This window comes from Dendropsophus ebraccatus, chromosome 6 (assembly GCF_027789765.1).
Source record: "Dendropsophus ebraccatus isolate aDenEbr1 chromosome 6, aDenEbr1.pat, whole genome shotgun sequence".
Taxonomy (NCBI): domain Eukaryota; kingdom Metazoa; phylum Chordata; class Amphibia; order Anura; family Hylidae; genus Dendropsophus; species Dendropsophus ebraccatus.
Window position 1 is genome coordinate 109,095,814 of NC_091459.1, and position 125,848 is coordinate 109,221,661.

The 125,848-nt window shown below is 44.0% G+C and overlaps 2 protein-coding genes across 2 annotated transcripts; both read left to right on the forward strand.

Annotated features, from left to right (window-relative positions):
• The first annotated feature begins 3,882 nt into the window (after positions 1 to 3,882).
• RNF7 (ring finger protein 7) lies at positions 3,883 to 9,846 on the forward strand. Its single transcript, XM_069975620.1, has 3 exons — positions 3,883 to 4,082; positions 6,799 to 6,846; positions 9,536 to 9,846. The coding sequence occupies exons 1-3, from the start codon at positions 3,950 to 3,952 to the stop codon at positions 9,652 to 9,654; spliced, it is 300 nt and encodes a 99-aa protein (XP_069831721.1). The 5' UTR covers positions 3,883 to 3,949; the 3' UTR covers positions 9,655 to 9,846.
• Positions 9,847 to 14,100: 4,254 nt separating this feature from the next.
• Positions 14,101 to 52,430, forward strand: GRK7 (G protein-coupled receptor kinase 7). Its single transcript, XM_069973938.1, has 4 exons — positions 14,101 to 14,706; positions 21,139 to 21,576; positions 47,042 to 47,310; positions 51,861 to 52,430. Exons 1-4 carry the CDS (start codon positions 14,101 to 14,103, stop codon positions 52,201 to 52,203), a joined length of 1,656 nt encoding a protein of 551 aa, XP_069830039.1. The 3' UTR covers positions 52,204 to 52,430.
• The last annotated feature ends 73,418 nt before the right edge of the window (positions 52,431 to 125,848 follow it).

The following is a 125,848-nucleotide window of genomic DNA, read 5'->3' on the forward strand; positions in this document are numbered from 1 at the left end:
CTCTTAAAGGGACCCATTTCGCTCTTAAAGGGACCCAGGACGCTCTTTAAGGGATCCAGGTCGCCCTTAAAGGGACCCATTTCGCTCTTAAAGGGACCAATTTCACGCTTATAGGGATATATTTTGCTTTTAAAGGGACCCAGGTCGCTCTTAAAGGGGCCCATTTCGCTCTTAAAGGGACCCAGGTCGCTCTTAAAGGGACCCAGGTCACTCTTAAAGGAACCCAGGTCGCTCTTAAAGGGACCAATTTCACTCTTAAAGGGACCAATTTCATGCTTAAAGGGACCCATTTAGCTCTTAAAGGGACCCAGGTCGCTCTTAAAGGGACCCAGGTCGCTCTTAAAGGGACCCATTTTGCTCTTAAAGGGACATATTTCACTCTTAAAGGGACATATTTTGCTCTTAAAGGGACCCAGGTTGCTCTTAAAGGGACCCAGGTCGCTCTTAAAGGGACCCAGGTCGCTCTTAAAGGGACCCAGATCGCACTTAAAGGGACCCAGATCGCTCTTAAAGGGACCCAGGTCGCTCTTAAAGGGACCCATTTTGCTCTTAAAGGGACATATTTCACTCTTAAAGGGACATATTTTGCTCTTAAAGGGACCCAGGTTGCTCTTAAAGGGACCCAGGTCGCTCTTAAAGGGACCCAGGTCGCTCTTAAAGGGACCCAGATCGCACTTAAAGGGACCCAGATCGCTCTTAAAGGGACCCAGATCGCACTTAAAGGGACCCAGATCGCTCTTAAAGGGACCCAGGTTGCTCTTAAAGGGACCCATTTCGCTCTTAAAGGGACCCAGATCGCACCTAAAGGGACCCATTTTGCTCTTAAAGGGACCCAGGTCGCTCTTAAAGGGACCCATTTTGCTCTTAAAGGGACATATTTCTCTCTTAAAGGGACCCAGGTCGCTCTTAAAGGGACCCAGGTCGCTCTTAAAGGGAACAGTTTCACGCTTAAAGGGATATATTTTGCTCTTAAAAGGACCCATTTCGCTCTTAAAGGGACCCATTTCGCTCTTAAAGGGACCCAGGACGCTCTTTAAGGGATCCAGGTCGCCCTTAAAGGGACCCATTTCGCTCTTAAAGGGACCAAGGTCGCTCTTAAAGGGACCAAGGTCGCTCTTAAAGGGACCAATTTCACGCTTAAGGGGACCCAGATCGCTCTTAAGGGGACCCAGGTCGCTCTTAAAGGGACCCAGGTCGCTCTTAAAAGGACCCATTTTGCTCTTAAAGGGACCCAGGTCGCTCTTAAAGGGACCAATTTAACTTTTAAAGGGACCCATGTCGCTCTTAAAGGGACCCAGGTCGCTCTTAAAGGGACCCAGGTCGCTCTTAAAAGGACCCATTTCGCTCTTAAAGGGACCCAGGTCGCTCTTAAAGGGACCAATTTCACTCTTAAAGGAACCAATTTCATGCTTAAAGGGACCCATTTAGCTCTTAAAGGGACCCAGGTCGCTCTTAAAGGGACCCAGGTCGCTCTTAAAGGGACCCATTTTGCTCTTAAAGGGACATATTTCACTCTTAAAGGGACATATTTTGCTCTTAAAGGGACCCAGGTTGCTCTTAAAGGGACCCAGGTCGCTCTTAAAGGGACCCAGGTCGCTCTTAAAGGGACCCAGATCGCACTTAAAGGGACCCAGATCGCTCTTAAAGGGACCCAGGTCGCTCTTAAAGGGACCCATTTTGCTCTTAAAGGGACATATTTCGTTCTTAAAGGGACCCAGGTCACTCTTAAAGGGACCCAGGTTGCTCTTAAAGGGACCCATTTCGCTCTTAAAGGGACCCAGATCGCACCTAAAGGGACCCATTTTGCTCTTAAAGGGACCCAGGTCGCTCTTAAAGGGACCCATTTTGCTCTTAAAGGGACATATTTCTCTCTTAAAGGGACCCAGGTCGCTCTTAAAGGGACCAATTTCACGCTTAAAGGGATATATTTTGCTCTTAAAGGGACCCATTTCGCTCTTAAAGGGACCCATTTCGCTCTTAAAGGGACCCAGGACGCTCTTTAAGGGATCCAGGTCGCCCTTAAAGGGACCCATTTTGCTCTTAAAGGGACATATTTCACTCTTAAAGGGACATATTTTGCTCTTAAAGGGACCCAGGTTGCTCTTAAAGGGACCCAGGTCGCTCTTAAAGGGACCCAGGTCGCTCTTAAAGGGACCCAGATCGCACTTAAAGGGACCCAGATCGCTCTTAAAGGGACCCAGGTCGCTCTTAAAGGGACCCATTTTGCTCTTAAAGGGACATATTTCGTTCTGAAAGGGACCCAGGTCACTCTTAAAGGGACCCAGGTTGCTCTTAAAGGGACCCATTTCGCTCTTAAAGGGACCCAGATCGCACCTAAAGGGACCCATTTTGCTCTTAAAGGGACCCAGGTCGCTCTTAAAGGGACCCATTTTGCTCTTAAAGGGACATATTTCTCTCTTAAAGGGACCCAGGTCGCTCTTAAAGGGACCAATTTCACGCTTAAAGGGATATATTTTGCTCTTAAAGGGACCCATTTCGCTCTTAAAGGGACCCATTTCGCTCTTAAAGGGACCCAGGACGCTCTTTAAGGGATCCAGGTCGCCCTTAAAGGGACCCATTTCGCTCTTAAAGGGACCAATTTCACGCTTATAGGGATATATTTTGCTTTTAAAGGGACCCATTTCGCTCTTAAAGGGACCCAGGTCGCTCTTAAATTGACATATTTCGCTCTTAAAGGGACATATTTTGCTCTTAAAGGGACCCAGGTCGCTCTTCAAGGGACCCAGGTCGCTCTTAAAGGGACCAATTTCACTCTTAAAGGGACCAATTTCACACTTAAAGGGATATATTTTGCTCTTAAAGGGACCCAGGATGCTCTTAAAGGGACCCAGGACGCTCTTAAAGGGACCCATGTGGCTCTTTAAGGGACCCGGGTCGCTATTAAAAGGACCCAGGTCGCTCTAGCGACATGTGTCTCTTTAAGAGCGACATGGGTCCCATACCTTTTGGAGTGACTTGGGTCCCTTTAAGAGCAACATGCGTCCCGTCCGTTTAAGACCAACTTGGGTCCCGTCAGTTTAAGAGCAACTTGGGTCCCTTTAAGAACGACTTGGGTCCCTTTAAGAGCGACATGGCTCCCGTCCCTTTAAGAGCGACTTCCTTTAAGCCCGACCTGGGTCCCTTTAACAGCGATCTGGGTACTTATAATGGTAAAGATCATTGCTCGGTTACCATGACAACCTTACTCATGTCAGTGAGACAAAATCATTAAGGACCTTCCATATATTACATCTTCTATTGGCCAATAGTGGACATGTGACTGTGGATGGTGTGATACATTGCCTGACAAGACCTTAGAGTTCCTATTGGCTGCGATATCTCAGCTATTTGTATATGTGCTGTGATTGGCTGTTAGCGGTTAGAGTGTGGCCATTATTTGCAATGAGCCATTATTTTCTATGGGAAATTTGGGGTCGTTTAACGTAAATTTCTTAAAAATGACAAATCCGATCGAAACGAAAAATAGATAGCACACCACACACCGCCGAGGGCTTCGAAACGCAGTTTGAATGGAGTGTGTGCGCAAAGCGGTTCGGGCTGTATTATGCGCAGAAAAATGGCTGGAAGAAGAAACGGAAGAAGAAGAAGAATACGGATTACAATATAGTGCTTTGCAAGCACGATAATAATTAATAAGAGAAACGTGAATGAAGTAAACTTCATCTTTTTACATTATATTCAGTCTCTTTGAACGCGCTCCCCCTGCTGGTCATTATCGGCCATTGCTCCCCTTCGATGTCACGTGGCCAGTGACGTGTGCAGCTCTCGTCGTCATTGGACCTTTAAAAGGCAATCTAGCACGCTTCTGTTATCTGATTGGCCGCTGCGCCATCCAGGGTTCCGGTTCTGTCTGTTACTCGTCGCTGATTTGTTTACTCCTGTGACCACGAGATACCATTGGGCAGGTCACGTTCCGCCTCTTACCGGTATGGCTGATCGGCGGGCGGAGCGATCCCGGCCGTGTGTCAAGATGTTTTCTCTAAAGAAATGGAACGCGGTGGCGATGTGGAGCTGGGACGTGGAGTGTGACACGTGCGCCATCTGCAGGGTGCAGGTTATGGGTGAGAACGGCGACGGGAGAGGGGGATACGGGGAGAGGGAGGCTGCCCGGCCCTGCACCGGAGCGCAGCGGTGGGCGTACTCAGGATGAGCAGTGTGATGCGACAAATGTGCGACAGTGCTTCTTGCTGATTTGCATGAGAGCATAAAGCGCTGCGTGCATTGCTGTGACAGTGCCAGGTCTATGAATACTCCCCTCTGCTGGGCATGGACTGGCACAGGTCACCTTGTCCCATACCAGCACACTACCACCAGCACCAGCACCATCATACTGTCACTATGTCCCTGCTGCATCCTACCAGGGACCTGACAGGAGTGCCCTATAGCAGTATGTGGGGGTATATAGACTACTATACCTATACAGCACACTACCACCAGCACCATCATACTGTCACCATGTCCCTGCTGCATCCTACCAGTCACCTGACAGAAGTGCCCTATAGCAGTATGTGGGGGTATATAGACTACTATATCTATACAGCACACTACTACTACCACCACCATCATACTGTCACTATGTCCCTGCTGCATCCTACCAGTCACCTGACAGAGGAGTGCCCTATAGCAGTATGTGGGGGTATATAGACTACTATATCTATACAGCACATACCAGCACACTACCACCAGCACCATCATACTGTCACTATGTCCCTGCTGCATCCTACCAGTCACCTGACAGGAGTGCTTTATAGCAGTATGTGGGGGAATATAGACTACTATACCTATACAGCACATACCAGCACACTACCACCAGCACCATCATACTGTTACCATGTCCCTGCTGCATCCTACCAGTCACCTGACAGGAGTGCCCTATAGCAGTATGTGGGGTATATAGAGTACTATATCTATACAGCACATACCAGCACACTACCACCAGCACCATCATACTGTCACTATGTCCCTGCTGCATCCTACCAGTCACCTGACAGAGGCATATAGACTACTATATCTATACAGCACACTACTACCACCAGCACCATCATACTGTCACTATGTCCCTGCTGCATCCTACCAGTCACCTGACAGAGGAGTGCCCTATAGCAGTATGTGGGGTATATAGACTACTGCTCCTATACAGCACACTACTACCACCAGCACCATCATACTGTTACCATGTCCCTGCTGCATCCTACCAGTCACCTGACAGGAGTGCCCTATAGCAGTATGTGGGGGTATATAGACTACTGCTCCTATACAGCACACTACTACCACCAGCACCATCATACTGTCACTATGTCCCTGCTGCATCCTACCAGTCACCTGACAGAGGAGTGCCCTATAGCAGTATGTGGAGGTATATAGCAGAGCCGCCTCTTTGACACAATACACAGCCCAAATCAAATAAAAATTATAAGCAACAAAGGTATCTTGTGAATGCTTTCATTCAGATCTGTCCAGTGGTGTCACCATCTCAGTAAGCGGCCGGGGGGGGGGGGGTGAAGGGGTGTCACAGATTCACTTTAAACAGACAGCAGAAATGCTACTATTTGATGCCATCCAGCGCAGTCTGCCTTCCTATACTTTGAATTGATTTTTTTTTTTTTTTTTTTTTTTTTTACTGGATTCTGGTCCATCTAGTCTGCCCGTTTAGTATTTCCCTTCTTGTTATCCTAGGATAGATATATGTTTATCCCAGGCAGGTTTACATTCACTTACTATAGATTTACCTACCACATCTGCTGGCAGCCTACATAGCTGGGGTCACACTGGGGTTTTCTGTCCTATTGACTCACATTATAAAAAGATCCTTTTTATAATGCGAACCCAGCCTTAGTCATACACAGCAATGATGTTAGTCCGCTATTACATGGATCGATAATCTGGCCGATTATCGATCTAGGTAATAGAGACAACAATCAGTTGATGAAATAATTATCAGCTGATCGTTTCTTTAGGCCCAGACCTAAAATCATTGGCCGCCAGCTGCGCTATGTGTTATCAATGATTGCCTAAACAGTTAATTATTCACCAGTCCACGTTCCCGGTCTTCTCTGTATATGCCCCAGCATTGCACGCGGCAGCTTTAGAGTGGCCGGTCTGAGCTGATAGACTGCTCGGCTAATCACTGTTTGGGACCTCCGCGGCCACTGTACAGCTGAGTGGCCTGTCAGCTCAACCCGACCACTCTGAAGCTGCAGCAGCCTGCAGTGCCAGGGTAGTCCTTGCCAAATGATTATCGGGCCTTGTAATAGGCCCTGTAAACAAGTGCCGATCTAGCAGTATCAGCGCTCGTTTACAGTATTTATCAGGCTGTCATTGGCCCGTCTAATAGGACTTTTAGTGTGAACAAGGTTTACAGCATAACTAATGTGGTGGGCTATTAGTCATCAGTGGAGATGAGTGAACCTCCAGCACGTTCTGGTTAGTCCAACGCCAAGCAAGTGGGATTTGATTAGTGGTGACTGAAGAAGTTGGATTCAGCCCTAGAATATTGCTTTATTCATATTTTCCAGGCAGCCTTAAGGCTGCATCCAACTTCTGCAGCCACCGCCAATCAAATCCTGCATGCTCGGGTTTGGCCGAACCGAAGTGTGCTAAAGGTTCACTCATCATTAGACAGTATTGGTGGTGGTCTGTTAGACATCTGTATTGGGGCGGCCTGTCAGACATCTGTATTGGGGCGGCCTGTCAGACATCTGTATTGGGGCGGCCTGTCAGACATCTGTATTGGGGTGTTCTGGCTCTTTTATTCACTATTATTTGTGTTGTCTCTAGATGCCTGTTTGCGCTGCCAAGCTGAGAACAAGCAGGAGGACTGTGTAGGTAAGTTACTCTCTCCATCTGTAATAGTCATTCCCTTACTGTAATAGGTTTATTGGACGAAGGTGAAATTAAGGTTAAAGGGTCTAAAGGTGAAGCAGTACATGGGCGGGATATACAGTGCCGTATACATGGGCTGTATATACACTTTCCGTATGAAAAAGAGGGATCTGACAGTAGCTGTGACTGTGGCGAGTCAAGACAGAATTGTAGAGAATTCAAGGTGAACTATCAGCAGCTTAGACTAATCTAACCTGGTGATATCTCCCTTTTGTGCACAGGGCGCTGAGGACGATGCGCTGTCTGGTAAGGCTGTTTGGAGCACTGTGCGACCGGCCACCCCTTCTCATAATTATCAGAGGAGCGGTGCTCTGGGGGTGGGCAGGGCTCCAAACGGCCTTACCGGACTGAGCATTAAACTATTAAGTGCACAGGAATGGCACTGAGGCTGGAGGTAAGAGATGAAGGTAATCCCCATTCCCAGTAGACAAATCTAACCACCTTTTAGTTCCTCATTAACATACATAAAGGAATCCAGTCTGGTCCTGCCCACATAGATGTGACTTCTCAGCATCTCCATCCTACACCTCAGGGGGTGGTTCACCCCTCCTAACGATTCAAGCAGAGCGGGTGGATTGGTGCCCTGGGTGCGGTAGCCCCGCCCTGAGTGCACCAAAATGGCCAAATAGCATAGAAGATAAACCGCTCGTATCACAGAAATGGCCCTGAGGATGAAGGTAAGAAACTGAGCTTCATCCTCAGAGCTGTGTTCACTATAGGGACATCAGCAGGGGATATGCTTCCCTTTAAATTAAGAGATCAGTAAGCCTGACCTATCAACTTTTTTGTACCAGTCAGTACAATTATAATTCCTTTAATTTTACTTTAGACAGACTGTTTCCCAGCTCATTGCACTTACTGTCTTGCTGCTGGAGATGGTCCCCATTATAGATCTATTAAGTCTCCTGTAGCGAGATGGAAAAGCCTGGGAAGAGAAGCGCTCGGCCACACACTTCTTTTTGCTCTATCGATCGGTGGGGCTCTGAACACCCAGGCCCAGCTGTGTGCTGTTGTGTTATCGGTAGCATTTTGGGGTAGAGGTTGTTTTATGATAATTTTGGAAGTTTCCGTCAGGACCTAAATGTCACAGTTGACATCATAGTTACCTAGAGTAGTTAGTAAAGTTGTTGGATGAAGGGAAGGGGATTGAATTCTCTCTATTATCAGCCGCAGTTCCTTTATACGCATTTATCTTTACCATTAAACGTTTATCCAACCTACAGGTGTCAAACCTGGGCCTTCCAGCTGTTGCAAAACTACAATTCTCATCATGCCAAAGCTTTAGCTTTGGATGTCCAGCCATGATGGGAATTGTAGTTTTGTAACAGATGGAGGGCCTGACTTTGACACCTATGATCTAACCACTAGAGATTGGTTTTAGTTTTTCTCTGTGCCACTTTCTTTCATATTCCGGCGGACACCAAAGAAACACGTGCGTCCACCCTTGTATTTGAATGGGTTCCATGTAATAATGCATTCATCCTGTAGTGGGCGTCACAAGCTAAGTAAGCAGCTGCACAGAGCCCTGTCCCTCCCCCCCCCCCCCCCCCCCGGATGATGGCAGCTGTCTGCCGTGGGTTACAAATACGGGACTGTTTGCAGTTGTCAAAGGGTTTTCTACAAGACAGACATTGTACCTTGATAGTATATATTATGTATGTATATATGTTCTATATTATGTGTATATGTATGTTTGCATTATGGTACAAAAGTGCCACTTAATCCTAGTGACAACTACTATGACTACAGTGTCACTTTTCTCTGGCTATAGTGGGAGACACAGCAACAGGTTAGTCAGGTCAGGGACTGCCAGGATTAGCAGGGTCTTTACGTTTAATCTCTTTGGTCTCTTAAGAAGGTATTATCATTGGTGGGGTAAGTCTCTTAAAAGAGCATGCCATGTACATGTATAGATCCCACACGTTTAGTAATAGTTTACCTGGGCAGTGCATGGGTGCCAGGGCAGAAATCACACATCAATCCAAAAGAAGCCATCTCCTCCTTTGGATTGTTTCATCTAGGAACTTGCAACCAACGAGTACCTTTTGAAATATCATAGAGCAGGGATGGGAACCTCTGGCTCTCCAGCTGTGGCGAGACTACAATTCCCATCATGCTTAGACAGCCAAAGTTTTGTAGTTTTGCCACAGCTGAAGGGCCAAAAGTTTGATGGGAATTGTAGTTATGTAACAGCTGGAGGGACGAAGGTTCCCTTCCCTGCCTTAGAGGAGATTATAGATAGATAGAGATATATATAACACACACACGGTGGTCCAAAAGTAGGTGGATAGTATGTGTAATAGGGTTATGAAGGGGAAGATTTATCAAACATGGTGTAAAGTGAAACTGGCTCAGTTGCCCCTAGCAACCAATCAGATTCCACCTTTTATTCCTCACAGACGCTTTGGAAAATGAAAGGTGGAATCTGATTGGTTGCTAGGGCCAGTTTGATAAATCTCCCCCTTATAACCCTACCAAATATACTGTCCACCTACTTTTGGACCACCCTGTATATAGTTGCCATGGCTGTGGCTCCTGATAAAAGCTTTCACACAGTAAGCGTTAAACCAGGCCTACATGCCCACACCTTGTATGATCTATGATTCCAACACTGTGCTCTGTTCTCTTACAGTGGTATGGGGAGAATGTAATCACTCGTTCCACAACTGCTGCATGTCCCTGTGGGTGAAGCAGAACAACCGGTGCCCACTGTGCCAACAGGATTGGGTGGTGCAAAGAATAGGAAAATAATTCCTCCTGCGTCCCGTCTGTCATCTGGACATATATGCTTGTATACAGTTCAGATGCGCAGACCTTAGTGCTCCACGTGAGTGACTGGTAATATTTAAGAGTACACTAGCTGAGGATGGAAGCCAATGGAACACCGCTGTATCTGCAGCAGATCTCACTAGACTCCTTGTTCAATAAAGTTAATTTACCTTTTGTGTTACTTTTTCTTTGGAATAATGAAGTGAATACAGTGTATTACTTATTTGTAAGGGTTTTCAAATTTTTTGTCCAGATACCAGGGTTAGTGGAATATTTCACTGTCTGAGCCAATAAAGAAGAATAGAGATTGATAGCTATGAGAGAGCTGTATTCTTGAGGGGAACTGCAGGATAGTCAAATACAATGGGGCTAGACACTGCAGCTGCTGCAGAACCTCTATTTAAAGTGTCCCAGTCATTTGAAAACTTTTGACATGTCATGGAGACACGACTAAGGTTTTGTTTGGTTGGTGTTTAAGCATGTGGGAGAGACAGATCTTATGGGAGGCCTATGGACCCCATCTCCTGCAGCAATCCAGCTATCTAATGATTGGTGTGTAGGAGGCAGGAGAGTGGAGGCTCCCAATACCCACACCCTGAAGATCCAGACCATGGGTCTCTAAACTGCGGCCCTCCAGCTGTTGCAAAACTACATTTACCATCATGCCTGGACAGCCAAATCCAAAGTTTTAGCTGCCCAGGCATGATGGGAGTTGTAGTTTCGCAACCGCTGGAGGGATGCAGTTTGGAGACCCATGATCCAGACTATTGACTTGTCTGTCTTTTTTTTATTATTTTTTTTTATAACAATAAGGACACTGATTTGGTTGCAATGGCCAGGATTCCAAAGATAACCATAAGGGTGGTTGCATGTTTTTGGTACCTGTTGTAGAAGTAAATGGGAAGGAGGGAAATAAGTGTAGGACTGTGAGCGGTGGTGCTTTTGGTACGTTAAACTTTTTGTAATTTGGGCTGCAGTGACCAGGCCATTTATAATATATTGTGTGGATATACTGTAAATGTCTGTGTTGGGATTACCCCTTTAACTGCAGCCAGCAGTACTCTCATTTATTGCCTGACAAGTTTCCAGAACCAGATTTATGTTATCAGTAGAGATGAGCGAACCGGGTTCGAGTCGATCCGAACCCAATCGTTCAGCATTTGATTAGCGGGGGCTGCTGAACATGGATAAAGCTCTAAGGTTGTCTGGAAAACATGGATACAGCCAATGACTGTATCCATGTTTTCCACATAGCCTTAGGGCTTTATCCAACTTCAGCAGCCACCACTAATCACATGCCGAAAGTTCGGGTTCGGATGGACTCGAGCATGCCCGAGGTTCGCTCATCTCTAGTTATCAGTATCATCTCTAGTTATCAGTAGAGATGAGCAAACTCAAGTGTGCTTGGGTCCATCTAGGGCCCTGCATGCATCATGTTGTTTACTGATGGCTGCAGAAGTTGGATGATGCTTGGAAAAAAGGGGATATGGCCATAGGTTATACACTTTATCCTTGGTTTCCAGGTCACTCTATGGCTGCATCCAACTTCTTCAGCCACTGCTAATCAATTGCCACATGCTTGGGTTCACTCATCTCTAGTGATCAGAAACCCACTGAGTTTGGTAGGTGCTATATGAAAAAAGATATCCAGGATTAGAAAAACATGGCTACTTCCATCCAAAAACAGCGCAACTCTTGTCTTCAGTTTGGGTGTGGCTTTGTAATACCACGCACAAGGACGGGTGGCGCTGTTTTTGGAAGAAGGTAGCAGTGTTTGTTTCCCCCCAAAAAAGGTTCAACCGAGGCACTCAGTCCCATAAAATGTCATACCTTTATTAAATATACACAAGTATATAAAAGTCCACTAGAGAGATGTGTAAAGCCATATTGGCAACCTACAGGTGTGCAGGATCTATAGGCCCAGCTGCAACATCTGTGGGCAAATATGCAGCAGGATTGCATATACAACCTGTGTTCTCCATATCCATCCGTATCTCATCTTGTATACAGGCTATAGGGTATAGAGCCTCTTCACTTTACAGTTTTCCCCAATAAACTTGTCCTTTTGCCCTAAAATTTGTAATCACTTATATACTATCATTAAATGACACATAGAATGTTATTTGATTTGGTACCTTTTTTTTTTTTTTTTTTTTAAATGTAAATGCAATGAGTGTAAGAAACTATAGTACAGACTCTGTTCTCTGCTGCTTAAAGTTTTCATCTTCTGTACGTTTTACATTCATAAATTTATTGTGTAACATAGTCTGTAGCCAAGAATATCCGCTCCCCCCCAGTGTTAGTGCTTTAATATGTTTCATTATAAACAGATGCATAAAATCAAGCAACTAGCTATGTGATCCTTAGGCCATGTTCACACAACATTTTTGGTTGGTTTTTGTAGCTGAAAAAACAAAAACAAAAAAAAACTGGCTGTTTTATTGTTTTTGCTCAAAAGTTGCCATTTTTAATGGTTGCAAATACTCTGCACTAAAAAAAGAGTTGTTAGGACCATTGATTACAATAAAGGCATTTGTTAAAGGAGAAGCCCCGTGAAATAAACAAAAAAGAAAAAAGCAGAAAGGTAGGGGGGCACAGGAACATAATAAACAAAGTATACTTCCATATTTTTGTGGCCAGGTGACCGTTGCCGGCCTCCTGCAGATCTTCCGCCTGTGTGATTGCTCGCTCAGCCAATCAGTGACTGCGGGCGGGCCATCGACCCAGTCATTGACTAGCTGAATGGGCAGGTGATCACCCAGGCAAGTTATAGTACAGCAACTTATAAGTACTGGAAGACTTCAGATTTTTAAATAGAACCAATTTACCAACCTGTGTAACATTCTGATGTCCAGAGTAAAGCTAATTGAAATTATAGCCAATATTTTACCCTATGTGTGCCCTATTGGCAGGACACAATAGAAACAATTATTATATGGAAAGCAGATGATTTTCGCCATGGTCGTCTAAATTATATATGTATTAAATCTCGGACTCCAATGTGCAGCGATCCATAATTTTGGTTCTGAGAGAAAACTTGTATACACTTGGAAAATGACCCAAATGTAGTCACTAGCTGAATACATTTGGGCCATTTCAAGCTGTGGGGCCATATTTCTTCAGGCTTAGTTATGTCTGCATCCCAGATGTGAGCATACCCCATTTACACATGTGGTAGTTCTGTCCGCATCTGTGGACCCATTAATTTCTATGGCCATTAAACACACATCTATATTATTAGGAGTTGGGATCCGTGCTGCAGAAAGCACTGGCAAGCCATAATATGACCTGCACTTGCAGCATGGGTCTCCTATTCTGAATAAAGGGGGTCTGTGCAGTTGCGGATAGCTGCAGGGGCATCTGTAGTCCTGTCTGTAGGTTTGAGTCCATGGCTATAGACTAGACTACAGTTGTATGAATGTGGCTATTACTCACTTCATAATGTTGCTGAACAGAATTTTTTTTGATGTATTATATTGTTGCTGCCCAGTTTGTCATTCCTAAACAGAAACTGGGAAGCAATATCTTTACTGGATGCTAAATAAATAAAAAGCTTTCTAGTGTAGTCAGAAACCCTTGTTATTGGTCTGCTCCATAATGCACAAGGAATATCTCCTTTGTAACAAATTGCAACTTTGTGGAACATACCACTGTACACAAACACTGAAGGGGTTTTGACTACTCTAAGAATTAAGGTGATTTTTCTCAGGAGTGCCCCCCACTTTCTGCTTTTCGGTGCTACAATAAAATATATATTTTTTTAATTTTAGTATTCTTACCCAGCGTTGTAAGAAAAGTCAGCCACTTTTCTTATGTAGTGTAGAGAAAAGTTGTATATAAATTCTTGGGCTGTGTTTCTTTAGAATATTTTTTGCCAAATTATAAAAAAAAAAATGGAAAATTCTTTTCCAATATGGTCTAATGGAATCCATTCTTTTTTTGTTGGCTAGAAATATGGAAATACAATAGGGCCTGCAAAGCTGTGTCATTGCTCCTATTGTTCTTATAAAATTGATGGAAAGTAATACCAGACTTGTATAGTTAATATTTCATAGTCGTAGAAGATTAATTTATTATATTCTAAATCACAACTTTTGCTTTGCTCCTCTCTCTTGTGTCCATGTGCTAATGTCCCCCTGCCCATAGTAACACTCCTTGCTGTATGTAATCAGCAGCTATACATAGCATGCCAAAAGCTTCTTACGGCAGAGAAACCTCTTACCAGTCACTTTCCACAAATGGTACAAGCAAAGGGTCTTAATGAAAATCCCTCAGTAGTATTTAATGCTAACTCTGGCAGCTGGACCCTGTCACAGTTTGTGCAGAGAGAAGAGAGGGAGCCACAAGAAGGCAGAGAGAAGGGAGAAGTCATTGGTCCTGTGACCTCTGTGTCTGCAGTCAGGGTATAGCGAAGTCTCCGAGGCAGCCATGTGTGACATGGGAGGACTAGACAATCTGATAGCTAACACTGCTTACTTGCAGGCCAGAAAAAGTAGCGAAGGAGATTTGAGAGAGTTACAGAAGAGGCGTAAGAGTCTGTCGCTACCTCCCAAAGACGCTTGTCGCAACGAAATACAAGACTCTATTCCCCTGGACTATCAAAGTATCTGTGTAGAGCAACCGATTGGCCGGAGACTATTCAGAGACTACCTAGCCACAGTGCCTGAGTACCTGCAGGCTCAATCTTTTCTGGAAGAGATCACAGACTGGGAATTGGAGGAGGTCTCTATCAAGGATGACTTGTTGCAGAGCTTCATTAACAAAAGGTTCAAAGATAATGCTGAGAGTCCATTACCTTTCCTGAGTGCAGATCTCACTAAAAAAATCAAGGAGGCACAGCTCAATGAGCTCCCACCATTGCTGCAGCTTGCCAAGGAGGAGGTAAATAACTACCTGAAGGAGGCACCGTTCCAGGACTACCAGAACAGCATCTTCTATGATCGATTCCTCCAGTGGAAAGCCTTTGAGAGGCAACCCATCACGCACAAATACTTTTACGAATTTAGGGTGCTTGGAAAAGGTGGCTTTGGAGAGGTATGAGCACTTTACATGGTTGGATGCATTGAGTACTTTTTATAATGGCACCTATATAACCACCCTATTAGAAGTATCATAACTGGCCATGAACGCATTCGTATAGTGGATGATGTTCATACTGGTAACCAATATGGTGACAATTCGATACCTCATTCTTGTATAACTCTAATTTGCTCTTACACCTGCATTAAAATTCAGGTCTAAATGGGATCTCGGGGACAGAAGTTGTATGGAAAACCATTGTTGGTTTACCCACTTTTTCATCCTAAAGCTGACTCAACAAATAGGATGTGGGAAATGTCATGGGATGGCTGTGTTGTATCTGCATGTAGAAGAACATTGTTCCATCCTTTGGCAACAGCTCTTGAGATCTGAATTTCAATGCAATCTGATCAATCTAATACGTTTGATTCATTTACCTATAGCTATTTAATCTTATAGAACCCATAGGCTGTGTTCGCAGCCATTACCCCAATAGTTCTACAATCAGTGAACACAACCCTATAATGATAATTGTTCTGATTACAGTGTCAGGGGTAAATATAAGCTTGTTTCCTTGACCATCCATCTACTGTCTAACTATTAAGATGCTGTCTAGCGACTATAGACGCAAAATGTTACAGTATATTAATTGGAGCCTCCATATAATTTCCAATGTCCAGCCCTTTGATCTGCATTTGACGCCTTCAAACGAAAGAAGCCACCCTTTGTATTATGGTGTAGATGCATATGCATGAAGTGTAGAAAAATAGATCTATCGGGATAAAAAAGGAGCCAGGAAACATTCAAATTACAAAACGCCAGAAACACCATGAGCAACAACTTTTTGACACTGATGTGAATATAGGAAAACAACATTGCTAAAGGGAGGTTGACATTTTCTGACAAGTCACTCAGACGCCAAGGATACTGGTTCTTACTTTTTATCACCAGAATCTCCAGTTGGTTATCCAATTCCCTTTAAAAAAATGCAAATGAATGCATATAAATGTAATATTTCTTTGTAGCATTGGGATCCTGGGGTCAAAGTTAGTTTTTCATTAATTTCTTTGGGAAATTCAAGTTCCCGTTCTTGCTGTACCATGGGTTCCGGTCTTTGCTGTACCTTGGGTTCCCCTTCTTGCCGTACCTTGGGTTCCCTTCTTGCCGTACCTTGGGTAATTAGGCTGTATTGTAAACCTCACCGGTGATAGGAACTGACATGACTACAACCTATGAATAACTTTACTGTACACTGTAGCATATATTGCTGCTGTATACATAGAATAGAATAGCCATTTCACTCTAACGCCAATAAAAGTAATATTTGACAGAAATGTAATCGTTCCAACATAATCTAGAACAGTGCTTCTCAAACTGTGAGGCGGGCCTCACCAGTGATGCGGCCTCTAGTTGTTGGTGAGGCCCAGCTGGGGAGCCAGTTTTCACAAAAGTAACTATGATCTGCACAGTCCTTTTGCGGTTTGCAAAAATCTCCATTTTAGCAACATTATTAACCTATTTTGTACTTGCTTTATTAGTATATAGAGCTTGGGAGAAAGTGTAAGGCAGCCCTAGCATTATTTTCAGCTTTTAAGTGGACTTTCACCTCAGATGGTGAGGCCCAGGCCCTATTGGTCAGTCTGGTGAGGCCCAGGCATTGCCTTGGTCTGTTGGGTGAGGCTCCGATAGAAAAAGTTTGAGAAGCACTGATCTAGAATGTATTTATACACAATACACTTAATGCTTCCATTACAGATACAATTAAGTATAATAATGAAATCCAGTAGAAAGATTTGCTGCTCGTACTGTAACGCCAGGATTTATATATAATAATGGCCTTTTGTTTGTACCGTCTCCATGACATGGCCTTCCATGACTTGTTCACCAGTGGAGCAGAGATAACTCTATGTAATCTCATACGTTTCTGTCTCCACCGTTTTTAGCTGATAACACTTCACTATAATAGGAATCAATCCCGCTGAACCTCTGACCTTTGACTCAATCAATATCTGGTCAATAGGAGCTGTTGAGACTAGTGAGATTGTGGCTGGATGATAACAATGCTTCAGCTATGAAGTACAAAAGCCTAGAATACAGTGAACTCTAATATTCATAAAGCTCAACCAACAAATAAGCCCCATAATCTTCCATAAAGCTCGGGCACCAGCACTTGTTCCTAATTGAAGTAGAAGCAAGGAAAGCTCTGATAAATCCATTACATATTGCGTATTAGCTTTAATATCTCGACCAGACACATAATTTGGTTTGGTTCTTCTGGCAGATGATGGCGCTTGTGTATTTGCCACTTTAAACGCTTGATATGTGGCTACTCAATCCAAAGGATGTCAGGATCAATCTTCAGTAAGTAATCTATTGCAGTCTGTCTTAGCGGGAGATCAACGACTTGACTATTTTTGGTTATCTCTATTTGTCAGCCATAGCCTAATATACAAAGCTGCTTCCTACTTGGTAATTAAAAAAAAAAAAATAATTATTATTTCCCATTGCTCATATAGGGCCAACATATTCATGCATCCCACTTGACTGTTATGATTCAGCCTCTATACCCAGTGGGATTTACAGCCTAGTTTATTTCAGATACATGCATACTGCTGGAGAATTTAGTCTCGAGCATATTACTCTATTATTGTGTTTATGAAATGGAGGAGGAAACTGGAGTTCCTAGAGGAACCCTACATGAATATAGGAAGAACATACAGTGTAAAGATATTTCCTTAGCTTGGTTTCAAACCCAGAACCCCAGCACTGCAACAATGCAAACCAATGAGCGACTTGGTTGTCTACGAAGCCTTTCGTCTTTATTTTAGCGGCTTGTAGTCTTTCACATAATCTAAGAGGTGCTGGGGTTCACTAAACGAATTTATCATTAGTTGGATGACGGCTCCATTATTGAGGAACCGATTGTAATAACAACCTAATCTGGGTTTATAGTCCTGCTCCAAATCTATCTGTTTGCCACTAAGAATTAAAGGACAAGGCCCAAGGTGATTACTCTACATCAATGCAATTAGGAAAGACTGGAAACCTGACATCCCCTCTACCTTCACTAATTCCCTGTAATCCTCTGTACAAAGTGAAGACTCCCCGCTGAGAAAAGAAGCATTTCTTTGGAGAATTACCAGGGTGAAGAGGGAGCAATATACAGATTCAGGCAAAGTTTAGATGGGGCGTCTGACGTAATGGGGATCGGGGATTAAATAATATACTTGTGAGGCTACTTTTAGGCTGTGTCTGCATCAGAAGCTCCGTCTGGAAGCAGAATAATAATTAAAAAAATGGCACAACAGACACCAACTGAGCCCAGCGAACCCCGTTGACTTTAATGGGGTGTGTTTGGTTTCTGGCATGGTGTCTGTCATTTTACTGGACTATTAGACAAGACATGCTCGCTACATATTTTGTACGGTTATTTTAATACAATCTACAATAAAAGTGTGACGGTAGCCTCAAATAAGTATTCCAGGAAAAATCACACAGGATAGGGGAAAAGTAGGAGATATCGAGGGCTCCGACCTCTGTACCCGCTGCCGATCCCCGTATGGGGCCCCGTCTTCTGTGTAACGAATAGAGCCGTAGGTACGGCACATGACTCACGGTTCTATTCAATCCTGTGGAATCGACGGAAAGAGCTGAGTACAGCGCTCCGGCGTACTCTGCTCTTTCTATCACTCCATAGCAATGAATAGTCTCAGGTCACATTCCATACCCGCAGCTCTATTCATAATACATAAGCCGGGCTCCCATACGGAGATCAGCGGGGGGTACAGAGGCCGGACCCCCACGATCTCTTACTTTTCCCCTATCCTGTGGATAGAGAAAACGTTGATTTTTCCTGGAACCCCCCTTTAAGTCAGCTGTAGACCCAAAGGTTAGATAATATTAGAAGCTTCCTAAAACCCCATACATACAAAGATGATTTGCTGTAATGAACGGACCTGGTCCTTATTCTTTCATTCTCCATTTGGCACATCCAGTATAGGCATATCCATAGGCAGTAAGGAGTAATACTAATACTAAGTCATGGCTAACAATATGGAAACATGATTCCCTATGTTGGCTACACACATATGACAGGAGAGGAAAGGGTCACCATGCCCAAGACAATTGCTGCTTATCACCTCTTTATGCTATTAGGCACCGATAGGGAAAGAGATTATTCGGTGGAAGGATGCTCTGCAGCTGTCAACCACAAAGAATCAACTTCCTGCATGCTAAGACCATCTATCTATCTATCTATCTATCTATCTATATATATAGAGAGAGAGAGATATGAGGTGGTCAGCTGCTTTTCTGATAAACATACAAGTTTTGCATACCAAGCATACATGTTTATCTCAATGGATAGAGGTCATCTCAGGCTAGAGAGAACAAAGGATTGGAGATGCTGAAATCCATCATATCTAATCCAGCTTTTCGAGAACTGTCGAGCTAACCCCAACCACATTAGATCATTTGCCAATCTCATCGAGATTTAACCACATTACATTTATTATCCTTGGTGGTTTATCTAAAATTCAGGAGATTTTATAGAATGACCTATGAATAAATTTTAAAGTAAATTTTTGACAACACAACAGTGTTTCTGATCGTATGTTTTAGGAACATATTAGGAATACAATGGCCCTATTGGAAATAGTTTACATTTCAGGTCTAAAATACATTCCCAATGCTAAATCAACTCAAGCTTAAAGGGGTTATCTGCCTTCTACTCCCTGTCATTCAGCATTCCAAAAGTATCCCCTCTAAAATGTGGAGGGGCGGTTAAGTGCTGGGTAACATAGTGCAGCTATTGGACATGGTGTGTGGACGTGGTTTTACACACTACCCTCCTTGTCTTTCAGTGCCAGGGAGCAGATGGCTTTTGCTCTCTTCTTTCTCCTGGACAACCCCATAAGTAAAGTGAATGGGGCAATACTGTATTAATAACCTGTGCTCTAAATATTACAATTATTATCCTCCTGTTCCTAATCTGTGTAGCATTTTACTTATTAGATTATCTGCTTGGTTTCCGGGGCTTCAATAACGATTTTTTGGCCATAAGTTATCTCTCCCCTCTTGCCGCCATCCTTCGCATGCACAGAAACATTTGGCATGTCCCAGCATTTCTTGGTTTTCTATGGGAAGGGGAGGGTTAAGCCGCATCTAGAGAGCTCTTACTGTGGTTTATTTCTCCCAGAACAAACGGGTCAGGCAGTGATTTTCCATAATGCCTGACCCCTAAAGTATAAGGTACATTAGGTAAAGGATTAAGATACATATCTCAACATAAAATCTAGTGCAGTACACAAGAATGAAGTACATGTTAGACTAATACAATAGAACAGGGCCCTGCCCACAAGGGCTGTTAATCTAAAGGAGGTGGTGGTGGGGGCACGGTAGGTGGGAGAAGCCGCCTATAAGGGCTAGTTTACACAGAATAAAATTTGCGGAATTCTGCGTCGGAATTCTCCGCCGCGGAATCCCGCCACCATCTTTGTCATACTGGCAGTCTATGGGAGGCTTGCACGCCTCCTATAGACTGCCAGTATGGCACGGAGGCTGGTGGGATTTTCTGCTGCAGAATTCCGCCAGTTTTACTCAGTGTGAACTGCCCCTAACAGTGCAGTACAGTTGCAGCAAGGTTTTTAAAGGTTGTAGCCTATTCTGAAGAGATGGCTTTTTAGGTTGCTGAAGGCTGTGATGGTGGGTGAGAGCTGGATTTGTTAGGGTAGTGAGTTTCAGAGTATGGAGGAAACTCAGGAGAAATCTTGGAGGAGCTGACGGGGGGAGAGCACAGACAGAGGATTTGTGAGGGTGGGAGATTACATAATCAGGAGATGTAGATCATGGAGAAAGATGTATGGAGGAGACAGGTTGTAGACAACCACGTAAGTCGTTGGATTATGAGGGGGCAGAGAAGGTATTGATGACAGCGACAAGGCGGAGGAGGAGCGAGGGGAGAGATGGATGAGGAAAGAAGCAAGGGTATCAGATGGAAGGCCATAAGTAACGATGTTGCAGTAGTCTAAGCAGGAGATGGTGAGGACACAGTTTTGTTGACTCAAAACTGAGAAAAGAGACGATTTAAGAAATATTTTTGAGTTGGTACATTTTTATAGCACTCTTGTTACCCAATTACCCTTGGTACTTGGCCTCTCCTCCACTCCTTTTTTTCCTCACTACATGTCTTGAAAAGTTGTAAAAGTTACTCCTGTAGTGACTTAATTGTGTCTTTTTCCAATCTAATCCCTCTTGGATCAAGACTTAAAGGATCATTCATTCTTCTACAATGCCAGACCTCACAGAAGTCACATGAAACCTAATCACTCTAGCTATGTCATGTGAAGTCATGTAGGGTGTGATACACATAAGCCTTCGGCAAACACATCATCTTGGTAAAGCAAAAAATACACATATGTGATGTAACACGTGTGTTGTTGGTTCCAGGTGTGTGCCATCCAAGTCAAGAACACGGGACAGATGTATGCATGTAAAAAACTGGATAAGAAGCGTCTGAAGAAAAAAAATGGGGAGAAGATGGCTTTGTTGGAAAAGGAGATCCTTGAAAAAGTTCACAGCCCCTTCATTGTCTCTCTAGCCTATGCATATGAAAGTAAAAGCCACCTGTGCCTAGTGATGACCCTTATGAACGGAGGAGACCTTAAGTTTCATATCTATAACATTGGAGAAAAAGGGATTGACATGAAACGAGTGATATTTTACTCCGCTCAGATCTGCTGTGGGCTTTTGCACCTTCATTCTCTTAAGATCATCTACAGGGACATGAAACCAGAAAATGTCCTCCTGGATGACAATGGCAATTGTCGGCTGTCTGATTTAGGACTTGCGGTCAAAGTAAAGGAAGGAAAACCCATCACGAACAGGGTAAGTAGCACATTGCTCGATCACTACTGACATCCCATGGCAAAGTGGAAGAGGTGACTGAGCTATTTTACCTTGTATTATAAGAGCAAGTCTTAATTCCTTGGGATTTGGCCTTCGCTAAGGACCTTATGTGGCTATTTAATTTTAAAGGCAGATGGTAAGAAGATTTTACCAATTAACCATTTGAAAACTACTTAGCTCCCCGTTTACATAATGTTGGAGACAGTGAGGTCTATGTCTCCGGTACTATTACGTCCTGTTTCACATGCCTTCCTGCCATGTGACACGCTTGAGATATAGGATCATTAATATATTAGCCTTGGCTGAGAATGGTAGCCTTCTCAATCTCTATAAATGGCTTCCTTAATCTGCCTCTAGAAGAGTTTTGGCCTCCAATAGCCTCGCTGGTGATACTTGGGTAAATTGCATAACTTAATCTTGCCGCATATGGTGACCAAGCCCTGTAGTTATAATGTTTGTATAATCATGTTAAAGAAAATTTTTGCTTTTGGATAAAAAAATAAGGATTATAAGGATGGGAGACTAATTTATATACTGTGAGTATATAACTCAGTCTATACATCTTCCCGCTATAAAGGGTTGAGATTACGTTGAACCAAAAGATCCTGGGTTGTTCCCCAGTAATATGATTTCTTCTCATCCGGGAAAAAAAAATACAAGTAAACTAGTTGGCTTCCAGTGAAACTATTCCTAGTATGCCTGAGAGGAGACTATACTTTAAGTGAGGTGGTCGTATAAGTAATATATAGTAATAAGAATAATAATTTAATTATCCTTGTATGATGTAAAAAATATAGGTAGAAATTATAAACCTAATTTTCCTACGAATGCTCAATGACTTGTAGTCTTTATTAGCACAGATATGCGGTTCACCATACACCCATACAAAAGAATAGAATCTTCACACGTACAGGATGGTCACACATTGCATATTTAACAAAGAAATCAAGTTTGCTTACAGGCTGAACATGGAGGTTTAATAAAATATACTTAAAAAATTCAACATGTATTTTGCAGTGGGTATGGAAAGTACTTAGACCCCGTGAAATTTTTCACTCTGTTTTACTGCAGCCATTTGTTAACTTCAAAAAAGTTAATTTTGACAGAAAAAAAAACAGAAATGTAGATATTTTTACAAATGGTCATAAGTATTCAGACCCTTTGCTCAGTATTGAGTAGAAGCACCTATTTGAGCTAGTACAGCCATGATTCTTCTTGGGAATGATGCAATTCTCTGCCATTCTTCCATACAGATCCTCTCCAGGTCCCTCAGGTTCGATGGTGAATGTTGGTGGACAGCCATTTTTTAAGTTTCTCCTGACATGCGGAATTGAGCTTAGGTCAGGGCTCTGGCTGGGCCAGTTAAGAATGGTCGCAGAGTGGTTCTAAAGCCGCTGCTTTATTATTTTAGCTGTGTGCTTAGGTCATTGTCTTGTTGGAAGATGAACCTTCGTCCCAGTCTGAGGTCCAGAGCACTCTGGAAGGGGGTTTTATCCAGGATATCTCTGTACTTGGCCGCATTAATCTTTACCTTGGTGAGAAAGGTAAAGAAGAACCCCAAGAGTTCCAGAGATGCAGAAGGGAGATGGGAGAAAGTTCCACAAAGTCACTGCAGCCCTCCACCAGTCGGGGCTTTATGGCAGAGTGTGCTGACGGAAGCCTCTCCTTAGTGCAAAACATATGAAAGCCTGCATACAGTTTGCCAAAAAACATATGAAGGACTCCCAGACTATGAGAAATAAGATTCTCTGGTCTGATGAGATGAAGATTGAACTTTTTGGTGTTAATTCTAAGCGGTATGTGTGGAGAAAACCAGGCACTGCTCATCACCTGCCCAATACAATCCCAACAGTAAAACATGGTGGTAGCATCATGCTATGGGGTGTTTTTCAGTTGCAAGGACATGATGACTGGTTGCAATTGAAAGGAAAGATTAATGCGGCCAAGTATAGAGAGATCCTGGATGAAAACCCCTTCCAGAGTGCTCTGGACCTCAGTCTGGGCCAAAGGTTCACCTTCCAACAAGACATTCCCAAGAAGACCAGTGGTTGTACTAGCCCAAAGGGGTGCTTCTACTCAATACCAAGCAAAGGGTCTGAATACTTATCACCATAAGATTTCAGGTTTTTTTGTTTAATAAATTAGCAAAAATATCTACATTTCTTTTTTTTTTTCCTGCTAAGATTTCTGGTGAAAAAAAGTTATGGTGTAAATTAAAAAAAAAAAAAAAAAAAAAAAGTCCATTACTAAGCTGTATTTAAAGGGGTAGTGCGGCGGTAAAGAATTATTGACAGAATAACACACATTACAAAGTTATACAACTTTGTAATGTATGTTATGTCTGTGAATGGCCCCCTTCCCCGTGTCCCCCCACCCGTGTACCCGGAAGTGTGGTGCGCTATACATACCTGTCACGTGCCACTGTGCTCAGCCACTCGCGGCTGAGCATCTGATGACGCTGAAGAGGGCGGCCGGCACTCAGGACGCTCGGAGGGATTCGGCCCGACCGTTCGAAGTTGACATCTCAGACTGAAGATCGGCACGTGACAGGTATGTATAATGCACCACACTTCCGGGTACACGGGTGGGGGTGGTGGGACACGGGGAAGGAGGCCATTCACAGACATAACATACATTACAAAGTTCTATAACTTTGTAATGTGTGTTATTAGGTCAATAATTCTTTACCGCCGCACTACCCCTTTAAAGAAGCAGTTAATGAAAAAAAAAAAAAAATTGCCCCCCACCCGCACCCCAGTAGCCGCTGGCATGTATACTCTGTATAAGCTGATCGAAGTCCGTGGCGCAGCTCCTTTCCCATCCCGCTTTGCCGTTAAAATCCAGTGCTCGCTCACACCTGCCGGCGCTGTAAGTCCTCTTCTCTGACCTGTCATTATAGGCCAGAAGTCACTCGCTTCCATGCATTCTCTATGGAAGCGCGTGACTTCCGGCGTTCAATTTAGAAGGCAGAGAAGAGGAGTCACAGCCCCGGCGGATGTGAGCGCGCGCCGGATTTGAACGGCAAAGCGGGACGGGTACAGGGCTGCGCCGCGGGACATCAATCAGCTTACATGAGTAAACATGCCAGCGGCTACCGGGGGGGGGGGTGAACTGCTTCTTTAATTTTATATTTAACGGAAGTAAAAAAAATATCAGGATAGTCTAAAAGACTAAAAAAAAGTACACCAAAGTAATGTGTTATTGAGTGTTTGCATAATGTTTTTTCGCTACTTGATCTGGTAAAACATCTGCCATTGATGACAGTATTTTCCTTTTCTTTATTTGAGGTATGTTTCATGAATCCAGATTGTTCAGCGACACGGCCTCTCTGCTGCCACCAATGTTCATGTTGTGAACTGCAAGGCTCTAAGCCCTTGTCCTCGCTTCCTAGAGATGAGCGAACCTCTAGCACACTTGGGTTCGTCTGAACCCAAACACCCCGCATTTGCAGAAAACATGGATATAGTCTATGGCTGTATCCATTTTCTCCAGGCAGCCTTAGGGCTGCATCCAACTTTTTGAGCCATCGGTAATCAAATGCAGAGAGTCCGGGTTCAGACGAACCCAAGCGTGCTACAGGTTTACTCATCTCTACTGCCATTTACACAGCACTACTAATACAGAACCTTTCCCCGTATCCTGTATGTTCTCATGCATTAGACTATATAGTACAATAAGGGACTGACTGCCCATAGACCTGTGCTTGCAGCTGCCTCTGCAGAATGAGCAATTGTTACTTTCCTCTAGCAGAGCATAATAACATACAGTACCAAAAGCTCTGGGTAGGGGAGCAGGAACCAGGGCTTGGACAGCCCTGCTGTTCCTGACATGAACATTGGTGGCAGCAGAGAGGCCTGGGTCACCCCTTACGCACAATAGTGTATGAATAAACAATTATGCATTTAATTTAATGAGGTTAAAGCCATGTTCATAAAGATAGATTTTTTTTTTTAAACAAAAAGCCCTTTAATTCTTTGCCAAAGCTGTAACAGAAATAGCCATAGATTTATATTTTCCTGAAGGAGAATGTGCTATGTCACGATTCATTGGTTTTTAAATGGTCAGAAGTCTTTTCTACTATCACTACGTATTCATCATCAATCATCCTGTTTGTTTGGTTTGGAAATGTAGCTGTAATTAGGGATGAATGATGATAATGTTAGTCATTTCAAGGCAGGCATATATCACTATGGGGCTGGATATAACAGGGATGTGTTACAAAGTATGTAACAGAAAAGAGCCAGTAGTTTAAGGGGAATATAATCTCTCTAGATACACGTTCTTCTTCCTGTTTGTACGATTTGTTTCTAGATCTCCTGCTCTTGCCAATGTCTTCCTTTAGGGTAGCTTCACACGTACCAGATCAGCAGCGGATTTCTGTAGTGTGAAGCTGAATGGGTCCCAAATGCTGCCTGTATGGGACCCGGCCCCTTTAACCCCCCGCGCAGCCTGCAGCCCCGAGCATACATTATCTGCTCGGCGCCGCTGCTGTGTGTGAGGCTCCCGGCTCCCCTCACTCCTCATCTGTAAATCAGTGCACGGCAGCACGGGCGGGGCTGCAGGCGGCCGGTGGCGGGGGGGGGGGGGTATTTAAAGGGGCCGGGTCCCATACAGGCAGTGGATCCGCTACATGTATGGGACCCATTCAGCTTCACACTACTGGATTCGCAGTGGATTTCACTGCAAACTCGCAGCCTGAAATCCGTTGCGGATCCGGTACGTGTGAAGCTACCCTTAGGCTGGGTTCACACTGAGTATTTTGATCAGGATTTTTCGAAAGGAGGGAAACAAATGAAAGAAGAAAATGCTTTAAAGGGAAAGTGTCATCAGAAAATGACTTATTGTTTAAATAACATTTTTATGTTAAAAATATTTTTAAATAATTTTTGGTTACTTTCCATTTTTCTATCTATATTATGAAATAATCCTGATATCTTGCAGTTTTCATTCTTACCACTGGGGCTAAAGCTAGACTGAGACTTTCTGTTGTGTCTGTGGCTGAGACTTCCTGTTGTATCTGGGGTGATAAGAGGAGGCTGCTGTGAAGTGATTTGCATTGCAGCAACATGTGAAACCAGTAGATAGCATCACTACAAGACAATAGCAGCTCCCTGTGGAATTACCTTTTCAAAGGTCACAGAGCACGCTCAACGATGTTTCACATTCATCTCAAGGGCACAGACTGTGTATTGTCGTCTATGGCCACTGGCGTAGCTACCATAGAGGCAGAGTAGGCAGTTGCTATGGGGCCCATGCAGGAGGGGGGACCGGCGGAGAAGTTTAAGAGCGTGTGTCCTACTGCTTAACCCCTTATGTACTGCAGTGTGTAAGTGACCCAATGTTTACTTACATGCTGCAACACAAAAAAGGGTTAAGCAGAAGACAGATCTCTGTTTCACTGCACTGATAACCTCTGACCTCTGTTCTCCAGCTGGCAATCAAGTAGGAACGGAAAATGCAGAGCTCTGTGCAGAGGTCAGGGGCAGGGGCGTAGCTAGGGGTTCAGCCTAGGGGGGGCGAGTGAGGCTGAGTGGGCCCCCAACCAACGTTACCCATAGGGAACCCCAGCAGGTGACAAGGATTTTTTTGAATAATAAAGGGAATATTCTTCTACATTTCTTATAGTGAATAAGGATACAGAGCCGTGTAAGAGGCTTCTACATCTGGAATATAGAACCACAAAAAAAGTAAAAGGGCTTAACATTAGAAAAATATAGCTGCCTTCTTCCACAGACAGCACCACTCTTGTCCTCAGTTTGATTCTCCTGGTGGCTGCAACCTGTGGGTGACAACCATCAGCCCTGAAGTTCCAGCAATACATCTGTCTACAGCGGCAGGTATCGGAGGATTGTACTACTGTACTACAACTCCCAGCATACCCTGAGGGCTGCAGACTGTCAACCTGGAGCCCCCCTTCCTCGACCAAGTGCATGCTACTGGTATATATATGTGGTATTACCAATAATACCAGTATACAAGGGGGAAATATCGCCACAACCACTACCATCACCACCATATTGTTACTGACTAAATCCTCTATACTAAATCCAATAAAACACAGTACCAGATTACAAGTAACAAATAACACCACTACTTACTGACTAATACCAGCACATACCGACTAATACCAGCACATACCGACTAATACCAGCACATACCGACTAATACCAGCACATACCGACTAATACCAGCACATACCGACTAATACCAGCACATACCGACTAATACCAGCACATACTGACTAACACCACTGCTGCAACTGAATAATCCACTGTACACAGAGCAATATCACCTCTTCAAGTCATTTAGCAGTAGCCCCAGCTCTACACAGGCTCTACACACCATATACATTACAGTGCAGATATATTTAGTGACTCACAGGTGACGTCTTCTCTGATCAGAGTTCTTCCCTTTTCATCTTCTTCTCCATCTGCCCTGGGCCGTTATGAGAACTTCTCCGAGCCACGAATCCACAGAATCTGCCAGAAATACATATTAGGCTCCACACTCTGGCACCATCCTCATCTCTCTACACACTGCACATCTGTATTGGCCCCTTTACACCCTTGTTTAGTGGGTAGGCTGACTCTTATAGATGGCTCCCCCCTGTATTGCCCCCTTATAGATGCCCCCCCTGTATTACCCCCTTATAGATGGCTACCCCTGTATCACCCCCCCCCTTATAGATGGCTCCCCTCCCCTGTATCCCCCCCTTATAGATGGCTTCCCTCCCCTGTATCCCCCCCTTATAGATGGCTCCTTCTGTATTCCCCCCTTATAGATGGCTCCTCCTGTATTCCCCCCTTATAGATGGCTCCCCCCCCCCTGTATCCCCCCTTATAGATGGCTTCCCTCCCCTGTTTTCCCCCCTTATAGATGGCTTCCCTCCCCTGTATTCCCCCTTATAGATGGCTCCCCCCCTGTATCCCCCCCCCCTTATAGATGGCTCCTCCCCTGTATCCCCCCCCCTTATAGATGGCTCCCCTCCCCTGTATCCCTCCCTTATAGATGGCTCCCCCCCTGTATCCCCCCTTATAGATGGCTCCCCTCCCCTGTATCCCTCCCTTATAGATGGCTCCCCCCCTGTATCCCCCCTTATAGATGGCTCCCCTCCCCTGTATCCCCCCTTATAGATGGCTTCCCTCCCCTGTATTCCCCCTTGTAGATGGCTCCCCCCTTGTAGATGGCTCCCCCCCCTGTATCCCCCCTTATAGTTTGCCCCCTGCACAGCAGATTAAAAAAAACAAACAAACAACTCACCTAACAAGCGCTCCCCCGTCGCTGCTGTCCTCTCTTCTGCCCCCAGCTGATGCGTCCCTCCCTGGGGGATTCCCGGGCAGCGCACACATCCGGAAGCTGAGTGTGCGCCCAGGCCGGGACTTCCGGTACAGGAAGTCCCAGCGACGCGCACTAAGGTTCCTGATACGTGCGCTCCCTGGGAATCCCCCAGGGAGCGACGCATCAGACAGGGGCAAGATTGCCTCTTGCGGCCGCAAGCAAGACCGTGCTTGCGGTCGCAAGAGAGGCATAAAGGAGGGGGTGGGCTCGGCGGTTCGGGGGGCGTGTGCGGATGCGGAGCGCAGCCTCTTGTGGCTGGAGGCATAACGCTGCCTCCGGCCACAAGAATGATTGACACAGCCAGGAGCCAATGGCTCCTGATGCTGTGTCAATCACATCCTGGCCCAGCCGGAACTGTATGCGCTCATTAGGAGTGCGAGCGCATACAGTTCCGGCCACTACTGACGTGTTAATGCTGTCTGCAAAAGCAATAGCTTTTGCAGACAGCATTAACTGTCTAAGACCTCAGTGGGCCCCTGTCTGAGTGGGCCCGGGGGCGACCGCCCCCCTTGCCCCCCACCAAATTTCGCTACTGGTCAGGGGTTATCAGTGCACCAGCAGTAAAGTATTATATATATATATATAGTAGGGATCTTCCCGGGGGATGATGTGTTTGGACACAGTTCACAACAGACTTGGCTTTATAAAACAGGAGCTTGGCGTTTATTTGTATCATAAACAGTCCAGCAAACAGAAATACAGCAACACCGTGCTTTTAAAAACAAAACAACCAAAAGGTCTTGCCCGTCTGAGCACTTACTAAACATGCAGGTCACCTGTCTGACACTTGGATAAGCAACATCGCTGGGTGTGAATAGGCTTCAGCAGCGGCTGTATTCTAAGCTCCCACCAAACACAGCAGCCAGGCTGTTCACTCCTGGCTGAGAGCATTCCCCTGCACACTGAGCACACCTTTTGCCTTCTGAGGCTGATTAGGATCAGGGCTCACCTGATCCCAAAACCCACACTGGATCGAGGGGGAGGGAATGGCAGATCCCACTACCAACCTATCCGCCATTCCAGTAAATCCGGCCCGGAAAATTAAATAACAACTCAGCAGCATAACACTGCTGAGCAACCGACCTCTTCCGGACTTACCATCTCACGTTATGTATCAGCCTAGGTGAGATGTACACCCCCTCGAACACTTTACCAGTGACATGTCTACAATATATATATATATATATATATATATATATATACACAGCGGTACCTCTTGCTCGGTTCTCAAACACTTTTCGGGCCCCAAATCTTGAAGTGCTCGGTATCTGAACGTTTTTTTCAGCGTGGATGGTGGGTTGTACCTGGTGAGTTGTTCAATCCTGGAGAGGCTTCACATACAGTACAGTGCTGTATAAGACTGCTGGAGTGCATATACAGTACAGTAGTAGTACAGTCAGTGCACCACCATCTCCCATATTTTACAGTAATGGGATGGGGGGGGACTCTATACAGTAAAGGATGGGTGAGGAGTAAGTGACTACTATACTATAATTGCTGGTTTTGTTGAATGTTCTATACTGTAGTGATTATACTGAGCACTTATCAGTGTAATAAATGAGTATTGTAGGTAATTATTGGTGGGTGCTGGAACCAATGAAACACAATTACATTATTTCCTATGGGAAGACACTGCTTGGATCCCAAACTGCTCGGTTCTTAAACTGCCTTCCGGAACCAATTAAGTTCGAGAACCGAGGTACCACTGTGTATATATATGTATATATAAATATATATATGTGTGTGTGTGTGCAGTGCTTTGTATTGTGTGTAGGGGAGGGAGTGGGGGGGGGTTAAAAAGTTTTGCTATGGGGCCCCATGAATCCTAGCTACGCCCCTGTCTATGGCCATGAGTCTTGCTGTAAAGCATATCACTAAATACAGCTCAGGCAAGATGGCTGCCCCCATGTACAAAAAGTGAAGTAATCAGAAAATAGTAAAAGATTAGAATAAAATAACAATTTCTAGTACAGTAGTGCCTTGGATTACGAGCATAATTCGTTCCGGGCCGTGCTTGTAATCCAAATCCACTCTTAAACCAAAGCAAATTTTCTCATAAGAAATCATAGAAATGCAGACAATTGGTTCCATACCTCAAAAATAATGATTTACTATTCTGAATAACATGTTAAACAAATGAAACAAACATTTAGAAACAGCAGAATATGTAATATTATAAGTTACTGTACAGTAATGGAGAGGATGGAAAACATAAGGGCTGACAGAGACTGCAGGGAGCATGAAGGAATGAGCAGGGCAGATGTGGGCACATACATGCAGTGCTCTCTGTCCGGGGAGAGAGGGGTTACAGCTATGGAGAGATTACCTCCACAGTCCTGTCCCCTGATGCAAGCCCCAGCCTGAAGTGGATCTGCTATGATTTGGAAGGTGAGGGAGACTTCCTGGGTCAGAGTACAGAGCTGTAGACCCCGCTATGCAGACTATGCCCCTCCCCCACTCGCGCTCCCACCCAGTCCAGGGAGCTCTTAAACCAAAGCGATGCTCTTACACCAAGTCACATTTTTTAAAAACTGTGAGCTCTTAAACCAAAACGCTCTTAATCCAAGTTACTCTTAAACCAAGGTACCACTGTATCTGATTCTAATCAGTAAAAGAAAATTTAGGCGCAGATTCCCTTTAAAGACAGGGAAGGATTTTATGCAGTTTCCCAATAAGTACTATTCCTTAAATTGCAGGTCACCCGCTTCTGATTTTTTCCAACAATAATTTATTAATATGTATGAAACCCATCAATGAGCCATACTGATTGTCCTCATCCAAGGATCTACTTGATAGAAATAGAAATAACCATCAGATTCTTTAGAGGCCATTTGTCTATGTATTGTGGTCATAGACATGTGCTACTACACTACACATTTCTAGTAGTCTACCTTCTCATGATTGATGCTTTTGCGATGCCCTGGCCCCTGGGGGCCACTTCCGCAGTGCTGGTGTTATGAGCGGGCAATGACCGGGGCAGCTGCAGGGTGTATACTTGTCACGGTATAGGCCTGAGGGCAGCACAGCTGTAGGGCCGGTCTGAGGAATCTGCGGGTGATGATGGGCATGCGATTCTTCACTGCACTTAGTCAGGGCACCAGTTAGTGGACACCAATGCCAGGGTTCAGTAACAGCGGTTTTATTATAGATGAAGTAACTAGTAGCAACAGTTCTGTCCGGATGCAACCGGGTATATAGCAGGCTTTGACAAATAAGGCAGGAGTGGTGCTGCATAGGCTGTGAGAATACGTGCCGGATGATGGGAGTAGGAGTATGAGAGAAATAGCGGGGCTGGGTGGATTAGCTTGAGACTAATACTTGCTGTGAATCCTTGCAGCGATGAGGAGAAATAACGGAATGACACCCAGATGAGAGAAAAGAATCCGGTCACTTGAGCAGGCAGAAACAGCCGAAGACTGGAGTATAGCAGCAGACTTAGTCACTCTTCTGTGGGAGAGGATAGAACCACACAACCTCCTTGCTTGGAAGCCGGGGCTCAACTCTCTTGTCAGCAGGAAGTGGGAGGTCACATGGTTGCTCCTGGCCAGAGCTAGTCGGCCATTGGAGGAACCATGGTTACAGGTCACGTGATCAACAGCCTTGCATACCACTGTACACTGTAATACACAGGAACACATGAGAATACACATGAAAATGCACAATACCAGAGAATACTAGGGGAAAACCAGCAGCAGTTGCAGTGCAAACACTTACCAGAACAGGCATTGACACAGAAATAGAAATGGGCATAATAGGAGTAGTAGTCTGCATGTTCTGGGACACTGCATACCTCCCTAGCAAATTTGAGCCGACCTCGGCGAATCTAGAAGGCAGCAAACATGAATAGACTGGACAATCAAACAACAGGAATGAATGATGAGAGTGAGTGTGATGAGGTGTGTGTTTCCCACGCCCAAGGCACAGGTGAGAAGAGAGAGAATGAGAAACCCTAGTGGCAGGACTTCACCTAGGGGTGCCTAACGTACTCTGGCGACCAGGTAGCTAGTGCATGAACCATCTGACGTGTAAGCCAGGACAACTTAACTGCTGGCGGGTGACCCTCAATATTCCAGCCAGTTAGACAGTAGGTTTTCTGTTAAATGTGTTACCCTACTGGAGGAGAACGTGAAGACCTGTGTACTACCTTGGCGTGTCTGAGTAGTGTCTTGGATACCTGGAAGAAAAAAGAACAAAATAATAAAAGCAAACATACATGGGGAGCTCCCTTTCATACCACTCAATCACACACACAAGCACTCCACAGGCCAAACACACGAAAGGGTATCCAAGGTGCGATATGTATGGACAAGTGTGAAGGTTAGGTATGACTATGTGTGATAACTACTGTGTTGGGACAAGACAGAGGCGAACAAATACTGGAAACAAAAGGAAGGGAAACACAAAAGACAACAAATACTGCGAGGTCTTGAGGAGAACTGGCTCACATGAATCTGAATGAAACCGGAGAGAAATCTGAATGAAAATCTGAGAACAATCTGAATACAAACTGGCTCAACTAAATCTTTCCAGCTATAGATATGATAATAATACACAATAATGAGACTGGATGAGAAAATACACTCCTACATAAACTGGACTTTCTCTGAGGTATATGTAAACTGACTTCTCTTACTCAGAGGAGGAGCTATCTGACTTAGACACTGGAAAATATACTGTTTTACAAAAAAGGCACTCTACTCTGAGGCAATCTATGTAACCTTTTGCTTACTCAGAGGAGGAAATACAAAGACTTCGATAACACTGGAATGCAATAGTAGAATAAGTGCAATAATGAAATAAGTGCAATAATGCCCTGTGTGGAACACACAATCACAGGAAAGTGCATTAGGAAGGAATGGGTTAAGTGTCTCTGTGAGGTAGAGTCTCTTTTAGGCAATTAGACATCGTCCATGTAAAAGGCTCTGGGACAGGCACTAGAGAACTTTTTGTTATGGTAAGTGTCCATCAGCTCATGGCTGGTTAGTACAGGGAACTTGGTCAGGAGGACCAGGCACGAACCTTGAACGTTGCATACACTGGAATGGTGAAACAGCACACAAAAAAAAACACAGTCATAGAACTCAGCCCTTGGGAGGACATTTAACAGAAATGTCCTGGAGGACCCCAAGTGGCACCCCTCTTTTTCTCCCAGGGATAATACCGGGAGGAAGCCGGAGCAGGAGCATCATCTGCTGCGGTGGTGACCATGAGGCTAGGGGTCACGGTGGTCACAGGAGAGACAGTAGGGGCCACATGGTAGGTAGTGGTGGTGGTCGCAGCTTTAGCCACGGCAGTGGTAGGGGGAGTCACTGTAGTAGCCATGGTGAGGGGGGCTTTAGCCACCGGAGGTAGCCAGGTTAGGGCCTGCTTGATCTCATCCGCCAACTTCTTGATAACCGGGTCGTCCCCAAACACCCACTGAGGCAGGGATGGTGTTTCGGGCCCGGGGAGCCTCCAGGGACTGGCGTAGCAGGTGGCCTTAAAGTTATCCCCCTGGCTAGAGGCAGGAGGAGGGGCGCCCGGAACCCCGGTACTCACGGATCCATCGTTTTCTGGCGAGGTCGATCCTCCTGTGGAGAAGGCAACCTCGGGAGTGCTGGAGCAACGAGATCCCGGTGAGACGCTGGCGATGGAGACTGGCTCTTCCTCCGGACCGTTGGAGACTGGTGTAGAGCCCCAACTGATATCGCTGTCGGAGGGTAGCGGCATTAGCAGGCACGCAGGATTGAGCAGAGGCAGACTCTCAGGCAGTGTAGGCATCACAAGCGCTGGGGCTGCAGGCAGGTGCTCTTCATAGGCCGCCATCTTGCGTTCCACTGGCCGGAACTTGTAGCAGGAAGGGGAGGAGCGCCAGGCTGGAGGATCAGGCTCCAAAGTCTGCCCAGCAACAATGACGTCAGTGGAAGCGGCCGGCCAATCAGGAGAGACACAGTCATTATCAATGGCGCCAAGCAATTCCCGCTTCTCGGCCGCATGGCAGTTAACCCCCTCGTCACCGGGGGATGGCGCAGGTAGAAATAACAGCAAGAAGCGGCCATTTTGTGTACAGTCCAAGCCGTGCAGCGACTCAGTTATCAGAACTCCCATGGCAATTTTAGCACAGTCTCTGGAGACGATATTAAACTGTAGATCTGGTACACCGCGTGGCGGGTAGATCCTGTTCGTGACGCCAAAAATGCGATGCCCTGGCCCCTGGGGGCCACTTCCGCAGTGCTGGTGTTATGAGCGGGCAATGACCGGGGCAGCTGCAGGGTGTATACTTGTCACGGTATAGGCCTGAGGGCAGCACAGCTGCAGGGCCGGTCTGAGGAATCTGCGGGTGATGATGGGCATGCGATTCTTCGCTGCACTTAGTCGGGGCACCAGTTAGTGGACACCAATGCCAGGGTTCAGTAACAGCGGTTTTATTATAGATGAAGTAACTAGTAGCAACAGTTCTGTCCGGATGCAACCGGGTATATAGCAGGCTTTGACAAATAAGGCAGGAGTGGTGCTGCATAGGCTGTGAGAATACATGCCGGATGATGGGAGTAGGAGTATGAGAGAAATAGCGGGGCTGGGTGGATTAGCTTGAGACTAATACTTGCTGTGAATCCTTGCAGCGATGAGGAGAAATAACGGAATGACACCCAGATGAGAGAAAAGAATCCGGTCACTTGAGCAGGCAGAAACAGCCGAAGACTGGAGTATAGCAGCAGACTTAGTCACTCTTCTGTGGGAGAGGATAGAACCACACAACCTCCTTGCTTGGAAGCCGGGGCTCAACTCTCTTGTCAGCAGGAAGTGGGAGGTCACATGGTTGCTCCTGGCCAGAGCTAGTCGGCCATTGGAGGAACCATGGTTACAGGTCACGTGATCAACAGCCTTGCATACCACTGTACACTGTAATACACAGGAACACATGAGAATACACATGAAAATGCACAATACCAGAGAATACTAGGGGAAAACCAGCAGCAGTTGCAGTGCAAACACTTACCAGAACAGGCATTGACACAGAAATAGAAATGGGCATAATAGGAGTAGTAGTCTGCATGTTCTGGGACACTGCACTTTTAAAGCACTAACTCCATCCATCTTGCCTTGTTTCCTATAAGTCAACAAGGTGGGTGATTTTTCTTGACTCTTGAGTTGCACAGTTGTGCAGTATTAAAACATCTCCTTGTGCATGCAGCTTAATTTTAAGTGAATCTGTCAGCTGCAATTCACATCCAAACTGCTGACACTGTTAGATAGCTGTTAGGTAGGGATGAGCGAACCGGGCAAGGTTCGCGTTCGTATGAATCGGAACTATCGGCTTCTGATTCCCGCTGTCTGCCCGCTCCATGGAGAGGGTGGATACAGCGGGAGGACCGCCTAGAAAACTGGGATACAGCCTATGGCTTTGGTTGTATCCCAGTTTTCCAGGCGGTCCTCAAGGTTGTATCCACCCTCTCCAGGGAGCGGGCAGACAGCGGGAATCAGAAGCCGATAGTTCAGGTTCATACGAACCCGAACCTTGGCCGATTCGCTCATCCCTACTGTTAGGTCAAGGAGACACATTGTACTTTTCAAATATACGTTTGTGCTTCTATGCTATATTAAAAAGCTTTTATTCAAAGAGGCTTTCCCAAGCCCCTGAAAGCTACAATCTGGAATGCGTCCTCACTCCCCCTCCTATACCAGAGCCTGTTTGAACGACATTCAGCTGCAAGCTTATTTCCAAGGAGGGTCAGGCAAGGGAGGGGGAGCAAGGAGGCTTTTAAGCTTGCAGCTTTTAGGGGAGAATAAAATAATTTTCTACATTTGGAAGCTCAGACAGATATATAAAAGGTACCATGTGTCTCCTTACCTGAACAGTATCTGGTGTCAGCAGTTTGGAACATGAATTACAGCTGACAGATTCCCTTTAATGGGATATTTGTCCGGAGGCTTTTGGCAATACTGAAAAGGGGCTGGCCTGAAAACAATGCACCAAATATGTGCCAAAATGCCAGCTTAGGACTAGAGAGTCTAAAGATGCACCAACCAGCCTGAGGCACTATTATAAAACTGGTGAATTCTTAAAGGGGTATTCCCCCCAAAATTATTTTTGCACTATACATTGCCCACCCATAGCTTTCCATCTTTCCAATATCAGTGTATTACGAATTTTGCACAGTTTTGCTGTTAAGTAGATGCATTCACCCCCACCAAACGCAGAGATTCATCAGGTCTCAATCCACTCCGACACCGCTCCCTGCTCCTGGCCCCCACCCTCCGTGTCGGGATCACGTGTCCTCCATCTCTTCAATGGGCTGGGTTACCGATTCTAACCCTGCCCACTGCAGTGAAGGAGGACACTGAGACAATGACAGCTGCTGCTGATCACTGTCTCCCTCCTGACACTGGTCTTCCCCCCCCCCCCCCCGGCCCCTGAGCTCACCTGCGGCCCCCCCACACTGTGCCCTCTTATTGTCCCCCCACACTGTGCCCTCTCATTGTCCCCCCCTCACACACACACACACACAGTGCGGCCCCCTGTGTTCACCCTCGTCCCCCCCACACACACACACAGTGCAGCCCCCCGACCTGTCAGGTCAGCACTCGTTCGCTCCGCTCTCCCCTGCCGGCACTATTACAGGCAGCGACAGCAAGCAAGGAGGAGCATTGTGCACGTCGGCTGATCGTTGTCTTCTATTACATGAAACGATTATCGGCCGAATAGGCCCGATAATCGCTTCATGTAATAGGGCCTTTAGACAGTCTAGTCTAAGCTTACACTGTCTAAAGGTAATGATACACCTTCTACTAAGGTCGACTAAACCTGCTGGTGGGTTCAACTGCCTGTCTGAAACCCTTCGGTATTATTTAAGGAAAGATAAGCTGCCGCCATTCAGCCATGCTGACGATTAATGTGTAAGGGGATGTAGGGAGCGATAACTCGGTCACATGGGCTGTTATTGAAGTAGTGTCCTGAGGAGCCTTAACAATTAAAGAGTATTTATTTCCCCCATGTGGTCCTTGATGTACAGTACTTTATTTTTCCTTTCAAAAATCAGAGATTTCTTCTGCACACCTCTCCTCTCTAATGGAGATTGTTGTTACTGTCTTCCACGTTACAGATACAATGAGCATGGTGTCTGGTCACTATTTCACCAAGCCTTCTAGCTTAGGGCCCTGTTACACTGCCTGATGTTATATAAAAACACATACCCTCAGGGCCCAATTACACGGGACGATTATCGTGCGAAAAATTGTTATATCGTTCGTATTTAAACGATAGTTGTTCAGTGTAATTTCAGGCAACAATCGAAAAATCTTCATTTGTCGTTGATCGTTAATTAAGATCTGAACCTAAAATCATTGTTAATCGTTCGCTAATCATTTGCTGTAATTCGTTCGTTCACTCAAGTTCCACATTTTTTTACTAATCGTTCAGTGTAATTGCACATTGTCCATTGTTTTGCTGAGGTCAGAAGGAGTAAACCAGGGGTGGGGAACCTTTTCCATGTCGAGGGCCGGTCGGGCATTAATAAAATCATTCGAGGGCCGCATACCGTGCGCGGCAGTTAGTAGCGGGGGTTTGCAGCACCCAGGGCAAGGCAAGGTATTGTTCGCCTAGTGCCCCTGCTATTGTAGTTAACCCCCAGCCATGTCCCTGGTAGCCTAGTTAACCCCCCCAGCCATGTCCCTGGTAGCCTAGTTAACCCCCATCAGGCATGTCCCTGGTAGCCTAGTTAACCCCCATCAGGCATGTCCCTGGTAGCCTAGTTAACCCCCATCAGTCATGCCCCTGGTAGCCTAGTTAACCCCCATCAGTCATGTCCCTGGTGGACTAGTTAACCCCCATCAGTCATGTCCCTGGTAGCCTAGTTAAACCCCATCAGGCATGTCCCTGGTGGACTAGTTAACCCCCATCAGTCATGTCCCTGGTGGACTAGTTAACCCCCATCAGGCATGTCCCTGGTAGCCTAGTTAACCCCCATCAGGCATGTCCCTGGTAGCCTAGTTAACCCCCATCAGTCTTGTCCCTGGTAGCCTAGTTACCCCCCATCAGGCATGTCCCTGGTAGCCTAGTTAACCCCCAACAGTCATGTCCCTGGTGGCCTAGCTAACCCCCATCAGGCCTGTCCCTGGTGGACCAGTTAACCCCCATCAGGCATGTCCCTGGTAGCCTAGTTAACCCACATCAGTCATGTCCCTGGTAGCCTAGTTAACCCTCATCAGGCATGTCCCTGGTGGCCTATTTAACCCCCATCAGGCATATCCCTGATAGCCTAGTTAACCCACATCAGTCATGTCCCTGGTAGCCTAGTTAATCCCTCAGTCATGTCCCTGGTAGCCTAGTTAACCCCCCATCAGGCATGTCCCTGGTAGCCTAGTTAACCCCCCATCAGGCCTGTCCCTGGTGGCCTAGTTAACCCCCATTAGTCATGTCCCTGGTGGCCTAGTTAACCCCCAACAGTCATGTCCCTGGTGGCCTAGTTAACCCCCAACAGTCATGTCCCTGGTAGCCTAGTTAACCCCCAACAGTCATGTCCCTGGTAGCCTAGTTAACCCCCAACAGTCATGTCCCTGGTGGACCAGTTAACCCCCAACAGTCATATGCCTGGTGGACCAGTAAACACCCAACAGTCATGTCCCTGGTGGACCAGTTAACCCCCAACAGTCATGTCCCTGGTGGACCAGTTAACCCCCAACAGTCTTGTCCCTGGTGGCCTAGTTATCCCCCCCCCCCAACAGTCATGTCCCTGGTGGACCAGTTAACCCCCAACAGTCATATGCCTGGTGGACCAGTAAACACCCAACAGTCATGTCCCTGGTGGACCAGTTAACCCCCAACAGTCTTGTCCCTAGTAGCCTAGTTATCCCCCCCCCCATCACTCATGTCCCTGGTGGACTAGTTAACCCCCATCAGTCATGTCCCTGGTAGCCTAGTTATCCCCCCCCCATCAGTCATGTCCCTGGTAGCCTAGTTATCCCCCCCCATCAGTCATGTCCCTGGTAGCCTAGTTATCACCCCCATCAGTCATGTCCCTGGTAGCCTATTTAACCCCCAAATAAAAAAAAATAAACATCCCTCTCACCTTTCCTCCGTTCCCACGCTGTCCAGGTCCTCTTCTCTCCCAGGTCCTCTGTGCCGGTCTTCTCCTGCAGGCGGCGCGCGATGAAATGACGTCATCGCGCGCGGCCCGCAGGAGACTGAAGACACGCGCCGCTTTGGAGGAGGAAGGAGCCGACACAGACAGCACGGCAGCTGTCACAGAGGATGCTGTGTGCGCCGGCTCCTTCCTTCCTCCAGAGCAGCGCGTGTCACAGGGGAGCCGCGGGCCGCATCGGGAGGTCTCAGGGGCCGGATGCGGCCCGCGGGCCGGAGGTTCCCCACCCCTGGAGTAAACGATCGTAATAACGATCTCAGTAATGACTAACAACGATCGTTCTGTGTAATATGGTGAACGATTTCAGGTTAACAATAAACTTGTTTGCAATTGTTTATCAGAGGGATCTGTGTGTGTGTGTGTGTGTTTATATATATATATATATATATATATATACACGAACGCAATTATAATCATATTAAGGAATTTTTCGTAGTCATTTCTTTCGTCTAAAAATAATCGCTTGTCGTCCACTAAATGAGCGCCTAAACTATTTATCTGTACGTTTAAAAAGACACTCACACTGAAAAGATTTCTTGAGTGCAGAGGCTGCTGTAATCACAGGACTTCATTAACCAAGAAGTTACAGACAGTTTGTGTTTACATTTTTGTGTAATTCGATAGAGTTAAAACATTGAGATGTATACCCTAGGACATGGATGAAACACTGTAAATCAAAGTAAGAATATATAGAGATGAGCGAGCCTCAAACCTGAATGCTCTGCATTTGATTACTGATGGCCAAAAAAGTTGGATAAAGCCCTAATGCTGGGTTTACACGGAGCGATAATTCGCCCGATCGTACGATTAACGATTTTGAAGTAACAATTTTTTTTTATAACGATCAGCGTTTAGACTGTACGATATATCATACAGAAAATTCGTTTTGCGATCGTTTTGCGATCGCTTAAGCCTATCTCACACATAGGGAAAATCAGTGAACGACTGTTTACACGGAACGGTCTGCGAATTTTTTACGAACAACGATTTAAGAACCTGTTAAAAGATCAAAATGAACGATTTTTCGATCGTTCGCCACGTTTACACGTACGATTATTGTTCGAATTCGATCGTTAGCGCGAAAATTCGCCCGATAATCGCTCAGTGTAAACCCAGCATGATGGTCCATTTACACAGAAAGATTATCTGACAGATTATCTGCCAAAGATTTGAAGCCAAATCCAGGAATGGATTTGAAAAGAGGAGAATTCTCAGGCTTTCCTTTATACCTGATCTCTGTTTATAGTCTGTTTCTGGCTTTGGCTTCTAATCTTTGGCAGATAATCTGTCAGATAATCTTTCTGTGTAAATGAAACCTAATGCTGGGTTTACACGGAGCGATAATTCGCCCAATCGTACGATTAACGATTTCTAAGTAACGATTTTTCTTTTATAACGATCAGCGTTTAGATGGAACCATATATCGTACAGAAAATTCGTTTTCCGATCGTTTTGCGATCGCTTAAGCCTATCTCGCACATAGGAAAAATCAGTGAACGACTGTTTACACGGAACGATCGGCGAATTTTTTGCGAACAATGATTTAAGATCCTGTTAAAAGATCAAAATGAATGATTTCTCGCTCGTCGTTCGATCGTTCGCTGCGTTTACACGTACGATTATCGTTCAAATTCGATCGTTATCGTGCAAATTCGCACGATAATCGTTCCGTGTAAACCCAGCATAAGGCTGCCTGGACAACATAGTTGAAGTGATTTTTAACGATTATCGTTAGTCATTAAACAAAGTTGTTTGTCGTTTACCTGAAATTGTTCACCATATTACACAGAACGATAGCCATTAGTTGATAGTCGTTGCTGATCCCAGCAAAAGAAGGAACAATTTGCAATTATACTGAATGTTTAGTGAACGAATGCAGAATCACAGCAAACAATGTGGAATCACAGCGAACAATGATTTTAGAGCCAGATCTCGATCAACGACATACGAATGATTTTTCAATCGTTGCCTGCAATTACACACGATTATCGTTTAAGTTTAAACAATATAACAATTTTCCGCACTATAATTGTCCCATGTAGGGTCTATAGGATGTATCCATCTTTCTCTCTTTCTCTTTCTCTCTCTCATTTCATTGGTGGACAGTGTCATGTAGGTGGAGCTTCACGGCAGTTGGGCTCTCTCCCCAGCAGGAAGATGAGGCGCAACTGCCATCAAGCCCCTCCTAGTTGACACCGTGCACCAATGAAATCAAGCAAAAGTAAAGGGGAGGGGACACCTATGTCTTTAACTGTTGCACTACTGTTCAGACCATCGTGTAGTAGTAACTTTATTTTATTCTGTGGATAAGACTGACACACACCGCAGCATGTACCTAGAATTGCACTATAGCATGGACATTATATGAGAGTTCCATTAATATACAGAACCAGTGTGTTTCTACCTGCAGATATTATAACATGTTGGTTTCTGTAGAATAATATCTCCTATCACATAGTTTCTACTTCTTAAGATATTACAGTATAAAATAACTTCAACCTCATTTCAACCGGATAGCTTGCAGAGCTGTGACTCCCCGATGCTCTTTCTTCCAGTAATAGCCTTTCTCTCCGTCTCTCTGAAATGTCTGCTAATTGCTCTGACACTACTATTCTTGGCAGAAAATACAATTCTCTTTGTGCACGGCAGCTGCCAAGTGTTGCTATGCCAAGTATCAATAAGTCTCTTATAAGGCATTTATTTGACTGTATAGTTGCTTCCGAGCTGTGCTAGACTGCCTTACTGCAGCTGCCGCACCCTGCCCATGGATGCCGTGCAGCATTTCCTTTGTATTAAAACAGATGCAATGAAAGGTTGCTATCCTCACCCTAATGTGCTCTGCATACAGACTATGTACTGTAAGATTCCACGGTGGCCTAGCATACCATGGCTCTAATAAAGGAGTCGAGAATGCCTCCATCCCCTCCCCTCCATACTTTGTTACAGGTCATCTAGCTAGTTGGCCCTCTGCCATCACTTCCACCCCAGGATAAATGCCATGTGGCCCAATTGTCTAGTGGTTAATGCTATGCATTGTAATTACATTGCCTTATTTCAAAGCAGGTTCAAAACAATGGAGATGGATATTTGGGGGCCATGTCTGAATTGGGGTTCTCCTATTTTTTTTTTTACAGCATATCCCCAGTTTGGGATAACAGGTGTCCAGGTAGCCATTTAATTTACCTCCTATACACCTCAACTGAGAGAGCCACATCTTTAAGGCCCTATTACACCAAGCGATGATCGGCTACATTTGGACGATTATCAGTCGTTGCGGCCGATAATCACTTGGTGTAATAAGTACCGTTAAAAGGCAACGATTAGCTGACATGTACAATGTCAGCTGATCCTTGTTTTTCAATGTGTTGAAATATTTTTAAACGGTAATGACGGTCTGCTGGCCATTGCTCTGTGCAATAGGACCACTGCTATCTCCTATGGGCTCCCCCTCCCGCAGCTCCTAGCGGCCCCCCGCTCTTGCCCTCTCGCTCTTGCTGTATGTAATAAGAGCGGTGGCAGCAGACCACCGCTATCTCCTATGGGCTCCCTGGTGGACCCTCTGGGCCCCTCCCGCAGCACCTTGCGGCCCCCCTGCATGTAATACAACGACAGCTAGCAGAGAACGAGGAGCAAGTGAGAGCTGATCCGACAGGTTGTCGTTTGCTTGCTCCTCACCATCGGCCCGTGTAATAGGGCCTATACCCTGTGGATGCCCCAGGAGACCCCAGATCTCCTAACAAGGAGGCCACAAAAGTGGAACTCCCATCTATCAGACATTCACATCATATCCCGGGACACCATTCCAACATCTTCCTGAAGGCCTTATTTATATACTGTATATAAATGATAATTGTACGAATGGATTTATAACATGCGGCTGATCTGGCCTCTAACATGTAGGTTGCTTATGCTAAACTATACTAAATCTATGTAATAGGGTGATGCATAACTACTAGTTCCCTAATATATGTAGCATGTTATTATTATTGCCTTTGTAGCTCTGTAGTACATTAGTGTAGGTTCACAGCGCTGTCACATAGCACCTGCTCAGGCCCACACACTATAGAATTCATAGAAAAATCAAATCCAATTTGCTGTGCATACAGAACCCCACAGCTGCTATACCAGCCCGGTGATTCATGAGCTTCTGTCCTTCGGTAGCAACCAGCATAGACTTGATTAATTTGCAGTTGTCAGCACAATTACTTATCGGTGTCACATGAATCAATGTGATCAATACAATGGGTTTTATTTGCAGTCAAAGCAGGGACTGCCGTTTCTTCCATGTTAACATATGTATTTTATATACATGTAATAGAAGATTAGTCAGATTTAGAAATCAGCAGATTCCTGATAGATCAGAATGTTTTCATCGCTGGTTGTGGCTGCATGGCAGTGATTACTGTAAGTTCTTCTATCCTTTACTCGCACACAGCAAAAACAAAAACGTCTGTAATGGTGAGATTAAGATACGGCTGTATTACTGAGGTTAAAATACGGTCATATTTTCAGTGTTATAACGCGCTCCATAGAAGTCAATAGAAAATTGGCCGGCGGTGCTGCACAACACTATAGAATAACAGCCGTAATTGATTATAACCATCCAAGTTAATGAACATACTCATTATTTACCACCGTATTTTGCAAAATGTGGCTGTTTTTTTTTTTTTTTTTAAATCTGTTCACACATTTTGTTTTATTTTAACTCAAAAAGACTGTTGTATTTAGTTTTTTTTTTTGAACTGCATGTGACCCTAGCCTAATAATTACAGAATATGCTGCAAATAAAAAAGAACAGTAACAAAAAAAGGGAAAATGCAAAAAGACTTAGGCTACACAGTAAAAGAAAGGCAAAATACAGCCATATTTTCAATGTAATAATGTGCTCTATTGAAGTCTATAGAGAACTGGTCATCAGTGCACACCTGTTCATACATTTATATCTACTACAAATGTCCACGCCAGACTTGTCCCTGGTCAAAATATTTCCTGGTGCCCTCCTTTTTTAAAAAACACTCTTTTTAGAGTGTCAGCGTGGTGTCGATGGGGTGGGACCTAGAGCACCTGTGCCCTATGCCTGCACTGCTTCTCTCTCTTAGCAAATAGATAGAGGCGCTGCAGGCCTAAGGCATGGATGCTCTAGGCCCCGCCTCATTGACACTGTTTTTAAAAAAGGATGGCACCAGGATATTTAAACCCTAGAATAAGATATGGATTGACTTCGGCAAAGTAGTCAATGGGGTCCATCTGGTTTCCAGCATTATTTCTGTCATCTGACTGGATTTGAGCAGACACAAAAAATTACTAAACATTGTGATTTTTGTTTGGTCCTATGGAAGGATTCTGCAATGGGGCCCCAACAGAACTTCTAGTGCACACGTGAACTCCTTAGATACTAAGGTCTGTCTGTTGTCAGTAGTGGATGAACTAGTTTAGTCCACTGAATCTAGCGCCTGGAATGCCCCAGTAAATTCTTTCTACTCTTATAAATTAACGTATGAGGTTGTTAGATAAGTTAGCTGAAGTATAGAAAGTGTAGATTACTTAGGCTACGTTCACACATAGCAAAACTAGCGGAATTCCGTTAGCCTCCCTCTCATAATGGGAGTCTATGGGAGGTGCGCCTCTCCCCGCGCTGAAGAATGAACATGTTCATTCTTCAGCACGGAGAGACGCTGTGAGAAGAGCAGCGCGCGCCTCCCATAGACTCCCATTATGAGAGGGAGGCTAACGGCATTCCACGGCGGACAATTCCGCCGCGGAATTCCGCTAGTTTTGCTACATGTGAACGGGGCCTTACTTTCACACAAGTTAAAGTAAGATTATGCACAAGCTGTTATTTTCTCATTTCTTCTTGGCTCTCTGTGTTCTATTTTACAGGTATGGTTTTAACACAATGGGGGATATTTACTAACAAATCTAAAAACAAACACAATTTTGTCAAAGATGTTTTGACATTATTTCCAATCTAATGTGTTTAGTCAAATTTATGTAAATTGTCTAATAGCATAGTAAATGTGTCTTAAAAATAATGGTCTTTTAATTAGTCTAATAAATTCACCTGGTTCGGAGCAGACGTAGCGATGCGCCAGTATATGCGACTTTTTAAAAAATTGCGCAGTTAATAAATTTAGCTAAAAAAAAATTCTGGCGCACTTTCGATCTAATTAACAACAAAAAAATCTAATTTGGATAGTCTTGTCTAAAAAAGCTTCATAAATTCATATTAGATTTATTTTGAGCGCAAACTAGATATATTAGACTAAAAACCGTCGCAATTAGTTTGATAAATGTCCCCCAATGATGTTTGTTCGTTGTACAACTTGTACTTTACTAGAGTTGTCACTTCCTTCTTTATACACAAAGTAAGAAGTTGTCACTCCTCAAACACAACGTCAAGCACAATTGTTGGACGAGAAAAAATTGATGATTTGCTACATGTATGGAGTGATATATAGGCACTCTTATAGGAAGGGGCAGAGTCTCTTTAGTCAAATGTTTAGACTTCAGTCTGCAAATTTGGGTGTTGGGCGTCTTAGATGTTCAGGCGCCTATGATATCTAGTCGCACGTTTTTTCTGGCCTATATAAGAGATTTTGACCTGAACCACACTTTTAAAATGTCTCTGTGATGTCAAAAATATTTGAAAATGGGAGGGACACTTTAAACTATTAATCTTGGGACAACCCAAGTACTTGGGTAATACAGGCCAGAGTAAGAGAGAGTTTTTGTAGCTGATCCTAGGGACCAGAACTATGAAGCACATCTCTATTAGCTGGGGGTTCCCTAGTAGGTTTTTGAATCTTGTCAACCCCTTTAACTCATCACTTTGTATAACATACATTAATTTTTGACAACTACTAATGTAGTTCAAGAATTGAAGCCTGAACAGAAGCGTAGAGTTATAAAATGAACCATTTTCTTGATGGAATATTACCCGTGCTGTAGATTCCTTCTCACCTGTGCTTTCTCTATGTGTATTGTAGGCCGGCACCAATGGTTACATGGCACCCGAGATCCTCAAGGATGAGAATTACTCATACCCGGTTGACTGGTTTGCAATGGGCTGCACTATATATGAAATGGTCGCAGCCCATACGCCATTTAGAGATCCAAAGGAAAAAAATAAGGATGAGTTGAAGCGCAAGACATTGGAGGAAGAGGTTGTATTCAATAATCCAAACTTTACAGCTGAGGCAAAGGATATATGCAGAGCATTGCTCGCCAAGAAGCCTGAGGAGCGACTGGGCAGCAGGTGAGATTTATGAATTGTAATTCAGGGCACAAAACTCTACATTTAGGCTACGTTCACACAACGTAAATTTAAGGATTCGCAACAATGGCCGTGATTAATAGAAAAGTTAGGTTGCACTGCAGTCAGAGGGAATCTCGGCCGGAGTGTATACACATAGTATACACTATGGGCAGGATCCCTTGCGGCTGCAGGAAAAAACGGACATATCAGTTTTGTGTGACCGCTAATTATTGAATAGCAGCCGCACAACACTGACAGCTCACACAATGGAAAGTGCGGCTGCAAGTTCCCCAGCACTGGCTAAGATTCCGGAGCTGTACCAAAGAAACGAATGAAGGGGTGCCAGCTGTTGGCATCCCATATCAGCTATTGATAGCCCAAAAGAAGTTATCTAGGATTATTAAAAAAAAAAAGCACAGCTACTGTCTTGCAAAAACAGTACCACCCCTTTTGTTTAAGGTATTACAGTTCAACTCTGTTCCCTTTAATGGAACTTTAAATGGAGTTTTAAAACCCGCACCTAAACAAGTGTGGCACTGTTTCTGTTTATGAAAGCTTGGATGAGTACTTTAAGGAAATGTTCTAATTATAACCTACGTTTTCTATGACAGAAATAGATCTCAAAATGCAAAATTACTTTTAAATTATCAAGGCTATGAAACGTGAATTGGACAGGTAGAATTTTTTATCTATCCTGTCCCAGATAAGTGGTTCTAGATATGTATGCATTTACACCATGTTTCTCTTCTGTCTGTGGTCTACCATGAGTTTTACACTGAAAATGTACCAAACTGAGTCCCAGTTAGACTCCTTTCTGAGTACTTCATTGAAATTTTTCGCTGATCTCCCTGAACTCAGTGATTGCTGTGATTTGTTGGTCTATTTTTCATTGCCTCCGTTAGCCAAAATCCTGCTCCACACTGACGAGGGGCAAATAGCACAAAACAGCTGTCTGTGGATGGATGCCTGCCTTGGTAAACCCTTGTCATGTCGCAATACTCGCAACAGAGTTAGACTTTGGCACAAAAGGGGCCATCCTGGTGTTTTCCTATTTCACAACCGAGTGGGACTTAAGGGGCTACCTATCAGGGTGGTGTGGTGCTCTCCCCATCATGAAGGCACCCCTTGGCAACAGGCTAGGATATCTGGCTATTTCCGTGTTTTAAGACTCACAACCGAGGCTCATCATCAATGGAGACTCTTGATTGAGTACTTCATTGGAATTTTTTCACTGATCTCCCTGAGCTCAGTGATTGCTGGGATTTGTGAGACTCCTTTCTGCCCATTATAGTCAAACAGCACATCGGACTCTATGTCCACTTCCCATTTTGACAGCTTGCTCTTGCCTGATAGAAGAGCATACTCGTGGTGTGGATGGCTACCTTAGACCTTATTCACATGTTCCGTAAATGTGTCTGCAAGTGTGAATCTGCAATTACGTACTTCAGTTATTACCTATTGATTTCTATAGAGCTATTCATACCATCAATAGATTAGAGTCCCCCCCAAAAAAAACAAACATGTCCTAGTGTGGATCGTTGTTGTTATTTCACCAATAGAAGTCAATTGGATCCACTATTTTGTACGGATTGTAACCTTTTGACGTCCGTATTGTCCGCAAAAAATGCAGATCTGCAATAGGCAAACTGGTTACATTTTTTTTTTAACCTGAACAACTTAATTTAAACTGTACAGATTCAAAGGATCTGCAAAAAAAAAAAAAAAAAAAATATATATATATATATATATATATATATATATATATATATATACGGACCAGAGAAAAAACACTGAACTTGTGAATTAGGAATAGGTCTGCTAGACATTTATCTTCTTCCTTCTGAAAGAAAGAACAGTTATCATCCGTCATTGGCAAACCATAAACTACAACCCTTTTTCTCCTGTCTGTAAATATATATTATCCCCCAGTAGAGGGTGCTGTAGGTATCACACACTTAGCAGCTTCTTTCACGGTGAACTCAAATGCAATATACACATATATTTTTTTTTTTAGATCTTTTTTGTTTTACTAAATTTATTGGTGAGAAAATAAAGGAGAACAATTTATGAAATAGAATTTTAAATAACAAATTTTACTTCCGTCATTCTTTCAAAAGGACTACAGATTTCTTATGGCTAATACCTTTATAAGTGCATTCTTCTGGGGTCATTGACATAATACACTTTGTATGACCTGTCATATGGGGGTAGGAAGGGGGATATGGCGATAACTGATTTGATCACATTTGTAGCTTGCAATTGTGGCCACTTTTCATCTACTGTATATTGAAAAAAAAATTATAAAAATAATAAATAAATGTATGTGTGTGTGTGTGTGTGTGTGTGTGTATATATATATAACGTGTGTGTGTGTTTATATATATATATACATACAGTGTGTGTGTGTGTGTGTATATATATATATATATATATATTGCTTTCTCCCCCATTTGATGTCAATAGTTTTCATAATAGATTAATAGATTAACAAATTTCTACTAAAATACAGTATACAGTAAGCAGTGTGTGGTTACAGGAAATCTCATAATCATATGGCCAAACTAAGACATGGCACCAAGTTTTTGTGAAATGATAGCTAGAATGCTAGAAAAGATTAATAATTTTAAATTTATTTGCATCTAATTAATAATCTAACCTTCTTATGTTCCCATAGTGCCATTTTAATGAAATCCTCTATTTTAGTAATATGTTTATTAGGCAGTTTGGTGCACTGAGGGCAGGAGTACATCCCTTATTGCACCCCATCCGACCCTCTACATGAATATTCACCCAGTGCTCTGCAGTGATGGTTGGCGTGATGCCACCACTTTAATATTCATGAAGAGGGTCATTCAGGTGGATGGAACTATGACTGTAGTACCGCCCCTCAGGGCACCAAATCCCCTCATTAACATAGTAATAAAACAAAGGTTGTCATTAAAATGATGCTGAGGATGAAAGTAAGCAAAATACTTTCATCCTCGGCATCCCCAGCCCTATGGGAACATAACAGGTTGGAGTCTTCTAATCTGCTGTTAGTTTCTCTGTAATAGACAATTACTGATGACCTCTAGAAAGTCAGTCGTCGTGTCTCATATCTTAAATGATCTCAGTTTGTTTGTAGCTTTGGCCTAATAGTGTCATGGAATGATAACATGGCACGTTTCCTCAGGTGGAATTTGCTCTGTTGATCTTCAAGTATTCCAGAGTAATCATTACAAATCCCACAACATATAGTGAGCGCCCTTTGGAAGCAATAATCTCTAAAGATAACCTATCAGCTATCCTGTATCGCTTAATAAATAACAATTTTGGGGCATATTTTGTTAAAACTCACGATTGTGCATTTCCTCTGTTATTTCTGATGGAAATGTATGAATTATTGGACTATTGGGTTGTAATAGAGTATGTCCTTACACAGCCTCACAGTAAAGTGTAGGAACAGGTCTAAGGTGACCCATCTCATCCAGTGGCTGGACCAGGAAATAGTGATCAGCAGGGATTGGGCGCTGGGAAATGATGTCCATTGTCTTAGGTGCCATTGGTTTCCATTGTATTACAGATTAGGTCCATTTACAAATTAGCTCAGCAGGGATTAGTCCTAACCTGGAAAAGGGATTGAATCTAAAGGCCCTATTACACGTATTCGGCCGATAATCTTCCTGTGTAATAGAAGGCAGTGATTAGCTGACATGAACGATGTCGGCTAATCATTGCAGCTGTTTGTCTTTCAACATGTTGAAAGGCAAACGACTGCGATAGCAACAATCTGCTGCCACCGTTCCGTGGAACAGGAGCAGCGACAGCAGACCACTGCTGTCCTCTATGGGCTTCCCGGACGATCTAGCAATCATCCGGGCAGCCCTCCCGCACCTCCCCGCTGCCTCCCCTGCACTTGCCCGCTCATTACCACCGCGTGTAATTGCGGCGGCAGAGAGCAGGGAACAGCGCTCGTTTGCTCCTCTAGTCGACCCGTGTAATAGGGGCTTAAGAGATTTCTTCATCACTTTAGATTAAAGCTACTATATCTGATAGAAGGTCATATGACCAAGTTCCTTATATCCTTCACATGTTTTTACAGTAGAAGTGCATTCATATTGTTCTTGTCAGGTAAGGGGCCTCACAGATAAAGGATGTATTTTTGCCTGCAGCATTGGAAACATTATTAACTATGATCAATGGCAATAAAGATTCCATTTATTTAACAAACTGAATATTTCACCGCTAACTTGTACCGTATATCAATAAATAAGGTCAACTCTCTTTTTTTTAATGTTGATTCATTTTCCTGTATGGCATAATATCATCCATCTGTTAAAACCTTTCATTATCTATTCTGTTATTGTCTCACCTACTTCTAATAGTTATTATTTTATAATAATAGTTGGGGTCTCATCTTAAGCATTTAGGTCAAAACCACAAGAAAGACCCTCACCTATAGGAAATGGGGGGGGGGGGGTATAGACAGATTCTATCTATTGTATGGGTATTTTTTCCAAGCTGCTGTTCTAACTTCTCTTCACCCTTACTTGTTTTATAATCTCTTGCAGATCCAATGATGATGACCCAAGAAAACACTCCTTCTTTAAATCTATAAACTTCCAAAGGCTGGAAGCCGGAATGGTTGACCCACCGTTTGTACCAGACCCATCTGTGGTCTATGCCAAGGACATTGCAGATATAGCTGATTTCTCTGAGGTCAAAGGGATTGACTTTGATGAGAAAGATGCCAAATTCTTCAAGAGGTTTTCTACTGGCGCAGTACCAATCAGCTGGCAGCAGGAGATCATCGACACCGGACTATTTGATGAACTGAATGACCCAGACAGGCAAAGCTCTGGGAGGTATATGAGCGATGGTGAGAAGAAGTCAGGAGTGTGTACTATAATATAGTTGGCACTCTCTGTACATTAGGGGCACAATGGGACATATTCTCTAAGCAGATTCTTACAGCTGAGCATTTGATGCTTAAAAAACTCCCAGTGTACATTCCATCCACCTCCATGAAATCTGACTTGTTATATGAGCCCATGTAACACAGATAGTTTATTACCAAGGTATCAGAATCGTCCACCATCTTGAGTATGTATGTATTGGCAATCTTTTACATAAATCTCTTGTGTCTCAGTGTGTTGCTTCATTGTGACTTGTTACACAACGGTTCACACATTTATAAACTCACAACAAAAGTTTGCTGTTTTTTTTTATTATTAAAAGACGGACGCTTGAGGACAAAGGGTACTTGTGGTGTTTTGGATTGGTTTATTGTCTACGAACGTTGCTTATAGCATGGCATTGATTTCTGTCTGTCTTTTTCTACGACATTATATATTCGCATTGTCAAAAATAAATCATAAAAGGTTTCAGCTGAATTGTTTCCCAGAAGGGAAAGAACTGTGGTTTGGAGAGGGCTCTCGCCCTGCAATCTGACCGGTTTATTAATGTTTTTTAAAACTTTAGATCTGAAATTTGTTTGAATAATTTAAAATGAAAGAGATTTTGACAAATTAAAGTTATCCCCTATTTATATATAACTGGGGGTCTGACGAGCGAACACGTTTGTAAATGTTTGTACGAACATGACGCTAATTGTTCGTGTACACCGATCGCAAACAATTTGTTAGATGATCGGAATGGTTATAACAATCATTTTTTTAACATATTCAAATTTGTGAATGTACGCAACTGCGTAATTTACGATTTGGGTCTGATAATCTGCATGCAAGTGCATAACTCTAGACCGAAATGTCCGCAATCTGTATGCAAATGAATGCAATTGAAATGCGTACGCAACTTTGTAATTTACGCTTTGTACCTGATAATCTGTACGCATGTGTGTAGACCGAAACGCACGCTTCTACCGTATGTTCGTTATTTGTTTGTGAATGTTTGGCAAACACAAATCAATTACAATCGTTTTCTTTCATGTTTGGGATCTGAACCGAATATCGGGGTGTTTGCTCATCACTACTTACCACTGCGACCACTGATGGTTACTACATCCCTCGCAGTGGAAGGAGTAGACCAGCACTCCATTGAATGTTTATTTCTCCTTTGTTCTGGTGATCTATGGCATACCACCAATTACCTAGTTATCCGCTAACCTATGGATAGAGGACCACTTCAATTTGTGGGAATATCCCTTTACATACCATCATGAAAATATGGTCATAAAGTCATATACACCTTATCTTGAGCAGGTATATGCAGTTACATTATATACACCATTTAATAAAAAATGCCTCAAACATTGTTATAATTCCTTTGTCCTCAATATTTAAAGGGCTTGCCCAAGAATCAGCACTTGCTGGGCGCTTAATCCCTGGCATTCCCTTCCATCACAATTGTAGGAATGCTCAAGCATATGTGTTGCCTCTCCTTTCAAAGCTGTCTCTATAAATCCCTAAGGGCCCTTTTACACGGCCCAATGCTGCATTTGGCCGGAAACGAGAGCCGATCGCCAAGATTTGCGGAGCTGGCTTCCAGTGATTTTACACAACACAACTAGTAGGGGCCGCATGATAACTGTGACGTTTGCGTGCCCATGTAAATACATTGTTATCGCCCACACATCTTTTGTTTAGACAGATGTATGGCCGAAACAAAAGATCAAATCATCCGAGAGGTGCGACATGTCGGCAGATCCCTGGCCCCTTTTACACAGGTCGGTTATCAGGTGAATGAGCGTTCCAGGACCTTTAGACTTTGCATGAAATTATTCAGTCACATGACCTCCTTTCTCATGGTTGCTGGTCTAGGGCTTAGGACCTCCAGCACTTCAGCCATTTTGAACCTAAGTTGTAGACAGGTTATATTGTTAATTTCTGGGACAACCCATCTATAGATTGTATAGGACAATGTCCGACTGAACTCGTACTCCTGGCTGGTTCACAATACCCTCCTGCTCGTGCTTGTGGCGGCTCTCCAGACAGGACACAGGCAGATGCATATGGTAGTTTGAGAAAATAAGTGATGGTATGTCCTCTTTAGTACCTAGAAAGTTAGTTTTAGTATCATTTATTAACTGTTTGGTATATAATTTTGTATGTTAGCAGCTGTTTCTTTAACCATACAACTCTACAGGTATAATAGTGACTTCTAGAAGTGAAACAGTCAGCTGATGGCTGTCGTCCCTTTTGAGTTTGTTACGGATGCTGCACAAAAATAATGTACAATGTATATCATGGTCATGTAACTAAGTATTCTTCTGTCCTCTAGGTCATTTGATAGCAGAGCGATTTGACTAATCCATTTCTATTACCTGCTGGTGACAATGTCACAGCTGACATCTATACTTTCCATTTGCATGTTACTTAGGATTTATGTTTCAACTGTACCCTCAAAGAGTTATCATGGATCACATACCACTAAATAAATGATATCATAACATAGGTATCTAATGTACCTAAACTTTTATTCACCTTCTGACGTGTCATAGCGGTATGACAGTCGGAAGTTGTGATTGGTGGCGGTCTGGCTTCTGAGACGGACTTCGCTAAACAAAGAGATAGAAGTGCTTGCCGGCTCCTGCAGCATGCCTCCTTATGAATATTCATAATGGTGCTCTACATTGCGCCATTGTGAATATTCCAGAGCGCCTCCAGTGCATTGATCCACCTCATCTACATATGAAGAAAAATAAAGTATAAGAAGTAATAAACCTTCAAAATAAAGGTATGGCTGTACTCCCTACTTCTCTTCTTCTGCACTACTTAGGGTCCTATTACACGGCCCGATCATAAACTGTAAACGAGCACTTATTTACTGAGCAATTACACAAGCCAACTATCGGACAGCAAGGGCTGCACAGACATCATTAGTGATGTCCGCGCAGCCCTTGCCTTTAGTGTAAAATAAAGTGAATACTTACCTTACCACGTTCCCTGGTGCCCTCAGGCTTTCCCTGGCACTGACCTGTCTCGGCTAGTGATTGGCTGAGCGGCCTAAAGAAACAATCAGCCAATCGTTCTCTCTATTACACAGATCGATAATCGGCCTGATTCAGCCGATTAGCGATCTGTGTAATAGGGCCCTTAGATCCGTCCAACCTGATGCTAGATTCACTTTAAATGAAAGTTTAACTACATTTTAAGCCAGCGCCACTGATAACCACTGGTTAGTATGGCTATTTTGACATGTCTATTTTAGTAAATGTTTGTATTCCTCGTAAAATTACCATTCCTCCTGGAAATATATAAATAAATTGACAACTGGGTGTTACCATTTTCCATTTGTCAGCAAAGTTTGTGTTTACTAATTGGACATGTCAGGAAAGCAGTCATGTCTTCTTCAAGTAGACATACAACCTCCATAGACAAGTGACAGCAGTGGGCCGAGCCTTTCTAAACAGTTCAATGACTTTCCATTAGGCACTGTCTAAGATGCCACTTTCTATACAAGTCACTTTATCACAATTTTGCCCAACCAATAGCGCCCTAGATAATTGTTAGTGCTGTCGAGGAGCCTCCTGGATTGGGTTGACATGGCTGAGCAGCCGCACACAACAGTCTGTGCAATGACAAGCTTTGTACTATGGAGCAGTGGAAAGGCATTCTCAGGAGTGAATTATGCTTCACCATCTGGAAGTATGAGATCAATCCCAGTATGATAGATACCAGGAGAATGCTTGTTGTCTGGATACATGTCCAAACTCTAAGGAGCGTCAGGAGTCATTATTAGAGCAGAGAAAGCTTTGAGAGGCGATTGAAAAAATTCCCAAAATACCATTGCTAGTGTCCCAAGAGTGAAGCCATCATCTGTCTACGAGCTGAACTATAATATAATTCTATATCATGGAAGCTGGGTGACAGCCACTATAGGCAGCCATTGTACATTTTCAGTACCCAAGGCACAGATTACTTAAAGGGGTTGTTCAGTGAAAATGTTTTTCTTTCAAATCAACTGGTCCGGAAAGTTATATAAATTTATAATTTACTTCTATAAAAAAATCTCAAGTCTTCCTATACTTATTAATTACTATATGTCCTGCAGGAAATGTTGTTTTATTTTCATTCTGACACAGCGTTCTCTGCTGACATCTCTGGCCGAGACAGAAACTGTCCAGAGCAGGAGAGGCTTTCTATAGGTATTCATAGAAAACCGAGACAGAGTTTCTGTCTCGGCCAGAGATGTCAGCAGAGAGCACTGTGTCAGACTGAAAGTAAAACATTTCCTGCAGGACATACAACAGCTGATATGTATGGGACGACTTGAGATTTTTTAATAAAAGTAAATTAAAAATCTATAAAACTTTCTGATATCAGTTGATTTGAAAGAAAAATATTTTCACTGGACAACCCCTTTAAGCCACAGCAACACAGTACTACAAATAGCTGTAGGGACATTGGCTATATTCTCTTTCTGATCATATTAACAAATGTTCTATTCTATTATAACGAGCATTTGTCTGATGAATTACATTGTAAGGACATTGGAAACAGATTCTTTTCCAAAGGAAGTGCAGATATAATTTACTTCTCTAACTTATTTTATGTGGATTACCTATAAATTCATGAACCATGTATTACTGATGAATGTCATGTTATTGCTAAACCAGTGTCCTTATAAGAACCTGTAGTGGCTTAGGGAGATTTAGTGATGGGTATATTCCAGCCTCTCCTGTGTTCTGTAATCGCAGAGTAAGTGGAAGGTCGCTCATGTTAGCAAGCGCATTACAATCGGAGCAGTGTTCCTAGGCCCAGGTTGGGTGATCTGTGACGAGAGAATCACAGCAGCACTGGTGAAGAACACTCTGTGATTGATGGGACATCATGGCCGGGACAGAATCGTCCAGCACAAAGACACTTCCTGGGCTTCTGTAGGGACTGGAGAGGAATAGCAAGAAGAGCCAGGCACCTAATGAAAAGGTTCAGTGTTAGGTTGGGGAACGTCCAGATCCTGTTCTGATGGCAGACCTGGAGGGAACAAAAAGAAACTGAGGACAGTCGCTTGGTTAAAGGCAATGTGACATCGGAAAATAACCTATTGCATAAATCAGGTTTTTGAGTTAAATGTAAAACTTCAGAATTTTTGTGATTTTTTTTTTTTTTATTATTAATATTATTTAGCATTTTACTGAATATATTATTAAATAATCCTGAAATCTTGCAGTTTTTCTTTCTCACCACTAGGTCTAAAACTAAGCTGAGGCATTCTGTTGTGTCTGCTGTGATAAGAAGAGGTTGCTGTGAAGAGATCTGTGCAAAATTACAGCAACAGGTGACACCAGTAGATAGATACCACCAGTATAAAGGACCTCATCCATTTTATACTTTTGTTGGCTGTACCCGCCGCTTGTGGCAGGTTGATCCATCAGTATGTGCTCTCCCAAGATCCCACCGACAGATGATGTCGATGGAGATAGGGGTTCGTGTGATGGAAAATCACTGCCCAACCCCTTTGTTCTCTGAGAGATAAGTCACAGCCAGAGTGGTAAAAGGTTATAAACCCTTACATAACAAATACATGTTTTACTGCAAATTTGCAGCAAGGACAATGCCTGAAAAAATTCTATAACACGAGGCCACGACCCCCTACTTTTCCAGTTAGAATATAAAGTTTGGGATATATATATACCGTATAAGACTACCCCTCTACCAACACACACCAAATAAATCATACGTTCTACAGCACCTGGATGCAGATCTGCTCTGGCAGCCAGAAGAAATCAAATAGGCAAGCATGCAAGTTTTTGTTGCTGTAGAAAATGAAGGTGTCACTGTGGAAAGTGAGAGTTTTGGGAAGAAGCAAATACAACGCAGCCCATTGCTGTTACTTTATAGGGAGAGCGTTTCCTCATATATATCATATATATCAGGTTGTATCAGATTCTGAAATAAAATAACAAAAGGTTTTTATTCGGTAAATGATGAAAACTTTTATTTTATTTTTTCCTTCTGTAAACTACCGCTTGCTCTGCAGTTGCCTCTTCTCTGTGTGACTTCCTGTTATGCGACTTCTACTCATAAGAAAACTTCCATCCTGTCACGTGACAGGAAGTTTAATCCCATAAGTGTGAATCTGTTATTAGCAGCATAAGATCTTAAATTACTTATTTTAAAGCTCCTATACAGATTAGATTGTCATCCAATCCTGCCGGACGCATAGACGCATTAATATTAGGGCTGAATTTCAGATCTATTTTTATGTGACTATAATTAATTGATATCTGAAGTCAGTGGCTTCTAGTACATCAATAGGTCACATACAGATATCAATTGCCCATATTGATTGTGAGATCAGTATACAGCATATCAACAAGATAAGGCTGGGTTCACACTACGTATATTTCAGTCAGTATTGTGGTCCTCATATTACAACCAAAACCAGGAGTGGATCTGTTCACACAATGTTGAAATTGAGTGGATGGCTGCCATATAACAGTAAATAACGGCCATTATTACAATATAACAGCCGTTGTTTTAAAATAACAGCAAATATTTGCCATTAAATGGCGTCCATCCACTCAATTTCAACATTGTGTGAACAGATCCTTTCTGTGTTTTCAATCCACTCCTGGTTTTGGCTGCAATATGAGGACCACAATACTGACTGAAATATACGTAGTGTGAACCCAGCCTAAAACAGTACTTGGTGAGTTTCCGTTTTAATGGTATTAAGTGAATAAAAAGCCCAAGAAAAAGAAGACATATAGGTTTACAAAACATTAGCAGTGACAGAATTGTGCATTAAAAGTCAGGCTATGTTCATACATAGTAAGAGACCAGCCATTCCGTGACACGGCCAGGTCACAGAATGGCCGGTCTCTGAAAACATCTTTAGGGCCGCAGGGTTCTGATGTGGGCACATCCGTTCGCGCCCACATCAGAACTCCCCACAGCACACTATGGCTCCAGACGATCGCTAGTGCATAGTGTGCACTGACAGGGCTGCAGACAGCGGCTGCAGAAAACTGACACCTCAGTTGTTTGCGGCGCCGCTAGGGCTCCCGGACGGAGCATATGCTATGTGCATACGCTCCGGCCGGGATCCCATAGGCAGCAATGGCACATATATTTCCGTATAAACAACGGCCATGGTTTTACGAAAATATACGTTGTGTGAACATAGCCTAACAGTGTTCATAGGGCAAGATGTAGGTAGAACCTAGGAGAACATACACATCTCTGGCATCACTAATAGAAGATCCTGAGTGGGTAGAGTGGAGTATATCTTCCTATTTTTGGGAATGATGATACTTTCCATAATAATTCTCAAAGCATTGTGCATAAATAATACCGCCACCCGCTGCCAAATAAAGAGATATACCATATTAATGAATCATTGTTCTTAATCAGGGATGATGGGGCTTAGTTGGCACAGTGACGAATTTTGCCCTGTATACATACATATAGGGTATCATTCCCTTGTACATTTACAATTTACGATCACAAGACGACAAAACTTTAAGTGTCACTGTTGTTATAACTTTCAAAACCTAAACTAACAGTAGATGTGATATAAAGCAAGTTTGCAATTTACATTCATTTTTTTTTTTTTAGTTATCATGGAGAGCACGACACTTCCTGTATGCTGACTTCTTTTTCCACATAGATTCTAAAAACAGGAAGTCCCATGTTTCCCAGGTTATCTGAGCGCCCACAGAGAGGGCAGTCATGTGATGGAAGTGATTGATGTGTTTAGTCTCTTTTTTTTCAACCAGCACAAGACTAAAAAGCTTCAGGAGACTGGACCAGGATTTCTGGTAAGTATAGTTTGTTTTACAGCATGATAACAAAAAAAAAATAATGAATGTATATTGCAAACTTGCAATATCTACTGTTGATTCAGATATTGAACATTATACCGACAGTGACACTTTAAGATCTAAAAATGGTGGTCTGCCAACAGCTCAGCAGTGAAATGGTCCTGCTCTGAACTGGCTGTCAGAAGATCCTTGGGAGATGCTGTCTGGCACCCTGCTGGAGAGCCTAGATCCGGTCCCTAAGTGGATGAATGCTGTCCCTGGATGTTGTCCCTGGGTAGAAGCCCAAAACATTCTGTTTGTTTTGCAAGAGGCTCAGATACGGCTCCGGAGGAAAACAATAAGAGAGAAGAAACTGCAAGCATGGGATGACAAGGGGCTTTGAAGCAAGTGTTAAGAAATAAACTAGTTCATTTTACTGCAGGTACGATACCAGATGATAGGTGGACGAACGAAGAAAGAACAATTGATGTCTTTATATTGAGTAGGTGGGTTGTCCCTACATCCTTAGTAAGGGCAAATATAGACATCATAGGCCCACAAAGAGAAGAACGTTTTCCTATACAAATGCATTGAATGAGCGTGTACGGCTGATCGTTGGCCATATTATACAGGTTGATCTATGCCAATATTCGCCCAGGAAGGGACTGCATGTGATTGGCTGACAGGCTCAGCTGAGAGGCCGCTCAGACGCTGCTGCAGCTGCCAGGACCGGGCAGCTGAGAAGCACAGGAGAGAAGACTGGGAGAGGTAAGGTAACAGGTGTTTGGGCAATCATCAGCCATCGGCCGCGTGTCGCTATTGCACGTAGTGATGTGCGGTCGGCGCCCGACAATTTTAGGTCCTATGGCTATGGCTGTATCCCAGTTTTCCAGGCGGTCCTCCCGCTGGATCCGCCCGCTGCACGGAGCGGGCAGACAGCGGGAATCATTACCGAGGGTTCGGGTTCGTACAAACCCGAACCGAACTCGGTTCGGACCATCCATAGTCCAAACCTAAACCAACAATCAGTTGATGATCGTTGTCTCTATTACACGGAGCGATAATAGGACGAATTGTTTTGATTCGGCCGATTATTGCTCCGTGTAATTATGGCTCAGTCTAATAGGGCCCTGAGCCAATATTAGGTCCTAAAGGTCCAGGAGAAGACTAACCCATTTGGGGGTCATATTGCAGTCAATTACTTACCACTAGGGTCTATTTCTTATGGGTTAATTCCGAAACAATCTATTAGATCTTATGTGTATGCAATGGTAACAGCAGAGTTTCTTATTCAATGGAAAGTGGTCATACACATGTTCTGTATAGCTGGAGGATGGGCCCTCAGAATATTTTCCTGCATTAGATCAAGGAATCCTGCAGGTTTCAGGTTAAATTATAACGCTTGGCTGACTGTTCTTATTAAACTACTGCAAAAAGGGTCAAAGGGTCTGAGGTTAAAATAAGACTGCCTCCTTGAAAAATCCTTGATTCTCAGGCACCAGTTGTTGTGGATTTGGGGGGATGGTGTGTTCTAATGATCATACAGCAGCCATGATACATGAGTTCTGTAGCTCATGGATGGAGAAGAAGGCTGCTGACACATCTAAACTGAGAGGTTTCTGAAGAAGATGGTTTATTGGAGCAGATGAAATAATTCCCTTGGTAAAGTAGGTAAATCTTCTCCTGCAGCGTGGTGAGATGGAAGGTATACTGCTCAGCATTCACATGCTCACATGACTGCTGTCAGGAAGGATGAGGTTAAAACAAAATGTCTGGAAACAAGACAAGACTGCAGTTGTATATTACCCTATAGGCTGTCAGCAAGGTCATGGCTCATAGCCCTGATTAAAAATTTCTCCTCACCGAACCTCCACCTTACCACTAGTGCAACCTCATTTTGCAGCATTAGCAGCTACGGACATGACAAAGGTCTTTAAAGGGGTTATGCAGCTAAAATCTTTTTTCTTTTAAATCATCTGGTGTCAAAAAGTTATATAGATTTGTAATTTACTTCTATTTAAAAATCTTCCAGTACTTATAAGCTGCTGTTTGTCCTGCAGGAAGTGATGTATACTTTCCAGTCTGACACAGTGCTCTCTGCTGCCACCTCTGTCTGTGTCTGGAACTGTCCAGAGCAGCAGCAAATTCCTATAGAAAACCTCTCCTGCTCTGGACAGTTCCTGACATGGACAGAGGTGGCAGCAGAGAGCACTGTGTCAGACTGGAAACATTTTGCAGGACATATAGCAGCTGATAAGTATGAGAAGACATGAGATTTTTAAATAAAAGTAAATTACTAATCTATACAACTTTATGAAACCAGTTGATAAGAAAAAAAAAAGATTTTTGCTGGATGACCCCTTTAACCCCTAGGCGACCCTGGACGTAACTGTACATCCAGGGCCGCCTACAGGTGTTAAGAGCAGGGCCGCGCGGCCCCGGTTGCCGCATGTAGCCCAGGACCGCGGCTATTAGCTAATAAAGTAAATCAAAGATGACTGCTGCATCCGATTACCTGATGCAGCCGTTCCCTGGTGTCTAGTGGGGGATCGCTCATAGCGATCCACACGTCCGGCTCGAGCTGGGGTCTGCACCATAATGGCGCTGATCCCGACTCGGCACTCGGTTGCTTCCGGCTGCAGCAGCCGGAAGCAATCGAGTGCCTATCTCATCGATCTATGCTGTATATCTATGCAGCATAGATCTCAATGAGAGATCAGAGTGCTTATACTAGAAGTCCCCCATATACTAATCGCCCGAATTATTAATTAATCACATTCCTGATCTCGCATGGTAAACGTCATAAGCACAAAAAAATCCCAAAATGCCAAATTGCGCATTTTTGGCCGCATCAAATCCAGAAAAATTGTAATAAAAAGCGATCAAGGTACCGATAGAAAGAACACCTCATGGCGCAAAAAATGACACCTGACACAGCCCCATAGACCAAAGGATAAAAGCGCTATAAGCCTGGGAATAGAGCGAGTTCAAATTTATATTTGTTAACAATGGTTTGAATTTTTTACAAGCCATCAGATAATATAAAAGTTATACATGTTACATATCAACTTGAGGAACATATATAACAAGTCAGTTTTACCCCAGGGTGAACGGCGTAAAAAAATTACCCTCCAAATAAAAGAAATGTGTCTTTTTTTACAATTTCACCACACTTTGAATTTTTTTCTGGTTTCGCAGTGTACTTTATGAAAAAATTCAGCCGGTCATTGCAAAGTACAATTAGCGGCACAAAAAATAAGGGCTCAGGTGGGTTTCTAGGTGAAAAAATGCAAGTGCTATGGCCTTTTAAGCACAAGGAGGAAAAAACGAAAACGCAAAAATTTAAGGGTTAAAGACAATGGAGACTGCCTATCTATAAGACTACTTTTACAACTTCTATAGACCCCTGGAAGAAGGCATATCAGGTGAAACAGTTGTAGGGCAGGTGGAATATTGGACCGTCACTGTATGTATTTATCATGATCATTAGCATTCTGCAATTTAATATTGTTATTATTTATTGTACGTGGTTGCTCTGTATGTTATCACACTTCCTCATTGTACTGCTAGACTGGATGTGATTTGACCATTGTGTTGCCCCAGGCAGTGGCGTAGCTACCGCGGTCGCTCCCGATCAATCACTCTTGTGACCGCAAGCATTGTTTTGCTTGCGGTCACAAGAATCTGGCTCCATCTTCCCCCGGCTGCTGCGCGGCTGCCGGGGGTGTCGCGTCTTACCCCCGGCAGCGCGCGCATCCCAGAGCTCCCTGCGCACCTTGGGCCCTGACTTCCGGTTCCGGCGCGCAGGGAGCTCTGGGATGCGCGCTGCCGGGGATAAGACGCGACACCCCCGGCAGCCGCGCAGCAGCCGGGGACAGACCAGGAAGAGTGAGGATCAACGTGGGAGCGTGTTGTCAGGTGAGTTAAGTTTTGTTTTGTTTTGTTTTTTTATCAGCCTGCACTGGTGGGGGGAAAGAGGGGGCCATCTATGAGGGTGGGGGGAAAGAGGGGGCCATCTATGAGGGTGGGGGGAAAGAGGGGGCATCTATGAGGGTGGGGGGAAAGAGGGGGCCATCTATGAGGGTGGGGGAAAAGAGGGGGCCATCTATGAGGGTGGGGGGAAAGAGGGGGCATCTATGAGGGTGGGGGGAAAGAGGGGGCATCTATGAGGGTGGGGGGGAAGAGGGGGGTATCTATGAGGGTAGGGGGAAAGAGGGGGCATCTATGAGGGTGGGGGGAAAGGGGACCATCTAAGGGTGGGGGGAAGGAGGGGGGCATCTATGAGTGTGGGGGAAGGAGGGGGGCATCTATGAGGGTGGGGGGAAGGAGGGGGGCATCTATGAGGGTGGGGGGGAAAGAGGGGGGCATCTATGAGGGTGGGGGGAAAGAGTGGGCATCTATGAGGGTGGGGGGGAAGGGGGGGCATCTATGAGGGTGGGGGGAAAGGGGACCATCTGAGGGTGGGGGGGAAGAGGGGGGCATCTATGAGGGTGGGGGGAAGGAGAGGGGCATCTATGAGGGTGGGGGAAGGAGGGGGGGGCATCTATGAGGGTGGGGGAAAGATGGGGCCATCTATGAGGGAGGGGGGGGGAAGGGGACCATCTATGAGGGTGGGGAGAAAGAGGGGGCCATTTATGAGGGTGGGGGGGAAAGAGGGACCATCTATAAGGGAGGGGGGAAGGGGACCATCTATAAAGGGGGGAAAGGGGACCATCTATAAGGGAGAGTGGGGGGAGAGGGGGCCATCTATAACGGAGGGTGGGGGGAGAGGGGAGAGGGGGCCATTTATAAGGGAGGGTGGGGGGAGAGGGGACCATCCATAAGGGAGGGTGAGGAGAGAGGGGGCCATCTATAAGTGAGGGGGTAGAGGGGGCCATCTATAAGGGAGGGGGTAGAGGGGGCCATCTATAAGGGAGGGGGTAGAGGGGGCCATCTATTTGGGGGGGGCAACATAGGGGGAGAGGGAATACACAGATGGGGGCATATATTATTAGGGGGTCACATAGAGTCAGGGCTACCCACTAAATGAGGGTGTAAAGGGGACAGTACAGATGTGCAGTTTGTATAGAGATGAGGATGGTGCCAGTGTGAGGAGCCTAATATGTCTGGCAGATTCTGTGGATTTGTGGCACGGAGAAGTTCTCATAACGGCCCAGGACAGATGGAGAAGATGAAAAGGAAAGAACTCCGATCAGAAAAGACGTCTCCTGTGAGTCACCTGATATAACTGCACTGTAATGTATATGGTGTATAGAGCCTGTGTAGAGCTGGGTCTGCCTCTATATGACTGGATGAGGTAATTTAGTATACTGGATTTGGTCAGTAACAATATGGTGGTGATGTTTCCTTCCTATATACTGGTATTACTGGTAATATTGGTCTCAGTATACAGGATTTGGTCGGTAACAGTATGGCGGTAATAGGTAATATCTGTCTTACTGTCTTATCTATCTTATATATACACACCAACAGCATCACTTGGTCGTGAAAGGAGGGGGGGGGGTGCCCAAGTTGGCCTCTCGCACCAGGGCCCAGGAGACATTAGCTACGCCCCTGGCCCCAGGCTCTCAAGGTGTTCCCCATTTCTTTAGTTGTTGCTTCTTTTTATGGTATTTGGATCATATGTTGTTTAATAAAGATTGTGTAATATCTCTGGATAAGCAGCCTTTTATTTGTAGGGTTTGTGTCTCTGAGGTGTTGGGCATAGAGTTTTTTTCCATACATTTGTGTAGATAATTCTAGTATAAACTGTCAATTACATGGTTTAGAGGGGGAATAAATGTGTTATATTGTATTTATTTAAACTTTTATAACCCAGCAGACTTAAGGCCCCCAATGCACCTTCAATAACTGATGGCCAAACGATCAGTCAGTTATATCTCCCACCCACCGCCTGTCCACCCCATACAGAAGAATATTAGACAGTAGCAAGCTTTCCTGTATTGTCTATGGGGAGGGATAAGCTGCTGCGAGAGTGCTCCTGCAGCAGCTTATCTGTGACTGAATAAAGGGGTCGGCCGTGATTTTCCATCATCACAGCTAACCTCATCTGTCGGTGATGGTTCTAGATGGCTGAATCTGCCACAGCCGGCGGGTTCGGTCAATCAATGTCTAAAGTGTATGGAGAGCTTTAGATACAGCAGCTCAAATCTTTGTCCGTGACAGGAACTACTTACAGCAGGAGAGGTTCTCTATGGGGATTTTCTCCTTATCTGGATAGTTCCTGTCATGGACAGAGGTGGCAGCAGAGAGCACTGTGTAAGACCGGTAAGAATACACCACTTCCTGCAGGACATACAGCAGCTCATAAATACTTGAAGACATGAGATTTTTTAAATAAAAGTAATTTACAAATCTGTAAAACTTTCTGGCACCAGTTTAATTAAAAACATTTATTTTTCTTCGGAATAACACTTTAACCACTAACTAAAATAGATTAACTCTACAAAATGAAATGTGATTACAGTACAGTTATATTCAGTGACTACAGGCGGAGTCTTTCTCTTTTCTCCAAATCAGTACTGTATTGTGTGTGGCATCTGAACAACTTTTTATAACATATTAGAAAAAAATATAAAAAATTAACTAATGTATTATAGTCTAAGAACAAAAATAATATACAATATACAACACATAATACAAGATAATTAGAAATTTCATAGAAGAGAGGATGACCTGATTGAGTCTAAGGATTGTAGACTATAGTCAGCATTCAGGGTGAACAGGTTGCTTGAGGTTCAGGTCGGTGTACCGAGGTTGGTATAACAAGCCTAGTAGTAAAATATTATCATGTCACCCAGCTGGCCAAATAAAGTCCCTCTGTGTTGGCCATCTTGCCAATGCTAGGTTTGAATAGAAGATCTGCTTGTTGCAGAATATAATTTACGGGCACTCAACATTTTTTTCACTCCCCCATATCCCTTGTTAGCGATGTCCATGCATCCCTTGGCCTGGGTACTCGGCGTCAGTATGCAGAATATAATATATATACTTACCTCTCCCCACTCCCCCGATGTCCTTCTGCCTTGCCTCTGTGGCCCCTGCTCACTGCGGCTGCTGTCGACACTTTTAACCCTACCTCTGCAGTGACAGCCCGCTCAGCCAATCACTGGCTGCGAGGGAGTATGGCCAAAGTCAGTAATTGGCTGAGCAGGCTACCACAAGGCAGGAGGACAACAGGGGAGCATGGAGCTTCTTTATTATTTTCAATATATATCGAATCATCAGCCGGCTGTGCATCACCTATGACATGGGGCAATGCACGGCCAGCCAATGACGTTCAGCCAGTGAGTGAACAATTGTTAGCTCCTTGGCTGATTGTTGTCTTTTTTTACACGAGTTGATATCGACCCAATTCGGCAGATAATAGGACCTTTCGTAACATATCTACTCTATTTAACCTGCTTGTTTTTCCTCAGATTTAAATCCTACATTTAATGCTAGGAGGAGGACCTGGATGAGACATTGCCTCTTTAAAACTGGCACGACGTAGCTGAATTTACTGCCAATAATTTTATTAACACAACCTTCACAGAATTTGGCTATGAACTCCTTATGCAGTGGTACTTGACCCTGCAGAGTCTGGCACGAGTCTTTCTCGGCATCTCACCCCATTGTTTAAAAGTTTGTCGGAAAGAAAAGATGTTATTGCTCATCCTTCTGCAGGACTCTTAAAGTGATTCTGTCGTCTGAAATTCATGTTCCAAATTGGCAGTGATAGGGATGGGAGAGGAAGCGAGGAGGGATTCCAGCTTGCTCCACATCAGGGGCTTAGGACTCTTTGATTCTTTGCATCAGTAACAGTGTCAGCAGTTTAGAATATAAATTACACCTGACAGATTCATTTTAAAGGGATCCCGTCACCATAAAAATGCTACCTAAGCTATTGGCATCATGTTATAGAGCAAAAAGAGCTGAGCAGATTGATATATAACTAACATAAAAGATTATAACTAGTATAACTTGTAATTTACTGGTTAGAATCTCTAAAGTTTCAGTGCTAAAGAGTCCTGTCCATTGAGTGACACCGCCCACTGGACTCCTTAATAGAGATGAGCAGGGATTTCTATCAGCATGTTACAAGTTATACTGGATCTTTTCCCACAAAGATATATATCAATCTGCTCAGTTCTTCCTGCTCTATAACATGATGACGATAGATTATATAGCATTATGTTGGTGACAGGTTCCCTTTAATCTCAGATATTCCTTACCACACTAATAAACTCACCTTTTAAATCTGTTTCTAGCAGCTAGGACCTCCACAATGGAGGTGTGAAATTCCATAGAGTGAAACCACATAACAAACCATGAGAATTTACAGTAAAAACACAGGTATTTTTTCCCACACATCATTAGGTTCTCCGAATGTAGATACCTCATAACAAGGGCACTAATCTGCTATGCCTGCATTATAAAACCCATGTTGTAGCTTTATGCAGCACGCTTACCTCGTCTTCTCCGAATAAGCTGTTTTCCAGATGTCCTAAATAATCGGAAAGGGGATTCATCAGAGAAAATGACTTTACCCCAGTCCTCAGCAGTCCACTATCTGTACCTTCTGCAGAATATCAGTCTGTCCCTGATGTTTTTTCTGGAGAGAAGCGGCTTCTTTGCTGCCCTCCTTGAGACCAGGCCTTGCTCCAAGAGTCTCCGCCTCACAGTGAGTGCAGATGCACTCACACCTTCCTGCTGCCATTCCTGAGCAAGCTCTGCACTGCTGATAGCCCGATCCCGCAGCTGAAACACTTTTAAGAGATGGTCCTGGCGCTTGCTGTTCTTTCTTGGGCGCCCTGGAGCCTTTTTGGCAATAATGGAACCTCTCTCCTTGAAGTTCTTGATGATGCGATAAATTGTTGACTGAGGTGCAATCTTTCTAGCTGCGATACTCTTCCCTGTTAGGCCATTTTTGTGCAGTTCAATGATGACTGCACATGTTTCTTTAGAGATAACCATGGTTAACAGAAGAGAAACAATGATGCCAAGCACCAGCCTCCTTTTAAAGTGTCCAGTGGTGTCATTCTTACTTAATCATGACAGATTGATCTCCAGCCCTGTCCTCATCAACACCACAACCTGTGTTAATGGAGCAATCACTGAAACGATGTTAGCTGGTTCTTTGAAGGCAGGGCTGCAATGAAGTTGAAATGGGTTTTGGGGGATAAAGTTCATTTTCTAGGCAAATATTGACTTTGCAAGTAATTGCTGTTAAGCTGATCACTCTTTATAACATTCTGGAGTATATGCAAATTGCCATTTTAAAAACTGAAGCAATAGACTTTGTAAAAATTTATATTTGTATCATTCTCAAAACTTTTGGCCATGACTGTACATGTGCATAGTAACTTCTTGTGTATGTAATGAAGGGCTCTTGCCTAAAAGTTGCTGATAGCAGCTACTGTATATATGCATTGATTCTCATTTGGGACATGGATTATAAAAATTACACTTATTGCAAAATTTTTTAGATAGTGTGCTGATTGACGCTTTTTTAGGTGCACCACTAGGGTCTAGCAGCAAATGCCAATGCTGAGTATATCAAAGAAGTGGACCTAGACAGACACATACACAGATTGCTTTATTTACTATACTATAATAAGTACTGATTTATTAAAAGTGTATAGTGCCTGTATGTTTTATAATGCACTTTACTCTTTTAGGCTATGTTTACACAACTTATGTGTTGTAGATTTATACAGCACACACATTGTATGTGAAAGCATAGAATCCTGGCCAGAGTGTATACACATAGTATACACTCCAGCCAGGATCCCTAGCGGCACCGCAAGAAACTGACATGTCAGTGGCCTCAGAAACCATGTCAGTTCAGTCAATGGAGCATGCGGCTCCGGCCACAGGCTCCATTGTGTGCAGCGGGGTATTAGTATGCGGGTGCACCTGGATGCACCCGCATCCGAATTCGGCCGTCACAGGGATGATGCACCCGCATCCGAATTCGGCCGTCACAGGGATGATCTCTTCTGACACTGGACGATCCGTGACCTGACTGGGTCACGGAACAGCCAGTCTCTTATGCCATGTGAACGGAGGCTGGCGGGATTCCGCGGCGGAGAATTCCGCCAGTTTTACTCCATTTGAACAGAGCCTTAATGGGGAATTATCAGCAGGTCAGACTAATGTAACCTGCTGATAGCCCCCTAATGTGCACAGGGTGCCATGAAGAAAGTATGTCTCTTACCTTCCTCTGCGCCGTTCCCACGCAGTTAGTAGTTGAATCCACAGCCGGTGGGAGCTTTAGGAGCACTGCCCCGCCCCCATCGTGACGAATTGGTGGGCCAGCTTGTTGCGATGGGGTGAGGCAGTGCTCTAAATTATCCCACCGTCCATGGATTCAACTACTAACTTCACGGGAACTGTGCTAAGAAGGAAGGTAACACACATACCTTCCTCTTCGGAGCCCCATGCACATTAGGGGGCTATCAGCAGGTTAGATTTGTCTAACCTGCGGATAGTTTCCCTTTAAACTGTTAGGATTCATCAAATCCAACAACTAGATAAATTCCCCAGGAGCTATGTGTGACCCAAGGTTGGATTCGGTTGTGGGCCTCCAGTCTTTCCTCCATTGTTCTTGCTACCTGTGTCTGGTATATTTGCCTCCACGACTTGCCTCACCTGAACCTTGCAATTGCTTGGTTACATCTACTCACTATGGGGCACATTTATCAGTATGCGCCCTTGGTGTACACCTTGGAAAAGGCACAGATTTATTTATTTTTTTCTATGGCGTCTGCCAGGGGTAGGCCCAGCTCACCTGACTCTAGTACATATGTACTGCCTGCTATTTCTATGCCTGTATTTATGCTTGTGTACTATTTATATCTGTGCTTTTACTCTTATTTGTACCAGGAAGGATAAGAGTCATTGAACAGCTTTTAAAACCATATCTTTGTTCTTTTTTGGTTTGAAGTTCCCTTTTAAACAATTATTCAGCAACAGATTAACCTGTCTATCCAGTTGGTAAAAGCTGTAACAAATGCAAAAGCGGAGCCCATACGATATGTATTGATAATGTACTAAGCGTATCAAAATTTACAGGACTGGTCTCAAAAAGCCTCTATCCAGCCTTGTATTTTCCAGACATGGTCATGGAGGGTTGTTTTGCCATAATTAAGCCATTTCCTTGTAGCGTGGACAGGACTAAACTGGCATGGCCTGGGCATTTAATGTCGCCATTGTTCCCATTGTAAGCAGATGACAGAAGCTTCAAAGTGAATAACTGGATTTTCACTCCACTTTCATCTTATCAAAGGGAATGGGACATTGATTGAACCTTTAGGGAGGGAATCATTTTGCTTTAATGTTCACACTTATCTTGTATACAATGCAATAAGTGGAAGGAAGATCAACAAAGAAGTACTAACAAAGCAGTACGTTTGTGTATGTACAGTACTAGAAGCTTATTGGAAGATAAAGAGAAAAGAGTGTACTCTTGGGTAATACTGCATCATGGAGAAAGTCATTTTTTTTAGTATTTTTTTTATTGTCAAACTACAATAATTGCACTGTAATGTGAACCAGTGATTTTATAGATCCTGATGTAAGGGCTTCATATTAGATATTCATAGCATGGGCAGCTTAATCCTAAATGACATGTATAATATATAATAGGATTAGATATACTAGCACAGCAGCCAGGTATCCTGGAAATCATGTTGGAATGTCGGACACGGTGTTAATACAAAAGATCAAAGATCCCCATCCTGCAGCGATCGGTGGTAGGAGTTTACATTCTCCTGCACTGGCGATATGAGTAATGATCTTAGAAGGAAAATTAAATTACGAGAAAGAATTGTGTTTATAGTAACATAGTAACATAGTAAATAGGGCTGAAAGAAGACAAGAGTCCATCAGGTTCAACCTAGGAAAATCCTACTGTGTTGATCCAGGAAGGCGAAAAACCCCTATGGGGCAGAAGACAAACGCCCCACCACAGGGAGAAACTCCCCCCCCTCCCCCGACTGCAATGGCAACCAGAACAATCCCCGGATCAACGTATCACCAGAAATCTAATGCCCATAACTTGTAATATTATATTTTTCAAGAAAATCATCCAGGCCTCCCTTGAACTTATTTAATGAATCAGCCATGACAACATCATGTGGCAGAGAGTTCCACAGTCTTACCGCTCGTACAGTAAAGAACCCGCGTCGATGCTGATGATGAAATCTTCTTTCCTCTAGACGTAGAGGATGCCCCCTTGTCATTGTTACAGACCTAGGAGTAAAAAGACCACTACAAAAATCTCTGTACTGTCCATTCATATATTTGTACATTGTGATCAGATCGCCCCTAAGACGTCTTTTTTCTAGCGTAAATAACCCCAAGCGTGATAACCTGTCCTGGTACTGTAACCCACCCATTCCCTTAATGACCTTTGTTGCCCTCCTCTGCACCCGCTCTAGTTCAGCTGTGTCCTTCTTATATACCGGTGCCCAAAACTGTACACAGTATTCCATGTGTGGTCTGACCAGTGATTTATAAAGAGGCAAAACTATGTTCTCATCTTTAGCATCTATACCTCTTTTGATGCACCCCATTATTTTATTAGCCTTGGCAGCTGCTGCTTGGCACTGATCACTAAAGTTGAGTTTACTGTCCACCAATACCCCCAGGTCCTTTTCGGAAGTAGTTTTACCCAGTGTTTTATTATTTAGCACATAACTGTACTTATTATTTCTATGGCCCAAATGCATAACCTTACATTTATCCACATTAAACTTCATTTGCCATTTCTCCGCCCAAGCCTCTAGCTTCTCCAAATCCCTCTGTAATATGATATTATCCTCCTCTGTACTGATTACTTTACCCAGTTTAGTATCATCTGCAAAAATGGAGATTCTACTCTGTAGCCCCTCTACAAGATCATTAATAAAAATATTAAAAAGAAGTGGACCCAACACTGACCCCTGTGGTACCCCACTAGTAACTAAAACCCAATCTGAATATGTTCCATCAATGACCACCCTCTGTTTTCTATCACACAACCAGTTACTTACCCATTTGCATACGTTTTCCCCGAGTCCCAGTATCCTCATTTTGTAGACCAACCTTTCATGCGGCACAGTATCAAATGCCTTTGAAAAGTCCAGATACACAACATCCACAGCCTCCCCCAGGTCCAGTCTATAACTTACCTCTTCATAGAAGCCGATCAGATTAGTCTGACAGGACCGATCCCTCATAAATCCATGCTGGTGCTGCGTCATAAGATTATTTTCATTAAGATACTCCAGTATAGCATCTCTTACAATCCCCTCAAATACTTTACCTACTATAGATGTTAGACTTACAGGCCTGTAGTTTCCAGGATCACTCCTTGACCCCTTCTTGAATATTGGTACCACATTAGCTATGCGCCAGTCCTGTGGAAGAATCCCTGTCGTAATAGAATCTTTAAATAATAGGAATAACGGTCTGTCCAACACAGTATTTAATTCTTGCAAAACCCTAGGATGGATACCTTCTGGGCCCGGTGACTTATGGATTTTAATGTTTTTAAGGCGTTTCCCCACTTCTTGTTGTGTTAGGCAGGTGAGATTTATGGGAGGATTAACATTATCCCTAGTCATGTCGTCTGTTATGGGATTCTCCTCTGTGAATACAGTAGAGAAGAATGTATTTAGTAGATTGGCCTTTTCCTCTTCCCCCTCCACCATTACACCCAGATTATTTTTGAGGGGACCAACATTTTCGGTTTTAAGTCTTTTGTTATTTATATAGGTGAAGAACATTTTGGGATTTGTTTTACTTTCTGTGGCTATCCTTCTTTCTGTTGCTATTTTTGCTTCTTTTATTTGCGTTTTACACATTCTATTCTTCTGTCTATAGTTGCTCAATGCTTCCCCACTACCTTCTTGTTTTAGTAGTCTGAATGCTTGTTTCTTATCATTTATTGCACCCCTTACAGCTGTAGTTAACCACATTGGATTTCTCTTATTTCTACTACGTTTATTCCCATATGGTATGTGTCCCACATAGTATGGGAGGAGATGGAAGACTCTGGTGTTAATATGTCATAGTATAATGTATGCGGAGGCAGGGTCATCTGGGGACTCCCATTTCTAAATATAGGTCGGGTTGAAAGCAACAGGAAGAAATCAAGACAAAAGTTCTGTGATGTGCGTTTCTTTATTCCCATGCAAAACACATGCTGGAAATATTGCCAAAAGTCATAAATCCTTAGCACAGAATTGCAGCACAAGACTGAAAGTGACTTTTAAGGTATAAACCCACACACCGTATATGCAGCGTATTTGCTGCTGCGATACGCAGCAAACTCGCAGCAAACTCGCAGCAGATTAGATCTAAATAACTGAACACAGCATCAAATCTGTACCAACAAATCCTCTGCGTTTTTGTTGCATATCTGCTGCGTATACGGTGTGTGGGTTTATACCCTTAGGAGTATGAGAAGCACTATACAATGTACAACGCAATTTATACAGTATACTAAACAATATATACTATACAATAATTTATTATAGTATTGGTTAATTGATACAGCAACAATTTTTCCCCTAAGCCTTTACACTGTATTGTTGTTGTTTTATTGTCTGTGTATGGTTAGTGGGAATGCTGGGTAGAGATCATCGAACAGCGGAAAATAATAAAGAGATGTACTTACCTGTTCAGGCCTCCCTGATGTCCCCCAGCCTTGCCAAACCTTCCGCATTTAATTCCCGATGCCTTCCCGGTCCGTGGGGAATTCCGGGATACAGCCTATCACCTACAACGGTACCCGGGCTGTCTCCTCCTTCACCCCCGGATCGGGAAGGCATCAGGAATCAAATGCGGAAGGTTCGGCAAGGTCCGAGTTCTATAGAACCTAAGATTTTCCGCTCTATGATCATCTCTAGTGCTGGGTACCTGGTTTAGTGGGGCTCTCTCACCAGTACCACTGGTATACAATGCTTGGATAGTTTATACTCAGTGCAAGGTTTACATAGAAGCCTGATCATAATCATAATCACATAAGTGTGAGGAGGAGGCCCGCATCCAGAGGTAGGGCCCTATTACATGCAGCGATAATCGGCCGAATCAGGCCTATTTAGGCAGATACTGTTTTGTGTAATAAAGACAACGATCAGTTGGAAGAGATGATCATCAGCTGATCGTTGTCTTTTAAGCATGTCTACATCACTACATGTAAGAGCAATGCTTGGCCAACAACTGATGCTAGGGTAAAGAAAGAAAAATACTTATACTTACCAGCGCAGGCTCTTCAGCTGTGATGAGAAGGGAATACAGGAACAAGGCAGGGGGACATCAGGGGGGCTTGGACAGGTAAGTACATCTCTTTAATATTTTACAGCAAAGCAAGGGCTGCAGATTGGCATTCACTTACAGTGTGGGGTTGGGCCATGTAATAGGGGAACAAGATTCCGCATATAGGATTATAATATAACTGATCATTTGTTTAACCATAAAATAATCACCACTATATGTGAATTACAGCTACTTATCTGTATGTTTATAACTAAAACTTACTCACCTGATTTTTTTCAGGCCACTGCAGTTTTTGTGCCAAAGTCAGAAGTGGAATCAAATGGGATGGAAAATATAAAAGGAGGACTTGGACTTTTCTGTCCTATTGGATCCACTTCCGGTGTCAATTTTCCGAAAAAACCCGTCAGTGTGTGATAACATTATATTTAAGGCCGTATTAGATAACTAAAAACGTGCTAAATTGACCAAATATTTGTCATGCTCGGGCCGTCTAGTAAATAGTGAATTGTATGATCAAACAGTAAACAATAATTTAATTGTTGTTTTTCCCCATATTGAAAATTGTCAATTATTGTGCACTTATTAATTTGTCTAATAAGTGATCTTCCATATATTGGCAGATCATACATGAGGAATGGTTTTTCTGTATAGAAGTGTCTGTATGGGTAACTGAAGGAGAAGTGAAAAAAGAAACGTTATTGTTTTAACTATTACACACCTTCAGCAACTTTGGGAACGATGGCTCAGACGTACATAAGGAATTGTGAAGGTCGTCTGGAATATCTTCCTCTGTCTCACTTAGCAATGGCATGTGGGACAAAGACAGTCCCTGCTTCAGCCAGTGCTTTCACGACATAGGTCTCCGGTGCTTTGAGGATAATCATAACATTCATCTCGACAACATACTTAAGAATTTTTTATAGCCAATTCACATCTTTCCCTAATTGACATGATAAACCTGAGTAGTATCCAAAACATGTAAGAAAGCCATGTGTACTCCAGAGAACAATGACTTAGGATGGACAATGGTCTAGTACAGGGATGGGGAACCTGCGAACCTCCAGCTGTTGCATAAATACAATTCCCATCATGCAAAAGCTTTGTCTTTGCAGGTACGAGGGGAATTGTAGTATTGCAACAGCTGCAGGGCTGAAGGTTCCCCATACCTGGTCCAGTAGGTGATCTAGTAGGTTGTACTGTGTTCATGGACCATTGGGTGCACATAACTAGAGATGATCTAACATTGGAAAATCTTAGGTTCGTTTGAACTGGAACCTTCTCGAACCTTTGTCATTTGATTCCCGATGCCCAGAAAGCATCGGGATTTAAATGACGAAGGTTCGATAAGGTTTGAGTTCGATCGAACCTAAGATTTCCCGATGTTTAATCATCTCTACACATAACCCTATGTAATAGGGATTGGGTGGCTGTGGAGTTTGTATGTTCTCCCTGTGTTTGCATGGGTCTCCTGGAACATCTAAAACATACAGGTGAATTGAGATTGTGAGTCCTAATGGGGACAGGGACCATGTGAGTCATGTATAGAGCTGCGGAATAAGTCATAAAATATAGGAATTGCCACTAGTGCCCCCCTTATGGTCCTATCCAGTAGAGTCTTGGATGTGCACAGAGGAGGCTAGTGATGGACATGACCTGGACCTGCCCTGCACACAATCAACAAAACCATAGTCCATGCCGAATCAATATCTATGTTAATAAGGCCTATCAATTATTGAGAGTCAATAAGAACATCACTGAGCTATGACATTCCTAGTTAACAGATCTGGATCATATAGTCCTTAGCTTGAAATATCTCATTCAATGCAAAATCCCTTATAATTTGTTGTGCTTGCACCCTAGGTAACTCTCCCTAAGTAGGCAATGGGTTCTTTCATCTTCTTGTCATCCCCTGCAGACATTCTATAATTGCATAAGTAGACGCTGGTGGATATAATAAAAGCGCATAAGGAGGATAGTGTTAGTACCGTATAGGCAATGATGGGTTAACAGTGCATTGACTATAACAGAATGCTTACTGTATGCATGGCTTATAAATAACAGTGACTATGGCCTATGTCCTATACATGAGGAGGCTGGAAATGGCATGGGCTGGTTGCACTGCAGCGATACTGCAGAACATTGTGAGTGATATATGACAAGACAGGGAAGAGTCAGCAAATGCTGCAGAGGGAAAAGAGCAAGAGAAAAACACAGCAGGCAAAGAGGACACAAAACTGCAAGGCTGCAACTCTAGCTGACTCTTAAAGGGACATCCCCAGTGTCCTGCGGTGCCCGGGCTTATAGGAACACGTTGTTTATGAATTCTTGGGAACAGGTCCTGCTCCAAGATCCTGATATGTCAGCACAAAGACGTTCCTCTAAACAGCTCTATGCTGTAACGTGTAGGCTTATAAGGAAGTCAGGGATCTCTGGAGAATTCTCAAACTTGTAACTAAACAACGTGAAAAAGAGGAGATTTACTGAGTCACTGCAATACTCTGAATGCATTGCCCCTTGCTATATGGCAATATACTTATAACCAATATGGTAGTAACAGGAACACTGTAGGGGGCTTTCATAGAGAAGGGGGGTCCCATAGCAAAATTGATATCCCTCATTCCCTAGAGGCAGAACCCATTTTTTTTATAGAGCACCTACAGCACCGCCATGCTGGCCTTAAAGGGGACATCCATCACCTGTAATTGTTTATTCAGAAGCTCAGCATACCCCAGCTCCTCCTCATATCTGCCAGTAAATAGCTGTGAGATTCACCATTCCGTGTTTCCTACCTCAGTAAGATTGAGACCACCACCCATTCTTTATTCTTGTCATCTTCTCTATTAGCAGGTTCCTACTTCCAATACATAGTGCTGTTAGACTCGATGAATAAGAGCGGTTGCAGCAGGACCATTGCATTATACTGAGATGGCGGTCACCTTGTGGCACATAGGATATTGGTTTGCAACAACTTCTAGGTATTGCAATTGCATATTCCTATAATAAAAAGTACAAGGAGAGCCACCTTGCCTGATCGACCCATATACTTGCATGCCTGACAAATTGACATGGGGGGGGGGGATAAGTTGCCGCCCAATTTCTTTTGAAGACTAGCAGTATGGTGAGTGTCAGGCTTTATTACCCTGCATGGGACAAAATCCGCACTATATAAAATATGTCACAAATTCACATTGAAAATGGCAATATGCTAATTCGCTGTTGTTTTTACATGGATTCCAGGGAAGGTTGACGGTATATGAAAACCTTGGTGTGAACAAGGCCTAAAAGAATACTCATATGGGTAACCAAGGTAAGATACAGTTCAGGGTTGGGGGAAGGGGGGGGTGAGGAAGTGTATATACTGTAATAGCACGTACAGGATGTATGGATATAGAGATGTGGCATTATGCACAATTTATAGAGTATGTATTGAGTTCAAGGAAGTAAAATAAGGGGGGTGGGGGGGCAGCTGTGGAACGGCACACTTGCCATAGTCTAACCTTGTGTCATGAAATCCAAACAGAACTGCAGCAAATGTGGTGTCTTCTGCTATAATCTGATCTAGCTGTAAAGTAAGCTTCTTCATTGGAGAGGATCTAGGAGGACCTGACAGGCAGCCAAGGAGTGACGTAAGCCTGAGATTAAACACAGGGGACGCAAAGACTCTTACAAGGACCTGAACTCGGACAGTAATAAGGTGATGCTCTTAGCTCTGTATTTTAAAGGTTTTTCACAGGATGGGAGAAAACTAGCTGATTGCCAAATGTCCAACCACTGGGGCCCCCACTAAGACCCCAGCCCACAATCATGTGGATAGCGGACAACTTTGTCAGATGAAAAAATGCCTTAAACCCTTCGATATATGGGATGATAACTGTTACAGACTGGTAGTGGTACAAGGATTGCAATATGTTGATTGGTGGTTACAGAAAACATATACAGTAGACATTGCTTGGCAACTCTTACCTAGAGGCCTACCTTTGAATTACAGGGGTGTCTTGTATGACAAAGTCTCTATAACTCTATGACTCTCCATTTATATGGAGGGCAACTGGCAGACTCGAAGAGTTCTTGCATATGTTTTTACCCTCTTTCCCTCCTTACAACTATAGGGCACATTGACCAGTGGTAGTAGCCTCAGGAAATAAATTATGGCTGTTAGACACAAATACTGTATTCTTATATTAGTAGATAAGATCCATGTATAAATGTGGAAAATTTTGTGTAAATGTCCATTAAATATCCATTAAAGGTTTACTAATTCTACAGTCACACTATTAAGACATGAAAATAAACTTTTTTTTGTTCATTGTTTTGTTTTTGGCAAAGTGGTAGAAGACGCAGTGTGGCCAATTACAGGACATACTCTAAATGGGTCAGCTCCAGCATGCTCGAGTCCAATAATTCCGCAACTAAATACCGCTGGAAGAAGAAGTTGGATATAGCCCTAGGCCTACAGAGTCAGGGAAAACATGGATACAGCTATTTGAGAGTTTTGACAACATCCATTGATGTGTCGTTCCAAAAAGAAATGGCCGCTCAGCATAGACAGCTTTATACAGTGCTATACACTATGCTGAGCGGCCATTTCCTATGGGAACGGCACATCAACAGATGTCGTCAAAATGACAGGGCAGGTGGCCCGGGAATCGGCAGCTGTGGTGGAGCAGGACAGGTAAGTATACCGCACTGTTGTGTCTTCCACAACCCCGACAGCTTCGTAGATTTTTTGTTTATGACGACAACCCCTTAAAGGGGTTCTCTGGTGAAAATATTTTTTCTTTAACTCAACGGGTGTCAGAAAGTTATACAGATTTGTAATTTACCCCTATTTATTAATCTCAAGTCTTCTCATACTTATCAGCTGCTGTATGTCCTGCAGGAAGTTGTGTATTCTTTCCAGTATGGCACAGTGCTCTCTGCTGCCACCTCTGTCCATGTCAGGAACTGTCCAGAACAGAAGAAGTTAACTATAGGGATTTGCTACTGCTCTGGACAGTTCCTGACATGGACAGAGGTGGCAGCAGAGAGTAGTGTGTCAGGCTGGAAAGAATACACCACTTCCTGCAGGACATTCAGCAGCTGATAAGTCCTGGAAGACTGGAGATTTTTAAATAGAAGTAAATTAAAAATATGTACAACTTTCTACCACCAGTTAATATGAAAGAAAAAAAATTTCAGTGGAGTACCCGTTTAAATATAACATCAACATTTTGCATGTCTTTGTGAGTTTTTATAAATGACAGTGCCAATCTAAGGCAATACATTTTTGGCTACTGCATCATGGAGGGATTTTTTTTGTCTTCCTGTGAATCAACATTGCAGGATAATAGACTGAGCTAGAAGGATATATGTCTTTTTTATAGCCCTACAATCTATGTTACCTAGCAGAGCACACTGACAGCCAGCATGTCTCATTAGTATGTATGACCAGCACTATGAAGCCAGAGAAGTAAACTAGATTATTAGGACACGCTACGGCTGCTGGCATCCCTGTCTGTCTTATTTATCTTGTAATATCTGCCTTTTAGAAACTTCTCTTGGCTGAGGAAGACAAGTGTAGTGACCCCGAGAGACAGAGAGAGAGGGGGAGGATGTATACTAAGGTGGTGATTTCTAGGTATAGTGTTACCTGCTATTAATAAGCGTGCTAAATTCTTTATACTACAACTACTACTACTATAAATTCTTTATACTACAACTACTACTATAAATTAATTATACTACAACTACTACTACTATAAATTCTTTATACTACAACTACTACTACTATAAATTCTTTATACTACAACTACTAAAAAGTTTACAGGAATTAGCCAAAAATTAGTAAATAAGGATCTAGTCCACTTTTCCCCTTTATATCTTTTACATAGTAATGATCCACAAAGCTATAACATGGGTCTTTTAAAGCAATAAAGCAAAGACTCTAGGTGAAACAAGAGGTAGAAGAAATAATCTAGAATTGGTGGGGGGTGGGGGGGTAAATGGAGGGAAGCGTAAGGAATGTGATAGGGCTGCCTAAAAATGTGTGTTTTTCAGGCATGCATAATATTGTGATTGTTGGGAATTAATCTGATTGTCCAGGGTATTGCATTCCAGAGAGCCCGAGAAAAGTCTTGGGAGAGGGAGGATTAGAGTATGGAGGCTGCTGGTTTTCGATCATTGGCAGAGCATTGAGTTAGATTGATAGACATTGATGAGGTTGGAGATGTAGGGGAGATGTGGAGAGCTTCATGGGTAATATATTCAAATGGTATTCTATATTGAACAGGCAGCCAGTGAATTCATTGGTGCAGAATGGAGGCATTGGTATCGGACAGAAAGATGAGCCTGGCTCCTGCATCACATAGATTGGAGAGAAGACCAATTATTAATCACTTATCGCAATCAGGGAAACAATAAGAGCTTATGGCTCTCTGATCTGTCACACTAAAGTGCTGCTTGCCCGTGATCTGCGGCATATAGCCCTGGATTCCTGATGCATAATATGGCTGGTTTGGGGCGGCTAAGGGCATACCCAGGAACCATAGCCCCCAGACAGCTGCCCAAATCTGCCTATATTATAAGACCATATAGACCATAGACCATAGGAAACACTAATCTGGAGCCCACTCCTTGACGTCTATGGGAGAGTCTTCTTAGCATGGGCTGCGACTTGTGCAGGAGTCATTGTGCAAGAAGGAGAAAGAAATGACCTGTGAGCATCCTCTATTGTAAATCCTGTGTTTACTATACATAAGTGTGAAGTTTGTATTTTATGTAATACCGGCTGTGATTATAAGGATCATCTTCTGCTAAAACCAGGTGAGTTACGTACCTGGCTTTTCCACCTGTCCCGTCCCTGTCACTGATTGGCTGAGCGGGCAATCACTCAGGTGGTACATGACATTTGCAGCTAGAAGAGCTAGAAGGACACTGGAGACTGTCAGTGGGAACCAGGAGAGGGGCTCTGGGGCACAAGGATAGGTAAGTTTATGTTGTTTATTATTTTCCCGCGCCCCTCCGCCTGTCTGCCTTTTTTTTTTCAGGTTCATAGAGCTTCTCCTTTTAGTTTAGTCACGCAAGTGAAAATAGCAAAATTTCCTTTTTTTTAATAGGTAAAAAAAAAAACAACAACACCAACAATCCTTAAAACCTATGGATAACATAAGAACGTGATTTTCTGATGACACAATCCCTTTAAATGTGGACAATCAATGGAACTCTTGACCCATTTCATTTACCAGATGGAGGTTCTTCCTTCAGTTCAAGTGACATGTGATCCTTTTTATATACATTTATAGATTTTTTTTTAAAACTACTATCCATACATTTTTTTTTTTCATTACTATTAATACGGCTTTTATAGAACATGTTCAGTGCACAGTAAACACTTTAAAACGTACCAGAATATATCTGAATTACAGTACTGAGAAACAGCACAGAACAATCTCATTACATCTTACAGTTTTATTATTTCATCTTTTCCCATAGTTAAAGTACACGGAAGGCACGTAATGAGCACATAATTATAATGTCATATCCTGGAAATAGCTCTTCTCATTATCTCATCTAATTCTCAAAGAACATATAATTTGAATTAGATATACTAAGGAATGAATGAAGGATCACACCAGCCAGTTTCAGCATAAAAGCCCTAAACATCTTTGTGGGTTATTCCAAGAATCAAAATGTATACCCTATCCACAGGATAAAGTATTACCAGCTCATTCGTGGGCTCCATCCACTAGGACCACTACCAACCCTGGGTCAACTGTCCCAAAAAATAATAGAGCGGCAGTGTGTATTTGCGGCCAGTGCTCCATTCATTCACTGTGGGGCTTCTGAACATTGGTGAGTACTGAACTTAGTGGTGTCAGAAGCCTCATAGAAAATGAATGGAGCTCTGGTCGCACATGTTCACCGCCATTTAATTCATTCGTGATCTCTGTTCTTGGGATTGGCGGATCAGCTGGTTTTCCTCTTTGGATAGAGGATAACTTTTCATCTTCAGATAACCCCTTTGAAGGGCGTTGTTTTATGAACACAACCATTTCCATATTCTCACTGCTTAGGGAAATCCGCCTGTGTTAGGCTAAGTTCACACAATGTATATTTTAAATTAATAACAGACATCGTTGCGATTTGCAACAACGGCCGTGATTAATTCAAAATATGCATTGTGCTGAAATCAATGGAATTCTGGCCAGAGTGTATACACATAGAATATACACTCTGCCCAGGATCCCTAGCGGCTGCAAGAAAAACTGACATGTCAATCATTGAATAGCAGTTGCACAACACTGACAGCTCACACAATGGGAGTGCGGCTCAGGGAGCACTCTCCATTGTGTGCAATGGTGAATTGGGATGCGGGCACACATGGATGCGCCCGCATTCCAATTTAGCAGAAATAAAGTTTATCCATCCAGTACTGCAGTACCGGCTTGGATAAACTTCACGGACACTGGCCGTTCTATGACATGGCCAGATCACAGAACAGCTGGTGTCATACGCTGTGTGAACCCGGCCTAAAAGTGTCAGCGATCAGCCGATGTGCAGGGAAACATGCACTCATTGGCTGATCGCATCTTTTGAGTGGCAGTAAAATTCATCTCTATCGGATGGCACACCTCTCTATGTAAACAGGAGATGTGCGGCAAATAGCAATATATTTAAAAGGCCGCACAAACAATACAGTGATTAATTATGTCTTGTAAAGGAGGTGGTTAATGGCTGCGGATGGTCAAAGATGGGCAAGAGTAAAAGGACCCTTAGCCTGCTGTCTTACTTCTCTGTGATGCTGTATACTACAGGTTGGTTTCTGACCATAAGGTAAAGTTCACCAAGAAGTCAGTATGTAAAGATCTGATGTCCATTACTGCAAGGATCAAATGATTATAAATTACACAGAACTAAACCATCAGTAAGTAAAAGAGGATTATCAGATTACTACCTCACATATTACTGAGCCAAATGAGCATCGGGGGGGTGGGGGACATGGCCTGCTTTAAAGCAACAAGGCTGTAGAGGAATTCACGACGATGATGACATTACCCATTGTGCTTCATTTCCAGGCAAAAGACAACACTGTATACCAATGGCCTAGGGACAAATAAGTGTGTGAACATTCTCCATTGTCAAGTATGGCTTGTAAATGTTTTCCAGTTATTTTTAGGAGATGATGTACAGGCAGGAAATTATAAAAAAAAAAATTTATTAACCCCTAAATCCACCCCCACTACGGTGACCCCCCCCCCCATGCCTACTGCAGTGATATTACATACATTGTTCATATGAAACTGCAGCACTTTACAGCCACTGCTTGTATGTGTGAATATAACTACTGAGGCCAGTGATATTGCTGTGCTCAGTGTACATTATGGTCCAGATTTACTATTGAATTGTGGCAAAAACTAGAAGACTTTTGCCACATTTAAAGGAAAACAGTAGTTGTAACCTGCAGTTGGCCGGGGTAAAAAGAAGCATGGTCTCAGCAAAAGATATGCAGCCTATAGGCACCAAAATTTGGCACATGATGATTTGAAATATACCAGATAAAAGTTAAATGGAAATCAGCAGGTTCATGCATACACAAACCTGCTGATATGTCCCTGTAGCCCCCTACCTTCTCTTTACGGTGCTCTTCTTTTTATATGTATCTTGTATGTACCACTGTTTTTGAGAATATATATGTAAATAAATATGTAAATTAGCTTGGCCCCCAGTGCACCTTCCAACCCGCTGCCTCCTACGTTCACACCTACTTATTCATATCCAAGTATGCATAGGCAGGCTGGTCTTTATCGTGCATGTGCAGTAACAGCACCTGTAGGGGGCCGGGCCGCTGTTCCTGCGCATGGCGCAAAAGAACGGCCTGCTTAGGCCTGCTTGTAGCTTAGGCCCACAAGTAGTTATAAATATATTGGCATTAGGTGGGCTAAACAGTGCACTGGGGGGCAAAGAACACCCCCCAGTGCACCAAAGGAGATAATTTACATATATATATATATATATATATATATATATATATATATATATATATTAAGATTGAATTTCTCAAAAACAGCAGAAAGAGGAGGTAGGGGTCTGCATGAACCTCCTAGACTGTCTACACGTATACACCTGTGTCTATCAATTTGCACTGTGAATGAATGAGACCGCTTTAGTAAATTTTGGCTATAGAAGACCTGGTGAGGGTCACACTGGAATGGTGGTAGCACTGAGGAGAGTAAAATATGTTTTTCTAATTTATACCAGTACCATTGTGAAAACATTTCAGATTTTGCACAGATTTTCCTCCAAAGGTTGGTGCTATTACTGTGGCAGGGTTATTAGATAAAAATATAATACATACATATACATACGGTCATTTTAGTTGTTTTCTGTTGTTTTGTTACATATTATCGGATGTAGGACGAGGCACAATAAAGTGTGAAATCTTTTGCAATGGGCCAATTTTCCATAAGCTACAAAGCTTCATTCAAAGTACATAAAAACATACTGGAAAAAAACAAACTGCAAAGATGTATTAAATCTGCCCCCCAAACATGGAGAAAAACCAAACACGGAGTGATGTCCAAGGACTTTATGTTCCTTTCCGCAGCCAGTGGTACTCTGCAGTATTTATCAGGCTATGCTGAACAATCCCATGTCTGACAAATAAATGGATTAGTTTGGATTTAGTGAATTCATATTTGTGGCACGTACATGCCTGGTCATTTATGACTTCTTCTTTTTAGATGCTGAGAAGTTGGCACCTACCTTCAAAGATTAGAAGGTTTTTTAGCATTCTAAACTTCATTTTTAAGAAATGTATAGAATGTATAGGCAATCAAAAGGCAGAAAAGAATACAATGTCAAGGAATATCAGGACGGGCAATAGTAAGCAAGTGCTGCAGGCAGTAGCCTGGCGAAACTAATAGCATGCTCACATATCATCATCAATCATGGAAGAGTGTACATGATGTAGAAGGGAAACAGAGGAATCTTCGTCTATGACTGGAATAATAAAAAGGAAGTTAGACGTAAGTAATGGCCCTATTACATGGGGCGATAATCTGCCCAATCAGGCCAATTCAGCAGATTATCGCTCTGTGTAATAAAGACAACAACCAGCTGAAGAAACAATCATCGACTGATCGTTGTCTTTAAAACTGCTGAAAAATCATCGGCCACCGGCTGCACATCACTAAGTGTAATAGCGATGCATGGCCGACGGCTGATGATTGTGTAATAGAATAATAACTGTTCTACATATCTGTCCACGCTCCCCAGTGTTCTCCTAGCTTCTGCCCACTGTCTGCAGCCGCTGCTGGAACGTTGGAGCTGGTCTTTGAAGTGGCAGGCCGCTTAGCCAATCCCTGCCAAGACAAGACAACGTGGCGGCCAGTGATTGGCTGAGCGGCCTGTAACTTCAGAGACCTGCTCTGACGTTCCAGTGGCGGCTGTGGACACTAGGTAGAAACTAGGAGAACACCAGGGAGCTTGGTCAGGTATGTATAATGTTTATTATTTTACACTTAAGGCATGGGCTGCACAGACATCGTTAACAATATATATGTTGCAGTGAAATTATAGAATCCAGGGATTTGATTTAATCCCGGGAAATAATGGAATGAACGCGCCATCATTTCTCTAGGGATTTGATTAAATCACTGACCCCTTTCAGGGAGATGATGGAATGAACGACCGAGGAGTCGCTTGGCTCTCCGTTTGGCGGCGGAGGCAGATGGGGGAGCAGAGCGGCACACCTCCCCGGCCGGCATGTAGCGGCTGGGAACTCCCGGCAGGCATACGGCGGGGGACGCGCACGGGGGGAAGCATTTGGCAGGCATTTGGTGGCGTTGTGGACAGAATCGGGGGCGGACGGGGAGCAGAGCGCCGCACCTTCCGGCAGGCAAACAGAGTTGGGGCAGACGGCGAGCAGAGTGGATGGGGAGGCATGTCGCAGGGCGGGGCGGACGGGAGGCGGATAGGGAACAGAGCAGCACATCTCCCGGCAGGCGTACAGCGGCGGGGGGGGGGGGGGGAGCGGAGCAGACAGGCATGGGGAGGAGGCCCGTTCATTCCGTCATTTCCCTGAAAGGGGTCAGTGATTTGATCAGTTCTCTAGGGAAATGATGGAACGGCGCGGTCATTCCATCATTTTTCCAGGATTTGATCAAATCCCCTAATGATTTGATTAAATCTTTGATTCTATCATTTCACTGCAACATATATACAGCCCTTGCTGCATGAATATTGAGCCATATAAAAGGCTTAGTAAGCGAGTGCTGATCTAGCAGATCTGCTGCCGCTTACGGTGTGTTTACACAGACAGATTTATCTAACAGATTATTGAGGCCAAAGCCAGGAACAGACTATAAACAGAGAACAGTTCATAAAGGAAAGACTGAGATTTCTTCTTTTCAAATCCATTCCTGGCTTTGGCTTCAATAATCTGTCTGTGTAAACGCACCATTACACAAGGCATCGGCCTTGAGCTACTAGTTTTACCTATTGAGTGACAGCTCCAGTTCACAAGATTGCAAGCAACTCAGTGTACTGCTGTGCACTGTAGCACAATAGTGAAAAAACTATTTGTAGCACTACTATAAGTCGTAGTATAGCCCTGGCCTTACAGGGCAGTTATTGACCAAATGAACGTTCATGAAAAAAAAAAAAGAAAAGACAAATGAAGGTTGAGCTGTGATTGGTTGATATCTCATAAATGTGTCTGGGTTTTTTTTGTCTCGGATTGAGAAATATTGGCCACTTTAATGAATCTTCAAGCTTTTAAGACATATAGGGGTAGGCTTAGTGTTCCAAACATATCAGAATTCTGGCCTATTTATGATGTGTTTTAGACCTTTGCGTGCCTTGTTCGAACATAAGGTGTGTTTTGATGGTAAAACGTTTGGTGGAAAGGGGTATGGCTTCAGATGTGACATCACGCTCCAAAATTGTGGTAAAAAATTATTGCCATATAGTTAACCAACCAATAAAGCAGCATTGTGTAAACATGGCCTTGTGAAATATAACTGCTTATTTACTTGCGTCCTATTAGCCTCACAAAAGATGGGGTGTCTCTGCCCCTATGAGCTCTCAGGACGAAGGAATTTTAATGGTTAAAACCTGTGACTCCACACCCGTAGGCTATAACCTGGCGTTAGCCCCCCCTTTACCTCAGTTCTTTCCTTTGTCCCTTGAGCTTAGTGGATGTGATTTTCTTGCTCCCGCACGTTTGATATGGCTCTTCATCGCAGCAGTCCTTTTGGATTATGCTATCGATATTGGGGCTGCTCGGAAGCTCACAGGCTGTTGTTTGTTTCCCTGTGGGTATTGCAGGCTTGTCTCCCTGCTGGGCGCCGCCATCTTTCCGGAGCTGCGGCGTTACCGGAAGTGACGTTACGCTATTAGTGACGCACTTCCGGTCCTGTGGCCGGACTGGAATCGGGATTTTTCTCTCCAGTAAGCTGCCAGAGACGGCGTTCTTCATCTGTCACAGTTTTCTATACCAAGTTGGCCATTTAAAGCCCAGTGTGTGTAGCAGTCAGTGCTGTCCGATAGTGCGTCTATATACAGCTACAGGAATTGATATCTGCTTATTGCTGTTTATCTCCTATTCTGAGAGTAAGTTCTGGGGATGGATTGCTCTACTTGCTATATGATTTTAATGCACTTTTCTTCGGCTAGATGCCTTCAAGAGAGGGTTCAGGAGGACCGGTTCCTACAAGGAAAACGACTATGAAAAAGAAACATCTTACATGTGCCTAGTGTTGTAAGTGGTGCGCTGCACCACCAATATATTGTATTGAGTTTGGTCTCATGCTCAGGGCATTATTACTGTGTTCAGATAATCCCCTTCCTGATGATTAGGAATACATTAAATGTTTCGACTGCCAGTCTGCACCTGCTGAGAATACTGAACCTACCATACAAGATGTGGTTGTCTGGGTTAAGGACTACATGGAAAAGTCCGTCACTGGTAAGCGTATCTCTGTTTTTATCCCCCACACTCTAGCATATAGAGATCTTGAATCTCACTTCCCTTATTCTCCAGGCCTAATCCAGGCATTTATTGACCTCAAGGAATCCCTTTGTCAGCCAGTGGTTGTAGCCAGGAAGAGGTCTAGAAGAGAAGACTCTCCCATGCAGAAATCCCCACCTGGGAACGACTACAAGGTTGTGGATGAAGTATATGCCACTTCCCCGAATGAGGAAGAGGATCTAGAATCTGTTAGGTGCTATTTTCCAACAGAAAAAATGGCTAAACTTCTGATAGCGGTCAGGATACAAAATCAGCCAGAGGATGAGGATGAAGGGCCTTCTACCTCTAGAGGTCGCAGTGTGGATGATTCAGTACTAGACATGATGAGAGTAGAATGGCAGAAGCCTGAAAAGGCTGCCGTACTCTCTAGAAGATTCAATGGATCGGAGATTAGAAGTATCTCTGAAAAGAGCATACTCTGCGGCTACTGCTCAAGAAGCTGTTTCTATTTCAGCCCTTGAGGTCAGCAAAGCCCTAAGAAAATAGCTGATGAAGGTGAAGGAGGAGATAGAAACAGGTGTGGGAACAGATGACATCCTAACTAGATTCAAACAAGTTAACATGGGGATTGATTACCTATGTGATGCTTCATCTTAGCAAGTAAGCCTTGCTGCAAGATCAATGTCTTTATCAACCGCAAACCGTAGGGCGTTATGGTTGAGACCTTTGACTGGTGACTGCTCATCCAAATATTTTCTATGTACCCTGGAATACACTACAGGACGCTTATTTGGCACTGAGCTGGATCAGCTCATGCTAGATCTCTCGGATAAAAAGGGCAAACCACTTCCACAGAATCAGAAACCCTTTCGTAGATTTCGGAGGGATAGAACCCCTCAAAGGGTACGTCAATTCCGCTACTCCTCTAGAAGAAGGGATCTTATGCCAATAGAAGAGGTAACACATGCCAGCAGGCTAAAGGAGCCGCTAAAAAGTCAGATTTCTGACGGTGGATGCCTACCAGTAGGAGGCCATTTAACTTTTTTTGCCAGTGCCTGGGAATCTGCAATAAAAGATCCCTGGGTTGTAAGTTTGGTTCGGGAGGGTTACTCCCTTTCTCTGGATCCACTGCCCCCAGAGAGATATTTAATTTCACGCAGGCTGGGACCCTCAGAAAGCAAGGTTTTAGAGGGGGAAATCCGGATCTTAACCCCTTTGTGCTGCAGCTAGTTTGGACCTTAATGACCAGGCTAATTTTTCAAAATCTGACCTGTCTCACTTTATGCTCTTATAGCTCAGTGATGCTTTAACGTATGCTAGCGATTCTGAGACTGTTTTTTCGTGACATATGGCACTTTATGTTAGTGGCAAAATTTGGTCACTACTTTGTGTGTTTTTTGTGAAAAACATCAAAATATCATGAAAAATTAAAAAAATTTGCATTTTATGAACTTTGAAATTCTCTGCTTCTAAAAAAAGAAAGTCGTAGCACATAAATTAGTTACTAAGTCACATTACCAATATGTCTTCTTTATTCTGGCATAATTTGGTAAACATATTTTACTTTTTTAGGGTGTTATGGGGCTTAGAAATTTATCAGCAAATTATCACATTTTCGTGAAACTGATTTTTTTAGGGACCAGTTCTTTTTTTAAATGGATTTAGAAGTCTGGTATCCTGAAAACCCCCATAAGTGACCCCATTTTGGAAACTACACACCTTAAAGAATTAATCTAGGGGTATAATGAGCATTTTAACCCTACAGGGGCTGGAGGAAAGTATTCACAATTAGGCAGTAAAAAAATTGAAAATTTAAATTTTCCAATAATATATACGTTTAGATTAAAGTTTCTCATTTTCAAAAGGAACATGAGAGAAAAAGCACCCCAAAATTTGTAATGCAGGTTCTCTTGAGTACAACGGTACCCCATATGTGGACGTAAACCACTGTATGGGCACACAGCAGGGCTCAGAAGGAAGGGAGCGCCAATTAGCTTTTCCAATGCAGATTTTGCTGAAGAAGTTTCTGAGCGCCAGGTGCGTTTGTAGTGCCCCTGTAGTGTCAGCAGAGAGAAAACCCCCCATAAGTCACCCCATTTTGGAAAGTACACCCCTCAAAGAATTCATCTTGGTGTGTGGTGACCATTTTGACCCCACAGGTACTACAGGAAAGTATTCAAAAGAAGACAGTAAAAATGAAAAACTCGAATTCTTCCAATAATATGTTCGTTTAGTTTGAAATTTCTCAATTTCACGAGGAACAAGAGGAAAAAAGTACCCCAAAATTTGTAACGCAGGTTCTCCTGAGTACAATGGTACCCCATATGTGGGCATAAACCACTGCATGGGCACACAGGAGGGCTCAGAAGGGAAGGAGCGCCAATTAGCTTTTTCAATGCAGATTTTGCTGCAGAAGTTTCCGAGTGCCAGGTGCGTTTGCAGTGCCCCTGTAGTGCCAGCGGAGTAAAATCTCGCCATAAGTCACTCCATTTTGGAAAGTGCACCCCTCATAGAATATATTTTGGGGTGTGGTGAGCATTTTGACCCCACAGGTATTTGAGGAAAGTATTCAAAAGTAGACAGTAAAAATGAAAAACTCGAATTTTTCCAATAATATGTTCCTTTAGTTTGAAATTTCTCAATTTCACGAGGAACAGGAGAGAAATGTCACCCCAATATATGTAAAGCAGGTTCTCCTGCGTAGAACGGTACCCCATATGTGGGCATAAACCACTGCATGGGCACACAGCCGGGCTCAGAAGGGAAGGAGCGCCAATTAGCATTTTCAGTGCAGATTTTTCTGAAGAAGTTTCTGAGCGCCAGGTGCGTTTGCTGAGCCCCTGTAGTGTCAGCAGAATAGATTCCCCCCAAAAGTCACCACATTTTGGAAAGAGCACCCCTCAAAGAATTCATCTTGGTGTGTGGTGACCATTTTTACCCCACAGGTATTAGAGGAAAGTATTCAAAATTGGCCAGTAAAAATGAAAAACTCGAATTTTTTCCAATAATATGTTGGTTTAGTTTGAAATTTCTCAATTTGACGAGGAACAGGAGAGAAAATTCACCCCAAAATCTGTAACGCAGGTTCTCCTGAGTAAAACGGTACCTCATATGTGGGCATAAACCACTGTATGGGCACACAGTAGGGCTCAGAAGGGAAGGAGCGCCAATTTACAGGAGCAAAACCGCAGCTAGTAATGGTTATTAGAATAGCGCAGTTACTAAAATAAAATAAAAAAAATGAGATTACAGGTAATGTGGGGTGGTTACGGGCAACCAGGGGTGGTTATGGGCAACCTGAGGTGGTTACAGGTAATCTGGGGTGGTTACGGACAACATGGGGTGGTCACGGGCAACCTGCTGTGGTTACAGGCAACGTGGGGTGGTTACAGGCAACGCGGGGTGGTTACGGGCAACGTGTGGTGGTTACAGGCAACGTGGGCTGGTTACAGGCAACGTGGGGTGGTTACAGGCAACGTGGGCTGGTTACAGGCAACGTGGGCTGGTTACAGGCAACGTGGGCTGGTTACAGGCAACGTGAGCTGGTTACAGGCAACGTGGGCTGGTTACAGGCAACGTGGGCTGGTAACGGGCAACGTGGGCTGGTTACGGGCAACCTGCTGTGCTTACAGACAATCTGGGATGGTTACGGGAAACGTGGGGTGGTTACGGGCAACCTGCAGTGCTTACAGACAATCTGGGGTGGATACGGGCAACGTGGGGTGGTTACGGGCAACCTGCAGTGCTTACAGACAATCTGGGGTGGTTACAGGCAACGTGGGCTGGTTACGGGCAACCTGCAGTGCTTACAGACAATCTGGGGTGGTTACGGGCAACGTGGGGTGGTTACGGGCAATGTGGGGTGGTTATGGATAAACTGAAGTTCTTATAGGCAATCTGGGGTGGGTACCTGTAATCTGACATGGGCACCGCAATCTGGAGGGGGTTATTGGCAATTTGGGGTGGTCAGAGGCGACGTGTGGTGGTCAGAGGCGACGTGTGGTGGTCAGAGGCAACCTGCGGTGGTCAGAGGCGACGTGCGGTGGTCAGAGGCGACGTGCGGTGGTCAGAGGCATCGTGGCGTGGTCAGAGGCATCGTGGCGTGGTCAGAGGCATCGTGGCGTGGTCAGAGGCATCGTGGCGTGGTCAGAGGCAACGCGCGGTGGTTACGTGCAATCTGGGGGGGGTTACATGTAATCTGACATGATTACGGGGAACCTGGGGGGGTTATGTGTAACCTGGAAGGGTTACAGACAATCTGGGATTGTTACTGATAAACTGAAGTGCTTATAGGTAATCTGGGGTGGGTACATGTAATTTGGGGTGGTTACGGGCAATCTGGAGGGGGTCACTGGCAATTTGCGGTGGTTACGGGCAACGTGCGGTGGTTACGGGCAACGTGCGGTGGTTACGGGCAACGTGCGGTGGTTACGGGCAACGAGCGGTGGTTACGAGCAACGTGCGGTGGTTACGGGCAACGTGCGGTGGTTACGGGTAATCTGGGGAGGGGTTAGGGGTAATTTGGGAGTAAACTGCAATTATTACTATAATAAAAAGTGTGTGTTTTATTTTTTTGCATGTTTGTCACTTTTTGTACTTTATACATTCATTTTCACTGTATTACTATGATTACTGTGATATTTTCTATCACAGTAATCATAGTTCAGTGACAGAGACCAAATTGGTCTCTGTCACTTTAAATTTTCAGAGCTTGGCTGGTTGTGAAGCGCATGCGCACTTCATAACCAGCCAGGACGTCGAGGAGGAAGGAGCTCCAGGAGCAGGTAACGTATATGGGGAAGGGGGGGTGACTGGGGGACGGGGGTGACAGGGGGGGTGGGGGGCGACTTGGGGGGTGGGGGGACATCACTTTTTATCCCCTGTCACCAATCATTTATGGTGACAGGGGATAAAAAGTGCCGGGAGCACATGGTACAAGCGATCAGCGGTATATAGTATATACCGCTGATCGCTTGTACCGGGACCCCACAGGGGGGTCCCCGATGACTGCCCCATGCTCTCCGCTACCTCCGGTGGCGGAGAGCATGGGGTTTTCATTCATTTTAACTTTTTAATCGCTGTGAACCGACGTTAGTCGGTTCACAGCGATGGCGGCGGCCATCTTGGAAATGATGGCCGCCGGGGGAGGGGGGTTAGTTATCGGGGCACTAGGGGGGTCTGATCTGGGGTCTGATATACACTTATTTCATCTCCCCCCGCCGTAGATTCACGGCGGGGGGAGATGAAAGGTGGCGGCGGCACCGGTAATCCTCTTTACCGACGGCCGCCGCTATAACGTTAATAGCGGCGATCGTCGGTAAGGGGGGGGCCGGGACGGACCTCACACACTGCCCCAACCCCTCAGCTACCTCCGGTAGCCGGGGGGATGGGGTGGGGGCCGTCCCGGCCCCGCAGCCTTATTCTCTGCCATCGCCGTAAAAAGCTGATGGCAGCAGAATAAGGCCCATTAGTGACCGCCGTAGAAAGCCGTATCGGCGGTCACTAAGGGGTTAATTTCGAAGCACACTTTGGAGGAGGTTCCTCCAGAAGACTGGGGGAAAGGAGTATACTCCCCGGTTTTCTTAGTTCCAAAACCCTCTGGGAAATGGAGGTTGATAATCGACTTACGGTTTCTCAACAAGTACATCATAAAGAAAAGGTTCCGCATGGATACCATAAGGTCGGTCCAGTTTCTTCTCCAGAAAGGCGAATACTTAGCATCCCTCGACCTTCAAGATGCGTATTTTCACATACCAATCTGGGAACCCCACAGGAAATATTTGCGAATCGCAGTGTATGTCGAAGGTCACCTGAGACACCGTCAGTTCAAAGTGTTACCTTTTGGCATAAGCACAGCTCCGTTCGTGTTCACCAAAGTGGTGTCCTCGGTGGTAGCGGAAGGCTTCAGGGAATCAGAATAATTCTCTACCTGGACGACTGGCTGATCATTGCAGCCACAGCTAACCTCCTAAACACACATGTCTGTACGGTACTCCAATTTGTCCAGCATTTAGGGTGGATTGTCAACCAGGAAAAGTCAGACTTAATTCCTTCAACATCCAAAACTTTCCTGGGGTTCATTGTGGACACTGTACAACTGAGGATTTTCTTAACCAGAGAAAGGAAGTCGAGAATTGTGAAAGGATGTCATTTTCTCTCCAAGACAAGACGAGTTCTCAGAAGAACAGTCATGAAGTTCTTGGGCCTCCTTTCTTAAACAGCGGACGCTGTACCTTGGGCCCTCTGGCACATGCGCACGCTTCAGTGGCAACGCCTTCAAACATGGGACAGATCCCAGAAAACACTAGACAACAAGATTACTCTGTCAGTTCACAGCAGGAGATCTTTTCTATGGTGGTGCGACATAAAGGATGGTCTTCACATAGAGGAAACCCAGTGGACAATCTTAACACCCGACACATCAGGTACAGGATGGGGAGCCCACCTGGAGGATCGTCATGTGTCAGGTCTGTGGACAACAGAGGAATCCCTCATGTCATCCAATGTCAGAGAACTGAGAGCAATCAGGCTAGCTGTACGTCACTTTGCCTCAATGATTGGCAACAAGGCAGTACGCGTACAGATGGACAACATCGCGTGTGTATGCTATATCAACAAGCAGGGAGGTACCAGATCCCAAGCTCTACTCAAGGAAATGGAAGGGATCTTCAACTGGACAAAGGGGAGGATAACGAGGTTATCCGCAACCCATATCAAAGGGGAACAGAACGTTCTGGCGGATCGCCTCATTCGACGCCTTACTGTTCCGGGAGAATGGAGTTTGAAGATAAAAATCTTCAATCAGATAGTGGACAAATGGGGGCTTCCACAAATAGATGTAATGGCAACGAGAGTCAATACCAAGCTCCAGATGTTCTGTTCCCTGTACACAACGGACAACCCAGTTGTGATAGACGCCATGTCCATACCTTGGAAGTACCAACTGGCATATGTATTTCCGCCTGTGTCAATGATACCGCGAGTATTAGCAAAGATCAGGCGAGACCAGGCTTCAGTCATTGCAATTATACCCTTCTGGCCAAAGAGAGTTTGGTTTCCAGTCCTGTGGAAAATGAGCAGGGGGAACTTCTGGAGACTTCCCTTACATCAGGATCTTCTCTCCCAGAACGGACGGTTCTGCAGCAATCTGAAATCATTCAATCTTACAGCCTGGAGGTTAATAGGCCCTTAGTGAGACCCGCGGGGTTATCTCAATGCTTTCCCACTCTAGGAGTGAGGCAACCAACAAATCCTATGAAAGGATAAAGAATATTTTCCATCGCTGGACCACTTCTAAAGGTATAAACCCAGATTCACCAACGGTACCTGAGATCCTAGACTTCTTACAGGATGGGTTTGATAGAGGCTTAAGACCTAGTTCTTTGAGGGTTCAAATTGCGGCTATGTCAGCTTTCTAGGCAAAAAACTATTGTTAATGCAGGAAATTAAAGACTTCACTAAAGCTATCGACAGATTAAGGCCTCCGTTAGTTAGACCGGTATCTGCCTGGGATCTTAGCATGGTTCTTAAACGTCTATGTGGTGAACCCTTCGAACCGCTGCAGGAAGCAGATCTCTAGTTGCTTACTCTGAAAGTGTTTTTTCTCTTAGCGATCACATCCGCAAAGAGAGTAGGAGAGATTCAAGCCTTGGGCTCTTCTGAACCTTATGTGACCTTCTTTTCAGATAGAGTTATTCTAAGATACTTACCAACTTTCAGACCAAAGGTGCCCTCGCATACAAATTTGAACCAATCAATTCTTCTGGCCCTCTTCCGAAGAAGAAACAAATTTTGCCTCGCTCGATGTGGTTCGTGCCCTGCAGACTTACCTTTCCAGGGTGGTTTATTTCAGGAAGGAAGAAAACCTCTTTGTTCTTTTCCAAGGGAGATTCAAGGGAAAAAAGGCCTCAAAGCCTTCTATTTCTAGGTGGATCTCAGAATATATACGTACATGCTATGAATTAGAAGGACTTCAACCACCGGAATTCCTCAAAGCCCACTCAACGAGAGCGGTGTCTACGTCTTGGGCTGAGAGATGCTCGGTTCCTATTGAGAACATATGCCTTTTGGCGACCTGGTCTACTCCCCTGACTTTTGTCAGACATTACCGTTTAGACTCCATCCTGTCTATACGAACTGAGTTCGCTAGAACTGTGTTAAGTGTTGTGTCTACAGAGTGGCCTCCCAGTGGGGGTAATTCTTGCTAGATCCCCATCTGTTGTGAGGCTAATAGGACGCAAGGGAAGTTAACATTTTGTCATGTTAATTTGTTTTCCCTGAGTCCTATTAGCATCACAAGAGTCCCTCCCTGTTGACTACGTTAAATATAACAGAGGTAAAGGGGGGGCTAACGCCAGGTTATAGCCTATGGGGGTGGAGTCACAGGTTTTAACCATTAAAATTCCTTCGTCCTGAGAGCTAATAGGGGCGAAGACACCCCATCTGTTGTGATGCTAATAGGACTCAGGGAAAACACATTAACATGACAAAATGTTAACTTATTACTATGTGTAAATAGATATTTGGACTGTATATAGACCATTGATTATATAGTACTAACAGTCTGCATCAGTGTGGGCAGTGACTATGGCTGATGACCGCCTCTGACTCCACCGCGAGTATAAAGTACTTGTCATGTCACCATCAACATGCAGGAATTCTGGGAATATCTCGCTCTCCTCAGGCAGGTCCTGGATTGTCTCCAAGTGTCAAAATATCCGCAGGCAACATAAACTGAAGCTGGACAAATGACAATGAGAATCCATTGCTTTGTCGTTTCCTGTATAGTCTCATACATTATAACCAAATGAAGAATTGCCTCAAAACCTCTCACATCCGGGCTGCAGACTGGTTCAAACAATCTTTTTCATTTTTAGGGGTTTAACTCAATGGCTGCTGAATGTTTGTTTGGTAGCTGTAGACAGTAATGTGACCCTCCTCAGCTGTCACACACTGTTAGGTGGAGTCAGCCTCAGGTTAAAGTTCAAAAAGAAATGAAATGACCAGAAATACATAGTAGTATATGGCCAAATGGGCATTGTCCAGGTGGCACCATGGATTTACCATATGGGTGAAATTCTAAATTGTAAGGGCTGATCAAATTTCACCTTTTAACCCTGACAGCTCACATTTTGAAACTCTTTGTAACACTGGTTTAAGGCCCCATCACACTGATTATTGGCCGGATAAGTATATATAGGAACACTCATTCCTGATCACTAATTTCGCCGATTTTAATCAGTGTGAACATACCCTTACAAAGAGCGTCTTTTGGTTTGGAGGTCCTGTCCTGCATTACACAGACAGTGCATTGATTTAAAGGGACACAGTGTAATTCTCCCCTTCCCCTGCACTAGCACTGTAAGGAAAATGAACGCTTACTGCTAGGCTTCCTGACAGATTACAGCTGATCTTTGAGGGCCTTAGCAGAGACACACTTTATGATCAGTTTATTGTCAAGAGACCCTCCGGCCGCTAGGGATTCCGTCCGGAGTGTATACTATAGGGGAGATTTATCAAACATGGTGCTAAGTGAAACTGGCTCAGTTGCCCCTAGCAACCAATCAGATTCCACCTTTCATTTTCCAAAGAGTCTGTGAGGAATGAAAAGTGGAATCTGATTGGTTGCTAGGGGCAACTGAGCCAGTTTCACTTTACACCATGTTTGATAAATCTCCCCCTATGTGTATACACTCTGGACGGGATTCCCTCTGACTGCCGTGCAACGTGAAATTTCTATTAATCATGGCCGTTGTTACAACGGCCGTGATTAATAGAAATTTTACGTTGTGTGAATGTAGCCTTAGACTGCGAGACCAGCTCGAAAGGAGAACACAAATAATATCAGATGCCCATGCAGAACAAGCATGCCAAAGGGGAACGAGGTGGGGAAGATAGCCGGCCAAGGGAGTGACCATATGAGTAAATGAAACATGCAATCCTATTGATTTTAACAATTCCGTCAGAGAAAATCCTATTGTATGTTTATTATGACACTGCGGAATGTCATTGAGATGGATATAGAATTGCATGTACAGATCAATATACACTAGGCATTGTATAAATAAGGTTTAAAGGCTTTTCCATAGCTGCCCAATAATCCAGGCTTCCATTTTAAGAAGAAGGCGGAAGATCAGTGGTTATAAAAATTCTCCAAAAAGAATGAAATGTATATAAAACAATAAAATAAAATTAACATATGAAAATGTTCCCAGCTGTCTCCTACCATTTGCACAAATCTATTTGTCTATCTAGAAACTCCAGCCCTGGATAAAGGTCATAGTTTACCCTATTAAATGTCTGCTAGATTCCAGGACTTCCAATGGTTTATTTTTGCATTTTGCATTCCCAATTTGTTTTCTGCTCGGTTGCAGCCATCCTGGAATTTACATAATGTGAAATGACATCCTGGGCACCGGGAAGAAAGAAACCAAATGCGCCCTTACCAGCAGCCTGCGGCCCGCTGAACTCTCATCCATGCGGCTTTCTTCAGGTTGCAAGTATCAGCACGGGATTTAAAAAAAATGCCTTCCATTGTCTTCAGCCTATGGTAAGAATAGTACAGTAATTATTGTAATACACAGCAATGTATAAACAATGTAAGGCAAAAGCTGCCAATCTTGATCCAAACAAGTGTGAAGGCGATCATGGTCATTGTTGTAAACCAGCCAAATGTCATATCAGGATAAAAAACAGTTGTTCATGCACACATATGTATGATCTTCATATCGGCATGGAATTATATTGGTCCACTAGGTTGGACCAGACAGAAATTCTTCCTTGAAACTTTCATTTTTTTTTTTTTTTCATGTCTTCATTGGTCGGGGTCTGGACGTTCTTGGCTCATTGTGATTTCTTCCTTGCGGCAGGAGATGGGCTGCATAGATCTACAATGGAGACTGTGTCCTGCAGTGAGATGGCACACGCAGCGAGTCAGGGAGTGACGTGCTCAGCTGCACACTTCCTCTGTCTCTATTTAATGAACACCCAGGCCTTGACTTTTGACATTTTTACATGAACACTTTAATAAACAGAAATGCATTGCCACTTGGTCGTGCTTTGGTGGCATCATTTCTGTCTATTCGTATAGGCCGTGCTTTGGGAAATTCAAGGGGTAATGATAATAAACTATAAGGATCTTCCAATGTAAAAAAAAAAAAAGAATATATCAAGAGAGGAAAGTCTGTGTTTTCTCCTTGACGTGTAGAGTATTTTAGTATTCACATTAGACAATAGAAGTCTGATAGTAGACTCTGTCGAATCTGTCGAAAGGCAGCCCTAATTTTGCTAACATCTATGTAGCCATTGGCCATATGTAGAGATAAGCCAATTACCCATCTAAACAAAGTGAAATGCTTTGTTTGATCGGCAATCGGCTTATCAGCCTGCTGCCTTTCAACTCTGTTCAACTCTGACGCTCCACTCAGGTGTCGGTAAAAGCTGGATCCAGTCCTGGGAAACTGGGAAAGCTATCCCCAGCACCTGGGGAGGAGCAGCAGGGAGTGGAACATGGTTAAAAGGCAGGTGGCTGAGAAACTGCTTAGCGATAAAACAAAGCATTTTGCTTTGTTTAGACAGCGATTTGCACATCTCTAGCCATAGTGCATATTCCTTAAAGGGGTACTCCGGGCAAAATGTATTTTTTAATATGTTATTTCATAAGGAAAGTTAGACAAATCCCTAATACACTTATTATGGGAAATGCACATATAGGGCAATTTCCCTCAATTTAGTACATCAGGCAGGCTCACTTCCTCAAAAAAAGTCACGTCTCAAGTGTGTGCACCAGCAGGAGGCGCATGTAGAAGTATAGAATAAGAATAGACGTAGATGAATCAGTGCCTTTTTCTCCCTTCACGTGCTTGCAATGTTGCTCTGTCCCATCCCACTGCCTGTCTCTCTCCGTGCTGCCCGGTCCTGATACACCCGGTCCCATGCAGCGGGGTGAGCGCTCCTTATTTGCTGCTCACCCAGCTGCAGAGGCCGACCAGCTGCCCGACCGCTCACCCAGCCGCCCGGTCCCATACAGGAGCGGGGTGAGCACTCCTGCACCTCCTCCCTAGCAACTGCCCGTGCCTGTCCTCTCTCAGTCTCAGCGGCAGATACACAGCACCTCCGTGCACCGATGCGCCTGTGTATCTGCCGCCAAGACTCAGAGAGGACGGGCAGGGGCAGCTTCTAGGGAGGAGCTGCAGGAGCGCTCACCCCACCGGCAATGGGACCGGGTGAGGGCTCCTGCATGGGTGAGGGCTCGGGGGCTATGAGGGCACAGGTAGCTGGTGGGAGGAGGTGCAGGAGCGCTCACCCCGCCAGGACCAGGACGCGTCATCAGCTGCTCATCCGCGATTGGCTGAGCATAACTGTGCTCAGCTAATTGTGGCTGAGCATAGTTATGATGCGGCAGAGGGGGACTGGCATGTGGGACGGCTGGAGCGGGTTGGCCGGCCTCCCGAAGATTACATCACTGTCAGAAGACGGCGGTCGACACGGATCAGGTATGTATAGCGCACCACACTTCCGGGTCCATGGGCGGGGGTGGTGGGACACGGGAAGGGGGCCATTCACATACATAGCATACATTACAAAGTTGTATAACTTTGTAATGTGTGTTATTTTGTGAATAATTTCTTAGCGACGCACTACCCCTTTAATTCGTCTAACCTGCTGATACTTCCCCTTTAAATGTAAAGTTGCAGAGGTACTGTCGCTCCATTCTTTGTCTATGAAGCTGCTAGAGATTGCCAAGGATGGCACTCGGCTACTATCGGCAACTCCATATGGAACGGTGGTGTGTATGTTTGCTGTCCTGGAGAAAGCAGGCAGTCCCAATGACCGGATCCCCTGTAGTCACAAGTAATATAAGATGGTATAATCCTTTAAAGAATTAACTTTTCTGCAGTGCACTACCCAACCTGTATATCTTTGTCAGTCTTATCCCATGGCATGGTCCTCCAAGGTTGGTCACCCACTATCATTATGGTATGATGGTAAATTTTAGCATTATGCCATAACGCTACAAGGAGAAAAGGTCTGATAAAAATGCCATAAAAATGCTCATTGCAAGCAGAACAGTAACCTGGTTTATTCCTCAGTCCTGACACAGTTACGGCTTAGTAGCTTTATCTGTCCATTTTATTTTGTCCATTTATGTGACAGGTCTTGCCAAATTGAAAGCCTTTTGTTTACAATGTTTCATTGACAAGTTCAGAAGGACAAGTGCTTCCTCGGTAAATGGCCCTGAGCTCTACTTTTCCATAAATCTCTAATTCAATTTTCGGACTAAAATGACTTTACGGAAGAAGTGAGTGGTGTCCCAGTCACACCGGATGCACATAAAATCATTACGGCTTTTGCTGTGATAGGAAGCAGAGCGTTGTCTGACAACAAGTATGGTGGGATTTTGAATGTCCAAATATGCAACAATCAGCAGCACAGGATAAATGGCAAAGTTATAAAGAAGTGCACGCCTCACCAAACCCGACCCAGGTTTGTATCCAATCCAAAAATATAGCAGATGACAGCAATTTAAAGCAAAGTGGAGTTTTATTTACTGATGTGCAACATTTTGTCTCAGCAATAGCAGCCTTTCTAAAGCAGTGCTCACTTGAAAGCTATGTAGATTTCTAATTTACTTTTGTGGTACTCGACCGATGTTACTCGTGCCGCCACTCCTGTGGTGGTCGGCTATGCACTACTCGGCCAGTGATGGTAACAGTTGAGACACCAGTGCTTGTTCAGCACACAGGTGGGATGCTGGTACCTGCTTTTTAGTGTGGACGGTCTGTAGTGTTCCCCAAATGGTCGTGACCTGCTGGGTTGTAGTGGATCCCTTGGGCTCTGGTCACATTAGTCCTGAGTGGCAACTGACCCGCCCAGACTATCGGTACCGCCACCCACAGAAAGGGGAAAAATAACCCAAGGTGTGCGGTTTGGGTATGGGTGCTGGCGCATATGAAGGATGACAGAGTCCAAGTGTTGTAAAAATAGAACAGGATTACTGTAGAATTCTTTAATAGTACAATACACTTTTGTAAAATAGATAAATCTTTGATACAGACTTTAGTGCTGGAACTTGTTTGTGCTTGAGGAGGTACTTAGAGAAGTAGAGTAGAAGAGAGGTAGTTGTAGTGGTGCTTGGGGAATTGAGTAGAGGAGAAAAATTTGTCGAAGGAGCCCCAACCCAGTGTAGTAATGTACTCTGACTGAACTTTGAAGAAATACTTAAGAGTGAAATACTTGTACTTGTACCTGTGTTTAGACTATGTCTGACCACCTTGTGCCCTACAGTGTCAAGCTACCCATCCTAATAGGGTGATACAAGCCCCAGTCGTTGTTATCTGGTTGTAGCTAAGCTTCCGGGCCTTCCTAGTTACCTGCGTTGCAAGATAGGATACGTAGACCTCTTTTGGTAGCTTTGCCATATCCAGGCTAGTTCCTCTTGTATTTCAGGATACTGCCCTGCACTTTCTAGACATGATCTCGGCGTGGGATAGGATATTCCTGGACTCTTCTCCCTTAGCCATGCATAGTTGGTATAGTAGGAGTAAATAAGGAACTGCTTGTCTCTAGCTGCATCTGTACACACTGAATGTCTAGACTCAACTGAACTTTGTTCCTGACAGGGGTCCTGGCAGCAGCCAGGCCCTGGCTTAACTACAGCAGGAACAGTAGGGTTTTGCTTCTTCCCTCTCTGAGAATCTGGTGAGAACCGAGGCTGCACTTTCTCCACCTAGTAACTCCTCCTACAGAGGCCTAAAGAGAACTTCCCTGTGAGTGGTGGGGATGAGTGTGTGCATAAGAAAGATAATAGGTTGGAAGCAGAGAGCACCTCCTATTGGTCACTAGTAACACATGGCACATATAAAACATTAACCCATGACCTTCCTCAGCTGTGCAATACATAGGAATACAAAATACTGACATCTAGTGGTGAAACTGTAAAGTACCCTTCATCCCCACTTAACCTGAAAAGAGGAAGTTTTTTGAGAGGTGCAAAGGAGAAATAAAAACCACCTGTGGTGAGACACCACATTTCTATTTAAAAATCAGGTCTTCCTTTACTTATCAGCTGCTGTATTTCCTGCAGTAAGTTGTGTATTCTTTCCAGTCTGACACAGTGCTCTCTGCTGCCACCACTGTCTGTGACAGGAACTGTCTAGAGCAGGAGAGGTTTTCTAAGGGGATTTGTTGCTGCTCTGGACAGTTCCTGTCACAGACAGGGGTGGCAGCAGAGAGCATTGTATTAGACTTGACAGAATACACTACTGTAGGGCATAGAGCAGCGGATAAGTTTTTTTTTTTTACATAGAAGTAATTTACAAATCTATATAACATTCTGAGCCCAATTGATTCGAAATAACAACGTTTTCGCTGGAGTACCCCTTTAAAAAAAAAATAGGAATATGTCATATGTTTCATATAAGCTTAAAGCAGCCTCTAAATAAATGGTACAGTACCAATGTAAGTCCCTTGGCCTGCAACATTAAGATGTGATTTGAGATTTAAGTGAATTATGAGATTGTAACATGTCAGAGGACTGGCGGGTCGGCAGCCTTTGTCACATATGCCAGACATGCTGCATTCAGCATCCTAAACTTGTTGTTCTGTTCCACCCTGATGGCTGCCGCCAGCTGACTCCCCTGTTTACAAGTTTAAGATGTGTCTGTGGCATTCATTCTCTCCATGGCAAGTAAAGGTAGTGCAGATACAGACTGTGAAGGACAAGCCAACTTTCCAGAGGGACAAGGCTATACTGTAATAGATCCACAAATAATCCTCTAGCACAGAGGTCCCTAATGCAATTCTCAAGGACTCTCCGCACAGCAGATTTCAGGATATATCCGGACTGGGTGGATTAAGAAGTGCTCAGTTGTGTTCTCTGACTCAGAAGGGCTTTGAGGCAAATGAAGCCCATGTACATGTATGTATGAGAGAAGTATGTGTAATGTGCTGACATATTCCACGCAGCAGCTCTTCAAATACCATCTGTGCCAGGCTGCAGATAGACAATCTTTGCTTATAGGCAAATGTGCTCGGGAAATGTGATCACTAGAACCTTACTTGGTCCTTACATTTCTATTCTTTGTTGCAAATAACTAGGATTCTTCATTATGTGTATGCAGCATATATAGTACTAGTATTGGATCATACAGTGGAGATAGGGTCTCATCATCACTAGACAGCCATAGATGTTTACTGTGCCATAGGCGATGAATTATTGCACCCTCATTGTGCTCTCCCATCTAGACAATCATTGTGCAGAGTCAATAGGGAAACTTGGCAATAAATGATTAGAAAGTGTTCATAAATAATTTTTATTGGCTTCAATAGGCTGCCTAGGTAATGAATAGATATGTTAGGTCATCCAGAGGGACACAAAACATAAAAGATATGCCCTTCGTAATGGAGCTTGTTTTGATATATAGGCCTTAGCGCATGGACCTTTGGTAGCTCTCCCAAGATGAGAACCCTGTGGAAGTACAGCGATCCATAAAAACTTACTTCCTATGGGTATGTTCACACTGAGGAATCAGCGCAAAATTTAATGCAGATTCTGCTTGAAGTTCTGCTGGTAACATTTCTATTTTCCATTTTGTATAATGTGCTTTCCACTCATGTGCGGAATTTGTGTCAGTAAAATTCTGTTACGGATCCGCTTTCCGCCTCAAGAATTCTTTGGGTGGATTCTGCTAGAGGAATTCTATAGAAGTCAACGGGGCATGAATTTTGCTTGCATTCCACTCAAGTTCAGGCGTGTTCAGACTATGGAATCCACGTGGAGAACAGCCCGCGGATTCTTTGGGCGGACGGTGGAATCCACCCGAGCATAGAATGGAATCTATGGCACGGGTGGAGAGTCAATCGGGAGCGTGTGGGGGCGAGCGGCGGAATCCGCAGGATGTTCTCCATGCGTATACCTCAGTATGAACAGTATGCCAGAGCAGAATATACAAGGAATTTCAAGCAGAAAACTTTCCTCTTCAATTCCTCAGTGTGCACATACCCTAAGTGCCAGTTCACACTGAGCAAAAACAGTGGAATTCCGCAGTGGACCTCTCTGCGGCAGAATCCTGCCATGCTTAGTGTCCTGCAGTGAGTGAATAGGAGGGCACGGGTGCGTCTACGTCTCTTCACTCAAAGAATTAACATGTCAATTCTTTGAGCACAGAGGGGAGGAGGTGGACGTGTGCACCCCCTCCCATTCACTCACTGCAGGACACTGAGCACAGTGGGATCTCCGCCGCGGAATTCCGCCATTTTTGCTCAGTGTGAACTAGCCTTACGGTATATTCACATGTATGTAGTGCCACCCACAATCAAGGATCAATATCTTCAATGCAATGGCGGGTCCACATTAGGACCTGTCCTCTCTTTTGGGTCACAGATCACGTATGTATTGGTCCTATGTTCTGTCTGTAATCGCAAGGGTAATCTGGCCCTATTAGGGTTTGGAGGATTTTCCACTGATCCTTATACACAAGCACACAAAAAGAATAAAAATGCTTTTCACTTCACATCTTATTATTGAAGGTAGTTTTGTTTGCATCTCCAGTACATGGGGCTCAAGTAACACAGTAAGTGTATGTCATTATAGAAAGTATAACAGCAGGTGTCATGCCACCAAATCTATAGGGTAACAGACATTACTTCCATGCCACTAGTCTGTAAAAATGTTTTCCATAGATAAGTTATGCTAAATACCTTTATAGAGAGCTGATGGATTAATGGCGTCCATGCAGCCACCTATATAGCAAAGAAACAGGTTGACCAACAAATCCTGCTCTTGCTGAGAACACCATTTTAACAAAGTATCTGTTAGTAGGTTTCTACTGTTACTTCAGCCCTATCATGACATGTAAGGTGCAGGATAGACAGGCATCCTTGTAACTTGCATCTCAAGAACTTGTAGAATGTAACATATGTATTACATGTGATGTAAGATGTGAGAGACTTAGCACTTGGATCTCAGCACCCCTGTTCTTGTATAGAGACCGTTGTGTTATTCTATGACAGTACAGCCAACAGTTAAAGAGATTTCCCTAATGTGTATGAGGCCTTTAGTGAATATCGGTTAAAGGGGTGGTCTAGGGTAAGAAAAGCCATTAAAGGAGAAGTCCGCCGAAAATTTTTAGCAATGTATAGTATTGTCCCTACACAGTTATACAAATCACCAACATACACTTATTACGGGAAATGCACACAAAGTGCTTTTTCCCCTGCACTTACTACTGCATCAAGGCTTCACTTCACTTCCTGGATAACATGGTGATGTCACTTCCTGGATAACATGGTGATGTCACGACCCGACTCCCAGAGCTGTGCGGGCTGTGGCTGCTGGAGAGGATGATGGCAGGGGGACACTGAGGGACACAGGGCACTGGAGGGACACTGAGCATCCCTCTGCCATCATCCTCTCCAGCAGCCACAGCCCGCACAGCTCTGGGAGTCGGGTCGTGACATCACCATGTTATCCAGGAAGTGAAGCCTTGATGCAGTAGTAAGTGCAGGGAAAAAAGCACTTTATGTGCATTTCCCGTAATAAGTAAAACGTATATTGGTAATTTGTATAAGTTTGGGGGGGCAATACAATACTTTAATATATATTTTCGCCAGACTTCTCCTTTAAAATAAAGCATACTCATCTGCTACTGCAATTCTGACGGTCCCTGGGTGACCGCTTTTTACCACTTCCTAGTGACATGTCGGCAAGCTGCTCATTCGGCCAATCACTGGTTAAGGTGGGTCACTACTATGGTAACCAACAATGGCAGTGCTGGGAGATTGGGCAGGCGAGTATACTTTGTATTTTTAAGGCACCTCGACACCTTTAAAATAAATTCTTACCCCTAAGGACCCCTTTAAATTCACAGGGAGCTGTATAAATCTGCCTCTAGTAGGTGTCCGCTGGCATGGGATATTTTACAAAATTGAACAGTATATAATTTTTGTAAAAATACATAGACTTAGGTAAAAGCTAAAACTTCATGGAAAAAGATTCTGACTGAAACAGATGCCGAAAAAGTAGTTTGGTTTGAACTCCATACAAAGGGGAGCCATCTGCTGGCAGGTCTGTTGTGTTATGTTATTTATGTATCAGAAACCCCTAAAGCTAACGTTAATTAGGCCTCAGCTTCTCGTCTAGGGAGAAAATCGTCTCCTTCATAGAGTCGTGGATGTTTCCGCTAAATATGAAAACTTTGCCGTCGTCCTCTGTTTCCCTGTAGGGAAGCAGCTAACATTTTCAGAATAGGCTATATAAACTTCAGGGGACGTTCTCATAGAAAGACAAAAGCTGGGGAAGAACAACACAGATGTTAGAAGTAAAGGAAAAACAAAAGCAGTCAGTGTCCTGTAATGATAACAAGAGACGAATACAATCAGGAAGAACAAAAGTAATGGTGCGGCGACTTTCTCCAGTACAAACAGTGCACAGAATGAGGATGCATGCAGGCCATGGAGGCCCATAGTAACAGATCAGTGAACATCTGATGTGGCGGGATATGAAGGACTCTCATGAAGCCGCTCTCTCTGGCCTCCTTTGTAGGGATACCGTTTGTAATGATCCCTCTCGCCTTTTCAATCAGAACCAATTCATGCTTGCCCTCAGCCTGCATGTCATAAATATCCCCTACAGCTGACAGGGGAGGTAAGCAATGAATACTGATGACTCCGTCTCTGGAGGGGGCACTAATTCATGTCTCTAGCCGCCTCACAGACTCTCACATCACACAGGCTGGCATTGTACATTTATTTCATTCACTCCATTTTCCTAAGGGAATACAAATATCGGCTCAATTGTACATTTTAAAAATTGGCTTGAAAGTCTCCTGTATCCTGGGACGAACTTTAAAGGGATTTGTTATCACAGTGATGAATGTCGAGAAAAACGAGATACGGATTGGGATACGTACATCTGTCGCAAGAGTTTACATTCAGTTCTGGCAAATGTTTGGATAAGATTTTTATTTTTTTTTACATTTTAGGTTCCTATGATGATCTAAGCCCAGATCTGTAGAACCACAGGGGGTCTGGTTACTGTGACCAGTAGGGATGGTAAAATGTGCCAATGTGGCAACTCAATGGGAGTGCAGCGGAGGGAAGAACTTGTGGGATGGCTGGGGGCAGTAAATCCACAGCCGGTCATGAATGCTGGCACAAAGGCTTCTATAAGGTTTAAGGCCCTATTACACTAAATGATTATCGGCTGTTACAGTCGATAATCATCTCGTGTAATAGAAGACAACAATCAACACAAGACAACGATGAACGGCTGATTGTTGTCTTTCATTGTCTTTCAACATGACAAACAACTAACAGGGCTCCAGATGGCGACCAAAATGGTCGCCAATGCGACTGACATTTTGCAAATGGCGCCCAGATTTATTAATCTGGGCGCCATTTGCGACTGGCCCCGGCGGCGGCGCGCTGTCTCTTTAAGATGCGCGGCTGATGCGCGGCTGCCGGGGGTGTCCCGTCCTATCCCCGGCAGCGCGGCGCATCAGTGAGCTGCCTGGGGCCCTGACTTCCGGCACAGGAAGCGCACGTCAGAGACGCTTCCTGTGTCAGAAGTCACAGCCCCGGCGTACAGAGAGCTCACTGACGCGCCGCGCTGCCGGGGATAGGACGGGACACCCCCGGCAGCCGCGCATCAGCCGGGGACAGCGCCCGAAGAAGAAGAGGATCGCCGGGGGAGCGGGTTGTCAGGTGAGTTTGTGTGTTTGTTTTTTTTAAATATTGCTTAGCATAGAGGAAAGGGGGGGCTTTATAATGGGGGGAGAAGAGGGGCCATATTCAAGGGGGGGAGAGGGGGCTATCTATAAGGGGAGGGGGTATCTATAAGGGGGGGAGAAGAGGGGGCATCTATAATGGGGGGGAGAGGGGGCATCTATAAGGGGGGGAGAAGAGGGGGCATCTATAATGGGGGGGGAGAGGGGGCATCTATAATGGGGGGAGAAGAGGGGCCATATTCAAGGGGGGGAGAGGGGGCCATCTATAAGGGGAGGGGGTATCTATAAGGGGGGGAGAAGAGGGGGCATCTATAATGGGGGGGAGAGGGGGCATCTATAATGGGGGGGAGAGGGGGCATCTATAATGGGGGGGAGGAGGGGGCATCTATAATGGGGGGAGGGGGCCATCTATAAGTGTAGGGCAAACTGGCTGCAGACACTGGGAGATAGATATATGCACAATTATTATTATCAGGGCCCCTCAGGTGTCTGTATTGTAGGGGGTCACTTGCATTAGTCACTAGGTGAGAGATATATCTATTTATATACACATCTTGTGGGGGGTCACTATGGCTGCAGTCATAAGTCTAGCTCAGTATGTATAGACTGTTGCAAGCTTTTAAAGGGAACCTGTCACCCCCGGTGCCGGGGTGACAGGCTCCCAACCCCCCGTTAGAACCCCCCAATACTCACCTCATCGCGCCAGGTCCCGCTTCTGAAGATGGTCGGGTCACGGAGATCTCAGCCGCTGCAGCCCGGCGCGCACACTGAGAGATGAGTCCAACACTCATAGAGAATGACGGAGCGCTGGACTCTCCCGTCATTCTCTATGAGCGTTGGACTCATCTCTCAGCGCACGCCGGGCTGCAGCGGCTGAGATCTCCGTGACCCGACCATCTTCAGAAGCGGGGTGAAGATGAGGTGAGTATAGGGGTCTCTAACGGGGGGTTGGGAGCCTGTCACCCCGGCACGGGGGTCGACAGGTTCCCTTTAAGTTCAAGTTCAGAAGAGTAAGCCTCATTAAAAGGCTAGCCAAGTGAGTCAGACTGTATATGGTTGTCAGACTGTATATGGTTGTCAGACTGTATATGGTTGTCAGACTGGATATGGTTGTCAGACTGTATATGGTTGTCAAGTTGCAAGTTTCCATGTTGAACGTTTTCAAACTAAGAAAAGAAAGGATTTAAAGGAGGAGGAGGCTGCCGTGGCCTCTGCACACAGTAAGTCCCATTTAACATAACATTAATTTTACATGGTTTAAAATGTTGGCGACCAAATATTCTATTTGGCGCCTAAATTTTTCAGGTTAGGAGCCAATGGCTCCTAGGTAAATTTTTTAGTCTGGAGCCCTGACTAAGATAGCAATGATCTGCTGCCGTCGCTCCGTGTTCCGCTATCTTCTATGGACTGCCTGGACGATCTATCGATCATCCGTGCAGCCCCCCTCCCCCCACGTGTGTAATAGCACCAGCAGCGAGCGGGGAACAAGAAGCAAGCGAGAACTGTTAGCGCGCTTGTCTGCCCCTCTGCATTGCCCCATGTAATAGAAGTGTTATTCTATACTCTGTAGGCCAACACATTGCAGGGTAGATGTTAAATGGTTCCCCTGTATAGTGTCTGTCCTGGTGATAAGTGGGGTGTCTGTAATGGGGAGGAACAGGAATCAGGCAAAATACAGGTTGAGGTAAACTATAACTCAGTCTTTTACTTGGCATGTACAAATGAAGCCCAGTCTCTTGAAACAATCCAACTGAATGGCTGGAGCAGGGGATTGCCCTTAATGGGGTTGTTCGAGGAGCATGTGTTCTGATCCCCTGCATTTGCTTCCACTCTTCCCACCACTGCTTCCCTTTGCCGATGTTGTAGCAACATTGTGCAACCATTTGACATTGCGTGCAGGCATGGTTTCATCCATACACTATGATCAGGACATGTAAGCGCTGAGAGCAGAAGATATGAGTGGTTTTCTGCTCCCTGGATAAACCCTTTAATATAAGTGAGGCAGTATGTGAGGCCCAGACACTGCACTACTTCACGGACTCTCCTCTGAGGGGGGACACACTTGTTGGCTCCCAGCTAATTCCAGAATAACAAGTAGCACTGACTGAATAGGGAGGCGATGCCCACTGTGGGTTTCAGGCCCTTTGGAAAATCTTTAGCCTAGCATACACATATATGTAGTCTTTAGGCCTGGCCTCAAGCCCTAAAAGGTCAGAATGTTGATATAACTTAACCCCACATTCCCAGTCTCCTTATCCTCTCATGATCCCTCAGCACGGACCACGAAGGTGATCACTGGGATGTAGAATCCATACTTTGCAGGAGTTGCCATGCCCCAAGTGAACCTTGGGTACAAACCGTAGTAATGATTATCGTCTTCTATGGAGAGGCCACAAAAGGAGAACCAACTTAACACGTTGTCTAACATGGAAAGGTTGAGGTTAACCTCACTAGTCTAAAGCAGTTTACTTACTCTCTTTGGGAAGAGAGAGTCTGGGCTAGAGCAGGCTCATTCCATTAACGTTAAAGGGCTATTCCACTCAAGCATAACTTTTCATATGTTTCCGCCCATAGTGAGACTAACAATTCCTTTCATACTTATTATGGTTATTATCTATTTAGTTTTTTTTTCCCAGTTCTCAGCTGCTGCTTTCTGCTGAAGACACAAAAATCTGTGGGTGAGCCTTTCTCTCCGTCTCCCCCTCCCTTCTGAGACAGCTGATGTAAACAAGTCCGTGGCAGGCTTTATCTGCAACATTATATCTTCTTAATGCTGAAAGAGTTAATCACAGAGACTTCATCAGCAACTTGACCCCTATTTAACCACCCAGAATTAAAAAGAAGCTACAAAGTTTCAGATAAAGCCATTTGGGGGACTTGTTTACATTAGCTTTCTCAGAAGGGAGGGGGCGGAGACAGAGAGAGAAGCTCAAACACAGATTTCTGTGTCTTCAGCAGAAAGCAGCAGCTCAGAACTAAGAAAGAGAGACTGAATAGATAATAAAAATTATGGAAGGAACTGTTAGTCTCGCCATGGGCAGCAACATATCAAAAGTTATGTTTGAGTAGAACCTCTTAAAGCTTTGTCATAGAATCAATGAATGAGGGGCAATTGCAGCGAATACAAAGATGCCTAACAGTGTCAAGCAGCACAATCACACATGAACACTTTAAATTAATGCATAACAGTGAAACATAATCAATACACATCAGCATATCAGATAAATGTCCGACAATCAATTCACAAATACCACAGGGACGCAGAGAGGGGCACTTTCCCTGCATTATGGCTGTCTCAAAGCAGTCTGAAGGTATCCATACAAATGTAATAGCTGTCAGCCAAACGTTAATTCAGCTGCCAGCTATCTCTCCTGACCCCTCAACATGAATGTTCAGCTCGGCTCAGCGTTTATGTGTTCTGATTGGAGAGAGGAGGGGTAAAGCCGCTGCCAGACAGCTCTGTCAATGGCTATCTCCCAGAGAAAAAGTATTGGTAGTTCAAATCCAACATACACCATGGCCTCCATTAACATTAGACCATTGGTTGGTCCTGCCAAAACTGGTGGATAATTTTATTCTAATGGATGTGTTGTCACTGCAGATGCAATGTTCATTGAAGGTAGCACTGGGTGGATTTTCTCTGATGGATGTATCATCCGACACATGGATTGGCAATCACAGACAATTTCCATCCAATCTGCACTGGTAGATATGCGGCATGGTGGCCAGCCCTTAGTAATCCCCCATTATCACCCACTGCTTTGAGTAGATTTTGCACTAGGCCCTGTCACTCTTGTCCCTGTTCTTCCTTCGAGTCTCTCCTCGCAGTCACCACTTGATGATGTTACATACAATTAGCAGTGGAATCTTGGATGCACTCTGTATTCCCTGCTGCCAGTGCAGCCCCCACACACAGTCTGTGTGTTAATGAAGGAGCCGGGTCATTGTAGTAGATGATAGTGTGCGGAGACACGTGTGTGTGTCTGTCATGGGAGCCTCTGCAGTGAGTTTAGATTGTCTGAGTGCTGTGTACACCGAGGTGTGCTGTCATCTGTGAGTAACTAGTCAGTGACTCATCGCTCACAATACTGGACATCTGTTTATTTACGCATCATCCCTCATCCAGACGCCTTTCTCACCATAGGAATGCACAAAGCCACTATTACTAAGGATAATTCTGCCCTGAGCTTGGATGATTTTTCTATATATACATCTACTAAAGTCATCCAAAATAATAGGATGCATTAATGCCCTCTATAAAATATCAGACCGGGGCAGAAAACACAGGTGCCCTGGAGGATACAAGTGTATCGGCTCCTGGGGCCCAATGCCAATTCTTCGACACTTCCCCACTCACTATGTACCATTTACTATATCAGTGTCTTCTTTAGTAGCAGCGGGAGCTTTGGCCCTCTTCATCCTCCAGGTTTATCTGCATTCACTATGGCTATATGAAATCCTATATAGGTCAATGTATCTTGAACAAATGCAATGGTACCTTACCCGTGTAATTGCAAGAAGTCATTTTTTAACTTATATATATGGATGCAGCTGGTTTATCTACATAGATGCATAGCGGGTTAACACTGCAATGAGTACAACTATTGTCAAGAAGAGAATGATGGGAACATTTGTATTCATTAACATAATAAAAACATGCATTTGAAGGTTTGAATATACAACAATGGGTTAAATCAGTGGTGTCAAACCCGTGGTCCTCTAGCTGTTACAAAACTACATTTCCCATCATCAATGAATATCAGCAGAGCGGGCCGGCCATGGGCGGATTGTGCACTGGGGGATGGTAGCCCCGTCCTCAGGGCACCAAAATGCCTAATTAGCATAAAGAATAAACTGCTAATAGCACGTAAACTGTGCCGAGGATGAAGGTAAGAAACTCTATGCATAGCGAGTCAGATACTTCTAACCTGCTCATGGTTTCCCTTTAAAGGGGTAGTGCAGTGTTCAACATTTATTCACTAAATAACACACATTACAAAGTTATACAACTTTGTAATGTGTGTTATTTAAGTGAATGGCCCCCTTTACCCCGTGTCCCCCCCCCACTCCGGAAGTGTGGTGCCGTATACTCTCCGAATCACTGTCGACCCTGGCCGCCATCTTGGGTCGAACACATCATCTTCAGTTTCATCGTCATCGACAGTGATTCGGTGAGTATACGGCATCACACTTCCGGGGTGGGGGGAACATGGGGAAGGGGGCCATTCACTTAAATAATACACATTACAAAGTTGTATAACTTTGTAATGTGTGTTATTTAGTAAATAAATGTTGAACACCGCACTACCCCTTTAAGCTAGTCATATACATTAGATTGGAGAACATGTAGTGAATGAATATATATATAAACACCATGACATATTAGAACAGACATATAATGAGTTATTTATTACAAGTTCTTATACATCATATATGCATCAATATTAGAAAAGCTTATGCTGCGTTTACACGAAACGATAATTCACCCGATCGTACGATTAACGATTTTGAAGTAACCCAATTTTTTTTTTTTTATAACGATCAGCGTTTAGACGGAACGATATATCATACGGAAAAATCGTTTTGCGATGCTTAAGCCTATCTCGCACATAAGTAAAATCGGTGAAAGACTGTTTACACGGAACGATCTGCGAATTTTTTGCGAATGACGAAAGACGATTTAAGAACATGTTCAAAGATCAAAATGAACCATTTCTCGCTCGTCGTTTGATTGTTCGCTGCTTTTACACGTACGAATTCGATCGTTATCGTGCAAATTCGCACGATAATCGTTCCGTGTAAACGCAGCATTAGAGGCACAGTTTCACAAAGAGAACGGAGCACACCACTTGGACAAGCCTAAGGCTGCATTCCCACGTTCCGTGATCCTGACGGATCACGGACGTGGAATGCATGTACCGGAGTCCCCCTGCGCCCGGACAGCATCTGTAATTAGATGCTGGGAGCGGGGGAGACTGTATTCATAAGCGCCGCGCTGTAATGAATCAGCCGCGCGGTGCTGTTACTACAGCGCGGCGCTTATGAATACAGTCTCCCCCGCTCCCAGCATCTCATTACAGATGCTGTCTGGGCGCGGGGGTCTCCGGTACCGGCATTCCACGTATCACGGAACGTGGCAATGCAGCCTTATGCTAACAGTCCTAAATGTTACCATTCAATATTATGTGTAGAGATACTGTTAGTAATATCTGCTGCATGTGGTGTAGCCAATATCATCAGATACCAAGTGAACGCTGACAATGTAATCCACTGACGCATCAACAGATGAACGGTCCCAAGGGAAAATGCGGTCATATTGCAGCCATGCTGAAAACATTCCGTGTAGATTTTTACAGAAAGATAGGGAAGATTTTATGTCATTTGTAATAATGGTGGAATAAAATATGCAGTGATTGTGTTATGTGGGGGGGGGGGGGGGGGGGAGGGTGGCTATAAAGTCCTATTGGTGGCTCATAACACCAATGCACTGGTAAGCAGGCTTCTGAGAGCTTGGACCTGCATTATAAATGAAATAAAAGCTTTCTGGGAAAGTAAATCACATGCAGACAAGGGATTTATCTTGAGAAGGTTCAGTGGAATCTGTTTGCAGTGAAGCAGATGGCCTTAAATTGCTACAAACTGCGGCTGCAGGATATTACATTTGGCAGGGAGGATTGCTGGTGATTGTGATATGTGCCTCTACTTAATTATGACACAGGGACTTGTACCAAATACATTGGAATCACACACGCAGGTTACATGACACAGTGGTGGATCTACAAAGAAGGAAGCTCATAGGCCTCAATGTAAAAGCTAGACCTCACCCCACTGGCAGACAGGTGACAAATTACATCAATACCTCTATATGTAATCCCATTTTTATTTGACAATTTTTTTAACATTATAATTTACGTGCTATGTTATTGCAGTGTTATTGTTTCATTTACATAGTGACGCTGTTTTCCTATCTAACCCTAGGTGCATGAAGTACCTCCAATGAAGACAGGCCATATGGCTGCTGTGGGCCAGGACAGTCCCGGCCCTTCCGCCCCGTATATTGCTCCTGGTCACTGTTGCTTTTAGGTGTATTTGTGTCTTCAGGATGCAGACCAAGTTAAAAACTGTGGCTGAACAGAAAACCATTAGACCCCACCCTGTCACTTGTAAGCCACAGGCTGCTTTAAAGGGAATGTATAACCTAGATTTTGTTTTATGGATTAGAGTCAGAGACAATATATAATGTCTTTTTCAAAATTGTATTGGGTATCTTGACATTTTATTAACATATTTGGAAAGCAGAGTTTTAGTATTAGTAGAGTATTAGTATAGGCATAAGTTCACCGATAACCTTTAAGAATTCAATACAGTTTATAGTTTTTTTGGTTGTTTTTCTTTGCTTACGTAAAGTTCATGGTTCATGTCAGATTTAGGGTCCTATTAGAAGACGGCCTGGTCAATAATGTAAACGAGCGCCAATCTGCTAGATCTGAGCCTATATAACAGCTCGAATATTGTTTAGCATGGGCTGCACTGACATAGTAAGCAATGTCCATTCAGCCCTTGCCCTAAATTGTTATTCATCACCTCTCCACGCTCCCGGTGTTCTCCTGTTCTCTGCTTCCTTCCCGGCCCCGCAGCCAGTGATTGGCTAAGCGGCCTCTCAGCTCAGACAGGCCGCACCAAAACTACAGCCGTGGTGCCGGGGAGGAAACAGTGAACAAGAGAACACTGAGAACGTGGAGAGGTGGTGTAAAAGTTTATTCAATACTTAGCCTTTCGACCACGCATCACTATAAAACGTAGCAATGCAGTCGGTGCCCAATGATTTTAGGTCTGGACCTAACAACACAATCAGCCGTTGACACGATCATTGGCTGATCATTGTCTCTATTACATGGTCCGATAATCAGAGTAATTCAGCCTATTATAGCTCCGTGTAATAGGGCGGCCCTTAGGATTTGGATCCTGGAGGCTCAGTAGTACAATATCTCACCCAAACTATAATCCCTGTTGGTAGAGTCTCCTGAGGGAGTGAGCTACTTGTTGTGTCAGATGAAAGGTTTACCAATATATTCTTGCAAAGACCAGTTACGGTAGAGAGGGGATTAAGTGGGATGAGGATACACATGGATATGTACACCTCAATCCTCAATCTAGGCCTCGTCCACATCTATAAATGTGCATGCGCCACATGTTTATGTTAAATACCATCAAAGGGCATTATATCATGTAATTGTATCTTCAGCATAGTTATCGGTTTAAATAGACTGTCACAGTCTACTTCACACCAGCATACATTTATATCTTATGGAAGCTATTAAGAGATATGGTCGTACAGTTGAAATTTACCATGTCCAGTCCTTCTTTCCATCAATATTATCTATCGGGGTAAGCCAGGAGACCCCCTATACAAAGATCTAATGTGTATGGTGGTCTTCAGCATCAGACAGGTCACATCGCTCTTTGCCACAACTGGAGACATTAGCAGAGCATCGGCAGACACCACAGAATTATTATTATTTCATATCTATGATCAATGTTAATGCATTTTACACAGTTTAACGACAGGCTCCATTCTCATACCTTGTGGATATTTTCCGCTATCTTGTTTTATTGATTATTGACCGACCACTCTAGTTATTAATCTGCAAACCTGAGCAGGATGTACCCATAACTGAGTTATCAGCGACAGATTTGTCCTGCACCATTGCACACGACCTTTACAATTTATAAACCCTTTGCAAATAATCAATCCATTGATTCGGATGTCTCCACTTGTGGCAGACTGCTAATTCTGGACATCACCTGGAGAGCTTGCACAAGACTATTCACGCGATCGGCGGTGGTGGCAGCTTCAGACGTCTATAATCCAAGGGGGTCTCTGCAACCAATAAACATACATGACATACTTATATCTTTGGAGATGATGTGGAGGTTTGTTTCTGATTGCTAATACAAAGGGAGAGGTAAAGTCAATCTCTGGCAGGAAAGGAGACACCAATCATTTCATTGTGTGGGATTAAAAGTAACAAAGGCCGTCAGAAAGAGTAAATAGAACTATATGTTTAACAAGTGTGATAAGCCGATAAGAATAAGGTGTTAGTACATAGTAGATGGGGCTCTACTGAATATAATGGCTGCATAAAAGATATTTGTTTATCTAGTCAGTGGCTGTGCTTTGTCTTGTTTATTGTTCTTTTGTATAAAGTATACATAGCATACAATGCCTATAAACCATTCATTAGTTCTTTCTACTTCTACTGTCTGTTGCCATTATGTGCATTTGTCTGCAGACTATCCCATATTAAGTATAATGCCCTCCATAAGATGCATGCACTGTTCCAGTTTATGGGGCGGTAATGTGGCCAGATATATATTATACAGAAAACCCTGGACGCCACAGTTTTATGATCCATCTTCTCTGCCATCATAGATGTCAAGGAATATTCAGACCACTGAAATGAAAAACCATGAAAAACTAAACATTGCCCTGTCTGCAAACAGCTCAGTGGTGTAATAGCCAATCATAGAGTGTGTGTTCTCTCTTAATTTGATTCATTTTGTCACATGACCGTATTACTGTTAATGTAATGTTATGCAGAGGAGCCATAGGCTGCAGCATGTTTATCTGTTTGCCTGTGTGTCGCCATATAGCAAACATTGTAGTATGGTCCATTGGATACTATAAGGCCGCAGCCAACAGGCCTGAAATGATCTTATCTCGACTAATGACACTATCAGTAGATGGTCTCTGGGTACGGTCATTTACCTTGCATGGTGTATCAAAAAAGATAGTCCAGTTGTCCAGATAGTCTAACTTGGGTGCACGGATCTGCACTTGCCTCACTGCATGGACACATGCAAAGAATAGAAGGCTTGATCCAGCACAATTTTTATTAAAGTATTGTATTGCCCCCCAAAAGTTATACAAATCACCAATATACACTTATTATGGGAAATGCTTATAAAGTGCTTTTTTCCCTGCACTTCCTACTGCATCAAGGCTTCACTACCTGGATAACATGGTAATGTCACGACCCGACTCCCAGAGCTGTGCGGGCTGTGGCTGCTGGTAGGTACATTACTTTTTTTTTTTTAACATGAGCCGATCAGCACAGGAAGCCTGTTGGTGCGGTCACTTTTTGAAACAACGCCCGGTTCCTTTGCTCGCCCCCAGTGTGATGGTATTTCCTCCACTCTGTGACGCGCCTCCATTAGAATCAACAGAACTGCGTCACAGAGGGGAGGGGACAGGGACACACTGGGGGTGCCCGACACAAGAGCAGAGCAGGCACAGGGCAACGTTTAAAAAAAAAAGGACGATCCCTGCACCGATCGGCTCATGTAACAAAAAAATTTACCTGATGGTACATTCAATTTAGGAACACCTTAAGTACATATGCCAAAGGGTGGAGAATAAAATATAATATATAACTATAATATCTAAACATTTAAGAAATAAATGTGATGAATATAATAAAACAATGTAAGAAAACCATACAAACTACATTGCCTATATGTTGAAGAATATAAATGCAAATACAGAGGACAAAGTAAAAACAATCAATAATCAATAATGGAAAGCAACTCATGACGGAGGTTCAATCCAGCAGGTGCTCTAGTTGCTAATGTGATTTGCTAATATGCTTCATGGCTTAGCGGTCTGCGATGGATATCTCTTCCACGTAAGTGTAGGCAAAATGTCTCAATGCCATATATTATAAAATTATATCATTGACCATTATATGCACCTCAGGGGTTATGTCATGCTAGGTGTTATCTGTGACAAAGAGCGGGTATATGCTTGAAGTGCATCTATATCCCAGGTTGAATTTTATATATTGGTGTGTGGTCATTTTACCTGTTTGGATTAAATAAAGTTTGATATGTTTTTATGGAGCTGATCGTAGGGGAGCCAGTGATGAGACCCTCACCCTACTCATATTACTGCCGATCACCACTGCTTACTTCTCCCTGTTGTCCTTGCAGAAACGGATGACTCTGGGCCCAGGTGGGTGTCTACTGTGGCCAGTGGCTGAGTGGGCAGTTTCTGCTGAGATGAAACCAGGAAGCAGCAGGGAACAGAGGCCATAAGAATGGCAGCTGCAGTGGGATTGGGGCAGGTGAGTATGGTTTGTTTGTTATTTTAAAAGCTTCCTAAAACTTAAATACCTATTTAAAGTCTCAGGATAGCCCTTTAAGAATAATGATGTATGTTGAACCCTGGAGGTTGAGTAAAAAAATGCCTAACCTCAGGCTTATACTTGTAAAGGTCAACAACTAGTAAATAGAACCCAGAGGCCAAGTGTATCAGAGCAGCCGGGAGGCTATCAATATACACTGGAGACAGTTAAGTATGTGTAATATGTTGACATGGCATCATTTGTCAGTGTCTACTGACTTCACTCATACACTCCCAGCCGTACACTACAGACCAGCAGCCCACGGACCATAAGAGAACTGCTGGTAATGTGGCTTTACTTTATGCCAAGTAGACACGTTGCCAAGTTTCTAGGCCAATCTGGCCTTTTCAACAGGTTAGGTGCAGGAATAAATGGCCTTGATTCCACTCCCTGCATTTGTCCTGTTCTCTGTGATCATCCAGTGATTGACCCTTCACTGATCAGTTAGTTATGACGTGGATAGGACATTACTTTGTATCTTGGGATAACCCCCTATATTTTGTGATGCAGTATTAGATAATGTTATACAAGTATAGTAAGCTGCCTGCCAGAAGAATGAACAGGCTCATTCTTTGTGCGAACGGTGGAATCCGTCTTACCATAGAATGACGTCTATGAGGCCGGCGGAAATTCAAGTGGGAGCAAGGGGAGGTGAGCAGCACACAGTGGAGCGAGCGGCTCCGGCTGCACGCTCCATTGTGTGCAGTAGGGAGTTCTGATGCAGGCGCGCACAGATGCGCCCGCATCAGAACTCAGCGGCACTAAAGATCATCTGGTCAGTACTGCGGTACTGGCCGGGATGATCTTTTCTGAGACAGTGACCCGGTCGGTCTTATACGGTGTCTGAACATACTTACTCTGAATTAGCCCTGACCATGTTCCTTGGAATTCCCTAAATGTCAAAATATTCTTCCAGTCGACATTATAATATTTGTGCACTTAATTCCTGAGGTTGGCGTGAAAACTCCACAATATTTCTTTAAAAAAAAAAAAGTTGTTAGTGCCTGGCTATGGAATACTGTGCAGAAGGTAATCCCATAGCAGAGGAGGTCCGGAGCATTCCGCCTGTAGCTGACTGATGCTGGCAGGGTTCAATCTGCCTGAAATTACATCCTTCTGAAGAAGATAGACGTGTTAATGCAAGAAATTAATGAAGTGGTGTCCTCTTTATTCCATATAAATGAGCCAGCCAAAGCCCAGCGAGAGGGTCCCATCCCCCCACTATGTTTTCCTCTTATTTCCAGGCTTCCTATATGTAATGTAAGCATTTTCCTACTATCTAGCCAGTGGTTGGTAAATGTTCAGGCTTTATCTGTTCTAAAACATCATTGGTATCAAATAGCATCATAATATAGCACATAATAAGTTGTACAAATATATAAAAAGATATACTTTCAGAACAGATGACAAAACAAATATGTATTATTACAGGAATCATATTACATAAAACAGTTGTTTCTGCTTTCCTTAAAGGGAACCTGTCACCAGGACAATGCTATCTAATCTATTGCCATCACGTTATAGAGGAGGAAGAGCTGAGGAGACTGATATATATATTTGTGGGAAAAGATTTAGTATAACTTATAACATGTTGAGTGAAATCCCTGATAATTCTGTGGTAAGGAGTCCAGTGGGCGGGGTAACTCAATGGACTGGACTCTTAAGCATGGAGATGTATCAATAAATTACAAGTTATACTGAATCTTCTGACATAAAGATATATATCAATCCGCTCAGTTTATTCTGCTCTGTAATATGATGGCGATAGCTTAGGCAGCATTTTCATTGTGAAATCTGTGAGAAATAAAAAATTTTTTTTATACATATTATAATCCCTATGCTATGTATACAGTCGTGACCTCTGTAGCCCTGGAATGTCACATGGTCATGTGATGTAATTGCTTTGTGTAGGGCAATATGTCACTATATACAGTATATCTATATATCGGAAGTTGGAAGGCAGCATCCCCCGTTGATCCAGAGCTCTTATTAGAGTTGTTCCTAATTGTGTACGACCCACATTTAGGTGAGCGTGCATTTGCACACATATGCATGTTTCTCCAAAGTGTGTCTTGACCTGCACATGCAGCGCCGTTTGTGTTATTTTTTCTCTTTGCTACTGATGGAAGAGAATTTTTTTTCCTATTAGGATTCTCCTATTTTAGGAGATTGCCTATATCTCAGACAACCCATTATTATGTTTGGACACCTGCTTTTGGACTGAAGTCACATGCCATTGGTGAGCGGGGCGAGCTAGGCATGACCAATCAGCTCTCGTTCTTTGCCTAAATAGGCGACCATGGTTTCCACCATCGCGTTGCTGTGCACAATACATTTCTTCCCTCGACCCTCTCCCTTCACCTCTCCAATGAGCAGGCGTTCACTGCATAAAAGAGCTGAATATAAATGCCTCTCTTCTTTTTGGAGGTCACCAGGGTCAGTTGTCATTGGGATTAAAGGACATCTGGGTGACTTCAGATTGTGAATGACTGTGAGCTGAAGGGGCAAGAGTGGAAATTTTTAAAGAACCAATCTCTATAAGATTCTAAAAAAAAGGAGCAGAACAAAACATTTTAAGCAGCCATAACTACTGTGTAGATGGACAATTTGGCTGTAATATGGTCGGTGCTGCATGGGGACAGGGTCCTTGTGGACAGGGCCCTCTATCCATATGTACCTGTCTGCCATTTACCTTATACATGGAAAGTGTTCTGATTTTGTTATGTTCCTGTTTGTCACCCCATATTGCTGTATAGCGCTCTGAAATCATGGGTGAAACAAAGACTAATAATAAAATAATATCTTAGTACTTAGCATCCATAGGACACTCCGCTGTATATGTATAGGCCCCGGAGAGGCTTGCAGTGTTTTGCATGGGCCTCCTCAGAAGCAGTGTAGAGTCTGTGAGCAGATTACTGTAGGGCGTCTCCTGGGGCTGTGGGTGCAGTCAGTCCAGTATGGGTACAGTATAAGGGGGGAGGGGGGCTCAAACCTGGGGGAGGCTGTATTTAGGGCCAGTTTGGATGCTAAGGTCCTGGTGGGCTGGTAGACAGCCAGTGGGACTTGGCTGCCCTGCAGGGCCGCACAGTGGTGTGGAGGGTTAGGTCTATAGTTTGTTCTAGATTGTGGAGTCTGTACAGACTATCCCCTGGTGAAATTGGGAGGAGAATTATAGACAGGTCTGGTAGTGCCAGTAAAGAGAGGGTCCATTTACACAGAAAGATTATCTGACAATGATTTGAAGCCAAAGCCAGGGATGGATTTGAAAAGAGAAATCTCAGGCTTTCCTTTATGACCTGATTTCCGTTTACAGTCTTTTTCTGGCTTTGGCTTCAGATTTTTGGCAGATAATCTGTTTAAATGGACCCTTACACTGGCAGATTACTGAAGCCAAAGTCGGGAACAGACTATAAACAGAGAACAGGTCATAAAGGAAAGATTGAAATTTCTCCTTGTTTCATCTCCATTCCTGGCTTTGGCTTCAATAATCTGTCAGATAATTCTGTGTGTAAAAGGAGCCTAAAGGCCGTATTACATGAAACGATTTTGTCACTGACTATAATGGGCCACGTGGGCAATCTAAGGATCGTCTGGGCGGCCCCTCCCACAGCTCCCCGTTCGCTGTTGGTGCATGTAATAGCACAGGCAGTAAGCGTGGATGAGGGGGAAGTGAATGCTGACCTGACAGGTCGGCGCTCGCTTCCCCCTCAATATCGTGCTGTGTGATACGGGCTAACGCCAGGAACGTTACAAAGAAGTAGTCACCAAACAGACAGCCGAAACGGGGAAACTGGTGTGGTGCTGCATGAGGGAACACAGTCCAGGGGGGGGCGCCTGTGAAGAGGGCAGGAACCTGACACCAGTGTGAACTGTTACATATTCTTATATTTCTGCTAATGTTGTTTTACCTGAACTAATGACATTACAGTGTTTCCTGGTCCATTAATGGCTGTCCCGGGTAAGTAAGAAAGGGGAGCGCTGTGGCTGTCACTAGCTGGGGGCGCTGTGGCTGTCACTAGCTGGGGGCGCTGTGGCTGTCACTAGCTGGGGGCGCTGTGGCTGTCACTAGTTTGGGGTGATGTGGCTGTCACTAGTTTGGGGTGATGTGGCTGTCACTAATTTGGGGTGATGTTGCTGTCACTAGCTGGGGGCACTGTGGCTGTCACTAATTTGGGGTGATGTTGCTGTCACTAGTTTGGGGTGATGTGGCTGTCACCGTGGCTGCCACTAGGTTGGGGGCTCGGTGGCTGTCACTAGTTGGGGGGACACTGTGGCAATTACCTGTTTGGGCGGCACAATTTTCCAGTCACAACTTGTGGTTGCTATGGTTATCATTAGGTTTGGTGGCACTGTGGCTGTCACTAAGTTTGAGGGGTACTGTGGCTGTCACTAGCTGGCAGCAGTGGCGTAGCTACAATGAAGGCAGGAAAGGCGACTGCTATGGGGCCCCTGCAGGAAGGGGGCCCGAGGAAGCCTGCCCTGCCTTCATGGTAGGTACCCCGCTCCCCCAGGGGTCCAGAGAGGAAGAGGGACCCCCACTGCACTGTTCAGCCCCCTCACTGTAGTGCCGGGTGAGCGGGCTGAACAGAGGAGCAGGACCTGCCAGATGGCACAGGAGAGGAGTGAAGGACTTTTGGGTCACATGAAGGTCCTCAATACATCTATGTGAAGATCAGCCCGGACTACAGGAGGAGGAGGGGGGAGGCCTGGGAGCTGTAAGTGCTGTGTATGTGTGTCAGTGAGTGTATAT

Coding starts and splice junctions, on each gene's coding strand:
- RNF7 (XM_069975620.1), top strand. CDS start 3,950: ATGGCTGATCGGCGGGCGGAGCGATCCCGGCCGTGTGTCAAGATGTTT. Junction 4,083..6,798: donor CTGCAGGGTGCAGGTTATGG/GTGAGAACGGCG, acceptor TGTTGTCTCTAG/ATGCCTGTTTGCGCTGCCAA. Junction 6,847..9,535: donor CAAGCAGGAGGACTGTGTAG/GTAAGTTACTCT, acceptor GTTCTCTTACAG/TGGTATGGGGAGAATGTAAT.
- GRK7 (XM_069973938.1), top strand. CDS start 14,101: ATGTGTGACATGGGAGGACTAGACAATCTGATAGCTAACACTGCTTAC. Junction 14,707..21,138: donor GAAAAGGTGGCTTTGGAGAG/GTATGAGCACTT, acceptor TGTTGGTTCCAG/GTGTGTGCCATCCAAGTCAA. Junction 21,577..47,041: donor GAAAACCCATCACGAACAGG/GTAAGTAGCACA, acceptor TGTGTATTGTAG/GCCGGCACCAATGGTTACAT.